This window comes from Ictidomys tridecemlineatus, chromosome 8 (genome assembly GCF_052094955.1).
Source record: "Ictidomys tridecemlineatus isolate mIctTri1 chromosome 8, mIctTri1.hap1, whole genome shotgun sequence".
Classification (NCBI taxonomy): Eukaryota; Metazoa; Chordata; class Mammalia; order Rodentia; family Sciuridae; genus Ictidomys; species Ictidomys tridecemlineatus.
The window spans coordinates 127,187,660-127,331,838 of record NC_135484.1 but is presented as its reverse complement, the minus strand read 5'-3'; the positions used below and the strand labels follow the sequence as shown (position 1 = coordinate 127,331,838).

At 34.1% G+C, this 144,179-nt stretch overlaps 3 protein-coding genes and 3 pseudogenes across 3 annotated transcripts; 2 read left to right on the top strand and 4 right to left on the bottom strand.

Annotated features, from left to right (window-relative positions):
* Window positions 1-3,976, bottom strand: part of LOC101957978 (olfactory receptor 2J3-like) — a 4,277-nt pseudogene extending 301 nt beyond the window's left edge.
* A 17,436-nt stretch (window positions 3,977-21,412) lies between these two features.
* On the bottom strand, window positions 21,413-22,356 carry LOC101958265 (olfactory receptor 2G3-like; annotated as a pseudogene).
* A 19,190-nt stretch (window positions 22,357-41,546) lies between these two features.
* On the bottom strand, window positions 41,547-42,476 carry LOC101954509 (olfactory receptor 2J3). The gene has a single exon (XM_005341215.2). It carries the CDS (start codon window positions 42,474-42,476, stop codon window positions 41,547-41,549), a length of 930 nt encoding a protein of 309 aa, XP_005341272.1.
* A 47,090-nt stretch (window positions 42,477-89,566) lies between these two features.
* LOC101958554 (olfactory receptor 2J3-like) lies at window positions 89,567-90,337 on the top strand. The gene has a single exon (XM_078018614.1). It carries the CDS (start codon window positions 89,567-89,569, stop codon window positions 90,335-90,337), a length of 771 nt encoding a protein of 256 aa, XP_077874740.1.
* Window positions 90,338-108,266: 17,929 nt separating this feature from the next.
* LOC101958839 (olfactory receptor 2J3) lies at window positions 108,267-109,196 on the top strand. Its single transcript, XM_005341221.1, has one exon. It carries the CDS (start codon window positions 108,267-108,269, stop codon window positions 109,194-109,196), a length of 930 nt encoding a protein of 309 aa, XP_005341278.1.
* A 24,294-nt stretch (window positions 109,197-133,490) lies between these two features.
* Window positions 133,491-134,431, bottom strand: LOC106145424 (olfactory receptor 2B11-like; annotated as a pseudogene).
* Window positions 134,432-144,179: the final 9,748 nt, after the last annotated feature.

Sequence of the window (144,179 nt, the reverse complement as noted above, 5' to 3'; positions counted from 1 at the left end):
ACAAAAATGGAGCTCATCACCACAAGAGTCAGCTCATTAGCATGGATATCAATGCAGGATAATTGGAGCAAAGCTGGAACTTCACAAAAGAAGTGATCCACCTGGTGATGTCCACACAGGGTACCCAGAATGTAAAGTAGGAATGAAGTGCTGAGGTAGTAAAGCCACTTACCCAACAATCTAAAGCCAACATGTGGCAGAATCGAGGGTGCATGATGACAGTGTAATGCAATGGTCTGCATACAGCTACATAACAATCATAGGACATCACCACCAAAAGCACACACTCTGTGGTTTCCAGAGCAAGGACAAAGTAGAGTTGAACCAAGCAACCAGCATAAGAAATGGTCTTCTCTGGGCCCCAGAGATTCACCAACAGCTGGGGGATGGAGCTTGTGGTATAGCAGAGATCCAGAAAGGAGAGGTTTGATAAGAATTAGTACATGGGAGTGTGGAGATGGGAGTCTAGGTGTGACAGGATGATGATGAACAAGTTGCCTATCAATGTTATCAAGTAGAATATCAAGATAAGCACAAAGAGAGTTGCTTCCAGGTGAGGCCACTTAGAAAACCCCAGTAAAATAAAATAGCCTTCAGAACTTGCATTTTTTCGCCATCATCATTCAATTTTTTTCCTATTTTTAGGAAAGAATCACTTAAACTTCAAAAGCTATATATACATTGTCAAATACTTGCAAAGAGATTAAAGAAAAATGTGTCACTTCCAATTGTAACACTATGTGCATTAATGGCAGTAATTTTTTTTCTCATTTTCACTGTATGTTTCATTCAGACATTTGTGCTATTGCAGAAATGATAAGTAACTTCTCAAGTGAGTGACTTCATACAATTCCTAAATTAGTTTTAGTTATAGAAAAAGGAATAACTTCAGTCTTAATGGTTTTCTATATAGATAAGTGTTTATCAGGTGAAGAAATACAATTTGGGAATGACATTAGAATATCAAAATATTAGCTTATAATTAACTTAATATGATTATAGAGATAATAAAATATTATTAATAAATTATTTATGCTAGCAGTTTATTTCTAGACTAAAAATAACATGAACACACGCACATGCATATACACCAATTCACAAGAATTCACAGTCTGAGTAAAGCTGAGTGGAGAAATCAGTGATGGAATGCTTTCAATCTGCAATGCAAAGAAAATCAACAAATATGATTTTTGAACACAAAAGATAAGTATATTAAAAATGTGGGAGCAAGAGAAATGGAGAGTTTGGGGATGCAGGAAAGAGGAGAAGAGCTCTAATTGTAGTACTTGGACTTTTAAGTGTGTATATCACATGGCTGTGAGGCCACTACAACAGGATTTAAAGAGAGTTCCTAAGAAGTTTCACATACTTCAGAACAATAATGAGGTGTTATGTAAGCCTGAGTCAAAATTTAGGTTTTCCCTTATTTGTAACAAGGTTTCTGACTAGACATTAACTAATAGTAAAATATAATTGAAGATATGTGAACACTGTATAAAAATCCAGTACCAAATTTATTAATATTTATTGCAGTTATTCCTTTATAAAAAATGATGCACTGATACTTCAATTTTTATTTGCTTATTTTCTCTGTGCACTATCAATCACTCATAAAAAAGATAAACACTATTTTATTATGTAGTATTTTCTACACAATACACTAACCCACCACTTAAATATTCCTGAATAGTTTTCTCATGCCACTTCTTCTGTTTCTTCCCATTTCTCAACCAGTTCTCCTTTTCATAATCTTAGAATATATTACAAAGACAAATTCAGCTAAATGGACTCAGCTTCAGTCTTTGGGAAACTCTTCATGCTTCATATTGTGCAATTTTGTGTCTTAAAAATGATGTAACGGTTCTCTAAGGTACAAGAGGTTTCTGCAAGGTCATTGAACTCAAAAACCATGGAAACTTTTTGTGATGCAGCATAATTTTCTTCCCTTATGCAGCTGCTTGGATTCGTACTACATTAATTTTAAAGTATCACCTGTGATATCACTTCATCTGTTGCATAACATATATTCCAGCATTCTTCCAGAAATTTAAAAAAAGGCATAAGATATGAAAGACTAAATATAAAATAGATGATTCATGTAGAGAAAATGTCAGAGCTTTAATTTTCTTCTTGCTGGAAGAAAGAGGAAAACAAAGATCCTATCAAACATAATTTTAATGATCTATGAATTAAGTTATCCTCTTTTCTTTTAAAGCAAATACTATCAGGCAAAAACATGGCTTAGAACTCAGTATTATAAACGAACATTTTTCTAATTCTGTCATATTCATTCCAACATGGTTTATTCTTTTAATTTTAATTTATTTAAAATACTTATTTTGAAGGGCATCTGGGTTGGTTCCACAGTCTAGCAATTGTGAATTGTGCCGCTATGAACATCGATGTAGCAGTGTCCCTGTAGCAAGCTCTTTTTAGGTCTTTAGGGAATAGACCGAGAAGGGCAATAGCTGGGTCAAATGGTGGTTCCATTCCCAGATTTCCCAGGAATCTCCATACTGCTTTCCAAATTGGCTGCACTAGTTTGCAGTCCCACCAGCAATGTACAAGAGTACCCTTTTCCCCACATCCTCGCCAGCACTTGTTGTTGTTTGACTTCATAATGGCTGCCAATTGTACTGGAGTGAGATGGTATCTTAGGGTGGTTTTGATTTGCATTTCTCTGACTGCTAGAAATGGTGAGCATTTTTTCATGTACTTGTTGATTGATTGTATGTCCTCCTCTGAGAAGTGTCTGTTCAAGTCTTTGGCCCATTTGTTGATTGGGTTATTTGTTTTCTTATTGTGATTTTGCAGAGAAATGGATGGCACTAGAGCAGATTATGCTTAGTGAAGCTAGCCAATCCCTAAAAAACAAATACCAAATGTCTTCTTTGATATAATGAGGAAGAAATGATCAACATTAAACAGATACACTAGGTGGGAGGGAAAGGGAGAGAAAAGGGAAATTGCATGGTAATGGAGGGAGATCCTCATTGTTATACAAAATCACACATAAGAGGTTGCGAGGGGAATGGGTAAATAAACAAGGAGAGAAATGAAATACAGTAGATGGGGTAGAGAGAGAAGATGGGAGGGGAGGGAAGGGAGGATAGTAGGGGATAGGAAAGGTAGCAGAATACAACTGTTACTAATAGGGCATTATGTAAAAATGTGGATGTGTAACCGATGTGATTCTGCAATCTGTATTTGGGGTAAAAATGGGAGTTCATAACCAACTTGAATCTAATGTATGAAACATGATATGTCAAGAGCTTTGTAATGTTTTGAACAACCAATAAAAAAGATAAATAAAAAATAAATAAATAAAATACTTATTTTGTTAGGCAGCTATTTGTAGCTGTGACCAAAACAACTTAAAGTAGAAAATGTTTATTTTGGGATCACAGTTTCAGAGTTTCAGTACAAGTTTTGCTGACTCCATTGCTCTGGGCTTGAACTGAGGCAGAACATCATGGCAGAAGGATGGTGAGGAAAGCTGTCAGCTCATGGCAGCTGGGAAGCAAAGAGAAAGAAAGTGGCCAGGGGTAGATAAACCCTTCCAGGGAATGTCCCCAGTGACCTCCTTTTTCCAACTATGGCCATCTTCCTGTAGTCCATTCAACTACTAATGGATTAATTATTTGATGAAGTCAAAGCACTAGTCATTGCCTAAAAGCTCCATTTCTGAAATTTTTCTTATGCAGGACCATGCTTCTAGGACATAACTTTTGGGGACATTGTAGTTTCAAACCATAGCACTTCTATACATTTATAGGACACAATGTAGTATCTTAAAATATGTAGACATTGTGAAATGATTACATCAAACTGGTTAACATATATATCACCTCACATATTTGTCACTTTTTGTAGTGAGAGCATTCTAAATCTACTATTTTGGCAATGCGAAAATGTAACAGCTACATCAACTTCTGTCAATACTGACCTTACCGTGTTTGTCCACCTTTCCTGTCATTCTCCTCTTGATCTATAACCTCACCATGTATAAACTGATGGAGGGGTTCTCTGCTTGTCATGCAATTGACAACATGAACCTAATTGTTTTCTTATGCCATTTTTGCTAAGGTGCTTCATTCTCTTCTATAGCAGAGTGTGAAAATGATGAAAATGATTGTGATCATCATTGCCACAGAAGAAAGAGCTTCAGTTTGTCCAAAAGATTTGCTTTAGAAGAATTTGGAAACACATTAGGGTATTGAAGGTATCAGAGGATAAACTCCCTATCCCAGACCAAATGGGACCTTTATGGAAATAAGATGAATAATGGGATTTTCTTTCTTTGACTGGGGCCTTTGGGAGGATAAATCCCAGAGTTACAATTAATGCCCTTCAAACAGCTGTCCTGGTTATAATTGTGTGATGTTTGCAGAATAAAACTCTTCACAGAAATACCTTCATTATATTGTTGTGGTCTTCCTGAGAGGACAGTAAATTTGTCATTAAGCAACATGGAAAAAGATGCTGTGAGTCATATCAACAATAAAGGAAACATGTTGTCCTGAATCATCTGACTTATTCCCTCAGTTGTCCATGAGTCAAATACTCAAATTGATAAGACAACCTGTTAGAAGTAGTGAAGGATTAGGTGCAATGAAACTGAAAAACTGTAAAATGCAAAGATTAAACTTCATATAGAAGTAGAAGCACATAGAGCTCTCCTACAATACGTGTACTTTCCTGATTTTCTTTGACATTGACTTCCAAACTGGCTTCAAATACAGCTCAGTAATAGAGTGCTTGCCTAGCATATGCAGGTCCCTGGATTCCATTCCCAGAACTGCAAGGAGAAAAAATTCAATTCCATGTTTATCTTTGCAGAGGTTTACTAAGAAATCCAAATATAATTTAAACCTTTTATATATTTTATTCTGTTTCAATTGATAAAAAGTGCTCATATATTTATAGGGTCAAATGTGATGCTGTGATGTATGTTATTATGGTTTAGATGTGGTATCCCCCAAAGGCTCATGTGTGAGACAATTATGCAGGTACAGGGCAGAAATGATTGGGTTATAAAAATCTTAACCCAATCAGTGAATTGATCCCCTGATAGGAATTAACTGAGTGGTAATTGAAGTGGCTAGAGGAATTGGGAACTGGGGCATAAATTTGGGGTATATATTTTGTATGTGGAAAGTGGTGACTCTGTCTCTGCTTCCTGATGATGTGAGCTACTTCCCTCTGCCATACTCTTCTGCCCTCATGTTCTGCCCCACCTCGAGCCCCAAGGAATGGAGCCAACCTTCTATGGACTAAGACCTCTGAAAGACTGAGCCCTCAAATAAATTCTTCCTCCTCTACAGTTGTGCTAGTCAGGTCATTTAGTCACAGCAGCAAAATGCTAACTAAAGTATATACATATGATGTGGAATGATTAAACCAAATTAATTAACATATTCATTTCCTCACATAATATTTCTGGTGGTGAAATTTTTTAAAAAAATCTCATTAGCAGGCTGGGGCTGTAGCTAAGTGGCACAGAGCTTGCTTAGCAAACGTGAGGCACTGGGTTGGATCCGTAACACCATATACAAATAAAATAAAGGCATTCTGTCCATCTACAACTACAAAAAAATTTTTAAAAATCATCTCATAAGCAATTTTTAAATATAAATATTCTGAAATGTAGTCACCATGCAATGCATTAGATCTCTTGAATTTATTCTCCATAACTTAACTTTGCTTCTTTTGGCAAAACATATTTATTTTTGATTACGCTTCCTCCAACCCCAGATTGTGTTAATAATCATTTCACTTTCAAATGCTATGAATCTGATTCTTTTAGATTTTACATATCATACAGAGATATCATACAGCATTTGTCTTTCTGTGTCTGGCTAATTTCCTTGAGCATAATGTCCTCCAGGTCCATTAATGTCATCAAAAATATAAGAATTTTCTTCTTTCCTTCAACCTGAGCAGTGCTTCATTGTATAAATACACCTTATCTTTTATCCATTCATATGTTAACAGATATTTGTGTTCCTTCCATACCTCCATTATTCTGAAATGATGTAATGAACATGAGAGTACATATATCTGCAGTGAATTCTTATATTTTGGTGTTACCTAGATATTCATTTTCAATATAAATTGGACTTTCTCATATTAGAAGTAGGACTGAGTCTCCTTTAAGAGTTTTTAGTTTCTGCCTTCTCCATGTTCCCTAAAGTAGTTGATGGAGATACCTGCCTATACAGCTGCCTCCTGAGAACAACTTTTTTTTTTTTATGGGAGAACTAGATACAATCTACTTGACTTACCCTACTGCTTGGCATGGACAGTATAGATATGTTGCAGAGAGCATCTCAAATCCACAGAATGGACCTCCTAGACTCATGCCAGCTTGCCCTAAACTCACCAAGTAAAATTCCCTGCTTGGGTAATGTCCTGAACTCCAATACTCTAAGACTTTAATCTTCAGTTATGTTGCATTCTCTACATTCTCTCTCTCCCTTTCTCTCAACCTTCCTTCTTCTTGTCACCCAACCCCAACCACTGGTTGAACATTCATGTACATGAGGGCTCTTTCACTTTATATTAGATCTGGCTGGGAGGTATGTCAGCCTCCTTTCTGTTGTATCTTTAAAACCTTTGTTAATCATGTTTTGTTTTGCTATCCTTGGTGTCTGTCTCACTTGACTAGCACACTGAAACCTAACCTCTTTTTTGGTCAACATTCCACAGAGACAAACTGGACACAGATTAGAGAAGAACTACAAGATGTTTGTAAGCATAAAAAAGGCTTCTAGTGAGTGGGAACACTTGACCAATCATAAGATAATTAGCCATCAGACTGATTCAAGGATAAAAAAATATCTTATGGAAGCCACATTATCAACATTCACAACCACATCAATTAGAGCCCATTAAGGGAGGGCTAGTGTATATAACCACTGTCTAGAGATTCATGAAGACTAGAAGAAAACCTGCCAGTATCTTTTTGACATACTCATTTTCATTTCTTTAGATAGAGAAGAGAAATTTCTGGATCACAACTGTAGAGGAGGGAGAGCTCATTTGAGGGTTCACTTTTTCAAAGGTCTCAATCCATAGACAAATGGCTCCATTCCTCAGGACTCCAGGTGAGACAGGAACAACATGGCATAAAAATGTGGTAAAGGGAAGTGGCTTATGTGGTGATTAGGACACACAGAAAGAGATCTCCACTTGCCAGATACAAATATATACCCCAAAGCCATGACCCAATTCCCTCCTCCAGCCACACCCTACCATTTCAGATACCACTCAGTTAATCCTTATCAAGGGATTAATTCACTGATTGAGTTAAGACTCTCAGAACCCAATCATTTCTGCTCTGTACCTTGTATTATTTCACACATGAGTATTGGGGGATATCTCACATCCAAACCATAACATATAGCAATTCTATTTTTAGTCTTGTGAGGAAATTTCATTATATTTTCAATAATACTTATATGTATTACACTCAGAGTAAGTGTATATAGGATTCCTTTCTCCACATTCTTTGTTTGTTTTGGTACCAGGAATTGAACCCAGGTGTGCTTAATCTCTCTCTCTCTCTAGAGAGAGAGAGAGAGAGAGAGAGAGAGAGAGAGAGAGAGAGAGAGGGTCTAGATTATATATATATATAATCTAGAGACAGGGTCTCACTAAGTGCTGAGGGCTTCTCTAAGTAGCAGAGGCTGGCTTTGTACTTCTGATCCTCCTGCCTCAGCCTTCAGAGCTGTTAGGATTACAGGCATGTGTCCCCATGCCCAGGCTTCCTTCACATTCTTAACAACACTTGTTGTCTATTGTTTTCTTTTGTTTGTGGTAATAGGCATTCTGAGATGTGAGGTGATATCTCCTTGTGTTTTTAATTTATAATTCCTGAAAGATTAGTGATGTTGAATATTTTATGATGTCCTCTTTTGAGAAATGTTTATTTAAGGAATTTATGTTTATTTAATATTAAATATTAATAAATGTTTAATTAAATCCTTTGCTTGATTTTAATCAGATTATTTTCTTGCTAATTGAATAATTGGTATTCCTCATATGTTTTGATTAACAGTATCAGATATTTTCAAATGTTTTCTGCTAATCCACTGGTAGTCTCTTCATTCTGTTGTATCTTTTGTCCCATTGAATCTCTTGAATTCAGTAGTCCTGATAGAATCCTTAGCATTCCTGACTGGAGTAGGTCTTTGATAAGTCAGCTCTTCAGAAAAAAAACTAATCAAGAGTTTTTTTTTTCTCCTGATCTTCCACTTTTGTAGTTAATTTTCTATATTACATGCATTTTTGTTTAAAAGGTCTTTTAATTTATGCACTAAACCCTGACTAAAACTTATATTTTTATTGGAAATGATTAAATGGAATATATTCCCAAGAATAGAAATCCAAGATGATTTATCTGCACCAACTGAGACTTGAGAATTACATTATTGTACAATATAGAAAACAAAATAAAAACTCTCATGAACCTCATTTTTCTCCTATTATTTTATTTTTGTTCCATTTATAGCAAAATTATTATTCTCTATTATTATTAGTTATCTCTATTTTTACAGTAATAATTCTCTTTATGAAAGTGTTCTCTATACCTGGTAAACTAATACCATTAATAATTTATCTCCACCATCCATTTAAACAACTCTTATCAAGTTCATTAATAATGTCCATGTTTGTAAATGCAGTGGACAATTTGCAATCCTTTGAATTGCTCCTTTTCCTTCTAACTGAATAGTTCCTCCTTCAGAAATGTCAGAGATTTTGTAACTGGATGTTGTTTTTTTTTTTTTTCACCTGGAATTGTCTTCCCCTGACATTTCCATGATACAAAAATAAGAGAGAGAGAGATTATATTTAAGTGTATACAATCTCCAACTTGTTAGAAAGTTTTGTGGATTTCTCCATAATGTTTTCAAACAACTTCTGGTAGTGTTAGTGCTAACTGTTTTTTATAGAATTTGTAAATGATATTTTTAAAATATTTTATAGGTGTTTGCTTATAGTGTAAAGAAATAAACTTGATTTTTATGTTATTGTTTTCACATCTAGTAAACTTTCCAAAAATCTCAATTCTATATAGAGTGTATATAAAAATCATTTGGAGATTTTTAAACATAGAAAATCATTGTATAAGAATAAAGTGTGTTGTGTGTTTTCAATCTTTATAGATTGTTATTCCTTAATTTACTATTTAAGTATCGAAGAATTTTAAGGTATTATTGAATAGAAGTATTAAAGGCAGGTATATTTGACCATTTTCTCATCTTTTAAATCATTGTTGTAAAGATTTCACCATGGGGCTGGGATTGTGGCTCAGTGGTAGAGTGCTTGCCTAGCATGGGAGGGACCCGGGTTTGATCCTCATCACCACATAAAAATAAAGGCATTGTGTTGTGTCCATCTACACTTAAAAAAATTTTTTTAAAAAGATTTCACCATTAAATATAATGTTCATCTTCACTCCTTCTACTCAGCATAAGGTCCAAAAAGTAAGAAGTAGGAGTATAGATACTGATAGGGTTTTTTTTGTTTGTTTGTTTGTTTGTTTGTTTTTGTGTGTGTGTATGTGTATGTAATGGTGGGGGGTATGGATGCCAAGTGCTACTGAAACTGCACTTTTAAGATGAAACTAAATTCCCACAGCTACTGGCAGGCAGCTGTTGACAGGGCAAGCAAGACAGAAGTTTATCCAATTCTGCTGAATGGTGTAGTCTGCATAAGGTGGTAGGCTTCTGCAGCCAAAAAGTGTTGTAGCTCTTAATGTCAAGCTATGCTCTCCAGGGTTGCAACAAACCCCAGCAACTCACTATCCATTTCTTCTTCTTTTCAGGTTATGGTCATGTGGACTCAAGGAATGAAATCCACAGACCAGGATATGTAACTATAACAGTAGGAGTTTTCTAAGAACAGGATCAAAACAGTTAGAGTGCAAGAAAGGACCTGAGAGCAGGTTTTCACTCTCCAAGTGTGCTAGTCCAGCGGTTTATTTAGCACTTGAGTCACTGATGTTGGACCAAACTTATATTAATTAGGGATTGAAAAAGTACCCATGTTATTGGTTCAAACATATGATAAATAGCGTTTTGAAAAGTACTAATGTTATTGGTCAATCTTGAGTCCCAACTTATGTTATTGACTTGTGTTGTTTAACTAATAATAAATTATTGGAATAAACTCAAAATTGTCATAATGTATTATAATTTTGTGTATTTAGCTAATGTTTTAGTTAGATTTTTTATTGCTATGCCCCAAATGCTTGACAAAAATAACAGTAAAGAATGAATAGTTTAGTCTGGCTCATGGTTTCAGAGGTTCAGTCTGTGGTAGGCCAACTCTAGTTGAAGGGAATGGAGAGAAAGACAGCTCAGAGCATGGCCACCAGGAAGTAGAGAGAGTTCTGCTTACCAGGGGCAAAATATAATCCTCAAAGTCTCACTCCCCTTGACCTGCATCCTCCAACCACACCCTACCTGCCTATAGTTAAAACCCAGTTAATCCATCAGAAGATTGATTCACTGATTAGGTGAATCAATCTCTTTAATCATTTCACTTCTAGAAATTCTTGAATTGTTTCATATATGAGCTTTGGGAGGACACCTCATATCTAAACCATAAAAGCTAGATTCAATAATTACTTCTTAATGATACAGTATTCTTCCTTCTATTATCATTAGATCCCTTTTTTATTTCTTATTTCTAACTTCTACATATGTGAGAAAATATTTGACACTTGATTTTCTTCATCACTACAGAAAAAAGATTGAGGGGACAAAATGTAGGGTGGGTAAAGGGATGGACAGTGAATTGAAATTGACCAAGTTATATGCATTTTTAAATATATTTTTATTAGTTGTTGATAGACCTTTATTTTATTTATTTATATGTGGTTCTGAGAATAGAACTCAGTGCCTCATAAATGCTAGGCATGTTGTGTACCTCTGAGCCACAACCCCAGCCCAGTTATGTGTATAATCCATCACAATTAATCCCACATTTATGTATGATTATAATGCGTAATAAAAAATAAATAAATAAAAGACCAGGAAAATAGAGGAAGAGGATCAAGGATGAAGAGAAAGAGAGAGAAAAGGAAAATATTGGAGAATAAAACGAAGCAAATTATGTTATATTCACTTCAGTGAATCCCACTGTTATGTACACTTATAATGCACCAATAAAATAATTTTTTAATAAACAATTTTAGGGAGTATAAGAGGAAAGGAAAGTGTTAGAATTATAAAAACTTAAATGTATAGTTTTATTTCATTGAAACAGAATATATATTTATAGTATAGGACATGATACTTAAGAATTTGTGTACATTATGGAATGCCTATGTCAAATGAATTAATATACACATTATCTTATCATTTTTTGAAAGTGTTTTGAGAACACAAAATCTCCTCTTTTATATAAGTTCAGGCAAAACCTTCCAGATTAGGACTTCTAAAACTCAGTATGCAATACCAAGAATTAATAAGTAAAATAACACCAAATTCAAAAGTTTCTGCACAGCAAAGGAAGAAATAGCATGAGAAGCAAGCCTATATACTGGGAGAAAATCTTTACCAGTTAATTTTCCAGGAGAGGATTAATATCCAGAATTATAAAAAAAAAATCTTAGACCAAGCAGTCATGGTGGTACATGCCTGCAACCCCAATAGCTCAGGAGGCTAAGGCAGGAGGATCACGAGTTCAAAAGTCAGCCTCAGCAATGATGAGATGCTAAGTATTTCAGTGAGACCCTGTCTCTAAATAAAATACAAAATAGGGCTGGGGATATTGCTTGTTAGAGTGTGTAAACAAGTCAAGATGGCACCTGGCATTTTGCCAGAGGGAGTGGTTTGGGAAGTAAGGACAGCAAGCTATTAAGTGTGGAGATTCCTTATTGGTTGACTGCTGTATCTAGTTTATGTTAATTAAGATAAGCTGTGTGGAATGTATACATACCCCTCCTGTCCTACAATAAACGCCTCCCACTCCTGCTGTATCGATGTACACAAGTTGCTCGTCACCCCCCCTCCCCCCAGTTATTTTGCTGCAGCCAGATTGTGGCAATTGCTCACTGTCTAAGTGACCCTGAGTTCAATCCCCATATCCCCTCACTCTGGGAAACAAACAAACAAACAAACAAACAACAACAAAAAAAAACCCCACCCCTTCACACCATAAAACAAATGACCAAATCAATAAATTGGTAAATGAACTTATTAAAAGAAGAAATAAAAATTGACAATAAATAAATAAAAAATTCTCAACATCTTTAGCTATCAGGGAAATGCAAATTAAAAATACATTGCAATTTCTTCCCACCTCAGTCAGAATGGCACTCATTAATAATACAAATAACAATAAATACTGTCAAGGATTCTGGGGAAAAGAAACATTTGTGCACTATTCATTGGAATGTGAGTTAGTTCAGTCACTATAAAAATCAGTATGAAAGTTTTTCCCAAAACTAAAAACATAATTTCCATACAACACAGCTATTAATGTCAGTACACTATAGAGATACCTGTATATTCACCTTTTCATAGCACAATTCATAATAGCCAAGTTTTGGGATAAGTTTATGTGTCTGCCAACAGATAAATGAAAAAAAGGGAAATGGAACATTGTTCAGTTATAAAAAAGAACATATTTATATCATTAAGAAAAAAAATGAATAAACCTGAAGATCATCATGTTAAGCAAAAATGTTTAATTCAGAAAGTCATGTATTTGTATATTTGCTCTTGTATGATGAATGCATTAAAAATGATAAATTTTGAGTAAGATGGGATAAAGGAGTTGTAAACAATCAAAATATGTTATATGCATGTATACATATGTCACAATGAATCCCACCATTCTGTATAATTGATATGTACTATTGTGGGGCAGGTCACTCATAAAACACACCAAGTCTCATTTTTGTCCAAATTGAAGAGTCTTTATTTAGCCAGCAGGCTGGTGACTGCTCCCCACAGGACCCATAACTGTCTCTTCAAGAAACAGCTCTCAGCCTGAGTATTTCAGAATATTTAATAGCAAAACCCACAAAAAAACACATCAGTATTGACACAGCTGCAAGCAAACAGGTATAGAATCTGAATTGGTCAGTTAGTGAGGAAATGCAATGGGTACATTGGTATTTTCCACAGGACTTACATAGCAGCAAGCAAGCAGAAAGAAAGTAGGCCCAAATGACCCTAGTTCAGTATAAGTTAGAGAATGGTTACTAACATCTAGACAATCAATCTTTGAAAAGGTACATTGCTCAAGAAAAATGGAAACCAAAGAGAACAATTTTATATTGTATAAGAATTGCTATTTTGTGTTGCCAAGTGTATTATGCTAGGTGACTATTAAGGGGGTACATAGATGGGGCTTTCCCATGGGAGAAGCATTTCTTAAAGGATATGGAGTCTCAGGGTAAAATGGAGTCTATTTTGTCATTGTTCATATAGCCTGGCCCATAACAGGTGGTATAACAGAGATCCAGAAGAGAGAGTTTTGAGAGGAAGAAGTACATGGGAGTGTGGAGGTGGGAGTGCAGGTATGACAAGATGATGATGAACAGGTTCCCTAGCAGTGTCATCAAGTAGAATATCATGATAGTCACAAAGAGAACTAGTTCCAGATGGGGCCACTTAGAAAAAACCCAGTAGAATGAAGTAGTCTTCAGAAGTAGCATTGATTTTTTCCATCATCATTGGTTTCTGTTACCTGAAGAGAGAAAAAAATCACATAATTTAAAAAAATTACAGAAATGCTCCAAAGACCTTAGAGAGGTTTGAAAAATTAACAAAAGCCAATTATAAGACTCTGACACTGTTAAATTCTAGGACAATTTAGAGTTTCTATTATAATTTATTTTAAAGATAGAGAATTTTTTAATATTTATTTTTTAGTTTTTGGTGGACACAGCATCTTTATTTTATTTTTATGTAGTGCTGAGGATCAAACCCAGTACCCCACACATGTCAGGTGAGCACCTTACCGCTTGTGCCACATCCCCAGCCCAAGAGTTTCTATTATAATTATAATAGGTAATTTAGAAAAGCTATTATAGCAAATAAACAGCACCAAATTCCTTGAACTAACTAACTGATATTAAACTCCAAGAAAAAATAAGCCGGTATTGAAAACAAAGCTATTTTATCTCCTAGAGAACAATCAATTGAATTAAAATCAATGGGAAAATATGTGATGATTAACAGTTATCACATAGTCTAAAATACCTCTTGCCTGTTACTTATCTTATATTTTATATTTATTTATTTATTTATTCATTCATTTATTTTGGTATTGGGGATCAATTACAGGGCCTCATACATGCTAGGTTATAGTTCTACCATTAAACTAGTCCTTGAGCAATTGAGGGGCAGGTAATGAAGAGAAATTTGGTAGTAAAACTTAGAAGTGAAAGTGTGGGCATCACAGGGCTGAGAAATCTGAACCATTAAGGAATATCACTACAACACTGATTTTTCTCTAGGAAAAATAACTGATATAATATTAAATTGTAAGCATAAGTTGTAATCACTACATGTTTTTATTTTTAATTCTCCCATTTAGAAAATAATTATGAATATTTAATAAAAGCTCAATTGGTAGAGTATAATGGAGGCTTAGTTAGAGTTGAGTTCCAGAAATTGGTATTATTTTGTAGCTTCTTGTGATTTCTTTTTCCCATTCCTTTCATTTTCATGAGTTGTCATGAAAACTAAGCATTCCAATGGTGAAAACACACATCAGTGGTGTGAAATACAATAATCACAGAGAGGTTGTGATATATGTAATATATATTACTAAGATGCTAGAATAACTTGTTAATTCTTATGAAGATTAGTGGTAGACATAATGCTAAAAAGAATTCAGGCAATTAGATGGACAAATCCAAAATAATCACATCTTTTGCTTAGGTATTTCATGGTCATTTATAAACTTATTGGTTAAACATATGAACTAGTTTAAGTAGGTCAATTTTAAGAAACATTTATTTATTGTTTAAACTTATCATCAAAGTGATCTTGGTTCTGTTTTCTAGATATGCTGAGAGCCACAGCCAAGTCTGTATGGCTCCTGGGCATTTTGCCAACAGTATTGATTGACAGGTGAGGCATTAATATCCGCCTCTGCCACTACTTTTGCATTCTTGCACTATTTTGGACTTCTTGCGCTATTTTGAGTTCTCATGGAGCGTGTGTGAGGTTTTTTCCTGCAGTTCAAAAATAAAGTTTGTTCCTGCTTCAGTGGCTCGTGATTTGTGCCCAGCCAGACTGCAGCATAGATATAAAATGAAGAATGACATTTGCTCATGGAGAGACATGATTGAGGTTATACGTGAAGAAAAATTAGAAAAATTTGAATTATTTCCAGTTACAAAAAATAATACAAAATATTAAACTTTATTCCCTTAGGAAATATTCAAATTTTGAAAACACAGTATTGCCCAATGAAATCAACAAAGGATCATTGGAGAAATTGTTGTTGTGTGAACTGATTAATGTAATCAATAAGTCATAGACATAGATTATAGATTATAGGAATAATCAAAGATAACACATATAAGCAACAGTAAGAAATAAGTTCATAGATAAGTTCATCAGGAGTAAGCCTAAGTAATAGTAATAAAATAATATAACTGTAAGACATAGGATTTAAGTCACGGGAAAAAGATATGGAACAGTGAAAGGTGATAAGTCAATAGCCAGTATGGTTGTAGAGAGATATAGGCTGGCAGATTAATATAGTTATAGACAAGATTACATCAATATAGTTGTAAACAATTGTATTAGCTTGATCATGTAGGTATAAGGCATATATATATATATCAGTAGTAAAATGATGAGTCAATGAGATAACTGCAAGCATCAAATAAGTTAATAGTACTGGGATAGCAGGAATGGAGTCACTGTGGTTATAAAAACAGAAAGTGTGGCCATAGGGACGCCATCTTAGCTGTTCTAGCTGTTCTAGCTCTTCTAGACTCCATCTTAGTTTTTCTGTGAAGAGGGAACTGCATGACCCATTTCTGAGAAACAGAAATGAAAGCTGTCTTTTTTTTAAAAAAAAAAAATATATTTTTCTGTACTTTGTACCCCACAGAATATACCCAACTCAGGATATGGTCACGATCATGGTGAGCTACATTCTAGGTTTGAGTACATTTATGGGTCTACATGACTTTCACATAGATTATCACCCCAGCTCAGCTGAAACTCAGGATATGACACTTGTTTTGACAGAGATGTGGTTAAGCTAACTGCTTTTGTTAGCTTTCTTAACTTGCTTGCTTGCTAATTGGAAAATTCCAGTCCTGTTTAGGTCTCACTAGTTACTGTTTTAACTTCTGTGATTGGCTTGTTTACATGATACTAAACAACCCACTGAGTTTTGGGTTTTGACCTTATATTCCCAAGACACAGGCCAAGAAGCTGCTGTTCTCCCATAGAGCATCAGTCTCTATGGATGGGTGACAGTGCCTGGCCAGGTAAATAAAGCTCTCTTTTGTTTGAATTCAGTGTTTTCTGAGGTGGCCCCACCTGACAAAACACATAATGCTATGTGTCCTAAGAAGGCAAATTTTGATGTATGCAGTTGAGGGGGAGAAATAAAGAATGTCATGCACTTCTGCTCTTTTCAATGCTTTATTCACTTAAAATACTCAATACAATTTTACTCTATAGGTTTTTGATCAAGAAAACAAACATCCTTAATGCTAGGCACTGCAAAAGACATAATCAATTAACAACAAATAATTCTAGATTAATTAATTCACAGCAAACAATTCTAGATTAATTTTAAGCACTAAGAACACAATCATGACAGGCTAATGACAGACACTCCCTCTGCATGCTGAATTCAAAAGTCTTAAGCCTTAGACTTTAGGTCCAGAAGACCAGGCCCTCCAGCTCAAGTCCATCCTTGTTTTGGCTGGCTAAATCCCTGTTTATTAGCTCTCTATTTATATTAAATTTGGGGGCTTTTGACTCCCCTTTCAATCCTTATCAGCTACCAGGGATTTCTCCATGACATCATTTACCCTGGGGTCAGAAACATCTGGTCTGGTGGTCTCTACCCTGACATTCTGGCCTTCCCTCTTATCAGGCCAGGACAGCTTGCCAGAGGCTTCACTCTGTTTATGAAGATGAGGGGAAAAGACTTGTCTGAGGCCCTACTGGAGGGATCTGTGGGTGTTCCTACTGAGACTGCAGGTTTCAAACTGGAGTTTTTAAAATAGAGTTGCTTAAGTTCAGGCCTAAGGCCATCGTCATACTATGTCTGGAGTAAACAATATACAAAAGAAGACTATTTTAGTTGTTAGGACAAAGGACAATCACATGATGAAGACAGGAGATGGGGAAGCAAAGCTCTGATCAGCAAGCTTTTCTTTATTCAGTATTTAGTGGTGGATTCAAATGGTAGAACCTGGTGTGGCTCATTTTACAGGCAGAATTGGCGGCAGGCTGAAACAAGTATCTGGGTTATGTAGGCTTCCTTTATGGTAGGACAAGAATGTGAATAGGGAATTCACTGGGGCTTATTTTATTGGGGTGAGGTGATCCATTAGGGCAGGCCAGTTAGGTAGAGTTCCTTTTGTGTTTCTCAGGTCTGGCTGAGGTCTGAGATTTTAAATGTCAAAAGCTTAGGGGGAAATGTCCTTGAACTTAATTTCCATATCCTTCAGTAGTTGTACCAGATATGCCAGAGAAACAAATGGATGAGGGCATGTCCAAGGGACAAAGCAGCTGGAACAATTTGGGCTTCAAATTAAATGGCATGCATTGAATTATAATGCATATTATAAAACAAATATTTCTGAATCCATATTCATATAAACAAATGATTAAGTCAATAAGCAAATGAAGGGAAAGAGAAATTTTCCTTGTAGATAAATAAAAACTCCCCTTCTGAGAGACAAAACTTAATCTCTATTCTTCTGCAGTGACTGTCTTTGAAGGAATTCAGTACTGAGACATAAAAATTGTAAATGTAAGTATATATACTGAGAACAGTACCTTCACCAAGTGATTAATTTTTGCACATCTATCAATGAAGCCATATAGGTACTGTGCACCCACTACAGTGAAGGGATGAGAAGTACACTTACCCTCTGCTTTCTTCTCCCCCACATCCTTATTCTCTACTCTCATTATTAGGAAGGGCACACAAATAACAACTAAGAACCATTCTACAAAATACCTGGCCAGTATTCTTCAAATACTCAAGGTGAAACTGATGAAAAATGGCAAATTAGAGGAAGGGGATGTTAGGTCAGCAGGCTTCCCTTCCCCCTCTTCTTTCATGGGGGCTGGCTGTAGGCGAGGGCTTTCCAAGTGGCTGAGGATACCCAAAATGGCCAATCAGAAGCTGATATGGCAACTGGACCCCAACCACCAGACTGCCATGGTTCCTGCTGGGGGAAGCAATTGCCCTGTCAATTCAATCAGCCTTGACCAACCCATGGTAGACATGATCTGCCTAAACTCAGCTGGGCCAACTTACCATCAGTAGCTGCAACTTAAATGGCCTTGGCTCTCCTACCTCCAGTTTCCCTTATTAGCATTATTCTTGCCTCCCTCACCCTTTCACGGACTGGTGAACCTCAACTGAGAGCACCTCCCCAATAAACCTTTTGATGCCTCTTTCTAGTTCCATGGCTCCTGATCTCACATGCCCCTTTCTGCTTTACAGGGTGCACTCTCTAATTGCTGCTCAGCTCAAGATTCAGCAGGAGTATTCCTTTTCAGCAAGGTGGGTACCTAGGGATTTCACTAAAATGCAATATTAGTAAAATAATCACAGAGATACAGAACTTCAAAACTTTAATCATAAGAAATAATACATTAGAGACACATCAGATTGATTGGTGTTATCACCCTCAGAATCATCAGCCCACAACAGAGGTTAGGGGTAGATAGAAAGAGATGAGTGAATAAAATGGCTTTGAATAACATGAGGAATAGAGTGGGAGGTTGATCATAACTGACACAGAGAAGGTGGGACAAGTTGATCATTAAAAATTCATTAGGCCTGGCATGGTGGGGCACACCTGTAATCCCAGTGGTGTGAGGGGTGAGGCAGGAGTATCATGAGTTCAAAGCCAGCCTCAGCAATGGTGAGGCACTAAGCAACTCAGTGAGATCCTGTCTCTAAATAAAATATGAAATAGGGCTGTGAATGTGCTTCATAAGTTGAATGTCCCTCAGATCAATCCCCAGAACTAATAATAATAATAATAATAATAATAATAATAATAATAATAATAATAATGTGGTCAGGTTGGTGGCAATGACTTAAGAACAAAGCACCAAGAAGCCTGAGTGCAGGAAAGAAACATCAGTCAGGCACCCATGGAAATGCCTGTCAATCAGCGGAATCTCCTGGCTACCGCCTGTCAATCAAAACAGGGTCTCCTGGCCAATCCTGGAGTTCAGCCAGCTTCCCGGACCAACTCCAGCAGGACAAGGGACTCTAAAAACACCTTTTCCTGTCCCAAGCCTTTCCTTTCCTGCTGTGAGCCCCATAAATCCAAGTAAGGTCAAGCCCTTCCTCCCCCCACTTCCCCCCTCCCCCCCCCTTTCTTCTCAGACTCTCTTCCTGTCCACTCTGTCAGTCTGATAGAGTTCCACCCAGGAGTAAGTCTCTTTCCAAGGTCCTTTTTAAATCTGCCTTTGGTCGCTGCCCACTGCCTGATCTCACAAATAATTGATCAGAATCTCTGGCTAATGAGTGGAGAGTTGCTGTGGCTATCATCTGCAAGTGGCCCCATAGCGGTTTGCAGAGGCAAGAGTTTTGGAACTCATAAAGGGCATTGCCAGCCTGACCCAGCACTTGTCTTATTTGGGGCCCAGTGTATGCCTGGACCAGTACAACTAAAACAGGTGCAGAGGATTGTGCCCAGGTGTAAGGATGGCCTTAGCCTAAGCAACTCCATTTTAAAATAAAACTGCAGTCCCCACCAGGCAAGCCTACAGAGCCCTTCAATATTGTTATCAGGCATATCCTGATAAATTAAGTCACCTTCCACAACCCTTATAAAACTTAGAGTAAAGTCACTGTCATTTGCCTTCACCCTGATAGGAGTCAAAGATGAGAGATCAGGGTGGAAACCACCAAACCATGTTTCTGTTGGGAGCTGCCACTTAGGAGCTGAGTACCCTTAGCCTTGAGCAATGTAATTGTGGATACTGGCTTCTACTGCACCTGTAAGCAGGTGGATCTCATCTCTGCTGAGCATAGGAATGAAGCTATGGGAGTGGGTGTCACCCAATGAGACTGGGATACACCCCCATAAAACCCAATCCCTTGGCTCTTTTGGGTTGAACTTTCTTGAATGTCTTTCTCCCCAATAAATAAAGAATTTTCAAGTGTCTCACTCTTTCTCCAATGGACCCTTAAGGTCAAGAGCCTTCCCTAATTTCTACAAGCAAAGGGTATTTCTGTGTGTTATATGCTTCTTTCGCCGTTTTCTTAAGTTATTGGTGTAGCCAGCTCTTGTGAACCCAGCTCAGGTTGCCAGCCTGGCAAGAGCATCTTTTTACTCTAAAGGTATTTTTGTGACAATCTTGTCCATTGTGTTGTGTTACCCTGATTTCTGCAATGTGACTGTCATTTGGTAGGCTCTGATCAACGTTTTCTTATCTTTTATTTGAAACTTCAAAATCTCTGAGTCTTTCAGAGTCACTGACTGTCCAGTATTAAATTACAATGAATTCCCTCAGTCATCCAATTTTTTGAGAAAGAGAATTTCCTCCCATTCAATTCAGATACATGGAGCACCTGGAATGTACTGTCTTCTGTGTTTCACCATCTTATCCCTTCCAGCAGTTATAAATTATTTAATTAATAATACAAAATCACTGAGTACATATTTGCTAAACAAAAAAATAGCAATGCTTTTTTTCAAGAAGTAAAATCATTCACATAATAGAAGTTGATGAAATTTTAAGATTCAACCATCTCTAACAGAATAGAGTTGATTATGTAAAATACATAGTTTAGCTGGGTTGTCCACATAGGGTTGGAACAACTCACAGAGTGATGAAATGTTTATCAAGTGACATTTCTGGAAAGTCTATGGATGAATGATCATCATTCCATTTTTATGAGGTCTAGATAGAGCTAATGCAATTATATTGAAATTTATAGTTTAGCTTTTTTCTTTTTGCTACTTTACAAAGTCACTATTTCAGTATGAACTAGCCAAATGGAATTATTTTAATGTATTTTCAAGAATGGTGTGACCATACTGGTGCATATTAGCCAAGTATCATTCTTGCCTAATGTGATAATAAATAACATAATGAATATGATAGATTTTGCAAAAGGAACCTATAACCTGAAATTTAGGATATGAATGAGATATAAGAGAAACCTTTATAATCCTCCCATTATTATAACTTCGTTTTATATCTAAATATGTTTATTTTGAACTGAAAATGCTCCTCACCAGGTTGTTTAATATTAATACGCTTTACTTCCTTATTCCTCAGGGTGTAGATGAATGGGTTGGCTGTAGGAGTCATCACTCCATAGAAGAGGGCCATGAACTTGGGCTGGTCCTTTGTAATGAATGGATGAGGAGGGCTGAAGGTACATGCTGATGGATGGACCATAAAATAAGAGAAACACAAGGAGATGAGAGGAACATGTCCTGATGGCCTTTTTCTTTCGTTCAGAAGATTTAATGTTAAGTACAGCATGTGCAATACTAGCATAGGAGGCAAGAATTAAGGACAGAGGAACAGCTAACATAAAAATGCACACCACATAGAGTGTGAATTCATTAACTTCTTTTTCACCACAGGCAGTCTTTAACAGAACTGGGATCTCACACACCAAGTGATCCAGTTTATTCATGCCGCACAGTGGCAACTGCAGTGTAGTTGTGACCTCTGATATAGCATAGGTGATTCCACCCAACCACACAATGGATGCTAATAGAAGGCAAACACGCTGGTTCATGATCAGAGTGTAGTGCAGAGGTCTGCAGATGGCCACATAGTGATGAAAAGACATGAGAGCCAAGAGAAGACATTCTGTACTCCCCATTATGCTGAAGAAATAGAGCTGAACTACACACCCCATATAGCTAATGGTCTTAGAGCTTCTCAGGTTTAACAGCATCTGAGGCACAATGCTTGTGGTTAAACATAAGTTTAAAAAGGAGAGGTTGGTGAGGAAGAAATACATGGGACTGTTGAGACTGGGATCTAACTTGGACACCAGAATGATGGAGATGTTTCCCATCAGGGCCATGGGATATGTTATCAGAAGAATAACAAATAGAGGAAGCTCTATCCAAGGACAGTCAGCAAAGCCTAGTAGAATGAACTCATCAGGATGGCTTTCATTAATTATCCCCATACTCTTCAACTTATTTCACCTATGGTAGAGATGTACCAAAGAATTTAGAATTATGGGAAGAGAAAAACCACAACGATCCATTTGTTTATACTCATAGATTATAGAACACAGTAATTTAGTTTTGAAATAACACAAATAATCCAGACCAGGTCATCTAATTTTCCTTCATTAATACAAAAAATTAAAAGTATTTGTCAACAAGTAACCCAAGCATTCTGAAACTAAATTTCCTCTCCTGTGTTACAAGGTTGATAATAGCTATCTTCTTTTTCTCTGGTGAGGTGTGCATGAAAAATAGAAGTTACTGTATTTTAGAAACTTCAAAGTAATGGTTTCAAATTTCACAGAATAAAAATCAATTGAGTAGTTTAATATAAAATTTGTTGTTTCCTATCTTTAGGTGTCTGACAAAAGCAGATAAGTTCAAGTTATTTTATGATTTCATGTTAAGGATCACTGTTGCAGAGCATTAGAAAAATAATAAGAATCACAAAATTATTCAGGTAGCCTGAGTAGAAGACTAAGGAAAAGGAAACCTGGAGATATGTGTATCATCAAGATAGATTAGTCCAGGGTTAGGAACATAGGTCTATATTTAGCACTTACCTACCTCATGCTAGACCTTGGAATAAACACCTGTCTCTCCCTAAATAAATCAATAGGGGAGAGAGAGAGAGAGAGAGAGAGAGAGAGAGAGAGAGAGAGAGAGAGAGAGAGAGAGAGAGAGATAGATAGATAAAGGGAGGGAGGGAGAAAAGAAGGAAAGAAAGAAGAAAGAAGAAAAAAGAAAGAGAGGGAGGAAGGATAGAAGGAAGGAGGAAGAAAAGGGGAAGGGAAGTTTTCCTAATTAGTTGAATAATTATGTCTTTTCTATGGGGAGTGAGAAAAGATTGGATTTAAACAAATGATTCTTAGATATTTGAAATTTAACAGGACATTTAAAAACATTTAACATCAATTTTCTCATATTTGAAAAGCTATCAATGACTGCTTCTATAAATTCAACAAGTTAAGCTAAAAAGACAGGTTTCTTCATACTTTGGGATTTGGTTTTGCACTTGCGTGTTTCTGTACAAAACTCATCCAAGTTCTGGGCATTTCATATATCATATTAAATTTTAGTTAATGTATCCATTTTAGTGGGGTTTCTTTATGAGTTGAAATTATTATCCTCTTTTAGGAAAAAAATTTTGATAGTTATCAGTGACCCTTTTACTATATATAAATATAGGTACATTTTTTAAGACCAGGTTACATCTGTAGGAGATATGCCAACTCAGGCCCAGAGACATTCAAATCCTGGAATCATTGTTTTTTCACTTTTAGGACATATTTCTTTGGTTTCCAGCTAAAGGATCATAGAAACAAAATTAATGCCCTAAGGAAAACATTATTTTGAGATATAAAAATTATTTTTTATATATTTGTTCTTTATTAGTGAAGTATATTTCATAGAAACCACATCTCATGTAACTTGAGGAACATTCAGATGTCAGCAACTTCACTAGATTTATGTGATTGGGGACTTTTTTCATATTAAGTGTATTTTTTTGATGACCTCAAAGCTCTTTGATTTTTGCATTTCCCTGGAGATCACTATGACTTAATCTTGCATTATATATAAACTTTATATATAATTATATTTCTCATGCTCACCATATTATTCTCATTACATTTTATTACTTTAAACTCTTAGATTTCATGATATTTGGATTCACCTATGTTCAGTGATTTTTTCATCCTTATTTTACTACATAGTAATATGTAGCCATGAATGTTTAAAGTCATGTTAAAAGTTGCCAGGCTGTATTCCTGATGAAGTCTTTGTATTTTCACTCATATGTTCTTTCTAGCCTATTGAATACATACTTTCTTTTCACACCATATGGTATTTTATTTATAATTTTATCAGGTACAGCTTTGTAGATAGTAAAATATCATTAGAAGAAATAGAAGCAATTTTATATAAGACTTGGCCTCTGGATGAAATAAACAGACAAGTCCATTCATAAAATTGTTACCATATATGTAAAAAAATTCACATTACTGCTAAGTCACTTAATACTTTCATCCAGGTATTTAATATTTGTGGAGTGTGTTTTTATTGTAATTTTAATGTCTCTAAGTATGATCCAAGTGAGAAATTAAAAAAGAGATTCCAGAGAGAAGAGTAATTGTTCCTAGAGCCAACAAACTAGGCATTTTTGAAATTTAGAAAACACTCCTTGAAATGAAATGGTCTCTGACTCTTGTATGTATATTTGGTGCTATCACCTATCTACTACTCATTCCAAACTTCCCTAAAATAAATGGCCTCTAAATACATGCATTTTTTACTTACCTTATTTTGTTAAATATTCTTCAATAAAAAGAAATTATTAAGGAATACACTTAAATTTTTCAAGCTTTCAGGAAAGAATTGAGAAATCATAGTATATTAATGAGTATTTAAATATTCTGTTCAGAAGTTAGTTTTTCAGACAATATGGGGTACCAAAGAGAAAAAAGGGTAGGTTAGGAAGGCAATAATAGAAAACATCAAGCATGCATTTTGGGAGTGCTATTTGTATGTTATTTCTGAGACCTCTTGGGCATTATTATCACATAGGCCATTCATTTACCTTTCTCCCAGGTGAGTTAATGAGAAAGTTCCTTGGAACAAAGTTCTCCATGAAAATGCTTCTGATGTACAATTAGTTACCTCCTGGCTAAGGCTGCTATGCAGCCAAACACCAGACCTTATTAATGTTGTCTAAATGCAACTCAATACTTGTTGAGCTCCAGTTCGCTTCATGCTGTTTCAATGACAAGATTTCATTTATTTCTTGTGCCTCAAAAATATTCTATTTTGTGTATGTATGACAATTCTTAATTGACTTATCAGTTGATGAACACCTAGATTATTGCTACTTCTAGGCTTTTATGAATGGAACTACATAAAATGTAAGAGTGCAGATATCTTTTACTCATACTGAATTCATTTCTTAAAGATATATATCTATGTCTATCACATTTTTAAACTGCTTTTCTCATGGGATGAACACAGATGGATTCAATACCTATTTATTATAAATAATGCTGCAATAAATATAAAATTTTAGGCATTTTTACCATATATTGTCCTAATTCCTATTGATACCAACCTGGAAATAGGGTTGCTAGATCATGTGGTATTTCTTATTATTTATTTTTTGAGGAAACTCCATAATGTTTTACATAACCACCATAGTAAGTTACATAGCCAACAGTAGTGCTAGAGATGTATTAGCAAGTTTTGCATTACTGTGACCAAAGTATTTCACAAGAACAATTTAGAAATGCACAAATTTATTTTGGACTCACTGTTTCAGATGTTCTGTCCATGCACTGTTTCCATTGCCCTAGGCCCTAGGTGAAGCAAAACATCAGGGCTAAAGGGCAGAGCAAAAAAAAAAAACCGAAAAGAAAAACAAAGAAAGAAAAGAAAAGAAAAATAAAGAAAGGCTATTTAGCTCTTAGAAGTCAGAAGTCAGGAAAAAAAGAGAGTGTGTGGGGAAAGAAAAAAAATTATTAGCCCTCAGGCACACCCTCAGTAACAAATTTCCTCCACTTAATCCTGACCTGCCTAAAAATACCACTCACTTATCCTTTTGAATTATTAATCCATCAAATGGATTAACTAACAGCTCAAGCTATGGCTTTAATAATCTAATCACTTCACTTCCTGCATTAACCAGGAGGTTTTAGAGAACCCCTTATATCCAAAACATAACACCTTTTATTCCTGTCCTTACAGACATTTGTCTTTTGTCTTATTCATTATGGAGATTCTAATGAGGCAAAGAGTGAGGAGTGAGATGACATCTACCAGGCTGGGCCTAGTCCCTGGTACACAGGAAACAGGGACCATGGGCACTGCCAAGCCTGGATGCTGGACCTGCTTGTGCTGGTCTGGAGTCTGGATCTTTATCAAGAAGCCTGAATATGGGGCCACAGAAGCTGCCTGGTGCTAGGTTTCACTGGAGAGAGGCCAGGCTTAGCAAGTCAAGTGCTGACTTTACTCTCCATGCCTTATGTCAGCGTATCTCTGTGATATGAGGCAGAGGTGTGGAGGGAAGGTGATACAGATGCTGGGAAATTGTCTTCTTACTCTCTTCTAATGTGCCTTTTCTTCTTCATGTGCTCCTCCAGGTACTGTGATCTTTCACAATGATTTTTTTTTAGCTCTTGTTCAAATTGGTTCATATCCCACCACCACCTTGGAGCTTGCCCGCTTCTCTGGAAAGTCTTTTCTGTCAAGTTGGTCACATCACTCCTCAGTACCTTTTTTGTTTTCAACTTTTTAACATCCTCTTCTCTTGTTTCCCTTTTTTTTTTTTGCTTGCAAAACATATAAATGTTATTTTGAATGTTTACACATATATCTTCTCTTGGGATCTTTAATCATAGCACATGTGATATTCAATCTTAGCCATATTTGCATAAGCTTTTTAATATGTAAACTAAAGTGAAGAACAGCTTCCAAAACTAGTTGTTAAACTTTTTTTTTTGCTTTCTCCAAATATTTTATTTTCGTTTTTTTAATTTGTTCTAATTAGTTATATATGACATGAGAATGCATTTCAATTCATTTTACACAAATGGAGCACAACTTTCATTTCTCTGGTTGTACACAATATAGAGTCCCTCCATATGTGCAGTCATACATGTACCTAGGGTAATGATGTTTATCTCATTCCACCAGCGGCACACCATCTTTCCTGCCTCCATACCTCAACCTCTTTCCTCCATCTCCTTTGCCCAATCAAAGTTTCTCCATTCTTCCCACGCTCCCTCCCCCCAACATGCATCAGCATCCAATTATCAGAGAGAACACTCGGCCTTTGGGTTTTTTGAGTTGGCTTGCTTTTCATAGCACGTTATTCTCCAATTCCGTCCATTTACCTACAAATGCCATCCATTTATTAAATATTAGCCTCAATATTTTTTTCTATTTTTTATAATTTCATACCGGTTACATGAAGATTTTGCAAATTTTATTACAGCTTAGATGTAAGTTTTCTCATATTCTAAATGAGAAAATTGCAAGTAATAGTATGTGGCTTTGCAAAATTTCAACAACTTGTCAATGACAAAATCAGGGTGTGATTATGGATATTTTGTTCTGGTGACCCATTCTTATAAACAACACCCAAAGCAAAACAAATGCTCTGAAATCCTACAAATGTCAACCTTAACCATGAATATAGATTTCCACCAGCAACTTTAATAAAGAACCAGTAATAAAATCAACATTTTCCAAGATATGAAGGGAACCATACTTTGTGGAAGTACAAGCTTCTCCAGCCTGTAAATTTCTCCTCTCATCCGGACAGATGATTCCCAATTTTTGTCTGCTTCATCTTTTTCTTAGAGCTGTGCAGTACATTTCTTATGTGCATGCTCAAATATCTTTACCTTTCATAACTCTGCAGGACAGAAATATTGACACAAATGTGCCATCCAGGAAATAACAGAAAACAGCTCTGGCTTCTAGCTCAGGTACACTCAGTTTTATTCCTCATGCAGCCATCTGTACATGTTTTCTAACTCTCTTTTACAAATGTGAATTTGGAAAGGAAACTAGCCATTATGTATTACAATATCAAGTGATTTCAAGAGTATTGAACTTTCAAATACAAATCATCATATACCAATTATAATTCAATAATCACTAACACTTTACAAATGAGTAGTGAAAATTGTATGGTCTTTCCAAAGACATCACCAGGTTGAGCAAATTAACATTTTAACATGAGTGTTTTACCATTCCCTTTGTACAGTTATGCAATATTAAATTCCATTTTTATAGTTATACAATATTAAAATTTTATAGTTATACAATATTAAAATGCATGTTTATTTTTCTAAAATGTATAATTCACTCCTAAAAAATTCTAAGACTTCTTTAATTTGTAACCTTCCTCAGTATGGCTCTGCTTTTAATGAACTTAATAAAATGGACAATTACAGGCCAGTTATTTTATATAATATGCTTCTCTTTAGATTTCTTTGGTCTTCATGTATGATAAGGTTGAAGTTACTAATTTTTGGTGGGAATACCTCTTAGGTGCTATTGTGTCCTCCTCTGCATTCCTTTATAGGTATATGGTATTCATTTATTCCACTGGTTATACTAACTCCAATTCTCTCATTAACATGGTGTCTGCTAGGCTTCTGTGCTATAAAGTTATCTTGTCTGCCTTGGTATCTCATGAGTATCATGAGGCAAAATACATTGAGTTGAGATGGAATTCTTTTTTGGACTAATTTCCAGCCACTAGTCTATTTTTCAGGAATCCTTTATAATCCTTCTCAGAGATAATTTTTACTGTGGTGTTTTCCAAATGGAAATGTATAGAATCTTATTATTCCTTCTACATATATTATTTGTTGTGGTAAGGTGAAAAATACCTTCTGATCTCTAGAACATTGATTACATGGTCAAAGGGTTTTACAAATGTGATTAAATTGAGGTACTTGGGATAAGAATACTACTCTGAATTTTCTGATTGAGGTATTATAATCAGTAGAATCGTTATGAGAGGAAGCTGGAGTATATTAAAGACATGAGATACTATGCTGGTGACTTTAAAAATAGAGGGAGAGGCTATAAGACAGCAGTGAGATATCTTCTCGAAACAGAAAAATGAAAAGACAGATTTTCTCCTGATAGTGGAAGAAGAAATGTAACATTGTAACCTAATTTAGGTTTCTGATCTCTATAAATATAAGACAAATTTTTATTGTTGCACACAGTGGCACTTCCTGCAATCCTAGCAAATTGGGAGGCTGAGGCAGGAGGATTGCAAGTTCAAGGCCAGCCTCAGCAACTTAGCAAGACCCTGTCTCAAAATAAAAAATAAAAAGGGATGTGGACATAGTTTCAACCTCTGGTTAAAAAAAAAAACCATTATATTTATATTTTAAGATTAAATTTTAGATAATTTGCTATAGAAAACATAGAAAGCTTATATCATTGGCATTCTATTCAAAGGAATAGTTTTCCTCTGTATGTTATTATTTTTAAGTTTGCATGTATGTATTTGTTGTGTACGTATGCATTTCTCTTTCTATACCTAACTTTGCACTTAACATCATGACCTTCACTCCCATTCATGTTATTACAAATGATGCAATTTCTTTTTCTCTTTTATGGCTGAATAGTATTCCATTTTGGTGTATATGTAGCCTTTTCTTTATCCAATCATCCATAGATGGACATTTAGGTTGAATCCATATTTTAACTATGATGAATAATGCTATAATGAATGTGGGAATGCATACAGAAATTCATTATGCTAATTTAATTTGCTTTGCACATATGTCCTTTGGTGTGATTGCTGAATCTTTTAGTAATTATATCTTTTTTTATGGTGCTGGGGATTGAACCCAGTGCCTTGTGCACGTGGGGCAAACACTCTACTAACTGAGCTATATCCCCAGTGCCTAGTTCCATCATTTTTGATAAGCAATTTATGTATTTATTTTTCCTTGCATGAAATTTCATTCCTTTTGTTATAAGGGCTTATCAATAAAAGCATTCATTGGATTGGACAAAAAAAATATGTTTGTGATACTGGTTTTCAGTATGCATTATTTTAAGCCTTGATTCAGTAAACTGTAAGAAAAGGATTTGTTGGGTAACAAGTGTTGGGAAATGTTCCTGTCCAGCCTTGGGGAAAGCATACTCTTTTCCCTTTCCAAAGAAATAATTTAGAACTCAGTGGGGGATATTGGACATTTTATTATTCAAGCACTTCTTAGAGGTAGAGGTTGAGATACATTGGAGGATATAATGTATTTTAGTCCAGTTCTATTTTATTCAAGTCCACTCCATCTCATTAGTGGGTCAGACTACCCAAAGAGTTCCCTGTGTTGCAATCACAGGGAGTTCTGAGCAAATACAACAGTCAGTCTGGTTGTCATAATATGTAACATCCATTTCCCAGTCCAGAGTTAGGATACTTATTGATAACCTATGGAGAGTATGACAAATGTTTAGTCAACACTAATAATGCCAAATCAACTCCATTAAGCATAGACTACTGAACGATCTGGTTTTAATAAAGTAGCCCAAACAGTAAGCTTAGATGGGCAAGTATACCATACCAATCTATCTCTTTGTATTTCAGAGCATAGAAAGAATAAGACACTTGTGGAATATATAAGTGCCACAAACTGATAAAATCTGTCTTCTGATGGTAGTCTGTCTCATTGCTGAAGAGGGACCTCAACTCATTTGACAGACCTTCAGGTTGCATCTGTTATTGATGAGTAGCAACATGGCTCTCAGCCACCAAGCTGTGCAGCCAGCCCACTGTTCCCTGTTAGAAGCAGCAGGGGAGCATTAGAGCCCCAGAGTGGTGGCCTGGGTAGGTTAAAGCACAGGCAACAGGCACAGGCTACTATGCAGAGCTTTCCATGGTGGCACACGCTGAGGTATGGTGGCACCAGCATAAAGCCAGGCTAAGCCTACTGCATGCATACAATCTAGTCCTCAGGTCCAGATGCCCTACAGACCATTCATAATTCAGTTACTTCAGTCTTTAGTTTCCTGACCTGCCGTAAGTAAATGGAAGTAAATCACTATACAAAACCTTAAACTATACTACAGAGCAATAGTAATAAGAAAAGCATGGTATTGGCACCAAAACAGACTGGTAGAACAATGGTACAGAATAGAGGACACAGAAACTAACCCACAGAATTATAATTATCTTATATCAGACAAACGTGCCAAAAACATGCACTAAAGAAACATAGCCACTTTAACAAATGGTGCTGGAAAAACTGGAAATCCATATGCAACAAAATGAAATTAAACCCATATCACTTACTATATACAAAATTTAACCCAAACTGAATCAAGGACCTATGAATTACACCAGAGATTCTGTGTCTAACAGAAGAAAAGGTAGGCCCTGATCGTCATCATGTGGGATTAGGCCCCAATTTCCTTAATAAGACTCCTATAGCACAAGACTTAAAACCAAGAATCAATAAATGGGATGGACTCAATCTAAAAATTTTCTTCTCAGCAAAAGAAATAATCTCTGAGGTGAATAGAGAGCCTACATCCTGGGAGCAAATTTTTACCCCCCTCACACATCAGATAAAGCACTAATCTCTAGAGTATATAAAGAACTCAAAAAGCTAAACACCAAAAAAAAAAAAAAAAAAACAATCAATAAATGGACCAAGGACCTGAACACACACTTCTCAGAAGGATATTCAATCAATCAACAAATATATGAAAAAAATGTTCATCATCGCTAGCAATTAGAGAAATGAAAATTAAAACTACTCTAAGATTTCATTTTACTCCAGTCAGAATGGAAGCTGTTATGAAAATAAACAATAATAAGTGTTGGTGAGGATGTGGGGGGAAAGGCACACTCATCCATTGCTGGTGGGACTGCAAATTGGTGCAGCCAATATGGAAAGCAGTATAAAGATTCCTTGGAAGTATGAAGATCCAGGTATCCCTCTCCTCGGTCCATACTCAAAGAACTTAAAATGAGTATAGTACAGGGACACAGCCACATCAATGTTTATAGCAGCACAATTCACAATATCTAAACTGTGGAACCAGCCTAGATGCCCTTCAGTAGATGAATGGATTAAAAACTATGGCATATATACACAATGGAATATTACTCAGCAATAAAAGAGACTAAAATCATAGCATTTGCAAGTAAATGGATGCAGTTGGAGAAGATAATGCTAAGTGAAGTTAGCCAATTCCCCAAAAATAAATGGTGAATGTTTTCTCTGATATAAGGTGACTGACTCATAGTGAGTTAGAGAGAGGGAACATGGGAGGAATAGACGAACTCTAAATAGGGAGGAGGGGTGGGAGGGAAAGGGAGAGGACAGGAGATTAACAATGATGATGGAATGTGATGGACATAATTATCCTAAATACATGTATGAAGACATGAATTGGTATAAACATACTTTATATACAAATAGAGATATGAAAAGTTGTGTTCTATATGTGTAAAAAGAATTGTGATGCATTCTGCTGTCATGTATTTTAAAAATAAAAGCAATTTAAAAAAAAAGAAAATGAAAGTAAGGCAGACCTGAATGAGACTGGAGCTAACCAATAGCTTTCCAAACCCTAATTAGCATAAATTTGGAAGAATAGCAGGGACTAAAGTGCTAAATAAACTTCTAGACTAGCAGACTCCACAGGAGATATGAGGTGTCCTCTTGCACTTCAGGAGTGCAGTTCCTATTTCTACTCTTCAATATATCTCACTCTTACACTCATTCATTCTGGTTTATGGATTTCATTATTCAAATTTATGAGACAAGAACTCTGAAAGAAGAACTTGACAGTGAGCTGCTGCCATCTGCTGCAACCTTCTCAGCTGAGAATGGGAATGTCCATTAAGAGATGCAACACCTCTCAGCTGATGAGGCCTGTAGCTTATACAGACCCCTACCTTCCTGCAGAAGCAGTGAGTCAGGTGCCATCTCAAAATTCCAGTTTCAGAAGTGCTGACAACAGGCAAAACAGTTCTGGAATGCATTTTATCAGGCATTTTTATGGGCAGTCCCATGTGTCACCCTGTCTACATAGTCTTTTACCTCCATGCTTTAATGTGTGATGTAGTCAAATGGCAATTTCCTCTGCTGAGAATTTTTTCAATCATCTTGTTTTCATTAGTTGTACAATCTTGAATGGTGCTTCTCTGGTGATGGGCTCCATAGAAAGTATAGCATAAGTGGTGCACGTACTTTATATGAGATATAACATTATTCTTCTCCATTCTATAACTGTGACAAATGTCCAATAGAATTCTTTTAATCTTCTGCCATAAGCCTCATCCCAGAATCTCTGGAATAACATGGATGGTAAGCTCAGTAGGTTTCAATGTGTCTAGTAATCCCAAAACTTGAGCCTGTTTTGCTGTCCATTTGGCCTGATCAAAACCCTCAGAGAAGATGTCAGAGCAGAACTAGGCAGTGACTCCTAACCCTTCCACACAATAGTAAAGAGGTGGTGAAGAAATAGCTAACCAGGGAAATGGGTGACAGAATCAATGCTCTAAGACCCAATACTTGACAGTTTGAGATTTGCAGAGACTTGAATTTTGGTTACTGGAGAAGAAAATAAAAATAAATTTTCTTAACCCCAAACATGGATGAGGGAGAAATGGGGAGGGACAACAAAAAGAAAAGTAGGGAGAAGAAAAGCACATACCCTTACTTCTTAACAAAAGCTGTAAATAAAAGCAGAACCACCCCCTACCACCACCACCACCTCCTCAGACAAGTAGAGATGTGGAGCTTACCCCAAAGATGATCACTCCTAGGAATTACAGGCCTAACCCACTGCTCTACAGTCAGAGATGGGGGCGATACCACAATTCACAGCATGGGAAGTAAGAGCCCAGCTATGGAAAGTCAGTGAAATAAATCTGACAGAGAGCTGTCTCTGTCCTGGCAGTAGAGGAACATATTACCCACAGCTGCAGCTAGTGGAATCTTGGACATAGGCAGAATGGCTGCCTCTGCCCTAGATAGTGGAAAAGAATGACACTCATGGTTCACAGCCTTGGACAATGGGAATTTGAAACCAGATGGACTATCTCTTTTCTAGTTTCAGGGATGGTGCCCTGCCAATCTATATCAGCTGGGCAAGGGGGTGGTGCTTTTGCACCACAGACCACCCACAGAAGACCCAAAACCATAGGTCCTGTGCTTAAAGAAAGTCACCAGGCTCTATGCCACTTTGAAGAGAGCCCTGTGGAGGGGAGTGTGTGCACAGTGACCCTATACATTTGGAGTCATGATCTTGAGCCTTGTATCCTGTGCTTCGGTGTGCAATTGAAACAACCAGCAGACATAGCATAGCACCCTTTCAGCATCCAATCTCTGACCCCTGGGCTGATAAATAGAATTGGCTGATGAGAAGTCCATAACAACAAACTTCTCTTCCTCGGTACCTCAGGAGTGGTCCAAAGTGGAACACTGGCAGAAAATTTCAAATGCTTCCAAATCCTGATGAAATTTGAACAAAGAAAACTCAATAAGAATATTCTTCATCTTGGTATGATTTGCACCAAATTGTTTAAAGTCAACTTTCATTATATATATATATACACACACACACACACACGTATATATGTGTGTATATATATATCTTCATTTTGATTTGATAGTTGTTACAGTATTATTTGACATTGTTCTCTCAACCCATTTTATTGAATTTCTTCTTCTTTTTTAAAATTTTATTGATTCTTTTCAGTTGTACATGACAGTAGAATCCATTTTGACAGAATTATAAAAGCATGGAATGTATTTTGTTCTAATTCAGGCCCAAATACCTCTCCTTCCACTTCCCTCCCCACAACCCCAGTTCCCTTCCATTTACTGATCTTTCCACTATTTAACCATAGTTATATTTTTTAAATTAATTTATTATAGAGGTACATGATGGGGAGATTTACTGTAGTATATTCATATGTATAATAGAAAAGTTATGTCAGATTCATTTCACTGACTTTCCTTTTCCAATCCCCCCTCCCTTTCTGTCATTTCCCTTTGTCTAGACCACTGAACTTTTCTATTCTCTCATTTATTTTTCCTCCTTTATTGTGAGTTAGCTTTCACATATCAGAGAAAACATCTCACATTTGTTTTTGAAGATTTTTTTGTGGAGTGGGGATTGGCTTATTTCACTTAGCATGATAGTGTCGAGATCCATACATTTACCAGAAAATGGCATTATTCTTTATGGCCATATATGTATTATGATACATATACTCCATTGTGTATATGTATCTCATTTTCTTTATTCATTCATCTTTTGAAGGGCACCTAGGTTGGCTCCAAAGCTTTGATATTGTGAATTGTGCTTCTATAAACATTAATATGGCTTTGTCACTGTAGTATGCTGATTTTAAGTCCTTTGGGCATAAACTGAAGAGTGATATAATTAAGTCAAATGATGGTTCCATTTTTGTTATTTTGAGTAATCTCCATACTGCTTTCTGGAATGGTTGCATTAATTTGCAATCCCACCAAGAATATATGAGTATACCTTTTCCCTCACATCCTCGCCAAAATTTATTGTTATTTTCTGATTAGAGTGAGGTGAAATCTAAGTGTATTTTTAATATCCATTTCTCTAATCACTAGAGATATTGAATATTTTTCATATATATGTTGACCATTTGTATTTCTTCATTAGAGAAGTGTCTGTTTAGTTCTTTTGTTCATTTATTGATTGGGTTATTTGTTTTTTGGTTGTTGAGTTTTTTGAGTGTTTTGTCTATTCCTGATATTAACACCCTCTCTGAGGTGCAGGTGGCAAAGATTTTCTCCCATTCTGAAGTCTCTGTCTTTATGTTCTTGATTGTTTCCTTTGCTGTGAAAAAGGTTTCTAATTTCATGCCTTTCTACTTATTAATTTTTTATTTTGCTTCTTGTGCTTTAGATGTCTTGCTAAGAAAGTTAGGCCCTGGGCCAATATGTTGGAGTGTTGGGCCTACATTTTTTTCTAGTAGGTTCGGGGTTTCTGGTCCAATTCCTAGGTCTTTGATCTATTTTGAGTTGAGTTTTGTGCAGGTTGAGAGATAGGGGTTAAATTTCACTTTGCTACATGTGGATTTCTAGTTTTCCAGCACCATTTGTTGAAGAGGGTGTCTTTTCTCCACTCTGTGTTTTTTGCATCATTGTCAAATATACAATAACTGTATATGTGTGTTTGTCTCTGTCTTCTAGTCTAGTATACCTTCTAATGTTTTGCAATATTAACAGGAATCATTTTATCTTTGTTTCTCTAGTTCAGATTTACAGTTCTTCTTTTATCCATTCCCCCCCTCTTACACGACCTACTATTGCTTCAAATGTTCCCCATACATCTTTTTACAATTTTTAAATTTCTTTGCTATTTTCCCCACCTTTTATTTTCTTTCTTTTTTTCCAAATTTTTCTTTTCACCTCTTTTTAATCACTATATAATATTATAGCAGTTTTATAATCTTTAATAACTAATTTTCACCCTATTTCAGAACATTACTACAAGTTCAAACGTGAATTAGCAGGACTATGAAGAACACTATGAACATGTTTGGAGTTTCCTAAGGTTGATTGTATGTGGCTTTGTTCTGAAGTGATTGTAGTAAATGAAGCTTTATATGTTCTCTCAAAGTGGTGGTGATATTGGGAATAGAAGAGGTACACATTGAGTGAAAGTATCAATACCTGAGTATTCTCCCAGCCTGGGGCCCTTAAAGAAGAGAAGCACATTAAATAGCTCACTAAATAGTCCTTATAAAATAAGAAAGGTCAAGTGATTTCTCTCATAAGCAGAAGCTAGGATAAGAGAAGGATAGGATAACACAAAGCACCAATCAAATTAATGGATGAGCAAAAGGAAGTCAAGGATAGTAGAGGAAGGAAAATGCATGAGGGAAGGGAAGACAAGAGGGAAAAGGGGAATGAGAAAGGGGAAATCATGAATTAAAATTGATTTTATGCATAGATATGAGTTTGTTGAGATGAACTCAACTAGTATGAATAAGTGTACATCTCTAAAAAAGAAAAGAAGAAGCATTATTAGTCCCATTATTTATTCATGCACTATAAAATAGCAAGGGAAAAATTTAACCTAAACAGTACATAACACTTCAACAATCAATCCCATTGACTCCATAAAAGAGAAAACATCAGGGCTGGGGATGTGGCTCAAGCGGTAGCGTGCTCACCTGGCCCAGGTTTGATCCTTAGCACCACATACAAACAAAGATGTTGCGTCCGCCAAAAACTGAAAAATAAATATTGAAATTCTCTCTCTCTCTCTCTCTCTCTCTCTCTCTCTCTCTCTCTCTCTCTCTCTCTCTTAAGAAAAGAAAATGCCTTAATTTAAAAAAAAAGGGAGAAAATATCAGAGAAAGAATTCAGAAATTTCATAGTTCAATGAGAAGAAATGAACTTAGAAAATATAGGAAACAAAATATAATTTAAATAAAGAGGTAAAGACTCTGAAAAAGAACCAAATAGAAATCCTGTGAATTAAATACTTGATAAATCAAAATAAAAATTCAATGGAAAGCATCACAATAGATTAGACCACTTTGAAGACAGATTCTCAGGCCTTAATGAAAAACTGTACAATCTTGAAAATAAACCAAAAAATAAAGAAAACATGTTGAGAAACCATGAGCAGAATGTTTTTAAAATCTGGGATAACATCATATACCAAATTTAAGAATCATTGGGGTAGAAGAAAAATATAAAATACAAACTAAAGAAATAACAATTTTTTAAATGAAATAATATCAGAAAGTTTTCCAGATCTTAGGAAAAAGACAGAAATCCCAATACAAGAGTTACTTAAAGCCTCAATAGGCAAGATCAAAAAATACCTTAGCCAAGTCACATTATAATGAAAATAATAAATATACAGAAAAATGATAGAATTTTATATGTCATAAGAGAAAAATGACAGGTGACATATACAGGTAAGCCAATTCAAATTTTGACTGGTTTCTCTACTCAGGCCTCAAAAACCAAGAGGGTTTGGAACAAGATATACCGAACCCTGAAACGATGTCGGAGAAACCAAGATACAGCAAAACTATCCTTCAGAATTGTCCAACATTTTACTTCCCATTATAAGTTCGTCTAAAGATTATTTTATATGACATAGAAAAGTATTATTTGTATATATTCTTTTTCAAGATAAATGAATTATTGGATTTTTTAAAATAGCCACCAAAACAAGAAATAAGAAATAATAATAAAGGTTCACATTTATCATTTAAAAGGTAAAACTCTCATTTTATTTTTATTTTATTTTTAAATTAAGCTTATTTTTAATTGTTACATAAAGTCCCAAATGGATAATATGTGAGGTTTTGACACATGTACCCATTGTGTAATGTTTAAATCAAGTTAAAAGAATGGGAGATGGAGAATGAGGTGAGCACTTGATTTTGCTGGGTATCACAGTACCCATCTGTCCTCAAGATAAACCCAGAATAAGGCCTGTCCTGGTGGTTCTAAGACTCAGCTGATTCTTCAAAGACCCTGCCTTCTAGTTCATCATACACAGACCCAGGCTCCAAGCTCCAAATGACTCCCTAAAGAATGAGATTCCAGCCCTGCTCCAACACAAGGCTGGGTTTAGGCCCCAGACTATTCATTGTATCCCCAGTTTCCAATGCATGCAGAGTCCAGGCTTATACCTATCAGTTATTACCTCATACCCAATATAGTATCTATTATGAAAAAAGACAAAAAGAAAGTTTTGGCATGGATGTGGAGAAAAGAGAACATTATACATTAGGGTAGGGAATACAATTATTAGAGCCAATATGGAAAACACCATGAAACTTCCTCAAAAATTTAAAAATAAATCTATCAAATTATTCTACTATCACATATGATTGCACACACACACACACACACACACACACACATTTTTTTAAAGAAGGAAATCCTTATACCTGCAACAACATGGGTGAACTGTAGAACACTACAGTTTCAGTAGTGAAATAGACTATGCAGACAATGACAATATTCTTTATTAATACATATATGAATCTAAATTATTTTAACTTACAAAAGTGCAGACAAGTAAAATACTGGTTGTCAAGAGGTCTGGAGGGTCAGAGGAAAACAGAGAAAGAGAAAATGGAACTTTTTTCAAAAGATACAAAGTTTCAGAGAGGAGACCTATTGAGATGTATTACATAATAAGATGTCTAGAATTAATGCTACTATATTCTTTTTTATTGATTTTGTAATCTAAAATAAAATAAATGACAGCAAAATGCATTACAATTCTTATTACACATATATACCCCAATTTTTCATATCTCTGTATATAAAGTATTTTGACACCCAATTTGTGTCTTCATACATGTACTTTGGATAATGATGTCTATCATATTCCACTGTCCTTGCTAATCCCCTGCCCCCTCCCTTTCCCTCCCACCGTCTTCCCTTTCTAGACTTCATCTATAATGCTAAGTGAAGTTAGCAAATCCCCCCCCCCCAAAAAAAAAAACAAATGCCAAATGTTTTATCTGATATAAGGAGGCTAACTCATAGAAGGGTAGGGAAGGGGAGCATAGGAGGAATAGATGAATGGTACTGTATTCTATACCTGAAAATTTCTAAGAGTGTAGATTTTCTTCTTTCATTTCTTTTTCCTTTCTTCTTCTTCTCCTCCTCCTCCTCCTCCTCCTCTCCTCCTTCTTTTTTTGTACAGGAATTAAAGCCAGGGGCACAGAGTCATATTCCTAGCCCTTTAATTTTTTTAATTTTATTTTGAGACAGGCTTGTTAAGTTGCTTCAGGCCACAGTAAATTGCTGAGGCTGGCTTTGAACTTGTGATTCTCCTACCTCAGTATCCAGAGCCACTTGGATTACAGGAATGTGCTACTGTGCCAGGCAGGAGAGTAGATCTTAAACATTTTCACCATACACAATAATATTAACCTACTTGGTGTGATATGTATGTTAATGGATATAAATATATAACTTAATAATATTTGAATACATCAAAACATCACATTGTAAAAATATACACAGCAAATTTTCTTAATTTATACCTTTAAAAAGCTGAAGGAGAAAATTTAGATTGTGGACGATGAGAATGCCACGTTATCCTGAACTATAAGATTTCCACAATGCAAGATTGTACAAATATTTCACATTTCATATATTTCCAAATAATCTGTATTCATATGCATTTTCAGTGTATGTAGACCTTATTATTACAAAAGTTTTTTTTATTTATACAATTTTTGCTTCCTTATTTCATAGGTGGTAGGTTTAAAGACAAAGGAACTTAACCTATACTATTATTCTTGTTAGGGTGATAAAAGCATCACAGACAGAACAAGGACAGAATGAACAGAGTCAATGTAATTGCAAGCCACACAGGAAATAGACTGAAAGTTTTGGGTGTAGTTTTATTTTACAATGTAAGATAAAGTTTCTGAAATACTTGCAGCAAAGTCTTTATAAAGCCTTCAAAGTTTGTATCTAACAATCAACATACAGACAAAATTCAAGCATTGCTAAGTGGTCACTTTAGATTATTTTATTTCAGTTAGCATTCCATTCTTATTGATGATTGACAGTTAAGTGGGCGATTATGTAGTTCACTTATTTCAGATAAAGCTGGTTGTTAATAGTACAAAAAATTATTCCATAAAAATCTATTTATTTGGAAAATAAATACATTGACCTTCCTAATGTACTTACTAACCACAAATGCTAACATTAAATCAAGATTAAAAACAAACAAAAAAACATTTTCCATTGAACAACCTTTATCAGAAATGGTTTTCCAATATATTTTAAAGTAATGATTTAAAAAACTCATTAGCTTCAAGCCATTTTTGTATCCTGTATTTCTAATTTCCTCGAATATTCTTTATATAGCTTTTTAGGCAACACAGGTGCTTCACCCATATACTTTATCAAATTATATTCAGCCATGATGGCTAGTATGGACAGGTCATTTAACAGAAAATCTATTATATCCACTTTCTATATGATATACTTCTAACTGCCATGCAAACAGTTATATAAGACGCTTACTTCTGCTACATAATTACACATGTGTTTGCTACAATTCATAAATTTATTTTCTTATGACATGGAAAGGCATATGAAAAAAATATTCAACAAATAATATAAGTTCAAGTATTTCACTTTGTCTGTAAAATAATGTGTGTGTGTGTGTGTGTGTGTGTGTGTGTGTGTGTGTGTGTGTGTGTTTACCCAAATATATATAGTTCTGCCTAGAGGAAAGAAATTTAAAAGACACATTATAGAAATTTTAAAATGTAATGTCATCTTTCCACAGGATTTAAAAACTACTATTTTATTAATCTTTATGACAAATCTCACACCTCATTCTCAGATAAGACTGGATTCATTAGAATTGTGATGCAGGAAATTATCATTGCATTGGTCTTAATTTACATGGCTGTGTTCTTTACAAGAGAATGATATTTAGGTAGGCTTAATTTTACTTATACCTGTTAGTAAGAATTCTGTGAACTTGTAAGATTATTTGGTCATTATTTCAGGTATAATGAGTAAAAAGGTAATGCATGGATGGATGGATGGACCTATGAACCACTGGTGAAAAGTTGTATGCACCATTACACTGTTAATGCTGCACACAAGTTTTATTCTCTCTCCATTAGTCTCCTAACTGCCCCTCTCACATCTTTGTTTCTGAGAGTGTAGATGAGAGGGTTGAGGCTAGGAGTGACAACAGTATAAAACAGGGCAATGAACTTCCCTTGCTCTTGAGAATTTTCTGTTGATGGTTGGAGATATATGAAAAGGGCTGGAATAAAAAACAGAGAAACTACCATAAGATGGGATCCACATGTACCAAAGACTTTCTGAAGCCTGGTAATTGACTGCATCTTCAGTACAGCCCGAGCAATCGCACAATAAGATGTTAGAATGAGGAAGAGAGGTATGAGAGCAAAAATAGAGCTTGTGAACATGAGAGTCAGCTCATTAAAATGAGTATCAACACAAGACAATTTCAGGAGTGCTGGAACTTCACAGAAAAAGTGATCAACTTGGTAATGTCCACACAGGGGCACCCATAAGATAAAGAGGGAATGGAGTGCTGAGTTGGTAAAACCACTTACCCAAGAAGCCAAAGCTAAGGATTGGCAGAGTCGAGGGTGCATGAGGACAGTGTAATGCAAGGGTTTACACACAGCTGCATAACGGTCATAGGACATCACCATCAATAGGACACACTCTGTAGTTCCCAGTGCAAGAACAAAGTAGAGTTGAACAATGCAACCAGCATAAGAAATGGTCTTCTTTGGGCCCCAGAGGTTTACCAGCAATTGGGGAATGGAGCTGGTGGTGTAGCAGAGATCCAGAAAAGAGAGGTTTGAGAGGAAGAAGTACATGGGAGTGTGGAGACAGGAATCCAGGTATGATAGCATGATGATGAACAAATTACCTATCAGTGTCATCAAGTAGAATATCAAGATAACCACAAAGAGAATAACTTCCAGCTGAGGCCATTTAGAAAACCCCAGTAGAATGAAGTAGCCTTCAGAACTAGCATTGAGTTTTTCCATCATTTTTGCTTTCTGTTACCTGAAAGGGGAAAAAAAATTACATAAGCTCAAAAAACAATATGGAAATGTGATAAATTTTTAAAAGCCCGCCACTGTGAGATTCTAGGACAATTAGAATATTGAGGGAATATTACAATTAACAACATAAAAATTCTCTAGTTCATACTGATATAAATATAGCAAAATACATCAATGATGTACACTGAGCTAGAATCTGAATTAATAAATACAAAAGTGTGATCCTTTTAGGAATACATAAGTGGATACAAAATTGGTAAATAATAATTTGATGAGAAGCATGTTATTTACATAACCTGAAACATCTCTCTACCAATTACTTGATAATTACAAAGTGAAAGACAATAAATTTTGCCATTGCAGAACATGGCGGACACCTCCATAACCATGTGATAAAAGTCAACATCAACAGTGTTGAGACAAATCAACATTATGTGGCTGCTGATGTGATACTCTCAAATGGACACAATATCACTTCAATCATGTTCCCAACAAGAATACATAGCCTAATATGAATAATGAAGGAACTTGGCACAACTCAAAGTGAAACAAAATAGCTTACTTGTAATACTCAAAATGTCAACATCAATTAAGGCAATGAAGATTGAGGGAGTGGACCATGATAAAGGAGACTGATGAATTAAAGTATCTAAATTTGTGATTCTGTACTTGAAAATAATTGCTATTAACAAAATTAGTGAAACAACTGAAGAAATCTAAATGCAAACTATAGATTTAACAATATCATCTCCCTTTTAAATTTGCTATTTTTTTTTGCTAAGTATAGAGATGTAAACTACTGTTCTTGTTCTTAGAATATAAATACCAAAAGAGATAGTGCTTATGAAAAATAGTATCACCAATTAAATCTCAAATTCTCCAAAGAAGAAATGGAGGATAGAAAGAGTATCAATTTATAGATAGATAGATGATAGACAGTAGGGGCATGTTAGTTCTTTGCACTACTTTTTGTAATTATTTTGTAAATTTGAAGTTTTACCATAATATAATTTGGGGTAAATTTTATTTACCAAAATAAATAATTTTATATTCCATGCATATATTTGCCTTCTTATATAAAAAAGTAACATCATAATTGTCATGTTCTTCTCACTCATCCTACAGGGGATGGTAATTTGTAAGTAAATGGTATTGAAGGAAATTTCTAATTTATCTAAGGAAGACAATTTCATAAAAACCAACAATCTTTGTTATCATATGAATTCAGTTTTCTTTTCAACATTTTTTGTTTACTTCCATTTATGTGATGATAGATACCATAATAAATGCAATTCCAATAATCATATATATGGGTGAGAAGAGAGAAAGAAAAATATCTACTTCTGTAGTGAGTTTGAATTGTTTATATTGGGTGAAGGATATTTAGACTAAATTAGATATTCTTTTAAAAAATTTTTTAGTTGTAGTTGGACAAAATACCTTTATTTTATTCATTTATTTTTATGTGTTGCTGAGGATTGAACCCAGTGCCTTGCGCGTGCTTGGCGAATGCCCTACCACTGAGACACAACCCCAGCCCCATCAATTAGATATTCTTATAGAAATAATTTTATTGTCTGATTTGGTTTATTGAACTCAAAGCTTGTTTTTAACTTGGAAAATAAAACATAAATAAATATACTAACAAAGACACATAGGCACATCCACATTAATTTAGGAGTACTAATAATGTAAAAAATGTGGAAATATCAAGAAAAGGATATTAAAGTTACCTTAAAGAATCAGTGAAGCTAAATTTGAAGGAGAACTTTTTAAGGAAAAGAAGATCAAAATTCAGTGGGCAGGGGAAGGACAGGTACTGGGGTCTGAATTAGAATAAGATATATTCCATGCTTGTATATCAAATTGGCTCTGCTGTCATGTATAACTAAAAGGAACAAATAAAATTAAATTTTAAAAATATTCAGTGACTCAGCACTGAAATATTAAATATCTGAGGGGCAGACAATGGAGAGGAACCTCACAATAACACCTAGAGTTGGAAGTGTGCATATCAGAGGGCTGAGAAATCTGAACCACAGGGCCTGAGGCAGGTTTCCATGTGTTGTCCTTTTCTCTAGGTTAATAACTGATAAAATATTTAAATTGTAACCATAAGTTCTAATTACTACATGTTTTTATTTTTAATTCTCTAGTCTACAGAATAATGAATTATTTTCAATTTATTATGCAATATAATGAAAACATTAAACCAATTTGGTCATTTAATATATTTCTGCTAGTGAGAAATTTTGTTAAGAAAAACTATAACTATATGATTCTTAGGCTATTCTTTTCCTTCTGCAGTATTTTGATCTTTCTTCAGAAACATTAACACTTCCATTTAACATATACTTACTGGGACAATGCACAATCGACCATTTAAATGTCCACTTTTCCTCTGAATTCTTGGTCTCCTCCAACTTTGCCAAATCCTTCTCCTCTTCCACTGCTTTCATGATCAACACATTCTTTCATATTTTCTAATAAGCTACAATAGGAAAAGAAAGAAGTCACAGTAGAGCACCTGTGCTCTCCTTCTTCGGAGTTCTCTTAGTGGCTCATGTTTTACAAATTCAAGTCTTGTAAAAGATTGGTTGGTTTTCATCAGGAAAATTAGTATCAGTTTGGTCCCAAGGCTTTATGATGGATTTGTAACTTTTTGGTATTGGTGAATTAGATAATTATTTATCAGCTGTTACACAATGCAGACTAGTTTCTACAACTCAGAAAGCCTGTGAGATAATCAGCCAGTATAATTTTTTTTTTTAATTTTCTTTAAAGCTATAGCTGAATCAAAAAATAGCAATAGTAAAATAGAAATTATGAATGTTTCTTTACAATATCACACTATTTGAGAGATGATGGAAATTTTCCAAGACATTGTTTTAAATTTCCTTAGAAGTGAAAATGATATATAGAAGAAGGACTCACATGTCGTAGTTATTTCCTCTCATAAAGATGTAATTTTCCTCTTTCTTATACAGTTACCTCCATGACTTAGTACATTAACTAAGTGACTGATATGCATTCTTGATTTATTCTACCATCAGTATTCTTACAAAGAAAGATTGGAAAGGGATTAGAGATGGTAAATATATGCATATGCCAGACACAAAAAAGTAAAGGTAGAATTTTATGGTTTAGTTTTTTTCTTATTGGAGGGGAAGAAAACAAAGTTCTTCTCCAAAGTTGCTTTTTAAGAGCTAAGGATAGATTTTCCACTCGAGGTTTGAAAGTCAGCACTGTACAAGGAAAAGTGGTCAGTTTTCCCCATCTGTTTATTATTGGCCAACATTTTTTTTATTCTAATCTTTTTCTTCTTTCATATTCTTACCTAGTGCTTACATTTTACTTGAATAATTCTTTTTACTTCTGTCCTTTCTGTGTCTGCCCATATTCCCTGTATATCATCTTCCCTATCTGCTTATATGTGGATGACCTCATCCCAGGTGTTGGTCTCCTTACAATCACCAGCATAAATTTATGCCTACATGTTAGGTTATATTCTACTAAATCAAGTCAGCAAATAAGTCTTAAAGTATCTCTGTTTTACCAATTAACTCTGCTTTGCTAAATCTGATTATCATTGATATAGAAAAGTAAATCCTGTTTCCTAAAAAATATTTTTAGTCTAAAGATAAATTCATTAGGGCAATCAGTGTGTCAGGGGATTGACCCTTATCTTAGACCCTATGGGTACAAACAAAGACTGTGACTTGGTTTCTTTGACTGGACCATTGGGATGGTAAATCCCAGTGTGTATATTAAAGGCTTTCAAGGACTTGTCCTGCTTAGAAACTAACAACAACAACAAAAAAGCCATGAACATGAGAGGATTAATATGATCATAATGAATCCATAGTTTGATCATCACTGAGGAAAAATGCATTGATCTGTGTTTTCCAGAAAAGGAACTGTTTGTCTTGAATTACTTAAAATTTTTCCGCAGATTTTCATCCTGCTTAAGACTAAAATTTGAGAAAAATAATTTGTCAAGTAATCTAATTGGGGGATTAAAGAAGGGATTAAATAGTCAAACAAACAATGTGTCTTTGCCTGAATAATTTGCTTCTTTTTACCTTTTGGAAAAAAATTGGTTCTTTTTAGTTATACATGACATAGAATCCATTTTGATATAAAAGCATTGAACATATCCTATTCTAATTCAGTTACCAGTACTTTCTCTTCCCTCTCCTTGCCCTACTTTCTGTTCCCTTCCTTCTACTCTATGGATCTTTCTACTATTTACTCATATTTATTTAATTTAATTAATTTCTTTTATTGTCCTACACAATGGTGAGATTAATATATACCCATAGAAATGTTACTTCATATTCATTCCACTGTTTTTTTTTATTCCTTCCCTCCTCCCTTCCTTTATCTACTTCACTGAACTTTTATTCTGCCCCCTTATTGTGGATTAGCTTCCACACATCAGAGAAACCATTTGACCTTTGGTCTTTGGGGAGTGGTTTATTTCACTTAGAATGATAGTCTCCAGATCCATTCATATACTGTCAAATGTCATAAAGTCATTTTTCTTTATGGCTAATACTCCATTGTGCATATATATCACATTTTCTTTATCCATTCATCTGTTCAAGGACACCAAGGTTGGCTCCACAGCTTAGCTATTATGAATTGTGCTTATATATACATTGTATCACTATAGTATGCTGATTTTAAAATCTTTGCAAATATACTAAGGAATAGAATTGCTAATTTGAGTTCTTTATTTGTTTCTACCTGGTATGCCTAAAATCCAAGCTCTCAGCCCTGCAAAAACATTGAAACTTGTCCTTGAACCAATTCACACTTTTTCAGAATGTTACTACCACATACAAACAAGTTTATAGAAAACTACAACACATTTTAAAATATATATATATTTTAAATATATATATATATTTTTCTGGATAACTTGTCATAATATATAAACAACTGAAAAAAAATCATTGATTGTTAATCCAATAATTCAATAATCCCTTTGGTTGACATAGAAAATAGGAATCCAGGAGCTTATAAATTTATTATCATTATTTTGTTGTAGTGCTGGCGATCAAGCATAGGTCTTCTTGCATGGTAGGCAAATGCTTTACTATAGAGCAAACTTACACCCCAGTTGATAAATTTATAAATTAGTAAAAGTTTTAATTGTTATAACACAATACAAAAGTTACATTTAAAAAATTTTTATTCTAAGAAAATGTTCTGGTATGCTATTTTTTGTTTAATAAAAGTAATAAAAATGGTCTTTAGTTTTAGTAGTTTGGATTTGGGTAATACCTCAATATGTCAATATTTTTTAGCTTTCAAATATGAAAAAGAATGTGTGTTGTTTCCCTGATTACCAGAGGTTGAGAAGAGTGGAAAGATAGGTGGGTAAAAGGAGAATATATTTGATCAGTGCATACTATACACAAATATGAATGTGTGAAAATATCACTTTGTACCCCATTAACATGTACAGTTAACACAGATCAATAAAAAAATTTTTTTAAAAATTAATATTTTTAAAAGCTAGGAAAATGTGAAAACTTTCTTCATAATAAATAAGACAAAATCATTTAATGCATATAAGCTGCTATTAGCATTATAATGAATTTTAATTATAACTGATATATTTAAAAGTTCTGCCTCATTTCTTTGATATTCTTTTAGACACTAAAATATTAAAAACAAACATCTTAGTTCCAATGATTCAAAATCTTCAACTGTAACTATTATCATGTTTTATCCAGCATTTTAGAACACAAAATGACACAAAGTCCTTCAAGTACCTCTCTTTGGTTAAATACATTATCCTGAGAGAATCACTCTCATGACCTTGATATGCATCATTTTTTGTTTATTTTAATATATATTTTTTAAATAAGAAAAGTTCAAATTAAATATTAATATGATTAAAGAGTTATCTATTTATATGCTTATATTTCTCCATTTTATTGGAAAGAAATTTAACCAGTTACACTAGAATCTGTGAAAACGAGTAGAATTCACTCGGTTATCAAAATCTGGAAGATGTCTGTCATTCTGGGTAATAGCACATAGTAGCAATATCCATTATCCTCCATGATATTCTTGCTAAACTTGTGTTATGCTCGAATTTGGGATCCTCAAAATAACACCAGCGACCAAGATCGATGTAAGCAGCAAAGAGGTGTTTATTTCGAGCTAGCTAAGTCTTCTTCCAGCACAGAGCAACTGGTGACGCAGAGAGGCCCTGAGCCCAGGGTTTGCAGTAGTTTTATACACTCTTTGGGGAAGGCAGGAACTTCACATACATCATATCATCTCTTAGCAAATCATCACACACCAAGGGAAAATTATAAAACAACTCTAAAACATGATTAGCACATTCACATGTGGGAACAAGTTGGGTAAGGGTGATTGGTTAGTACAAGAGGGGGATTCATTTGAACTGATTGGTTTAAGCCACAAGGGGAGTACATGCTGAACTGCATGGTTTCCCAACATATTATCAACCACCATAAACTACTGGGAGGGTCATCTGGCATCTCAGGTATTTTCCGTGTCTCATGCTAATTGGTGGTTGCTAGGGGGTTGCTATGGGTCCTCATCTAGCCTAACAGAGTCAGGGACACCTTGTAGATAAATAACTCAGCAGGGTGGGTATGTGCCTAGGAGTGCTCTGTGGGTCTTTCCAAGGAGAAGGGTTACACACCCTTCCTTGGACAGGCTTTGCTCTGAGGTAGAGGCTGGTTTCTCACTTGAAAACCAATTTTTAGCCATTGTCAAATCAAACATTTTAAAATATATGTGAACATATCAAATCAACTAGAATCCTATTATTTTGACATCTGGTTTTTATCACTATCTTGAGATAGTACCCATCATTCTCTCTTTAGTCTATGAGTAATTCACAAAGCAGATTTTAAAAAATTCAATATTAGAAGCATAAAGCTAATATGTAAATTGTCAAACTGTGTGAGATGCAGCTGAATTTGTGCCTGGTGAGAAGTTTATAGCTTTAAATATTTATGATCAAATGAAAAAATGTCAAATCCATTAGATTTAATTTTCTACCATAAAAACTAAATATGAAGATCAAGTTAAAGTCAAAATTAGGAGAAGAAAGAAAATAAAAATATAAGAGCAGAAAAATCTGAAACATAAAATGAAATAGCTTAAAAACATATATGAAAAAAAATCCTTGGTCCCTCAGAAAGATTGGAAAACTGACAAACCTCTACCTAGCTTGATTAATAAAAGTGAGATAAGTAATAAAATCAGGAATAAAAGAGGAATCAGTTTGCATACTACACATTTAAAAAAAATAAAAAGATTTCACAGATATCATGAATAATAAATTTAAAAACAGGAGTGTTCCATGAATTTTTTTGAAAGACATAAATAACTAAACTCAAAAAGAAATAGAAAATCCAAATGCATCTATAGCCAATGATAATAATTTTTTTATCATTTAAAATATGCTCACAAAGAGAATTACATGCCTCAAAGTATAAATTGGTGAATTATTTCACACATTTAAGAAAAAACTATCTGAAAATAGAAAAGGAGAAAGCTTGATGGAACAAGCATCAGTTTGGCGCATAAACTATCACAAGACATTAAGAGAAAAATACTTGTTACTAGCACCCATAATTATAGACTCAACCATTCTTAACACAATATCAACAAATCAAATCCAGTAAAACATTTTCAAAGGCTATATATAATGATCAAACTGAGTATTTCCCTTATGAGGCAGTGTTGTTTTAATGTAGGAAAAATCAGTCAGTGAAATTTATCATGTTAATAGAATAAAGGCCATAACATTCTCCCAAGAAAAGCATAAAAAGCTATGGACAAAATTTCATACCCTATTATTATTAATACTCTGCAAACCAAAAATAGTAAAACTGTTCCAAAACCCAGAGAAACTTGAGTTCTATAGAGGCCCTCAGATCTGACTAGCAAGCATATCAGCAAGCTTAGAAGTGCACGTTGCTCTAAGAGGAATGGTGAAAACAACTACATGTCAGGTTTCTAAATTAAAAATATCTTTATTATAGAGGTCTTTCACTTCTTTTGTTGGATTGATTCTGAAGTGTTTTTTTTTTTTTTTTTGAGGCTATTGTGAATAGGGTACTTTTTCTAATTTCTCTTTCAGTGGATTCATTGCTGAAGTGTAGGAATGTGTTTGATTTATGGGTGTTAATTTTACATCCTCTTACTTTGCTGAATTCATTTAGTTTTAAAAGTTTCCTGGTGGAACTTTTGGGATCTTCTGTATATAGAATCACGTTATCAGCAAATAGTGATACTTCTTTACCTATTTGTATCCCTTTATTTTTTTTTCTTCTATTTACTCTGGCTAGAGTTTCAAGGATGGTGTTGAATAGTAGTGATGAAATAGGATATCCTTGTTCCAGTTTTTAAAGGAATGCTTTCAATTTTTCTTTGTTTATAATTATGCTGGCCTTGAGTTTAGCATGTATAGGTTTTATGATGTTGAGTTATGTTTCTACTATCCCTAGTTTTTCTAGTTATACAGATTTGAACACTTTTACATTCACAATATACATCAATACAAAAATATTCATATTATTTGCTGATGTTATCAAACTGCATTACTGTTTAGAACACAAATTAGTATTTTTTCATACTGATTTTTTCACACATTTAAATGGAATTCCTTCCTGTTACCTGAGTTAGATAAAATTGCAGTGTAGTTTTGATTATCATTTTCCTGATTGCTAAAAGATGTTGAAATTTTTTTTCATATATTTCTTGGCTATTTGTATTTGTTTTGAAAAATGTCTGTTTAGTTCATTCGCCTATTTATTGATTGTTTTCTTGGTTTTTTGATGTCTTACAGTCTAGATAGTAATCCTTTGTTGGGAGAATCGCTAAAAGGTTTTCTTTCATTCAGTAGGTTTTCTTTTCAAATGCCAAATTGTTTCCTTTGCTGTGCAGAGGCATTTTAAGTTGATCCCATTCCATTTATAAATCCTCAAACTTATTTTCTGAGCTTTAAGGGTCCTATTGATAGGGAATAGACATGAGTGATTGGAATATGAGGTTAAAGAAATCATTCTATTAAATGGGCCCACTGTGCTACCCCTATGTGATTTTATTTTTAAAAAGGAATTTACCTGCAGTACTTTTTGGCTAATGTTCACAGAATATGTTATATTCCTCAGCAAACTACCTGTTATCTGCAGGAGAAATGGAAGCCCCAAAATTTTAATAAGAAAGTCACAGGTTACACTGAAGGGGGATGACTTTTGTGACCCTTCACAGACCAGATCCCAGAACTCTGGGAGATAAGCATAATTTCACCTAACAATAAAATCTGTAAAAATTGATTTAAATTAGAACTGATTAGCTTAGTCCAAAGTGACCTAGAGTTGTCATGACAGCAGAGACTTGAGAATCTGATGCCATCTGTTGTCAATCAAAAGTCAAGAGGCAGACCTGAGTATGACTTTTTAAAAACTTCCCTGAGACCCCCAATAAAACTGGTGAAAAATCATGCCATCCCTCTCCTCTCTGAAAGGATCCTCTTTTGAGGATGCCTTTGTTTCCACTTTTCCGTTTTTCTAAAAAGCTCATGTTGTTACTTTGAACAACATGGCTGAAATCTTTCTGACTTAACTGCAAGAAATGAAATGAAGGGGGATCTCTGTGTTGCTTCAGTTTCCCAGCAGACCACAGACATTGTAACACTATTGATGAAGTCATTGCCTGTCCCTATATTGTTACTGAGTACTCAAGTACTGCCAAAGAGGAAGAGGCTAGGCTTCAATGCTCACTGCTTTTGAAATACTCAGGTCAAATTAATAGTAAGATAGGCTTTATTCAAAGCTAGCTTTGAAAGTAAGATATAAGAAACTTAATTGCTTGAAAAATTCCATCTTCAAAATCTATGAAGATGCTGAGTGTGGTAGCACACAACTCTAATCCTAGTGACTCGGGAGGCTGAGGCAGGATCACAAGTTCAAAGCCAGCCTCAGCAACTTAGGCCCTAACCAACTTAGAGAGGCCCTGTCTCAAAATAAAATATAAAAAGAGTTGGGCTATGGATCAGTGATAAAGCAGCCATGGGTTCAATCTCCAGTATAATAAAAACATAACAAACAACAACAACAAAACAAACAAGCAAACAAAAAAAACTGAAGGTGAGCAAAAATTTTAAAGAAGAGACAATGACAAGGAAGTGAGACAAAAGGCAGTAAATGTAAATGTACATATATGCCAATTTAATTAGTTGGGCAGGCAGCAGTAGTCTCTGCTATCTGCCACTTTGGCACCTCTCAGGGTAAGGTGTTGCAGCTCTTCTGCTTTCACTCTCAGTAGGAGGAAGTTGTTTCCAATTTAGAGATGGTACCTCCAAATTTGATTTGTTTCAATTTGTTGGAATTCTCCCCACCCTTTTTTTTTTTTTTTGCTATCCATTTCAAAATTTCCCAGTTCTTTGATTCAGTGTTGACTTTTTGCAGGATGAGAGAAAATAATCTTTTTTTCATTCTTCTACATATGAATATCCAGTTTTCTCAGCCCCATTTATTTAGCAAGTTGTCTCTTTCCCAGTGTGTGTTTTCGGTGCCTTTGTCAAAGATGAAATGACTGGGGCTGGGGCTGTAAATAGGTGACAGAGTGATTGCCTAGCATGAGTGAGGCACTGGGTTCAATCCTCAGCACAACATAAAAATAAACAAATGAAAAAAAGGCATTCTGCCCATCTACAACTAAAACAAAATTTGCACACACACACAAAAGGATAAATTGACTGTATCTGTGTGTTTGTCTCTGTATCTTCTATTGTATTTCATTGGTCCCCATGTAAGTTTTTATGCAAGAGCCATGTACTGCAGCTTTGTAAATTACTTAAAATTCAGTATTAAAATGTTAATATAAATTATATGTAATTATATCAGTTCAGGCTGATCATCAGAAAAATAGCATGGTAACCACTTATCAATGGGCTTCCTATCTGTGTCACTTGAGAAACATTTCATCATTCTCTAGGAGTTGTCTCAAGTCTGTGTGGGCAGACTATCTACACTGCATTCTCAAGAAGCACCCTATGCTTTCAAACATCTCATCAACTTCAATTTATGTTTAATCTTTGTAATCCTTATCCTTTCATTTTTTATGTTTTTCCCTGTTAATCTCATTATATTTCATTACTTTTCCCTCTAGAACTGCTGGCTTTTAGATCCTCTCTTCCAGTAATTGTTCTATCCTAATTTCACAGTCTCATTGAAAAGTTGTCAGATTATAATCCTGTTTTTTTTTTTGTACATGCACTCACATTTTTTTCTTTCTAGTATATCTTATTCATATTTCATTTTCCTCACATGCAGCATTTTATGTATTTATTTATTTATTTTGGGAGGTACCAGGGATTGAACTCAGGGGTATTTGACCAATGAGTTGCATCCCTAGACCTATTTTGTATTTTTTTTCAGAGACAGGGTCTCACTGAGTTGCTTAGTACCTTGCTTTTGCTGAGGATGGCTTTGAACTTGCGATCCTCCTGCCTCAGAAGCCCCGCTCCAGCCACTGGGATTACAGGTGTGGGCCACTGTGTTTGGTGGTAGTATTTTATTTATAATCATAGAACTTACACCTTTACAAATAGTAAAAGTTCATGAGAAGAAATAAAAGTGATATTATCCAAAAATATAACATCAAAATGAAATAAACAAGTCAAACCATTAAATTGTGACCATATATGTAAATATTTTACTTGACTGATAGAAGTGTTCATACTTTATTCAAGTATTTAATATCTCTGAAGTATAGTGTTTATTGAAATTTAATTGCCTTTAGGTTTGATCTAAGTGAGAGACTAAGAAAGAGATTAATCACAGAGAGAATTCTAATTGTTCCTCTAGGCAGGCATTTCCAAATTTAGAAGTTTCTTTGAAGTGAAATGTACTCTTATTTATTTTAGACACTATATTCTATATACACACAATCCAATCTTCTCTAAAACTCATGGCCTTTAAGTACATAAAATATTTTACTAACCTTATTTTGATAACTATATATCAATAAAAGAAAGTATGAAGAAACACACTTGAATTTTTCAAGCTATCAGAGAAGGATGGAGAAACCATAATACACAGATAATTATTAATAATTAGATTCAGAAGTTAGTTTTTTTTAGATGATATGGACACCAGACAGAAAAAGCCTAGATTAGGAAAGCAATAATAGGAAATATCAAGCATGCATTGTAGGAGTGCTGTTTATATGCTATTCTTGAGGTCTCCTGGGCATTTTTACTATATAAGCCATTCATTTATCCTTCTGCCAAGTGAGTTAGCAGAGCAAGTTTCTCAGAACAGAGTTCTCTATGGAAATATTACTTGTGTACAGTTAGTTACCAATTAGTTGGGAGTCAATCTCTGTTGTTAGATTTATTTAATAAGAAGTCATTCCATTTCCCAACAATGAAAACTAATTTTAAATAGAATACAACTAACAATAATGTGATCATAAATAAATCTGATTATGGTAGAACTAGTTTGAATGAATGATTCTGAAGAATTTATATAAGAATACCTTGAATTCTCTGATTTCACTAATTATTAGTTAGAACTGTTTGTCTAGATCTAATAATCTCTAGTCATAACAATAAAGGGGCACAAATAAGTTTGAAAGAAAAAGAAAAAAAAATGACTTTTCCAAAAAGAAAACCTCAAGTGGTATTTTTAAAAGAAAACTTTTTTTAAAAAATGAGAGAGAAAATATTTCTAATATTTATTTTTTAGTTATCAGCGGATGCAACAACTTTGTTTTTATGTGGTGGTGAGGATCAAACCCGGGCCCCACGCATGCCAGACGAGCACGCTACCGCTTGAGCCACATCCCCAGCCCCAGAAAACTTTAATGTTTAATGCTTGTATAAGAAAAATATTAGATGATGATCTACCTCTCTGACTCTCCACTGTCTCTATTTTTGTCCACATAATATTAAAACACAGACAGTATTAAATTTTTTTCAAATTACATAGATTATCTTAAACTACATTATTTTGTAAACCAAAATCAAATACATTGAATAGGAGGTACACACAAAAAGGTTTCTCTTTGACAAGTCTTTCCCATGGCATGTACTTTCTGTTCTTTCACTAATGGTAACATCCAGCATTTATATAAGTATGTAGTTTTACACATTATGCATATGGTGGATGGCATTTGTTCTTCCCTTGGTTAACTCCACTCTTTATCTCAATGTATATATGTCACATCAGAAAAAAAAATGTTTACTTAAATATATAATTGACTTTTATTCATGATTCATGAACCTGGGCAGCTTTCATTCTCCAAAATGGAAAAGAGCTCCTCCTCCTGGAAAATAGAACAACAGAGAGCTTTGTAAGATGGGGACAAGAAAATAAGACTAGAAAAAAATGATTGGAAAGTGTACCATATACAACCAAAAGAACTGAACAATTTGCTAATCTGAAGAATATGCATGGAAATGGGCATGAGAATGCTGAACCAGGGAAGAAGGAATGTAATGTTGGGTGAATTGGTTTTCTCTCTGGCAAGTCAGAGATTTCTCAGGAAACTCAACTGATACTTAATATTTGCTTATTAAGTTGCCTGAACCTGGACTCAGTTGTGGCCTACACTAAGTGAATCAGAAATGTCAGCATATAATTGAGGATGGAGTTTAAAGACTTAGTGAGGTACTAATTCTAATTTTATTATATGTCACCTACTCACCCAATCTTTATATTCCTTAGGAGGGATCAGGTGACAGTCCTTTCAGTAAGTCTTGGAGAAATATATTGATGAGCATGAACATTCAAATGATCAAAAGCTCTATAGTAAATGTATTCTGTATGCTAGAATTGACAGAAAAATTTACATTGTAATGGGCTCCTTAAATTGAATGGGAATAATCTGATCTCAGAATGTTCATAGGCCAAATTATGTAATTTGATTTTGGTTTACAAAATAATGTAGTTTAAGATAATATATGTAATTTGAAAAAAAATTAATACTGTGTTTATAACTAATATTATGTGGACAAAGATAGACAGTAGAGAAACATAATTGCCAGAAAGAAAAAAAAAGCATGGGTGATTACTATTTTGGGTTGAAGGACAATAGTAATCAGTACACAGAAATCTTTGGTGATGATTACAAGATTTTTACATTTTTAGAATGAAAAAAATCTGCTCATAAGTAAATTTATATAAGAAAAGAATGTTTGATAAAGGCATCTAACCAAAATGTGTTATTTCCATTCTATTTTATAAGCTTTTGGTAATAATACTGTGGTATATTAAGCCTTCATATGTGGTAGGAAATTTTTACCTTATTTTTAAAAGATTATCCCATTTTGCAGAATGACCTTCCATGTTCATCTATGCTATTGAAAAAGGCAGAATTTTCTCTCTTTTATGAAGGCTACTAGTATCTCACTGTAATGTACATCCACATGTGCAATGTTTTTCTCCACATCATTGCCAGACACCTGGATTGTTATTATACTGCAATGAACTTGAGAGTGCAGATAACTTTTCAAGATTTTCAGTTTCACTCTCACAGCTTTATGTATCATCCTGTCAGAGGCTGCCTGCAGGGATTCTGATCCTGCCATACATTGCCTGTTTGTCTGGCTTCCCAGGCATTCTTTTCAAATTTCAGTTGAAGCCTCCGTGACCCCACAACTCTTATATTCTTTGTGTCTGCAAAACAAGCACCACATGGCCCTCTTCTCAAAACAAAAATTTTTAAATTTTTTACACCCTCAATCCTGAAATTGATAGGCTCTACAATTCTTGAAATGCCCTGAAGACATCTTTCCTATTTTTCCAGAGCAAAATATTTGGTGTCTTTTCAGGATCATCATTATCTTAAGCAACTATACCCTGCTTTGTCCCAATTGTAAAGTGGTTTCTTTTATGGCCAAACTGAGAGCTTTAAAAATATTTCTGCTCTCTTTCTGGCTTCAGTTTCTCACTCTAAATTTGGTTGAAGCCACCAAGAAATCCCCATGCCACTGCCTAAATGCTTGCAGCCTTGAAATTTCCTCTGCAAGACTAATTATTCCATCACTTTTAAACTCAACTCTGACACAAAATCTCAGGTGTAAACAAAATGTAGAGAAGTTCTTTGCCAGAATGTAATCCAAAAGTCCTCAATTTCAATTCCCAATAGAGTACTCATTACCATGTGAACATAATCATGAAATCCACAAATAGATTTTTATTTGCATCTCTATAGCCATTATGATTTTAAGTACTTTTTCTGCTTTATTGTACTGATGGGGATAACCAGGATAATTCTTAGTGGAAGAACTTGAAGTAGAAATCCTTGTCTTACTCTCCATTTTAGGAGAAAGTGTTCAGTCTTTTAATAATTAATATGAATTTGGCATTTTAAAAAGATATGTTCTTTTTCAGGTATTACAATATTGACTGTATTCTTGTTCTACTAGGAGTGTTTATCTTGAAAGGGAGTACAATTTTGTCCGATATTTTCATGCCTGTCATGAAAGCATCTTATGCCCCCCCTTTTAACATAGTAAATTTCAGTGACTCATTTCCACACATTAAAACATTATTTCATGGGGGGAGGGGAAACTTAATTCCACAATGATATAGTATTTTAAAAATTTTGTTGTATTTACTTGTTAACATTTTGTCAAGAATTTATGAATATGTATGAATAAGTATGTATGTACATACACATATATACATTATATTATATATGTATATGTGTATATATATATAATATATATATATATATATATATATATATATATATATATATATAAATTTTTTTCCCCCATAGTTTGGAATAGTTTCCACATACCAGAGCACACATTCCACATTTGACTTTCTAGGTATGGCTTATTTCACTTACATGATAGTGTTCAGTTGTATCCATTTACCACTAAATGCCATCATTTCATTCTTCTTTATAACTGTGTAAAGAAAAGAAAAGAAGAAAGAAAAGAAAAGAAAGGAAAAGAAGAAAAGAAATTAAAGGAATGGGGGATTCCAGAAAAATACAAAAAAGATCAGTGAAGTACAGGAAAAGAATTGAGGGGAGTGTAGGAGGAACAGAATAAGGAAAGAACAGCAAAGTGAATCTTACCTAATTTTCCTATGCTTATATACGAATTTACCACAGTGAATCTCACCAACATGTATAGCCACAAGGAACTGATAAAAAAAATAAAAACTATATATAAATAGCAGAAAGATCAGTAGAGTGGAGGTAAGGGAACATGGGAAGGTGGAATGTAGGGAAAAGGAAGTAATGGGAATTGAATTAGAGCAAATTATATTCCATGTTTCTACAATTATGTCAAAATGAATCCTAATGTTATGTATAACTAACAAGAACCAATACAAATAAAATAAAATTTAAAAAGAATTTGAGTGTAAAATTGTAGATGCTGCTATGCAGCATTTTTATTTTCTTGTGGTCCCTTTTAATAGTCTGTGTATCAATCTAATGCAAGTATCATTGCATGATTCAGGAAATGTTCTCTCTCGTCTATGTATAAATAATCACTATAGGATTGATATTATTTATTCTTAAGTGAGAAAAAAGTTAATAAGTGTAGGCAATTAGGAATATTTTAAATTAAATATTCCATTATTTTTTATTAGTGTGCAATTTTATATTTTTATTTCTTTTCATATCTACTTTGATTATTTATATCTTTCAAATAATTTGTTGTTTTCATCTAGGTTGTCAAATTTGGTTTGCATAAAATACTTTTATTATCTATTTAATAATTGTAGGAAATATAGCAATTATTTTTCTTATTTCTGGTTTGGTAATTTTCATTTCTTCCTGTTTTGAGCTAAATATTTTCAATTTTACTCATTTTTCCAAGGGAACAAATTTTGGGTTCATATATTGTTTTTAATTATTTTGTCCTGTGTTTCAAATTTTCTGCTTTTATATATATTCTTTATTTCTTCTCCTGAGGCTTTAATTTATTTTATTTATAGCCTCTTAGGGAACAAACTGAAATCATTTATATTAGATATTTCCAGGTTTTTCCAAATATTTAAACCCACAAATTTTCTTGTCAGCACTAATTTAGCTACACCTTACAGATTTGGATAATTGGCATTTTCATTTTAATTGGCTAGTATTTGAAAGTTTTCTAATTTCCTGTGCAATTTCCTCACTGATGAAAGAGAGCACAGTGTGTGCTACCATACATGAAAATATAATAAAAAAACAGAGGTGAAAGAATAAAGTTCCAACTGAGCTGATAACTTCACTAGATCTAGAAATAGTTGATTATTACAATCACATCACTACTATCTCCTTTGTAGTTTTCTATACAATTCACATAAATGTAAAAAACATGGCTTGAAGCAGAGCAGAAACAAAAATCTAGTATCCACAGGAAAAATTAGTCCTTCACAAGGGAGGTCATCCCAGTCAAACAAACTAGAATCTCCTTTTCATCCATGAGTGATGCAGAATTACTGGAGATAAGTATGAGTAACAATCAACTTAGGAATACTTCACTATCCTTTAATAGATAAACATCACATTACTCAACTCATTAAGCACTTCTTTCATCTGCAAGTCCTAAGAGCTTATATTTATAATGTCAAATCTAGCAGCATATATAGTGCATAGGCTAAAAGACGGCTAACAAAACAGACATTTACCACTTAATATTTGTCTTCATGGACACCTTTACATCCTTTTACATCCTTGATCTTCCATGTATTTATTCATGAGAATACTAACACAGAATACGAATTACATGGAAAAAAAGTAGTTATCCTAGTTTTGCCAATAAAGTTTTTTTTAAAGAGAGAGAGAGCTATAGTTATGGTTTACAGCTATGTCTATTTTTCTATCTGCTTATCATCTCTCTTGTGGTAGCATAGAAAAAACTCATGGAAGGGAAATACAAATATTGAAGTTTGTCTTTCCTCCAGACATGAAAGCATTGCCAAATATGTGGGCATGTGATGCCAGCCAAGGCAGGGTTTGCAGATTGCAGCACATTTGCCATGTATCTTGACAGCTAGGAGGATACATTTGACACTTCCTAGTGCCAAGGAAGTGTTGCTGGCAAATCTAGATAGAGATCAGTTATGGTCTTCTCTCCCGCAAGTAAGACAGTATAACATTGGAAGCACATATTTAGTAATGAAAACATGATGACAGCCTGAAAAGAAAAAAAAAAGCGGTATGAAAATCTGGAAATCTAAGCTGAAAGTAAAGAAAATGTTCATCTCTCTCTGGAGAGAGAGCAAATATAATGAAAGGGAAATCACAATGAGAATCAGATCTAGATAGGCACAGTCAGAGCAACCTGCCAGAATGCAACTTTGCAAAGATGTTACTGTTCTATTCTGTTTGCCATAGTTTTGTTTTATCTTTTGAGAAAATATACCTCTGTGAAAAGGACACAATTAATAACAACTCCAAATTGCAAAGACCATGGGAGAAAAGTTCATTTGATAAGAAGGCTGAACAAAGAGGACATTAAACAATTATGACATTGCAAATGAATAGCTTTTGGGGGATTGTTTTGGTTATTAATAATTACTAATATCTTATGTCTTTAAATGTCCTTCAAAATATGAATACCTGGGCCTGGGGCTGGGGCTCAGTGGTATAGCACTTGTCTCACATTTGTGAGGCCCTGGGTTCGATCCTCAGCACCACATAAATAAAATAAAAAGGTAGTGTGTCGACCAACAACTAAAAATATATTTTTTAAAAAAATATGAATACTTACCAGGGGAAAAAAATTAAAAATTCTCCATATTCACTTTTGTAATTAACATAATATAGAGACACCAGCATAACCATGTTTATTATAGCATAATTCTCAAAACCAAATTATGAAATCAGTCTAAGTGCCATTGACAGATAAATAGATAAAGAAAATATGACATAGAAGCATAGCATAGGAAGAACAGATTTAAATTTCTCATTTTTTCACTCAGATGTAACACAAATGTTGTCTCCCTACTGACCATTTTTAATCTGGCCAAGACAGAACTTTAATGTTAATGGTAAATTGAATATATAGTTATTGTAAACCTGACCTTATTGAATCTAGTCTGTTTGTGCACCCAATAAGGTTACTTCAGGCAATAACTTAGAAGGCAGAAGTGGGATTCATATATCCTTCTGATTTTCTCTTTTCTTTTTAGTAGTATGTCTAACATTTATCTTGAAAACATGAGAATGAACACTTTCTTCCAACATTTCAGTAATGCTCTCCCCTGACCTACCACAACCTCAGTCATAACCTTGTATTTTGTATCACTGGTGTGAGTTCTCACTCATGGAGTGTGCAGTTTTCTGAAAGCTAATGAAAAGGGAAGGAATGGGTAAAGGAAAACATATCAAGCAACAAATAAACACCAATATCTAGTATTTAACTCCAACTGAGTCTCCATCCATAAATAGCTTCTCATTTTCTCTAATTCATAGACAAAACACTCAATTTACCAGAAGCCTATATATGGGGAAGCTGCTAGCACCTCGCCTGGGGGTCCTTTATCCTGCCCAGGAGGGTATAAGCCACTGGAGAAAATAAGTCAGAAATAATTAGTGAAGAATAAAAGACAGAGTCAGAATTATAGTTTTGAAGCAGAGTGCCTAATAGGTCCAGCCCACACAGAAGCTGGGGCTGAACTAATCAGAAAAGAGCTCCTGTGGTTTATTTAAGAGGTACATCAAAGGCAGGGATAAGGTTTCAGTGATACAGTCTTATTCATGATGTCTTGCAGTCAGCATGTTAATTGGCATCTTGGCAGGTCACCCAATCTCCATTGCTGTGTTGGACCAGGCAGAGCTGAATAGGGCTCAAAATGTGTTTGGGCAGTCTTGGCCAGAGGAAATTTCCACTGGAGGTTCCCAGACACCAGATTCTCCTGTTAATGGCTGAGATGCTGGTGTAGTCCACACAAAGCCCACAGATGGCTCTCGACACCTACAGAGATCATTTTATGCCATTCATTCTTTATGTTTCTTTAAAAGTGATTTTCTACCTACTGTTTATTATCTTACACTTAAAATATATTGCACTGGTTTTATATCTTGAGACTGAATGTTGATTATGAAATTTACCAAAGTCAGAGTCCTTGAAAGTCACATACTTATAATGTATCATACTCCCCAAGTATGTTGGTGAAAAATAATGTATGTCTACTGCTTTAGAAATATCTTACTATAAGTAAATCATGTTATAAGCCCATGTTTTCCCAACAAGTTTATAATGTTGCACATAAAAACTTTAACATTATCTGACATCCAATAGAGTGGCAAAGAATAACAATTTCCAAGACTAGTGAGCACAACATAAAGAATGTTGGAGATGAGTACATTCTGCTATGGCCAAAGTGTTTTAGACTACTCTCAGACTTTAATAACTGAATGAGTTCTGCTAGTATTTGCAGGTTCTAGTATGTGGTTAAATTTAACCTAAATAAAATAGAGGGACTTAATGATATGAATACATAATTAGTTAATCATATTAATAATTACATTTTTGCATCTTTCAGTTATAACATATTGTTAAAGTGAACTGGAATGATGCATAGCAAGATCTTGGTAGTGGTCTCTCTGACTTAGGTATCAGGTTAGAAAGTGATGGCTAAAGATAACATGACATTTTTCTGTGACATTTTGTATGCAAAACATTGTGGAAAGAAATGTGACAAAAAAGTTAGGCTGATGTTTTGAATAGTGGGAACAATGGTGTTTATTTTTAATATTTCTTATTTAAATAAAGAAGAAATAATGTATCTGTTCCTATTAAATTTTTTATAATGACCAAGTAACATGTTTTGAATGATTATGCCTTAGGCACTTTGAACAGTGCTTACATATTTTTTTTATAATCAGTTTTAAAATACTCTATTTTAATTTTGTTCAACATGTATTCATTGTAAATATTAATGTGATTCATTGTGATGCTATAATACATGCATATAATTTGCACTAATTAAAAATGTAACCTCTCTTTATCCACTCACTCTCCTACCCTTCCCAACCACTACTCTGTATTTAGGGAAATATCACATGTACTTCTCATGTGTGCAAACTAAAAATCATTGACCTTAAGAGTTCACAAAAACCAAGAATTTTTAACCGAAAACCATTTTCCATTTCTTCCATTAAATATGAAGAAAAAATAACATATCACTTAAAATTAATTGTAAATGCAATCATATAATGTGATATGATTTTCATACCAATATTTTCTTTGGCAAAATTGGAGCTATTAATTGAAACAATGTAATAATTTTAAAATATTCATGCAATTATATACTCATGGCATCATTTTTTAAAAAAATTATGAGACAATTATTGATGTGGACTAATAAATACAACTAATAAATCTTTATATATTTTGACAAGATCAAGAAAAATTGTTTATATAAATGTTTTGGAAATATGAAATAATTTTATTCATTTTTTGAGTTTTGGCAGTGACACCCTGTTTAATGCTATAAATGACTTTTTAAAGATTTTTTTCAACACATTTGTAGTGCTGTACCTGGACTTGGATTTTAGACATATCAAGTAGACCCAAAGAACTCAAAATTAATCAGACAAAGATAAATCAGTTAGTTTTAATTACATTACTTCAGAAATTATAACACATTTTATTTCATAGAGGAAGAAGATTGGGTTAAAAAAAATGAGCTTACTCAACACAACACATTCTCTTTCTGGTGAGTGTACCTCAAAGGATTTTTCCCCCGTTATGGTCAGAGTATACATTTATTATCATCTTAGGACACAGTGTGGCATCATGCTAATGGATTTCCTGGGAAAGTTTTCTAACCAGGACAATTCCTGAAAGGGCCTTAATTGACACTTTAGAATTTATCATCCAATGGCTCATGGAAATCAAGTCACATTGTCTTTTATTTCTACAAAGACTCCATTTGCTCTTAGAATAAAGGTCCATCCTTATTCTAATGAGTTTCTCCTTTTGATAACATATACATATTTTATTATAACATATACATATTTTCTGTTCTGTAGCAATAATAATCACAGTTATTTTAGAACTCTGCCTTTCTAACTTGAAATACTAGGTGAAAATCTGTACAGGCACCCACTTATGCTGGTGACTTCAAGAAGACCAGCATCAGCAATCAGATCATCCACATGTGTTGAGGGATAGTAGGAAAGACAACATACAGGGAATATGGATAGACACAGGAAGGATGGAAGTGAAATAAATTGTTCAAGTACTCCTTAAGTACTAGGTGAAAGTATGAGAGAAATAAAATGATCAGGATGCACCAATATTGGTCAATAATAAAGGGATGAGAAAAATGACCAGGTTTACCTCTAAAATGCTGACTTCCAAACCTAGTGGATAATTTATACCCAGGCCATTAAAGTAAGTTTTGGTAAGTTCTTTATTTCTTCCCCTCCAACTAAAAGAAAATGAAACCGGACTCACTACCCTTTCTTCCTTGTATTTTTTTGTTCCTTGTTTCATATTTCTTTCTAAGCACTCTTTATAAGAATGCTAAAGAAAGACTATGCAATAATAGACAAAGATACCTGAAACTTTGTTTTAGTTAATTAACTAAGGCATGGAGGCAACTATATAAGAGGAAGAATATTACATCTTTATGAGGGGAATTAACTACAACATATGGGTCCACACTTTTCATGATATAGTGTTTCCTCTTTTGAGGAAATTAAAAAAAACTCTCTAGGAAAATTATTATATTACCTGAAATAACAATGACCTTTAAGTGGAGGACTATTCATGAAATGCTATTTGAATATTGCTATCTTTTGAATCAGCTATAGTATTTTCAAAGCCTTATTTTTAATATTCTAACTATTCTAGATATTTACTGAGTTATAGAAAGAATTAATGTAACAACTGGTTAGTGATTCATCTGTATGATCAACTCACTATGGATTATAAGGTCTGAATCAGTCTTAAAGCCTTGGGGTAAAGCTGAATAGTTCTCATTTTCCTGTTGGAATTGAACCACTTCTCTACTCCTGATGTCTTTTATCAGAGCTTCATTTATAAAAACATGAACTCTAGGAGAGGAAAACACAAGTGGCTTTACATGATTTCTTTTCCTTTTTAATATTTTTTATTAATTGTTGATAAAATTATTTATTTATTTATTTATTTGTATGTGATGCTGAGAAGCAAACCCAGTACCTCATACATGCTAGTCAAGTGCTTTACAACTAGCCACAGTCCCAGCCCCACTACTGTGATTTCTTTATTTGTGTATAGCTTATTAGACAACAGTGACCATGAAGGTGTAACAATGGACTTGGGAATGTTGAAGGAGACAAAGAATTCCAAGGAAAGGTAAATATTTACTAAGTATTGTAACAATAACTATGAAACAAAAGAGAGTATTGATCTTTCCAACAAATGATTAAAAACCTACAAAAGAAAAAAATCATCTAAGAGTTATAACTATTTATGAAAATAATTTTTTATTCAACAAAAGCATAATACTTCCAAGGTCCAATATTTTGAATGAAAAAATCCATTTAATATGTTTACAATTCTTATATTCACAATTATTCTTTAAACTGGAAAATTCAAACTAAAGTTTTAATTATTAAGTTTAATTGTGATTAGCAATTTGTTATTAATGCTGTTTTAATGAAAAAGTTTTCTCCTTAAGCTTGGTCTATTTTGAATATATGTAATTAATATTATAAAATCCCACTTCTATTTTTTACCAGTAATGAAATGTGTTTTATATAAGAAATATTTTTGTTTATATTATCATTCACCCCCATCTAAAATAACTGAAGTATGAATGTCAGCCTTTTAATTTTTAGTCATATAAATTGGAATGGACAATTGAGTAAAAAAGAATTAAAGATAAAGTAGCATCTTGACAATCCTTGAATTTTTTTTCTGTAAGTCAGTTATTAGCTATAATATTTAAGGCAATTAAAATTTAGCAATAATTAATTCAAATACTATTTCCTACATTATGCAATGAAACTACACTTGACAATTCCCCTCAGTTTCCTATGTGGCTTGTAATTACACTGATTCTGTTCAGTGGCTCTTTTATTGTTTATGTGACTCTACCTTTATTATCAGGTTGACATGAACAACAGCAGGAATGTATGTTCCTTTGTTCTTAAACTACTACCCATAAAATTAAGAAGCAGTAATTGTGTATTTAAAGGGATCCCCAGAAAATAATAAAGAGTATACACAGTGAAATAGCACATGAGTAAAATTTGCTTCAATGTACATATAGAGTATTCTTGTCTTTTTTTCTTTTATTAGTGCTTTATTATGTTATACATAACAGGTTCATTTTAGCAAAGTTATACATGCATGGAATTTAATTTAGTCCATTTCAGTTCCTGGTTATCCCCCTTTCCCTCTGCTTCTCCCTCCCCAAATTCCTCTTCATCTAGTCTGTTGGTCTATCTTCCACTTATCTATTTATTTATTTTTTAATTGATACTTTGTATATTCACATAAAGGCATAATTCACCGTGGTATATTAATACATGCACATACTGTAATTTTGTCAAATTCGTTCTACATTTTCTCTCCTTCTCTCTCACCTTCAATCTCCTTGTTCTAGTCGACTGATCTTCCCTATATCTTTATGATATCCAGTCCTCATGCTCCATCTCCAAGGACTTTGATTTAGCCTCCACATATAAAACACTTAACCTTTGATTTTTTTTTTTGAGTCTGGCTTATTTCACTTAGTATTATATTCTCCATTAACTGCTGACAAACACCATAATTTCATTCATCTTTATGGCTGAGTAGAACTCATATACATATATAAATACATATTGTTACATATATATCATATTGGTGTATAAATCACATTTTCTTAATCCATCCATTTACTGATGGACATCTCGTCTGATTCCATATCTCAGCTATTGTGAGTTGTGCCACTGGAAACATTGATGTAGCTGAATCTCTATAGTATGCTGATTTTAATTCTTTTGGATAAATACTGGAGTGGGGGTGGGATAATTGAGTCACCTTTGCCTTTGTTTCTAGTTTTATGAGAAATCTCTATTCTCTTTCCCAGTGTAGTTGCAATAATTTGTTCTTCCACCAACAATGTATGAGTGTACTTTCCCCCCATATCTTTCCCATACTTAATATATATATTTGTATTCTTGATAATTTCCATTACAACTGGAGTGAGATAAAATCTCAATGTAATTTTCATTTGTATTTCCCTGATTGTTACAGATGTTGAACATTTTTTTCATGTATTTGATGGTCATTTGAAATTTTTGTTTTGAGAAATGTCTCTTTAGATCTTTTGCCTATTTTTTCTTGATTAGATTCTTTATTTATTTCCTTCTTTCTTTATTTTGTTCTTTATATATTCTGGATAATAATCCCCTGTCAGAGGAGTAGCTGGCAAAAATTTTCTTCAATTCTTGGTTCTCTCTTCATGTTCTTCATTGTTTCCTTTGATGTGTAGTAGCTTTCTAATTTGATGAATCCCACCTAACAATTCTTGATTTTATTTCTTGTACTTTTGGGGGTCTTGTTCAGGAAGTCAGAGCCTGTGCCAATATGTTGAAGTGTTGGCCCTTATTTTCTTCTAGAAGTTGCAAGGTTTCTGTGTTTGACTCACTTTGATTTGACTTTTATGTAGGATTTTATGCATATCCAGTTTCCCCAATACCATTTGTGGAAAAGCCTATCTTTTCTCCAACACATAATTTGGGGACATTTTCAAGGCTCACATGACTGTAACTATATGCATTTGTTTCTGTCTTTTGTTCTATTCCATTGGTCTTCATGTCTGCTTTTATGACAATACCATACTGTTTTTGTTACTAGAGCTTTGTGTCCAGCTTCACTCTTCTTTCACAAAATGGCTTTGGTTATTTTAGTTTTGTGTTCTTCCAAATAAATTTTAGTACTTATTTTTCTAGTTCTGTGAAGAATATCACTGGGATTTTGAAGAGGATTACATGAAATCTGTATGATATTTTTGGTAATATGACCATTTTCATAATATTAATTCTGTGTACCCAAGAACATGGGAGGTCTTTCTATCTTCTAAGGTCCTTTTCAATTTCTGTCTTTGTTTTTTTGTAGTTTTCATTTTAGCAGTCTTTTATCTCCTTGGTAATATTATTTTACAAGTATTTTATTTTAGTTTAGCTATTGTGAATGGGATACTTTCCCTGATTTCTTTCTTAGCAGAATTACTATTGAAGTATATGAAAGAATTTGACTTATGAATGTTTATCTTGTGTCTGGCTAACTTGCTGAATTTATTTATCAACACTAAAATTTTTCTGGTGGAGTTTATTTTTGAGGTGGGAAGTCTACGTATAGGATCATGTCATCAGCAAACAAATAATTTGACTTATTTTTCTATTTGTATTCCTTTAATTTCTTTCTCTTGCCTGAGTACTCTAGATGGAGTTTCAAAGGTTATACTGATTAGGAGTGGTAAGAGTGGACTTCTTTGTCTTGTTCTTTAGAGGAAATCATTAAGAGTTTTTCTCTGTTCAGTAATGATAATGCCCTGGGTTTGTCACGTATAGCCTTTTACATGCTTAGGTAAATATATTTTCCCCTAGTTTATCCAGTGTTTTAAAAATGAATGGGCACTGGATTTTTTTTCAAAAGAATTTTCTGCATCTATTGAGATGAACATATGATTATTCTTTCATTCTACATATGTGCTGAATTATTTTTATTAATTTTTACATGTTGAACCAACCTTGCTCTCTGGAATGAAGCCCACATGATCATGGAGTACTATATTCCTGATGTAAGTTTGAATGTGGTTTGCTAGTATTTTATTAAAGATTTTTGTATCTATGTTCATCAGGGATATTGGTGGACAGTTTTATTTTCTCAGTGTATCTTTGGTTTTTGTGTTAGTGTCATACTGACTTCATATGTTCCCCTCCTTTCAATTTCATGGAATTATTTTTTAGAAAGACTAGTTTTAAATCTTCTTTAAAGGTTTGGTAGAACTCAGATAAGAATCTATGTGGTCCTGGACTTTTCTTTGTTGGGAGGTTTTAAATTGCTGTTTCAATTTCATTACTTGATATTGGTCTGTTTAGATTTTCTGTCTTTCTGGTTCAATCTGGGCAGGTCTCATGTGTCTAGAAATTTGTCAATGTCTTTTAGATTTCCCAGTTTATTGGAATATAAATTTTCAAAATAGTCTCTAATGATCCTCTGGATTTCAGGAGTGTCTTTAGTGATATATATTTTTTTCATCTTGAATTTTGTAATTTTGGTCTTTTCTCTCTTTCATTTGGTGAGTTTAGCTGTGGATTTATCAATCTTGTTTACCTTTCAAAGAACCAATTCTTTGTTGTGTTGATTCAGTGTAATGATTTTTTATTCTCAATTTCATTAATTTAGGCTTTTATTTAATAGTTTCCTGTATTCTACTGCTATTTGAATTGGTTTATTATTTCTTTTCTAATGCCTTGAGGGGTAGCATAAATGTATTTATTTGCTATCTGTATATTTTTTTCTTTTTTAATATAGGCACTCAGTGCTATAAACTTTCCTCTTGGAACTGCCTTTGTATTGTCCCAGAGACTTTGTAATGTTTTATCTCTGTTCTTTTTTGTTTCTTAAGAATTTCTTTTTTTAACTTCTCTAATTTCTTCTATGATCTATTCTTCATTTTTAAGAGGAATATGATTCAATTGCTATGTTTTATGTGGTTTTTATAATTTTCCTTATTCCAATTTCTGATTTTTTTTTCATTATTATCTGATAGGATGCATGGGATTATTTCAGTGTTTCAGTATTTGCTAAGATATTGTGGCCTGGAATATTGTGTGTTTTGGAAAACATTTCATAAACTGCTGAAAAGAAATTGAATTTGTGCCGGGGGGCGACAAATAACTCTTGTAGATTGATACAGCAGGAGTAGGAGCCATTTATTGTAGGACAACAGAGCTATTTATACATTTTGCACAGCTTATCTTAATTAGCATAAACTAGATACATCAGTCAACCAATAAGGAATCTCCACACTTAATGGCTCGCTTTTGTTATTTCTCAAACCACTCCCTCTGGCATTTTGCCAGGCACAATCCGACTTGTTTACAAACTCTAACATTTCTCTGGCAAAATACCAGGTGTTATTTTGACTTGTTTACAGACCTTAACATATCCCCCTTTTGTTTAATTTAAATAATGACCATAGTGGTTTTTACAGAAACACCATAAATAACTTGCTACAAACTGAAAGGGAGGATACAAAATGTCACAATACCAAGCCAATTGATGGCTCCACGCAAGAAGCCCTTGGAAAAATTATACCAGCAATGACACCCTTAGCAAAGATACTGAGTTACAATTTGTTGTAAATTATAGTTTGTTGTCTCAGTCCAGATAAAGCAGTGTCTCAAGAGATTAACTCACAGTCCAGGTCAATCACAGTCCAGGTAAGTTCTGCAGGCAGCTAGCTTAAATCACAGTCCAGGTAAGTTCTGCAGGCAGCTGGCTTCAATCACAGTCCAGGTAAGTTCTGCAGGCAGCTGGCTTAAATCACAGACCAGGTAAATTCTGCAGGCAGCTAGCTTAAGTTCACAGTCCAGGTAAATTCTGCAGGCAGCTAGCTTAAATCACAGGCAAGTTCTGCAGGCAGCTAGCTTGATCCGAAGTCTCGTTCGGCTCTCAGCCAAAGTCTCCTCGGGTTTTCAGGTTTTCAGCAACACTGGAAATTCTTCCACTTTCGTTTTCACCGGCACTGGAACAAAGACAGGAACTCTGGATGGCTAAAGAAAATCCTGTAGCATTCCACTAAGAAAACAACCTTCTGAACAATTTAGTACATTATCTCAAGGTTTTTTACATTTGAAATAAGCCTTAATAGTGCTCATTACTCATTAGCTTCCAGGTGTGGGAGAACCATTGTAGTTTAGTTAATGGCATTGAAAATGACCAAACATCAGGGACGCAGGTAGCATCTTCAGCCAGCTGTAGCATCCTGGGCAGTCCCAGATGGCCCGGGGAGAATCCAGGGAGTGTCCGGGACTCAAACTGCTACTGGGCACAGGGAGCAAGAGCCTGGGAGACAGTGCCTCCAAGTCAGGTCTAGATTTGGGCTCCCAGTAGTGGAAGAGCCGGCTGCTTCCGCTTGGAAAGTATTGCTGCACCATGTCCCGCTTGTGCACATGGCAGCTGCTGCACAGATTCATGCACCGTCCAGTAACAAAAAGTATTCAGTAATAGCCTTTTGCTGCAACTTTTTTCCTGATAATCCTTCTTCTTCTGAACTTTCTTTTTCTTTTTGACTAGAGTTCCTGGGCTCTTATCAACACATGCCCTAATTGCTCTTGGTTCCACTGGGGTGCCTTCTTCCCTTAGTAATTTACTTCTCACCCCTTCCATATTTTCATCACAAAGACAATACAACACACTGAGACAAAACAAGACACAAACATACTGTATCAATCTTCTCCATTTTCTTAAAATGGCCATTTTTCCTCTCGCCCTATCTGCCTAGGGATGAGCAGATTGCTCCTGTCCTATCTATGGACGGGCAGCTTTTTTTCGTCACTCCCGAGTGTCCCGGGGCTCCCGGTATGGGCTACCATCTGCCGGGGTGTGACGAATAACTTGTGTACGTTGATACAGTAGGAGTGGAAGTCATTTATTGTAGGACAACAGAGCTATTTATACATTTTGCACAGTTTATCTTAATTAGCATAAACTAGATACATTAGTCAACCAATAAGGAATCTCCTCACTTACTGGCTCGCTTTTGTTATTTCTCAAACCACTCCCTCTGGCATTTTGCCAGGCACCATCCAGACTTGTTTACGAACTCTAACATTTCTCTGGCAAAATACCAGGTGTTATTTTGACTTGTTTACAGACCTTAACAAATTTGGCTCTTTTGGATAAAATAGTCTGTAAAATATGCAGTAGGTCTATTTTATTTATAGTGTTATTTAAGTCAGAAATACCTTTTTTATTTTATGTTTGGTGACCTGTCTATTGATGATAGGGGTTTCTTGAAATCCCCCGGCATTATTGTATTGAGGTCTATCAGGATTAGTGTCACTAGTGGGATTTTTAAAATGTAATTAGGTGCACTGACATTTGGGGCATAAGTAATTATTATAGTTATATTTCTTGTTGTATTTTTTCCCTTTACAAGTATATAGTCATCTTCTTGAAATCAAAATTTCAGGTGAACAATGTAGTGGCATTAATTATAGTCACCATGTTGTAGACGTCAACTCAATATATTTCCTGTCAAACTGAAACTTTTCTCCTTTGATCAAGATTTGATTCTGCAATCTGTATATGGGGTATAAATGGGAGTTCATAACCCACTTGAATCAAAGTGTGAAATATGATATATCAAGAACTATGTAATGTTTTGAACAACCAACAATAAAAAAAAAGATTTTCTCATTTCTCATTTTCTTCTGAATCTCCAGACCAATCGATAGGTAGCATTCTACTTGTCAGTACTTTTATGAATTCAACATTTTAGATTCAAATATAAGTGAGAACTTGCAGTATATTTTATTGTGATTCATTAATCATTATGAAATCAGGATTTCTTTCTTTTTTAAGGTATTCTAATGTGTATGATTACACACACATCCATATATACATTAATTTATTCATTCATTTTTCAGTGGATGATAGGAGTTTTCCATATTTTGGCTTTTATGAATAATGCTATAATTGACATGGATATAGAGAAGACATCTCTTTGACATGGGGATTTCAGTTGTTTTAAAGACATACTCAAAAGTGACATTTTAAAATTCATATTGCAGATAAGACATTTTTGGAGGAATTTTCATAGTGTTTTCCATATGGAATGATTTATATTCCCTTCAATAGTGAGAAAATTTCCCTTTTCTTTACATCCTTGCCAACATTTGTTATTTTTGATCATTTTCATAATAGATACTCTATCAGGTGTGAAGCATGAGATAATAACAACCAGCAACAGTTGAAGTCATATGAATGAGCCTGAAGCCTGGACCTGATCTGGTGTTGGAGTCTGATTTGTACATATAGATCCATGGTTTCCAACCTACAGATTGGTCTGCAGGTGCTGGTCTATGACCAATGTTTTTTGAGGACTAGAGTGCATCCTAAAATCAAAGGATCTGCCCTGGTACTGGGTTTTTCTTGAGAAATGATGGGTTAAATATTAACTGCTCACTTCATTATTCATCCCCCATTTTGAGTGGTATTCTCTTTTTGATACTTTGCCTCTTAGGTCTTGGGAAATAAATGATGCTGATAATGTGATACTCTCCATCTTCTCAATGTCTTTTCTTATTTCTCTGGTACACTAGGTACTATAATTTCTTATTTCAACTACTTAACTGTTGTAAAAGCTCATTTTTGTAGGTGTGTATGAATATGCATTGTAAATAATGATTCTTGGTGGGGGAGAAGATGAATAAAAAGTCATATTTTGGCATCTGTCATTCATTTCTCTCTACTTGATTTTTTTCCAATTTTAAAATTTCCTGTCCTCTATTCTCCCTTTTTGGCTTATAAAACATTGAATTCTCTTTTATACATTTAAACATCTTTTCCATTAGAATGTTGTGATTATAACACATGTAGTATTAAATCCTAACCATATTTGCATAGTAGTCTGCTTAATTTATAGTCTAAACAGAAATCAGCTAACAAAACTTCCTCAAAAGATTTATACAGTTTTTTAAAATATTTTGCATATTTCAATTTATTTATATGTAATGTATGCAATTTTAATTTAAGCAAGATTATACAAATCTACTCATTTTTCAAAAGGGAAACTGATGGGAAGAGAAGCAGTAACCTAACCTTACACAACCATCTGACAAGATCAGAATATCACAATAGATATTTAGCTCTCCTGACCATTCTCATGGTCAACAACACACAAAATAAGCTAGAAGCTCTTAAATCCTCCATTGCCTACCCTAACCATTAAGTCATAGTTTGTGAAATGATATCTACATAGAACTCATGAATTTGTTATACAACTTCATGAAAAATCAAGAGTAAAGTCAATCTAGTCTTATATAGTAATGGAGCCCATGTGGAAATACCAGCTTCTTTAGCCTGTGAATTTCTCCTCTCTATACATACCGATGACTCCAAATTTTTGTCTACTTCTTCTTATACTTATTCTTGTGCAGTAAATTCCTAATGTAGATGCTCAGTTGTCTCTTCCTTTTGTAACTCTGAAGGAAATGATTATTAGCACAAATGTATCTTCCAGGAAGTCACAGAAGATAGCTCTGTGTTATTCTTCTGTGTGACCTCATTTTTATGTCAAGGTCATGAAAAAAGGAAACCAAGATTGAGAAGGCTGAAAAACATGACAACTAAAGGCAACACAGAATCCTGGATTAGGTCCTGGAAAAAATCCTGGCGGTTGGGGGATATGGGGGACTGAAAACAGACTTCAGTTAAGTCATGGGATCCAAAAGCATATTTGGGAAAATAATTTGTCCCAAATCATCAGCATGTTCTGTTTTCAGATCTTTTGATTGCTTATTACATGAATAACAATGAATAATTTAGTATAAACTTCATATTGAATGCACAGATATTTACATCTAATATGTTATAGGGAGTTTCTTAGATAATAAATGATATGTCATCTTTTTATTGCAGTTATTTTAAAAGAATGTATCTCATTGTTTTTATATAGTCATACAATTTTTAGTGGTTTGAAATGAGATATTTGTGAAAGTATTTTGTTTTCCCTCAGTTATTTGAAAATCAAGTGAATTTTTCTGATACTTCTCTCAAATCAAAAATACCTGGTCACACCACATCAATTACCAATTTGAAGACATAATCCTACATGCTTATCATATTACATTATGTTTATAACAAGAATCATGCTTACACAAGTGGAATATATTAATCAGAATATAGTTAACAAAATGAATGTATTCATTATCCTTTTAAAAGACATGCAAAAGTACATACTAACAGAGCTATTAATATGCATAGATAAGCAGTAACATATAATTATTAATCATTCCATTATGGTCACCCATCAGATATGTCCTTGTGCCTAAAAGTTACTTAGTAAATTCAGTTAGATTCAGTCATTAGTTCATACAGTCTTTGAGAATAGTTTGTATAGTCTAGGGAGAGATGCCTAAAGGATTTTTTGCATTTAAGAAGTTGCAATCTGAGAAAATCAGTCTCCTGAGAATAGAAGAATGGAAGGGTTCCATGATGTGATGACTCTATTGCTTGCACCATGGAAAGAATTTTGTTTATAGCAAGAAATAAATTTGATCATAATATTTTAAAACAGTTTTACTACTAAAATATTTAAATTTCCACCTATTCTCCATTTAACCCTTCATTGAGCTTCAGTGGTTCACATTATATAAATACAAAGATCCTGCAATCTTAAACTTAGTAGTGTATAAGTACTATATATTCACTGTCAAGAATTATTCTGAGGGCAACACATCACACTATTGTCTGCATAAATAGTTTACCAAATATATTTCATTCATGATAAAGATAGAATTTCTTTAATGTTTCCAAAAGGAGAAACAACAAATTTTTCATTATTCCTCAGTTATAAGTCAGATCCTCTTTAACAAAATCTGTTCTCCCTTTTTATAATTGAAGTACATTCCTTCTTACAGATAATTAATAGCATCTTCCTTGAAATTTGACATCAGTTTTTAAAGTCATTTTAAACTTCTGCTCCTAAAAATGCTTTCATGATATTAAAGTTCATAACAAAACTACCGCCATCTATTCAGTTCTCTAGGCTTTAAAACGTCACCATTACCATTGACTCATCTCATTCCCAAATAAAATTTTAATGAAATTTCTACATCAATATCCAATATTGATCTCTTGCACTTTTCCTATATTTTACATTTTTAGACATCTTATCCTAGTCAAGAACCCAATTATCAGGGCTAGGGCTGTGGTTCAGTGGCAGAGTACTTGTCCAGCTTGTGTGAGGCACTGGGTTTGATCCTTAGCACCACATAAAAATGAAACAACTACAATTCCATCTACAACTACAAAACTTTTTTTTTTAAAGAATTCAATTATATATTGCAAAGAAGGTTGCAGTAACATTGACATATTTGTTCCCAGTGTTCTCATACTCCAGAATACCTTTCACTATCCCTAAAGTAATCACAGGGATTACATTATTACTCTAATATTGCTCTTGTGTCTGCTCGTCAGTTCTAGTTCAATACATATCCCCCTTCTAATCTTACATATTGCTCCAAGTAACATATTGAATGATTCAACATTTAAATACATATTCTTACATTTTCATCCTCTTTGGAAATATCTTCTCTTAAGGCAGAAACTGTATGGATTTTTCATAACAGAAACACAGTCAAATTCCAGTCTGACATGTTGTATAACCTCAAGCATCAATAAAACACATGTCTTTTATCTATCAAATTTGGGTATTGAATATTTCTTGAAAGATTAAATAAGATTACAAATACAAGGTGTACTAAACATTCATTACTTCTGTCTTTAAATACTTGTGAGTTTTCCATTTATATATCTTCTTCATTGTGGTATTCCTGCATAAATATTTTACCAAATTGTTGTATTTACTTGATTGTGGTATTTCCAGTGTTGATTCATATGTATTTCTACTAAAGATTAAAATGTTTCCATATATTCCTAGAAATATCTTTTTATTGGTGCATATGAGTTGTACAGAATGGATGGTTTACTTGTGGCATAGTTGTGTGTACATAAAAATATTTCACCCCCAATTCAACACAAACTGCCCTCCTCCCTCCCTTGACTCACTTCCTCTAATCTCCTGGTATCCCTTCTGATTTCATGAAGTCTCTTTTTTCCTGTTTTCTTTATTCCTTTTTTTGGGGGGTTGGGGGTACCAGAGATTGAACTTGGGGACACTAGACCACTGTGCCACATCCCCATCCCTATTTTGTATTTCATTTAGAGACAGGGTCTCACTGAGTTGCTTAGCACCTCTCTTTTTGCTGAGGCTGGCTTTGAACTCATGGTCCTCTTGCCTCAGCCTCTCGAGCCCCTGGAATTATGGGTGTACACCACCATGGCCAGCTTCTTTTTTCTTTTAGCCTCCATATATGAGAAAAAAATGAAGCTTTGTCTATGAATCTCATTTATTTTACTCAAAATTATGGTCCAGAGTATCATCTGTTTTCCTGCAAAAGACATACTATCTTTATTATGATTGAATGAAACTTCTTTCTTTGTATATACCATATTTAGTATACCACATATTGCATAAAATATGCTACTTTTTTATTTTCAGTAAATATTAAGAAGTGGCATAGCTGGGTTTCACTGAAAATCTATTTTTTTTTAAACTCAATGCTCATATTCACTGTGATTATACTAGTTGCACTAATTTACATTCCCACCAAAAATGTATAAGAATTCTTTCCCTACATCCTCACCAGCTTCTGTTGTCATTGCATTCATTTAAAAAATCTTTTAATTTGTTCTTTTTAGATATACATGACAGTAGAGTGTATTTTGACATCTTATATATACATGGAGTATAACTTTATTAGAATCACATTCTTGTGATTGTACAAAATGTGGAGTTACACTGATTGTGTACTAATATATGAACATAGGAAAGTTATGCCCAACTTATTTTACTGTCTTTCTTATTCCAATTCCCTCTCCCTTCCCTTCATTTCCCTTTGTCTAATATGCTGAACTTCTATTCTCTCCCCTCCTCCCCCCAGTGGTGTCAGAAAGAAGACTGGAACTTTGTTTGTTTGTTTGTTTAATTTAAATTTTTTAATTTATTTTTTTAATTTAAATTTATTTTTTTTAAATTTCACTTAGCATGATAGTCTCTAGATCCATCCATTTATCAGCAAAAGTCATAAATCAGTAATATTCTTGATGCTTGCCATCTTAAATGGTATAAATTGAAATCTTAGTGTAGCTTTGATTTGCTTTTCCCTGATGTCCAAAACTGTGAAACATTTTTTTCATATAATGATTGACCATTTGTACTATTAGGCAATAGCTAGCAATGAGCAGTGAAATGCAGGCAAGGTCAGAAGTGTTCCTTAAGTTACTTTAGGGTCTGCTTTAAACTTCTTCTAGAGTAGACAAGAAAGCAAATGATGGTGGTTAATTTGTAGAAAATGAACAGAAGTAAGGGAACTAGTTGGAAATTACATCAAAAGGAAAGGATTAATGAGACTAATTCTTTTTTTTTTAAGAGAGAGAGAGAGAGAATTTTAATATTTATTTTTTTTAGTTTTCAGCAGACACAACATCTTTGTTTGTATGTGGTGCTGAGGATCGAACCTGGGCCACACACATGCCAGGCGAGCACGCTACTGCTTGAGCCACATCCCCAGCCCCAAGAGACTAATTCTTGACAGGGTACATTAATGTTGATGTAAAGCTAAGAATTATAGCTGTAAGTGTCTCCTATTGTCTGGAAATGAAGATTCCTTTAGTAGTTCAGGAGCACTAAGGTAATTTCTGACCAGCTATTGACCCCAGTGCCCACATTAACATGGGATTGACTTGTAAATGAATCCCCTTCCCCTGAAATCAAATGGCTACCATGACAGTTCCAGAGACAACAAACTAAAATCAAAATCTCCACTACCCGACATACAGGAGAAGTTAAAACAACTGATTGGCAAAAGGTACAGAAAGTGGTTCCCTGAACCTACATCATGGGAACAAATTTTTACTCCTCACACTTCAGATAGAGCCCTAATATCCAGAATATACAAAGAACTCAAAAAATTAAACAATAAGATAACAAATAACCCAATCAACAAATGGGCCAAGGACCTGAACAGACACTTCTCAGAGGAGGACATACAATCAATCAATAAGTACATGAAAAAATGCTCACCATCTCTAGCAGTCAGAGAAATGCAAATCAAAACCACCCTAAGATACCATCTCACTCCAGTAAGATTGGCAGCCATTATGAAGTCAAACAACAATAAGTGCTGGCAAGGATGTGGGGAAAAGGGTACACTTGCACATTGATGGTGGGACTGCAAATTGGTGCGGCCAATTTGGAAAGCAGTATGGAGATTCATGGGAAATCTGGGAATGGAACCACCATTTGACCCAGCTGTCACCCTTCTCGGACTATTCCCTGAGGACCTTAAAAGAGCATACTATAGGGATACTGCCACATCAATGATCATAGCAGCACAATTCACAATAGCTAGACTGTGGAATCAACCTAGATGCCCTTCAATAGATGAATGGATAAAAAAATGTGGCATTTATACACAATGGAGTATTACGCAGCACTAAAAAATGACAAAATCATGGAATTTGCAGGGAAATGGATGGCGTTAGAGCTGATTATGCTAAGTGAAGCTAGCCAATCCTTAAAAAACAAATGCCAAATGTCTTCTTTGATATAAGGAGAGCAACTAAGAACAGAGCAGGGAGGAAGAGCATGAGGAAAAGACTAACATTAAACAGAGACAAGTGGTGGGAGGGAAAGGGAGAGAGAAGGGAAACTGTATGGAAATGGAAGGAGACCCTCATTGTTACACAGAATTACATATAAGAGATGGTGAGGGGAAAGGGGGGAAAAAAACAAGGGAGAAAATTGAACAACAGCTGATGGGGTAGAGAGGGAAGATGGGAGGGAAGGGGAGGGGGGATAGTAGGGGATAGGAAAGGTAGCAGAATACAACAGTCACTAATATGGCATTATGTAAAAATGTGGATGTGTAACCGATGTGATTCTGCAACTTGTATTTGGGGTAAAAATGGGAGTTCATAACCCACTTGAATCAAATGTATGAAAGATGATATGTCATGAGTTATGTAATGTTTTGAACAACCAATAAAAATATTCTCACATTTAAAAGAAAAGAAAAAAATAAGAAAAAAAGAAATTTTGAATGGCTTTCAGAAGATACAATAAACAATAAATAAATCCGTAAAAAAAAAAATGGCTCCCGGTTCTCCTGGTAAACATCAAACAGCAATAAAATCTTGGGACACCATTGTCTGTACAGAGACAGCTCTCTCTCTCTCTTGAGAGTGCTTCTTAAGCCTCACTTTGTTTTTACTTTACTTTCACTTATAATAAAGTTCTTTTGCATGACTTTTGGTGTTTGACTTTAAATTTTCTTTTGATGGAACACAAGAACTGAAGTTTGAAGTTTTAGCTCCCTGCTTTCCTGTGACAGTACTTTTTTTTGAAATTTCTGTGTTTAATTCATTTGCCCAATGATTGCTTGGGTTACTTATTTATTTTTAATGTTGAGTTGTTAATTTTTGAATATTCTGAACATTAGTCCTGTGTTGGAGAAATAGTTGAAAAAATCTTTTCCAATTCTTCACACTGTTTCCTTTGCTATGCAGAAGTGTTTTAATATGATGCCACCCCATGAATTGATTTTTTTCTCTTACTTCTTGGGACATAGGGGTCTTATAGAGGGAACTCTTTGCCATTGCCTATAACCTGAAATGTTTCTCGTAAATATTATAGTTAGGTCTTTGATGCATTTTGAGTTTACTTTTATTAAGGTGAGAGAGGGGAATCTAGTCTAATTGATTTACACGTGGATATCCAATTTTCCCAGCACCATTTTTTAAATGTTTTCAAAGGAGAAATATTTATTTATGTTTCTCCAATATATATTTTGGTTTCTTTTTCAATAATCAGAAGAATGTATATGTTTCTATAATAATTTTGTCACTTGTGTCTCTTTCTCTGATTTTTTTGTAACCCAATCCCACCACCAAATCTGCTCTGGCATTAGCATTAGATATAAATTCAGTAACAAGATTTTGTGACTATGCAATATTGAACCTCAGTAATATCCTCAGTCACACACTTCACTGAGTAACTGTTTTCCAGTGCTTTGGATTTTGAATTGCAGAAGAGCTGGGACATGAAGACTGTTTTTTGACATTTTTCAAGATTCAAATATCTTTAATTCCTCTCCTTCTCCATCTTCATCTTCTCTTTTGTTTTTCTTTCTTTTTCTTTTTTTAAAATAGTATTTAGTTAGTTTTTCCTGTTTTATTGAAGAATCATAGTTTGGAATATTGTTTCATATTCTTTTTACGGCATTTGCTTTTCATGTTTCTATTCAGTGTCCTCTCTTTCAACACAGCTGAGCATAGGTCTTTTCACTCCCAAATATATAACTCTTGTCGACCCTAATTTGTGCCCCACTGACTTATAGTCCCCTACAAAGTATTGTTATTCTGAATTTTACATGGACTTATATTAGCAATAAAAATATTTGTTTGTTTTTTAACCTGAATTTGTTAAAGCTTTTAAATCTAACAATTGATTGTTCTAGGTAGGGTCTGGTTGAAACAATGTCATAAAAATGATTATGTAAGTTTTAAGTATACTTGAAATAATGAGGCCAGGCATAGTGGCACCCACCTGTAATCACAGTGGCTCCAGAGACTAAGGCAGGAGGATCAAGAGTTTAAAGCCAGCTTCAGCAATTTAGTGAGCCCCCAAGCAACTTAGCAAGACCCTGTCTCAAAATTTTTTAAAAAGAGTGGTGGGCTAGGGATGTGGAACAGTGTTTAAATGCCACTGAGTTAAATCCCTAGTACCCCCAAAAAAATGAAAGAAAAGAAATAATGATTAATTCTTCCAGTGATAGGTGGGAAATTTGTTTTCATAGCCAACCTGGGGATTAATTGAGAATGCCTCCCTACAAGGATGGTGAAATACATGTGAGAGGTTCACTTCCAAATTAAAATCCTTTCTTAACTTGCAAAGCTGGGTGACTTTGGCCACCACAGCTCTTTCTCAGGGACACAGTCTCTCTGTGGGTAAAGAAGTTTAGAGCAGCATCTCTCCCACCATGAACACCATATTTCCATGGATTTTTAAGACACTGGATACAGTTTTGTACACGTAGTTGAATGTAGTGGTGAGGAGCAGGGATTTAGTCTTCAGCCAGTTGGATGCCAATCCTCCAGCTCAGTCACTGCCATAGCTTCTCTCAACCCACTCACTCATGAAATAATGGTATTGCAATTATGAGACCTCTACAGCATCAGGGGTGTTGATATTTATTCCGTTAGTATACAAAATGCCCAGAAAATTGACTATGGCAAAATAAGCTTTTAAAAAAAAACTTATTAATTAATTTTTTGGTTGTTGATAGACCTTTATTTTATTTATTTACATGCAGTGCTGAGAATAAAACTCAGTGCTTCACACATGCCAGGCAAGTGTGCTACTGTTGAGCCATAGTCCCAACCCCACAAAATAAGCTTTTGATTTTGCATTATATATTTTAGTATTTAACCAAAAGTATTTATTGAATTAGAACCTGGACATTTATTTTAATCACCCCCTTAGAGAAGCATGCATTCTTTGTCTTGTTTATTGTGCTGTGCAGATCTGAGAACATCTCTGATGTGCAACAAATCATTACTAAAATATCTGGAATTGTCTCTTAAGAATTTCACCATATGCATCTTTGCTGTCTTTACAACCAGGTTTTAAATGCATGGCACTCCTCCATTTAGTCTTCAGGAAAGGATTTTTTTTTTTTTTTTTTGCGTGGTAAAATGAAAGTTTAGATCACTTTCTCTGAAAAGGTAATTTCAGGATTGCTCACAGTTTACATTTAAGATACAGCACAACTTTAACTTCAAATTTAATACATGCATTCCCTCAATGGAGATTTAAAACAAATTAACTAAACTAACCTTCCTGTGAGAATATACTGAACATACACACTTGGGAAATATCAAAAATTCTAGTACAAGTAAACATTGCTATGGATTTCAGAAAACTGGGCCCAGTTTCTATCATAGTGCTTTTGACACAAATATTGCTAGCTAGTTTTTTTTTTCCTCTTGAAATTAAAAAAAAATTCTACATTTCTTTACATGTGAGATAAGTTACACAATGAACAACTTAATAAAAGTTATCAAAACTATTACTTGATATCAGGATTTTTTTTGTATTTGTGTGCTTGATCACATATGGCATTCAATCAGAAATTTGAGAAATTTTAAAGTTTTTAATATTTTTACAAGTTAAATGTACAAAATATTTGTGATAGAATCAAGTGATGTTCTATTTTTCAGAATGAACTGGGTGGCAGTTGATTTTTAGGCATGGGGGGAACAAGATATTTTCCTGCAATTATTTGTTTAAGATCTTGACCATTCAATAAAATATCAGAAAAGACTAAATGACCACTTGTTTGTATTAGAAGTTTCTTTTTTTTAAGGGTTTGGCATCAGGATAATTCTTTTTTGTTCTCAAAATAGAAAAAAATTTTAATTGATTTTTAAAAAAATAAATTACAACGAAATGCATTACAATTCTTATTACACATATAGAGCACAATTTTTCATATCTGTGGTTGTATATATAGTATGTTCACACAAATTCATGTCTTCATACATGTACTTTGGATAATGATATCCATTACATTGTACCATCCATGCTAATCCTCTGCCCCCTTCCTTCTGCTACCACCCCTCTACCCTATCTATTCCTCCCATACTCCCCGTCCCTACCCCATTGTGAGTCAGTCACCTTTTATCAGAGAAAACATTTGGCATTTGTTTTTTGGGGAGGGGATTGGCTAAATTCACTTAGCATTATCTTCTCCAATGCCATCCCTTTACCTGCAAATTCCATGATTTTATTCTCTCTTATCATTGAGTAAAATTCCATGTGCATGCCATATTTTTTTATCCATTCATTCACTGAAGAAAATATTGCCTCTTCAACAAATGGTGCTGGAAAAACTTGAAATCCATCTGCAACAAAATGAAATTAAAACCTTATCTTTCACCATGCCCAAAACTCACCTCAAAGTGGATCAAGGACCTAGGAATTAAACCAGAGACTCAGTATCTAATAGAAAAAAAAAGTAGGCCCTAATCTTCAAGATGTGGGATTAAGCCCCAACTTCATTAATAAGACTTCTATAGTGCAAGAATTAAAACCAATAATCAATAAATGGGATGGACTCAAACTAAAAAGTTTTTTTCTCAGCAAAAGAAAAAATCTGTGAGGTGAATAGAAAGCCTACATCTTGGGAGCAAATTTTAACCCCTCACACATCAGCATAAATCTCTAGGGTATAAAAGAACTCAAAAAGCTAAGCACCAAAAAAAAAAAAATAACCCAATCAATAAATGGGCCAAGGACCTGAACAGACACTTCTCAGAAGAAGATATACAATTGATCAAAATATGTGTGTGTGTGTGTGTGTGTGTGTGTGTGTATATATTTATATATATATATATATATATATATATATAAATTCATCACCTCTAGCAATTATATAAATGCAAATCAAAACTACTCTAAGATATCATCTCACTCCAGTAAGAATGGCAGTTATTATGAAGACAAACAACAATAAGTGTTGGCGAGTATGTGGGGAAAAAGGTACACTCATATATTGCTGGTGGGACTACAAATTGGTGCAGCCAATATGGAAAGCAGTATGGAGATTCCTTGGAAAACTTGGAATGGAACCACCATTTGACCCAGCTATTCCTCTTCTCTGTCTATACCCAAAGGACTTAAAAACAGTATACATCAATGTTTATAGGAGCATAATTCATAATAGCTAAACTATGAAATCAACTTAGAAATTTATTTTTTCATGACTTATCACCTTGATCTCAAATATTTATTCAACAAGTAGCTATAAAATCTACAAATTTACTCTCATAAATTTTATAATAAAAGTTTTATGTTTTAGAATGTGTTTTTATACAACTAAGTTTTAGTACACTCATCTTTTAATGATACATAATTTGAATACCACTTGAATCTATCCACAAAAGAACTTATGTTACTATTCCTCAAATGTAGCCCTTAGCCTGATGAGGAAGTGAGAAAGAAATTTTAAGTGATTCAGGGCAATGCATTCACTTTCTGGAAAACAGATTAAATTACGGTTCTGACTAATGTTTGGACTGGTGATGATTATACCCTGGTGGACATAAAATTGCAATATTGCACTGAAAGCATTTCTGAGAAATGGGCCTAGCAAGTGTAATTCCTTGAAGGGCATTAATTGACACTTCGGGACTTACAATCCCAATGGCCCCAATTGAGGAGAACGACACAATCCGCATTTGTTCCTAAGGTCCCTCTTGCTCTAAGGTAAAGTTCCATCCCCTGATACGCTGATAGCTCTAATGAGTTTCTCCTTCTGGATACAAATCTGTTTAGTACACTTAAGTCTGTGTATTCTGTTGTAATGGTAATCACAATTTCTTTAATATTCAGTTTTACTAAGTTGGTATAGTGGATGAGAACTTAAGTTGTAGACAGACATGTAAGCTGGTGATTTCAAGGAGACCAACACCAGTGACCAGGTCATCCACACATGGTGAGGGATAAATAGAGAAGATGACTCACAGGGAATATGAACAGACGCAGGAAGGATGGAAATAAAAGGAATTGCTGAGGTATCACTTAAGCACTAGGTAAGAGTATAAAAGAATAATATGATCAGAATCAAGAAATTTTAGCCAGTGGCAAAAGGGATGGGGAAAAGCAACTACTTTTCCTTCTATAGTGCTTACACCCATACATTGAATATATCTTTCACAAAATTAATTTTGATAAGGTCTTTATTCCCCACTCTTTACTAAGAAGAAAAAGTAATAATGAAATCTGTGCCTTTTCACTACTTGAAGCTGTTATTTTTTTGTCCCTCCCTTCATACCCCTTTTTATCTGTCTTTATACGTGAACCATCTTTAACATGCTATAAAGTCATCTCAGAGCTCCCATTTAGTTCTGGTTAATCCATTAAGTCATGGGGACAACTACAGAAAACAGAAAATTACAGAGAAAGCATAACATTTGGGACCCTACTTCTCATTCTAAGGAAAAATAAAATTTTAAATCTCCTGAAAATTTTTATCATCTCTCAATTGACAGTGACCTCTAAGTGAAGGAATCTTCATGATTTACTATTGGAGCATTGTTGGTTTTGATTCAGTTATATATTTTTTAAAAGTTCTTTTAAAAATGTCATGACTGGTTATCCTGGATGGTTACTGATTTTTTTTAGTAAGAATTAGGATAACAAGTTCTTAGCTCTTTACATTAGAAATATTAAAAATTATTAGGGTCTTGTAGTTTGGGGAACAAACTAATTTTTCCACATTTTCTTGTTTCCAATCAATCCATTATCTCTTCTTGACTTCTTTTACAGGAGTTTCATTTACAAAAGAGACACTCCAAACAAAGAAATCACAAGTGGCTCTAACATGATTTTTTTCCCCTACCATAGTTAATTGGTAAGTATGAGAGAAAAAAAAATTGTCCATTGGAGGACAACTGAATGGTGTGGTAAGTTGGGAAAAGAGGAGGTTTTGGAGAGAAAAAGAGATATTTAATGCTGGGCTACTATGTATTATTACAACAACTATATAACAAAAACCACTTCTTATCATTCTGATAAAAAAATGAAGATTAGCAGATGAAAAAGATTCACCTAAGATTCATAACTATTTATGAAATATAGACTATTTTAAAAAGAGCATAAGATTCACTATATACAGTATATTAAATGAAAAAAAACATATTTATTAGTTTCATTAAATATTAATAATTCTTCTCTAAACTGAGGAATTAAAAGTATGTAGGAGATAAAGCTTATGTTGACAATTTCAATACTATGTAGATCATTATCCTAGAGAAAAAGGTCTCCAGATTCAGTGGTTCATACTTCTGAGCCTTGAGATTCACACACTCCCAACTCTGCTATCATTGAATTCCTCTCCATGGTCTTGTTCCTATCACCTTTTTTTTGTTTGGTTTCTCTCACTGAATTTTTGTCTCCCCAGAATTTCTCCTTTTAAATTTTATTAGAGTCACACATCCTTCAGGAATCATTCTAATACTCTTGGTTTCCAGGTTTCTAGCTTTTTCAAACCCTTAACACTCATAAGTTGATATGGCTATGACTGTGTGTCATATTGCTGCTATCTCAATTAAAAAATGTATTTTCTTTTTGTGCTTTTGCGTGCAAGTAAATGAATCAGAAGATAAAGTTCTTCTCTAAGCAAATCAGAAGGTACATTTCTTCTCTAAAAGTTCTATAAGAATATTTAGTTGATTCAATATATTTCCCCACCTGTAAACATACTTAAATCACCTTTAAAATTCATATCCTTAATCATGTGTTTTTATTCAATTGTAAGGTTGTTGGAATAGGAATTTGGTTGTATAATCAGATAAGAGGAAGTAAACTAAAAATGCTGACAACTGAAGTCACTTATTAATAAAGATGATTTGTTCTATGGAAATTATCTTCCCTAGCTAGGTTAGGCATTCCTTTAATTCTCATTTACTTATATATCTCCCTAGAATAAATAAGAAATCAGTAATCAGAAGTTATTTATTCTATAATAAAGCAAATATATAGATGACACATAAAATTTAAAAAATATATTATTTCTTTACATAACTATATGGTGTATTTCAAGCTGACATAAATGATAAAACTACCACTTTTCTGTTAACCAGACTACATATTTACATTAATATTTTGTAATTTTTTATTTAGCTTTTTATCTTATGTTCTATTATATATTCATCATCTCTTTATCCATTTATCTGCTTATCTATCTATGTTATATAATATCCCACAGGAGCACTTTGAAGAAAGTTGCAGATGTGGTATTATTTTATTGCTGAATATTTAAGTGTTTATTGTCTAAGAAAAAGGACATGCTTCTGTAGAGGTATCAAATTCAGTAAATTTAATTAGGGAACAATATTGTCTAATCAGTTATTGAATAATCAGATTTCTCAAAATGTCTCAATAATTTTGTTAATAGCCATTTTCCCAGTCCATGGCCATCTATTGAGATACACAGCTTTATTTGTCTCCTTTAATATGTTTAATGTTATTCCAGTTCCTATATCTTGTTGCCTTTATTGACATTGACAATTTAATAAAGTACAGACAAGACATTTTATTTCCATTTGAGTTTCAGTTGTGTATCTTCATTATTAGAATTAAGCTGTTTAGTTGTTTGTTTAATTATTTTGGTAGGAATATATTGGAAATGAGATTGTTTTCTGTTCAGAAAACAACATCAGCAGCCACACATTGTTATCTTGTCTTAACTGACGATGCTGACAGATGTCATGTGGTTATGGTGGTGTCCACCATGTTCTTAAACTGTAACATATATTGTTTTTGAGTTTCCTATGCCCCATCCCTTCCCTTCATTCTCCTTTGTCTAATCTACTGAATTTCTATTCTTCGCACCCCTCCTTATTGTGGTTGGCTTCCACTTATCAGTGAAAACATTCTACCTTTGGCTTTTGAGAACTGGCTTATTTCACTTGACATGATCCCCAGATGTACCCATTTACTAGAAAATGCCATAATTTAATTATTCTTATTGGTTAAATAATGCTCCATTGTGTATATATACAACATATTCTTTGTCCATTCATCTGTTGAATGGCACTTAGATGGGTTTCATAGCTTAGCTGTTGTGAATTGATCTGCTATAACCATTGATTTGGCTGCATAACTCTAGTATGGTTTTAAATATGTTGAATATAAACCAAGGAGTAGAATAGCTGGGTCAAATGGTGTTTCCATTCCTAGTTTTTTGAGAATCTCCATACTGTTTTCCAGCGTGGTTGCACCAAAGTGTAGTCCCACCAGCATTGTATGAGTGTCCTTTATCCCCAAATCCCCACCAACATTCATTGTTAATTATATTCTTGATAACTACCTTTCTGACTAGAATGAGATGAAATCTCAGTGTAGTTTTAATTTGCATTTATCTAATTGCTAGAGATATTAAACATATCTTCATATAATTATTTAACATTCACTTGTCCTTTGAAAAAGGATATGGGAAAATGATGCTTGTAGTAAACAGTGGTAGGACATTCAAAATACTTTTGTTACTTCTTCATGTATCCTTACAGTTTGTGAACCACTTTTATGATGTGTGTGTGTGTGTGTGTGTGTGTGTTTATGAAATTATTTTCCTAAGGTAACAAAAAACAAATGATGATGGAAAAATTCAATGGTACCTCTGAAGACTACTTCATTCTATTGGTATTTTCTAATTGGCCTCACCTGGAAGTAATTTAGTTTGTGGTGATCTTGATATTCTACCGGATGACACTGACAGGCAACATGTTCATTATCATCTTTTCTTACCTGGATTCTCATCTTCATACTCCTATGTATTTCTTTCTCTCAAATCTCTCTTTTCTGGATCTCTGCTATACTACCAGCTCTATCCCACAACTTCTGGTGAACCTCTGGGGCCCAGAGAAGACCATTTCTTATGCTGGTTGCATGGTTCAACTTTACTTCGTCCTTGCATTGGGAACAACAGAGTGTATCTTATTGGTGGTGATGTCCTGTGACCGTTATGTGGCTGTGTGTAAACCCTTGCATTACACTGTCCTCATGCACCCTCGACTCTGCAACTTGCTTGCTGTGGCTTCTTGGGTATGTGGTTTTATCAACTCAGCAGTTCATTCTCTCTTTATCCTCTGGGTACCTCTATGTGGACATCTACAAGTGGATCACTTCTTCTGTGGAGTACCAGCACTCCTGCAATTATCCTGTTTTGATACTCATGATAATGAGATGAACATTATGGTCACAACCTCTATTGTTGTTATCATACCTCTTGTCCTCATTCTGACATCCTATGGGGTCATTGCTCGGGCAGTACTGAGGATGCAGTCAGCTACTGGATTTCAGAAAGTCTTCAGGACATGTGGAGCCCATCTTATGGATGTTTCCCTCTTTTTCATTCCAGTCATGAGCATGTATCTCCAGCCACCAACAGAAAATTCTCAAAACCGAGGCAAGTTCATTGCTCTGTTTTATACTATTGTCACACCTAGCCTCAACCCACTCATCTATACCCTCTGAAACAAAGATGTAAGAGGGGCATCTTAAGTTAAGAGACTAATGGGGTGAGAATAACATGTATGACTCTGATATTCATAGTGTAATGGTGCATCTCTTCATCAATGGTTCATCCACCCATCCATTCATCCACCTTAGTCACTTAACACTTACTCTTAGCAGGCCACAGAGTTCTTCTAAACGTACATGAATAAAGCATAATCTACCTAAATAGCATTCAATTCTAGGGAACCTAGCCATGTAAAATCAAGATCAAATATAAACAGTGATTTTTTCCATATTGCAATCCAAATGAATTCAAAGCCTTTTTAAATTGAAAATGATTCAGAAATTTCTTGTAACTATTGGTATAATAGCAGTTTATAATTTTATTGCAAAGTCAATGTGCTCAATTGAAATCATCTTTACAATATATCTTCTTGCTTTTTAGGCAGAATGCTTTGTCTTTTGTATTTAGTTTAGGTATACACATAGCAAAATACCTTAACTATTTATCTCCATTACTGTTCTTTATTGCATATAGCTATGATTTGAATATGATTTCAGTGTGTTACTATAGGATCATGTGCTGGATATGCGGTTTTCTTAGCATAGTAGTGTGGACTGGTGATGGTACTTTTAAGGAGTGGCAACTACTGGAGGGTTATGAGATTATCATGGTTTCTGCCTTTGGAAGGGATTACCATACTTCTTACAGAACTCTGATTATCCACTCCCATGAAAATGGTTAGAAAAAAATGAAGCCTTCCCCCAAATTTCTATGCCTTTCTGTCTTATCATGTAATATTTCCCCATCTCATATGCTGGGCTATTGCAGAGCCCCTATCAATGAGGCCTCATATAAACTGATCTATGCATTGCCAGGTTTGTGAGCCTCCAAAACTTTAAAATAAGTTTCTTTTTGTTTATAAGTCACCAACCTCAGATATTTTGTTAGAGCAAAAAGACATCATAAAAATGTAACTATTATGAAGATATTTGGTCCAGATTCTTTCATATGTTTTATGAATAATAAGATAATAAGTTTCATGAGTTGTAACAATATGAATCTGAGGTAATATAGCCAAAGGAATTATCTATTATTCTTTTTTTTTTCTGCAAGAAGTTGGGCTTGAGTGATAGATGGATACAATTTAGGTACTCTGATATATAACTGGTCAAGTAATGGTCACTACAGACTAGGTTGAGTTAGGCAAAGGAATTTCTCGGAGCACCTGCCTGTCCTAAGGTTTTATAGAGAATATGTGGGACAGTTGGAGAACTGGACTCAGGGATTTACTTGAAGCCAATGGATATTTCAAAGAATTGCATGAAAATCTGAAGATAAAGCCATTGCATAGAAAGTTTATTTTTTTAAGCTTGATCTAATTTGAATATTTGTGTCTAAGAAGCACAGTATGAAAGTTACCTTTGTATTTTCCAAATAAAGAAATGTATTTTAATAACATAAATTATTTTTTTAAAGAGAGGGAGAGAGAGAATTCTTTTTTATGAGAGAGAGAGAGAGTTTTTTTAAGAGAGAGAGAGAGAGAGAGAGAGAGAGAGAGAGAATTTTAATATTTTATTTTTTTTTTAGTTCTCGGCGGACACAACATCTTTGTTGGTATGTGGTGCTGAGGATCGAACCCCGGCCGCACACATGCCAGGCAAGCATTCTACTGCTTGAGCCACATCCCCAGCCCTAACAGAAATTCTTGAAATATATATTATTATCAACCATATCTAACTTAAAATATGGTGTATCTAACTTAAAATAAATGTCACCTTTTCAGATGTCATATTAACTGGAGTGGAAAAATAAGTAAATGACTATTTGATATAAAGTAACATCTTGACAATGATTAGATTCTATCTGAAATCAATGTCAGCTTTAGTTTTAAGGGCTGTTAAGGTTTAATTGTTATTGATTTAGTGATTGTCTCCTAAATAACAAAATGAAAGCATATCTTAAACTGTCCCCTCAATTCCTGTGTGTGGCTGTATTACATTCTGCTTTGTCTTTTTCTAAATTGGTGACTCTTTAACCCCAGATATAAATGAATGGTATTATGGCCTCTGTGTTAAAACAGTTACCCAAGAAATACACAATAAATAATTGCATATATAAAGTACAAAATAATTTAATCAATAATTGAGAACCCATGGAGGGAAACACCATATAACAATAAACACTTAAAAATTTAAACACATCATTTCTTACCATTCTTCTCTGTTTAAATCTTATGGTTTGCAATATCTCATGTATCCTCCTGATTGCTCACCATCTTAATTCTCCCTTTTAATAAAAATTAAAGAACAATAGCCAAATATTGTTTTTATTTCTAGTGTAAAATGTGATGCTTTGATATATTCATATATAATAAAAATATGTGTTCAGGCCAATTAACATTTTATACTGAATTTAGAAAAAATTCTTAAGTATTCTTATTTCATATAAAAGTATGAAATAAAAAGAAGTGACAGGAATCCAAACAATTCAACATAGGAAACAATACAGGTGAAATATAAAACACATAAGAAAAAGGCTAAAAGTTCTTCATATTGAGGTCTTTAATATGTAGATAACCTTTTCAGGTACTTTTAGGCTTTTTCAGGCCTGGAGGTAGTGTACCAGTATTGTGTACTGCTTTGGGAGGAGGGATGTATGTATGTGTGTGTATACACACAAACATGTGTGTGTTATATTCTTTAAGGTTATGTGGAGCTCTATTATTGTAGTCTATACATCTAGTCTCCATACCATCCTCCTATTTATTTCAAGCACAAACCTGGACTGATTTGGGTAGTTGCCTGTTTGCCTTTAAGCCAGCAGGCCACCTGGATACTGTGAGCCATTCCCATCTTTGTAGCTTGATCCTTACCTGGCATCAGTCAGTTTTTTTTGTTTTCTTGGTTCATGGGGAGAAGCACCATGCTGCAGTCTGGCTGGGCACAAATCATAAGCCACTGAAGCAGGAACAAACTTTATTTCTGAACTCCACTAGCACACTCCAAACAGGGTCCCCGGGAATTCTCCCGAATGCCACCTGGCTCCTCCAGGAACCAACAATCAGAAATCCCTCCTCTGGCACTTCCCCAACCAATGCGAACTCTTCAGGAATCCCCGTGAGAGCTCAACCGGAACTTAATGGGAACTCCTCCAGAACTCAAAAGTAGCGCTGCTAAGGCGGACAGTAATGGCTCGCCTCTCAACCAATACTGTTGGCAAAATGCCAGGAGACATTCCGACTTGGCTGTGGCTGTCAGCAGCACCAGGGGTTGCCTTCCTCCTGTGCAGAACTAGGTGGCTCCAAAGATTCCACAACTCATCTGAAAACCTGTAGTTCTTGTCATATTGCAGAGGGTCTGGCACCTGTGTATCCCTGTCCAGCAAACTGAACCCTTCTCAGATATGAACAGGATACTTTGTGTAAATCTTGGAATCTTCAGTGTTGGGGGAGAAACACTGTGCATCTGAGCAGTGCAGGTAACCCTGTTCTTTTCCTTCTGTTAGACAGTGAGTTTCACTGGCTTTAGGAGCGTAACACTCTAACTGTATAAATCATTCAGTCAGCTTGCAACCAGGTCATTTCTCCATGATACTATTTATTGTCATATATAGGGGAGATTGAGATGTAGGGGATTATGTTTCCCTAAAATGCAGGCTTAGAGGCCGAGATAAGGGAGCCTCAACATGACTGTCTGCCATAGTTTCTGCTTATAAATTGAGAAATGCAGAAAACATCTAAATGTGGCTGCCCATTGTGCATGTCCCAATTCAGCTAACTTTAGATTGATTTTCCTCTCTGACACTGTTTATATTATAATTTTGTCAGGTATGTTTTTCTTTCTCCCACTTTGTGTAACTCCATCTCACTACCAATATGCACTGGTATTGGCATTAGATATAAATTCAGAATTGAGTAAATCCCTTCAATCATCCAAGTAACTAGAGTTTCTGACTATTCAGTATTGAACCTCAATAATACTCTCAGTCACCCACTTCACTAAGTAGGTGTTCTCTAATTCTTTTGATTCCGAACTGCAAAGGAGCTGGAACATGAAGCCTGATTCTCTGTTTACATTTTTCCAGGCCAAATATCTTTAATTCTTACCATTCTTTGTGTTCTGAATAAGTATTTAGGCAGTCCATTTCTTGTCCCAGAAGAATATTCTTGAATATTGGTTGGTATTCTTTTTACAGCATTGCTTTTTCATGTTTTTAACTAATGTCCTCTCTTCTAACACAGTCGTGCATAGGTATCCTCACTCCAAAATATATAACTCTTTTCCATCCTAACTTGTTTCCCACTGGCTTATGGTACTCTCCAAAGTATTGTAATTTTGAATTTCTCAGTTTGAAAAGACAATGGACTTATATTATTTACAAAAGTATTTGTTGAACTGGAAACCCTGACACATATTTATTTTAATCATCCTCCTAAGAGCATCATGCATTCCTTGCTTTATTTATTATGCTGTGCAGATCTGAGGATATCTTAAATGTGGAATAAAATCATTAGTAAATTATCTTGAATTGCTTCTTAAAGATTTCATCACAGACATCTTTATTATCTTTACAGCCAGCGTTAAAATATGTGGCTTTCCCCAGTTCTTCAGGAAAGAATTTCTTGCATGAGAAAAAAAAAGTTTAGATCACTCTCTTTAAAAGGGTAATTTCAGGATGCTCACTCTTTACATGTAAGGTAGAGCACATCTTCACTTTCAAATTTAATACATACATTCCCTTGAATGGAGGTTTTTTAAAAATTAACTAAACTAACCTCCCTATGAGAATATATTGAATATATACACTCAGGGAATATCAAGAATTATAGCAGAAATAAACATTGTTATGGCTTTTCTACTTCACTACTTTCAGCATTTTTTTTCCTGAGATTTTTTTATAAAAAATTAGTAAATCCCAATTTTTCACAGAATCTGGATATTACATACACTTCTGAAAATAACTAATCTTTCCAGGCCTAAAAATGGTATACTTGCATCTTGGTATCCACTAGGAATTGGTTCTAGGACCACCACAGATGTTACACTCCTGGGTGCTCATGTCCCCTATATGAAGTGGTATAATATTTGCAGAGAAACTATGTACATTCTCCTGGGTTTTTAAAACCATCTCTTTAATATCTAGTGCAACGTAAATACTTCTTAGACTGTATTGTATGGGAAAGATGACAAGAAGAAAATGTCTGTTCATGTTCAGTAGAGACACATTTTTCCCCAAATTTTGACCCTGGTTGGTTGAATCCATAGAAAAGAAAATTACAGCTACAGTGGGTAGACTGGACAATCATTACCAACCCAGAATAGAGGATAATTTCAGAAAGAACTTAGAAAACTGAAATCAATTTCTATCATAGTGCTTTTGACACAAATCTTTCTGAGTTTCTTCTCCCAAAAGTAAAAATTTCTACATTGCTCTGTATGTAAGACTAAGTTACATAATGAACTTAACTGATAAAATGATCAAAGATATTATTTAATATCAGGGAATGTATAGGTGTGTGTTTGTGCGTGTGTATGTGTGTGTGTGTGTGTGTCTGTGTGTGTGTGTTTATAGAAATATAAGATTATGTCTGGCGATCAGTCTAAAATTTGCCAATTCTTAAAGTTATTTATATTTTTACAAACCAAATGTGCAAAATATCCAGTGATTTTAAGAACCACAACAGATTCCAATGATATGTTGTTTTTTAGAATAAATATGGATTAATGTTTATTTACTTATCTATTTTTTGTAATAGATTGAAAATTTTCCTTTCAAATATTTTTTTAAGCTTTTGAGCATTCAATAAATTAAGCCAGAAAAGTCTCAAAGACCTTTCCTTTGTCTTCAAAGTTTATTTTTTTAGTATTTATCGTCTTGGATTCTCAAAATATTTATTCAACAAGTCCCATGAAGTCCACTAATTTATGTTCATAAATTGTAATTAATTTTATAATATGTTTTTAACTTTTTAGGTGTGATTACCACAAGTAAATTTTAAAAGATTCAATTTTTTCTTTAGCTATAAACCACACCATGATCCACCCAGATATATTCACAAAAGCATGAAACAAAACCCATTCCAATTTAGTCCCTGCCATTACCACCACACCACCCCACTAACCTCCCTGTTCATTCCATTGAGAATTTATTTATTTATTTAATGGATGGGGAAGTTCTGGAGTTTTAACCCAGAGGCTCTTTACCACTGAGCTACATCCTAAGCCCCTTTTATTTTATTTTATTTTGAGGAGGCTAGCAGTGCCTCACCAAAGTGTTCTTCTTCCTGCCCAGGAGGCTGGAAGCCTCCAGAGAAAATTAGTCAGAAATAATGAGTGAAGAACAAAAGACACAGTCAGAAAAATAGTTTTAAAAGTAGAGCATTTGATAGGTCCAGTTTATTTAAGGGAGTACATCAAAGGCAGAGATAAGGTTTCAAGGGTGGAGTCTTACTGCATGTTGTCTTGAAGTCAGTAGATTGACAGCATCTTGGCAGGTCACTTTGTCTCTGGGAGGCTGTGTAGCTACAGCAGATAACCCTATCTCCCATGCTATATGGAACAGGCAGAGCTGAGTAGGGCTCACAATGTGTTTGGATGGTCTTGGCCAGAAGAAATTACACAGGAAGTTCCCAGACTCCATATTCTCCTCTTCACTGGCTGCAATACCAGTGCAGTCCACAAATAGCCCACAATGCTTCTAGACATTTAATTTAATTCTATTTTTTCATTTTGAGACAGGTTCTCACTAAGTTGCTTAGGGCTTTGCTAAGTTGCTGATGTTGATTTGAACTTATCATTCTTCTGTCTTAACTTCCCCAGTGGCTATGATTACAGGTGTGTACCACCATGCCACACAGTTTCTTTTTAATTTGTATCCTATGGGTACACACAATGCCCTACCCACTGTGCTACATCCATGTATGCATATACAAAAGTTCAATCTCTGATTCATTCCACTGATTTTCCTATTCACATCTCTTTCCTCCTCCTTAACTTATACTTTACTCATCTTTCCTTTATTTTGATGAAATTCCCTTTTTTCATTCTTCTCTTTTTTTCTTCCTTTTTTTTAACCACTCCCGTTTCACTCCTTATTTTTTTATCTTCCACAAATAAAAAAGAACATTTAGCCTTTGACTTTGGGGTACTGGATTATTTAATTTAGCATGATAATGTCCACTTCCACCCATTTACTATCAAATACCATTATTTTATTCTTCTCTATAGCTGAATAATAGTTTATAGTGTATATGTACCACATTTTCTTTATCCACTCATCTGTGGACACACTTAGACTGGTTCCATAGATTGGCTGTTATGAATTGTACTGCTATACACATTGATGTGGTTGCATCCTGATGGTGCACTGATTTGGAGTCTTTGGATGTACTTAGTTTTTTTGAGGAATCTCCATACTGCTTTCCAGAGAAATTGTACTCATTTCCATTCTCCCCAACAAGGTATGAGTATATCTTTCCACATTCTTACCAAGATTTATTGTTACTTGTATTCCTGATAATTGCCAATCTGGCTGAAGTGAAATAAAATCTCAGAGTTGCTTTAATTGCATTTTTAAAATTCTTTGTATGTATTGAAAATTAATGCCCTCTCTGAGGTTCACATGGCAAAGATTTTCTCTGATTCTGTAGGCTCTCTTTTCATATTCTTGATTGCTTTCTTTGCTGTAAAGAAGCTTGTTAGTTTGATCCCATCCCATTTAATGATTTTTTTATATTACTTCTTGCATTTTAGGAGTCATTAGGGAAGTCAATTCCTGAATCAAAATATTTGTGTAGGGCCTACATTTTCTTCTAAGTAGGCTATTTGTTAAAAAGGGTCTTTACTCCAGTGTATGTTTTTGGCACCTTTGTGTATCATCAGAAAACTGAATGTATGTGGTTTTGTCTCTGTGTCTTTTTTTTTCTAATGCATTGATCTTCATGCCTATTTTGGTGCCAGTACTGTGCTGATTTTGTTACTCTACCTCTGTAGTATAATTTGAAGTCTGGTATTGTGATGTCTTCTGCTTTCCATTTATCACCAAGAATTACTTTGACTATCCAGGGTCTCTTACTTCTCCAAATAAATTTTATAACTGCTTTTCCTAATTCTGTGAATAATGTTATTGGAATTGGTGATTGTGTTGGATCTGCATTATGCTTTTAATACTATGGCCATTTTGACAATATTATTTCTGCCTATCTAAGAACATGGGGAGGTCCTTCCTTATTTTAAGTTCTTTCTAAATTTCTTTATTTAGTTTCCTATAGTTTTCATTGTAAAGGTCTCTTACCTCTTTTGTTCGGTTGGTTCCCATGTATTATTTTGAGGCTATTGTGAATGGCATACTTATCATAATTATTATTTTTTTTTGCCAGACTTGTTATTAGAGTTTAGGTAAGTGATTGATTTACTGCTTTTGATCTTGTATCATGCTACATTGCGGAATTAATTTATGAGCTCTAGAAGTCTTCTGGTGTAGTTTTTGGATCTTCCAATTATATGATCATGTCATCATCAGCAAACAGATAATTCACTCTCATTTCTATTTGTATCATTTTAATTTTCTTCTCTTGCCTGATTATTCTGGCTAGAGTTTGAAGAACTATGTTAAAAGGATTTGAAAATTGACATCCTTATCTTGTTCCTGTATTTAGAGGAAATGCTTTCAGTTTTTCTTCATTCAGTAAAAATATTGGCCTTGGGTTTGTCATATATAGCCTTCACAATGTTAAGTTCCTTCTACCTCTAGTTTTTCCAGTGTTTTAAACATGAATCTGTCCATATTTGTCAATTGCTTCTTCTGTATCTATTGAGATAATTATGTTATTGTTGACCTTGACTATATTTATGTGGTGAATTACATTTACTGATTTCTTTACCCACTTGATCATGGTGTACTGTCTTTTTAATGTGTTGTGTGCAGTGTGTCAATATTTTATTTAAAAAATTATGCAGGGCTTGGGTTGTAGCTCAGTGGTAGAGTGTTTTCCTAGCATGTTTGGGGCAATGGTTTGATTTTCACCACCACAAATAAATAAATAAAATAAAGGTCTATTGACTATATATATAATTTATGCACATGTTTATCAAGAATTTAGTCTGAAGTTTTCTTTGTTTATGAGTCTTTGTTTTCAGTATCAAGGTGTGAGCTTCAGGAGGTCCCTCCTTTTCTATTTCATGTAATAATTTGAAGAGTGTTGTTATTGTTTCTTCTTTTAAGGTCTGGTAGAATTCAACTGATAATCCATCCAGTTCTATGCTTTTCTTTGTTGGAAAGCTTTTGGTTACTGCTTCAATTTCATTACTTGATATTGATCTGTTTAAGTTTTCTATATTCTATGGTTCCATTTAAGTAAGGAATTTGTCAATATTTTCAAGCTTTTCTAGCTTATTGGAATATAAATTTTCAAAATAGTCTCTGTTAATCCACTGTATTTTAGTAGTGTCTGTGGTGATATTTCCTTTTTCAGTTTGAATTTTATTAATTTGGGTTTTTATCTTTATTTTGGTGAGTTTAGCCAACAGTTTAACAATTTTTCTTTCTCCTCTCAAAAAACCAACACTTCATTTTGTTTTTTACATCTCAATTTCATTGATTTTGTCTATGATTTATATTATTTTCTTTCTTCTACTGATTTTGGTGTGGTTTTTTTTTCAGCTTTTTCTAGAGCCTTTAGATGTAATGAGATTATTTGTTTGGTATCTTTCTATTCTTTTGGTATATAAATTCAATGCTATAAGCTTTCCTCTTAGAACTACATTCATATTGTCCCAAAGATTTTGATATTTTGTATCACTATTCCCATATACTTCTAAGATTATTTCTCCCCTTATTTCTTATACTATCCATTTGTTATGGTTTGCATGTGAAGTATCCTCTAAAAGCTCAGATGTGAGACAATGCAAGAAGGTGTAGTGGTGAAAGGATTGATAGAACCCTGAAAGCCTTGATCCAATCAGTAACTTTATTCTGCAATGGGATTAACTGGATGAGGCTGCAGGTGGGTAGGTGTGGCTGGAAGAGGTGAGTCACTGGGTGGCATAGCTTTGGGGTATATATTTTGTATCTAGTGAAGTCTCTGCTTACTGATCATCATGTGAGCTGCTTACCTCTGCTATGCTCTCTACTGCCGCAGTCTGGCTGCAGCAAAATAACAGGGGGTGACAAACAACTTGTGTACATTGATACAGCAGGAATAGGAGCCGTTTATTGTAGGACAACAGAGGTATTTATACATTTCACACAGCTTATCTTAATTAGCATAAACTAGATACATCAGTCAACCAATAAGGAATCTCCACACTTAATGGCTCGCTTTTGTTATTTCTCAAACCACTCCCTCTGGCATTTTGCCAGGCACCATCCAGACTTGTTTATGAACTCTAATATTCCCCTGGCAAAATGCCAGGTGTTATTTTGACTTGTTTACAGACTCTAACATTCTACTATGATGTTCTGCCTCCCTTTCAGCCCCAAGGAATGGAGCCACTATCTATGGATTGAGGCCTCTGAAACACTGAATAGCCAAATAAAATTTTCTTTCTTTAAAATTGTTCTTGTTGGGTCTTTAAGTCACAGCAGTGAAAGAGCTAACTAAAACTCCATTCATCATTCAAAAGGTTATTATTTAAGTTTCAGGTTTTAGAATGGACTCTGTTTTTTATCTTATTGTTGACTTCTAACTTTGTTCCCTTATCTGTTAGAATGCAATGTATTATCTCTATTGTTTTGCATTTGCTATAATTAATTTTGTGACATAAAATATGGTCTATCATAGAAAATGTTCTATATGCTGCTGAGCAAAACTAAATTTAGACATTGATGGATGAAATATTCTATAGATGTCTGTTAGGTGAATATTATTAATTGTATTTTTTTGTTTTGTGGAATCTTTAGTTAGTTTGTATCTCAGTGATCTATCCAGTGGTAAGAGAGATATGTTAAAGCCCCCCAGTATTATTTTTTGTGGTCTATTTGATTCTTAATTTTGAGAAGGATTTGATTGATATGCATAGTTAATCTTTTATTTGAGACATAAATATTTATGGTTATTATATCTTGTTGACTTATTATTTCCTTAAGTAGTATGAATTGACTATCTTTGTCTCTTCTGATTAATTTTGGCTCAAGGTCAAATTTATCTGAAATATGAATAGCTACCTCTGCTTGGTAATGAGTACCATTTGCATGATACGTCTTTTCCCATTTGTTCACCTTCAGTTTACCAATGAGGTAAGTTTCTTGCAGACAGCATATTGCTAGGTCTTGTTTTTTAATCCAATCTTCCAGCCTATGTCTTTTGATTGAAGAGTTTAGACCATTTATATTCAATGTTATTATTGAGAGATGATTTTTATTTCCTACCATTTTGATTTATTTGTAATGTTTAAATTAGACTTGATTCTACATTAATTATCTATTATATTAGTGTAATTCCTCTCTATTCTGGTTTTCATTTTTATTTCTTATTTTTTCTTCATAAAATATATTATTGGGTATGACTTGTAGTGCAGGTTTCTTGTTATGAATGTTTTTAACTTATGGTTATCATGAAAGAGTTAATATCATCTACAATTCTGCAGCTTAATGTTGCTGAATATAGTATTCTTTGCTGGCATCCATTTTCTTTCAAGCTTGGTATATATTATTCCAAGCCCTTTGGGCTTTTAGGGTCTTTGGAGAAATCAGTTGAGATCTGAAATGGTTTACCTCTAAATGTGACCAGCCATTTTTTTCCTTGCAGCTTTTAAAATTGTATCAAAACTATCCTTATTCTGTATGTTAAGCATTTTCATTATAATGTGTCCTAGAGTGAATCTATTATGATTAGTTGGAGGACCATATGCTTCTAGTATTTAGATTTTCATCTCATTCTTAAGGTTTGGTAACTTTGCTGATATTTCATTGAAAAAATTGTGCATCCCTTTAGCTTGTACTTCAGAGCCTTCACCTAGCTCAGTGATTTTTAAATTTGGCTTCTTGATGTAATCCCAGAATTCTTGAAGTTTCTTATAATGGTCTCTTAACATATTTTCTTTATGGTCAACTTTCTTTTCAGAATTATGTACTTTGTCTTCAAGGCCTTGAAAAATCTATGTTTAAAGTAGTCTAAAATATTGGAGATGATTTCCACAGGATTTTTTTTTTAGTAATTAGGCTTTGAACCCAGGGGTGCTTAACCACTGAGCAACATCCTCAGGCCTTTGTATCTTTTTATTTTAAGACAGGATCTTGTTAGTTACCTAGGGCTTCACTATGTTGTACAAGGTGTCTTTGAACTGCAAATTCTTCTGCCTCAGTCTTTCATGCCACTGGAATTAGAGGCATGTGTCACTGTGTCCAGCTGGATTTTTAGTTTGGTTTATTCAGTTTTTAATTTCCAGGATTTCTTTTTGGTTCTTTTACAGAATTTCTCTCCCTTTTTTGTGACTTTTGTATTTTTTTTTTTGTATTTTCTTTCTAATTTTACTCCTTGCATTTTTTTATTTAGCTCATGGTACATTTTAAATATGCACTTTATAAATTCTTTTTCCAATATTTCTTCCACTTTGGTGTTAATATAGTTGGCTGTAGAAGCATTACAGATTTGGGGGAAATTTTTTCCCCTTGTTTTTTCATATTGTTTATATGTCTACCAATATAATGGGATAATTATCACTTTTTATTTTAAGCAAAGTCTACTTTGTGAGCTTCTTTCTCTTAAGAGCTCTGGGTTGGGTGAATATCCAGATATCAATACTTTAAGTCAATATGTGACCTCTGCTGATTCCAATATCAGTATCTATTTAAGACATGTCACTGAACTCTATTTACTATAATCGTTTCAGAGCCAAGCCTCATACTATTCAATCATATGAGTATCAAAAATCTTGGTATTGTTCTCCACAGTTTCTCAAATCTAGGTTTAAGCTTGTAGTAAATGTCTGTAATATATCAAAAATTAATTTATTAAATTTAGTGAACCTGCTAGAACAAGGGATGACGGGGGAAGAAGAAGAATAGTGCAAAAAAGAGTGAGAAAGAGAGAGAGTAAAAAGAATAATTCACAATAAGATAGGATACATGGATGGTGGTTATTTGAGGCAATAGCAGATAGTGCTAGAGGATGAATAGTGGCAAGAGGAGTTAGTAAAAACTAGTTCTAGGAAAGTAAACATAGAAAGATTGATTCCAATTAATGTTATAAACTATTAGATTAAATACATGTACATTTGTTGAAAGTACAATGTTGACTACTGAGGTAAGAGCTATCGTTTATATTAAAAAAGCATTACTTTTAGAATCAAAGTTGACATTAGAGTTATTTATAGTAAACCATACCAATTTTTTTAAAAAATTCTTGTTGAATCTTGGTTTGTATTTCATTAGGTTCTGGACATTTAGCTGATGTCCATCATTCTTTGGCTGTTGCTCTCTCCAGAGTTTCTGGGACACATGAGCCAATTCTTTAGTTGTTATGAATCTCCCACCAACAGATTCAGATCAGATTCTTAAGCAGTCACAATGAAAGGGGCTTCTGTTACTGACACTGTTGTTCTTTCCACACTTTAAGTTTTTGTCTGCCTTTTCAAATGGTTTTAAATGGATGAACTGAGGAGATTTTCCCTGCTGCCCCTTCCTCCATCCCCCATGGTGTTTCAAATTTGGGGTAAGGAACCACTGTGCTTATTTTCTACTCTGATAATTAAACTTCAAGTCTCTCCAGGTCTCAGACTTTTCCATATCAAGACTTGGAGCATTTATTTTGTCACCTACTTCACAACTCTGTTTTTCCTTCACTGCCTCCTTTCTCTGTTCTGAGGAGTTTCTGGAATCACTGCCTAGCTCATTTCCTCCATCATCATTCCTCAGAACATTATTTTTTTTAATGATAAATAATTAGAATACCATTTAGATCTAGAGTTATATCAACAAAAGATATTTATATTGCTGTCCTTCAAATGTAGCCCTTAGCCTGATGAGGAAGTGGAAAAGAAATTTCTGGTGATTCAAGACAATGCATTTGCTTCCTGGTAAAAACAGATTAAATCATTGTTCTGAGTAATGTTTGGGTTACAGGTTCACAATTGGTGATCATAATTATACCCTGGTGGATAAAAGATTGCAGTAATCACACCAAAATCATTCCTGAGAAATGGGCCTAGCAAGTATAATCCCTTCAAGAGTATTAATTGACACTTTGGGACTTAAAATCCCAATGGCCCCAATGGAGGAAAACATGTCGCATTTCTCATTTGTTTGTAAGGCCCCTATTGCTCTAAGGTAAGTGTCCATCCCCTGATACACTGATGATTCTAATGAATTTCTCCTTATGGACACAAAAAAATATGTTTAGTAAAGTCAGGCCTCCCTTCTGTAGCAGTAATAATCACAATTGTTATAAGATTCTGCTTTATTAAATTGGTATATCAGATTAGAACTTAAGGTCTAGGTACCCATTTATGCTGCTGATTTCAAGAACAATCCTAGTACCCAGGTCCTTCACACTTGATGAGGGATAGATAGGGAAGACAACATCAGGGAATGTGGACAGACACAAGGAGGATGGAATTAAAAGGTGTTGCTCAGGTATCACTTAAGTACTAGGTAAGACTATGAAAGAATAATATGATCATGATTAAAATGTCAGCCAATGATAAAAGGGATTGGGAAAAGCAACTGCTTTCCCTTTGACAGTGCTGACTCCTGTACATAGACTTTATCCTCAGCTCACAAAACTAACTTTTGATAAGATCTTCATTTCATATTTTCTACAAAGGAGAAAATGAAATCGTGAAATTTGTGCCTTTTCACTACTTGCAGCTGTTTTACTTCATATCCCTTTCTTTAACATGCTATAAAGTTAACTCATAGCTCCCACTTAATTCTTGTTAATCCATTAGGTCATGGAAACAACTGCAGAAAAAACAGGAGAAAATTACAACTCCCTCACAGGAAGTATAAGGTTTGGGAAAATATCTCTTTTAAATATCTTCAAAAATTTTTATCATTCCTCAACTGGTAGTGACCTCCAAGTGAAGGAATCTTCACGTTTTACCCTTTGGTGTTGTTGTTTTTAATTAAGCTATAGGTTTTAAGAAAAGTTATTTTTAAAATGGCATGACTGGCTATCCTGATAGGGTGAAAGGTTTAGGATAACAACCTGTTAGTGATTCTTTACCTTAACAATATCATTAAGAACTATCAGGTCTAAATTGGTCTTGCAGTTTTGGTACCAAATAGTTCCTGATTTTCCTGTTTATATTCAATCCAGTAGGTGCTCCTGACATCTTTTATAAGAGTTGAATTTTAAAAATATGAGCATCTAAGAGAACCCCAAACCAGGAAATCAGGAGTGGCTCTACTGTGATTTCTTTCTTTTCCTATCATAGTTACTTGGGAAGTGTGAGAGGAAAAAAAATTGTCCATGTGAGGAGAACTGAAGAATATGGTAAAATTGGAGAAGGGGAAGAATTCAGGGAGCAAAAGGGATTTTTAAACCCTGGGTTAGTATGAATTGTCATAGTAACTATATAACAAAAAACTGTACTAATCTTTCTGATAAAAAATTAAAAACTTACAGATTAAAAAGATTCACTTAAGATTCATAACTTTGTGGGGCTGAAGTTGTGGCACAGTGGTAGAGCATATACCTGGCACGTGTGAGGTCCAGGGTTTGATCCTTAGCACCGCATATAAACAATAAATAAAGTAAAAGATGCATTTACAACAAAAAAATTTTAAAAAGAGTCATAACTTTGTGAAATATAGTTTATTTATTTATTTATTTATTTTTTAGAAAGAGAGATAATTTTTAATATTTTTTTTTAGTTTTCAGTGGACACAACATATTTATTTTATTTTTAATTTTTTTATGTGGTGTTGAGGGTCGAACCCAGTACTCTGTGCATGTCAGGCGAGTGCACTACAGCTTGAGCTACATCCTCAGCCCCTGTAGTTTATTTTTAACAAAAGCAAGATTCACTAGGTGCAGCATATTATGAAAAAAAAAACCTATTTACCAGTTTCATTAAATATAAACAATCTTCTTTAAATGAGAGATAAAAATATGTAAGAGTTAAAGCCTATGGTGAAGATTTAAATACTGTGTAAGTTTTTGTCCTAGAGAAAACAGTGATTCAGGTAGAAAACCTCCTGAAGCCCAGTGCTTTCATACTTCTCAGCTTTCGTATTCTCAACTCTGCTATCATCAGGTTCCTCTTCAGTGTTCTGCTCCTCACACCTTTATTTCATTCTAGATTTTTTCACTGAATTTTTATCTTTCTAAAATTTTCTCTTTTAAATTTTTTTTAGAATAACACATTCTTCAGGAATCAATCATTTTTTTTGGCATGAGGAGGTATTAGGGATTGAATCCAGTGCACTTAGCCACTGAGCTACATCCCCAGCCCACCCACCTCCCACCTCTTTTATATTTTATTTAAAGACAGGGTCTTGCTGAGTTGCTTAAGGCCTCACTAAGTTGCTGAAGCTGGCTTTGAACTTGTGATCCTCCTGCCTCAGCCTCCTGAATCACTGAGATTTAGAGGCCTGCTAATGTGCCTGCTTATTCTAATACTCTTGTCTCCAGATTTCTTGCTTTTGTAAATGCTTAACACTCATGAGTTGATGTGGATGTGACTATGTGCCATTTTGCTGCTATCTCAATTCAAAATGTATTTTCATTTAGTGCTTTGAGTGGAAGTAATTGAATCAGAAGTAAGGCTATCCTCGAAGTTCGATAAGCATATCTAATTGACTCTAAATATAATTTACTCTATGTAAGCATACTTAAATCACCATCAAATTTGATATTCTTCATCATGTATTTCATCCATATGTATGATTACCTGGATAGGAATTCAGTGATATAACCAGATAAGTGGCAGTAAACTAAAAATGCTGAAAACTAAAGTCACTTATTAATAAAGATGATTTGTTCCATGAAAATTGTCCTCCCTCAGTAGATCAGGTATTCTAATCTTCAATTACCATTACTCAGATATCTCTCTAAAATATATGAAAAGTCAATAATTTAAAAGTTATGACATATGAAATTTAAAAACTGAGTGTTATTTCCTTATATAACTCTTTATTCAGTAATATTTCAAGCTGACATAAATAGTACAAAGCACTACATTTTTCTTTTAACCAGACTACATTTTCATAAGAACATTTTGTTTTACCTCTAGCTTTCTATCTTATTTTCTATTATCTATTGATCATATGTCTATACATTTATCTGCCTATCAGTCTATGATATATAATATCCACTGGTGTACTTGGAAGATGTGGCATTTACTGCTAAATACTTCACTGTTTATTATCTTAGAAAAAGGGCAGTATTTTACATAATTTTTGTATGGATATCAAATTCAGTAAATTAATTAAGGGGATAATATTATCTAATTGCTAGTGCATATTCAGGTTTTCCCAGTTTTTTTAATAATGTTGTTAGTAGCTATTTTTTTCTAGTATATGGCCACCTATTGAGATATCCTGCCTTGTTTGTCTTTTTTTAATTTGGACAACTTCCTCATTCTCATTGCCATCATTGACCTTTACAATTTAAAGGTTACAGACTATATGCTTAATTTCAATTTGAGTTTGGGTTATGTGTCTTAATTATTAGAAATAAGCTCTATATTTTTGGTAGTAAGATCCTTGAAATTACACTGCATCATGTTCAGAGAATCACATCAGCAGCCACATATTGTTAACTTGTCTTAAAACTGGTGACGTTGACAAGTGTCATGTTATAAGGGTGTCCACCATGTCCTTCCACTTTTTACTTTGTAATTAGCAAGCTTTTTTTTTGTGTGTGTGTGTGAGTAAATAATTTAGACCTTCTAAATACCTTCTTCGTGTATCCTTCTGGTTCTTGAACCATGTCTTTATGATGTGTGTGTGTGTGTGTGTGTGTTTATGTAACTATTTCCTGCAGGTAACAGAAAACAAATGATGATGGAAAAATTCAATGGTACCTCTGAAGACTACTTAATTCTGTTGGGTTTTTCTAATTGGCCTCACCTGGAAGTAGTTCTTTTTGTGTTGATCTTGATATTCTACCTGATGACACTGATAGGCAACATGTTCATCATCGTCTTGTCTTACCTGGATTCCCATCTTCATACTCCCATGTACTTCTTCCTCTCAAATCTCTCTTTTCTGGATCTCTGCTACACTACAAGCTCTCTCCCACAACTGCTGGTGAACTTGTGGGGCCCAGAGAAGACCATTTCTTATACTGGTTGCATGGTTCAACTTTATTTTGTCCTTGCCTTAGGAGCCACAGAGTGTATCCTGTTGATGGTGATGTCCTATGACCGTTATGCAGCTGTGTGTAGACCCTTGCATTACACTGTCCTCATGAACCCTCGATTCTGCCACTTGCTTGCTGTGGCTTCTTGGGTATGTGGTTTTACCAACTCAGCAGTTCATTGTCTCTTTATCCTCTGGGTACCCCTCTGTGGAAATCGTCAAGTGGATCATTTCTTCTGTGAAGTACCAGCACTCCTGCAATTATCCTGTTTTGATACTCGTGCTAATGAGCTGACTCTTACGGTCACCAGCTCTATTTTTGTTCTTGTACCCCTTATCCTCATTTTTACCTCTTATGGTGCCATTGCTCAGGCAGTACTGAGGATGCAGTCAACTACTGGACTTCAGAAAGTCTTCAGGACATGTGGAGCCCATCTTATGGTGGTCTCCCTCTTTTTCATTCCAGTTATGTGCATATATCTTCAACCATCAACTGAAAATTCTCAAGACCAAGGCAAGTTCATTGCTCTGTTTTATACTGTTGTCACACCTAGCCTCAACCCACTCATCTATACCCTCCGAAACAAAGATGTAAGAGGGGCAGTTAAGAGATTAATGGGGCGAGAATAACCTGTATGACTCTAACATTCATAGTATAATGGTGTATCTCTTCACCAATGGTTCATCCATCTATCCATTCAGCCACTTTACTCACTCAACACTTATTGAACAACTACTCTTACCAGGCCACAGAGTTCTTCCTAACATACATTAATAAAACATAATCTACCTAAATAGCATTCAATTATGGAGAACACAGCCATGTAAATCAAGACCAAATATCAACAGTTGTTTTTCCATATTGCAATCCAAAAGAACTCAAAGTCTTTTTAAATTGAAAATGATTCAGAATTTTTTTGTAATTATTGATGTAATAGCAGTTCATAATTTCAATGCAAAGTCAATGTGCTCAGTTGAAATCATCTTTACAATAAGTCTTTTAATTTCTTGCTTTTTAGGCAGAATACTTTGTCTTGTGTATTTAGTTTAGGTATACACATAGCAAAATACCTTAACTATTTCTCTCCATTACTATCCTTTGTTGCATAGAGTTATGATTTGAATATGATTTCAGTATGTCACTACAAATTCATGTACTGGAATGCAGTTCTTAGCATGGCAGTGTGAAGTGGTGATGAAGAGTTGTCACCCACTGGAAGGTTATAAAATTATCATGGTTTCTGAAGTTGGAAGAGATTACTGTACTTCTTATGGGACTCTGATTGCCCATTCCTGTGAAAGTTGTCAGGCAAAAGGAAGCCTGCCCCCAAATTTCTATGCTTGTCATGTCACATTATCTTTCCCATTCTCATATAATGGACTATCACAATGGCACCTATTTTTAAGCCCTCACCAAAACTGATCTATGACATTTCCATGCTCTTGAGCCTTCAAAACTTAAAAATAAATAAACCTCTTTTTGTTTATAAGTCCCTAACTTCAGTAATATTGTTATAGAAACAGAACATGGACTAATACACATGGTAAATATAAGGAGGAAATCAGGTCCAAATTCTTTCATATCTTTTTATTAATAATAAGAAAATAAATATTACAAGTTATAACAAGATGAATCTGAAGTAATATAGCCAAATGGATCATCTAACATTCCTTTTTTTTCCTAGAAGTGAGACTTGATTTGGAGGTGAATACATTTAGAAACTGTGACATATAGCTGGTCAAGTAATATCATCACAGGCTAGGAAGAGTTAGGTAGAGGAAATTCTTGGAGCACCTGCATATCCTGTTATAGAGAATATGTGAGACAATTGAGAACAGAACTCTTATATTTACTTGACACCAATAGATATTTAAAATAATTGTTGGAAAACACTGGAATATTTTTAGGATTCAAAGCCATTGCATGGAAAGTTATTTTTTAAATCTTGGTCTAATTTGAGTATTAATGTCTAAGAAGAACATCATAAAAGTTATCTTTATATTTTCCAAATAAAGAAATGTATTTTAAAAACAGAAAATTTTGCAAACTTTATTATTATTAACAAAATCCATTTAAGATTATTTACTATACGTCACTCTTTCAGTTTAAGTTATATTAACTGGAGTATAATAATGAGTAAATGACAATTTGATATGCATAACAGCTTGGCAATGCTTGGATTTTATCTCAAAGTCAAATGCGAGCTGTAGTTTTGAGGGCTTTTAAAATTCATCTAATATTGATAAAGTTCTTCAAAATTATCATTCTAATTTACATTCCCAACAGCACTTACACTATTCCCATTTCTTCACATACTCACTGATACTTTCTTTTGTCTTTTTCATGATAAACATAATAACAGAGTGAATTGTGAGGTGTGAGGTGACACCTACCATGGTGGCCTGGTTCTTGGCCCACTGGAAATAGGGGCCACAGGCACAAGCCAGCTTGTTCTGGTCTGAACTATGGTGCCACAGAGGATGACTGGTGCAGGGTTTCACTGGGGAGGATGCTAGTGCTGAGGTCTGCAGCAAAGTCAGGTGCTGACTTTACTCTCTATTTTCTGTATCAGGGAATCTTTCTGTGATAAGAGGCAGAGGTATAGAGGAAAGGTGATGCAGATGCTGGGAAACTGCCCATCCTACTGTTTTCTAAAGTTCCTTTTTTCTTTATGTGCTTCTCCAGGCACTGTGATTCCTCACTGGTCTTCTTTAGCTATGTTCAAATTGTTCCACATTGCACTGGGGTTGGGGCAAGAACAGTTATGGAAAGACCTCTTTTCTCAAGTTTCATACATCATTCCATCTATATTTTCAACTTTTTAACATAATGTTCTTCTTTCTCACTTTTCTGCTTAAAAAATGCATTTTATTTTCATTAAATACACTTTTAAAAAAATTTTTGGATGCTTTAATTATAGCACATATGAAACTAAGTCCTGATCACTGACAATGTAGATCATATGCCAAAAATTTCCTTAAAGAATAACACCAATATTATTGTTTCTGTTGTTTTGTTTATTTCAAACTAGCTACAAGAGTCTTATGAAAACTTAACACAGGTGAGAGTAATAGCTATCTATTTCTTACTTAGAAAATGAGAAAATTCAAGGGAATAGGATAGTTGGCATGACTGAGTTTAAATCACTTTTCACTGATGCGATCAGGGTACGATAATGGATTTTTCGTTTTCTTGGTGATCCTTTCTTATGATCAATAACACCCCAAACAAACTAGAAGCTCTGAAACCCCCACCACCACCGCCACCCATTGCCAACACTAAATGTTAAGCCAGAGTTAATCAGTTGCCACTGGGACAGTACATGAGAATCTGTGCCATAAGGAACTTTAGTTAAGAAGCAAAATTGAAGTCATTGTTGTCCTAGATAAGAATGGAGTGTCACAGTGCACAATGCCTATACTCTACAAACTCCTTCTCCCATCTACACAGATTTCTTCAAATATTTTTCCACTTCACCTAATGCATAGTGCTCTGAAATATATTTCTTCTACTCAATTATTTCTTTTGTTGCTCTGCAGGACAGGATTATTGGCACAAATGTGTCACCACATAATTATAGATAATATCTGTTTTTTTTCTCTTACATGACCTTATATTCATGATTTCTAACTGTGTTTTATAACATGGAGCTGAAAAAGTAACTGGTCATTGTATCATTGTATCATCTAGAGCCCAATTGTGCCAGGGCAATGTGGTAGGTTGCAGGCAGGCCACAGCAAATGTCCAGAGACAGCTTGGGTGACATGATTGTTGGGGAAAGCTTGGAAGACATGAGTTAATGGTCCAGTCAATGGTTACATACTAACAGATAGCACCTCCATTCCCTATGATGCTTGCCAAGTAATGCCTCTTCTCCTTCACAGTATTTTGTTCCTTGATGGCCATATTCTTTTCACAGTACCTTCATTTCCAGGCCTGTTCCTGTTGAGAAAGGGTTTTTAATGTTAGGCCACAGAAGCAATGAACTCCTCAGCATTAGCTTGCTTGTATGATCATCATCCCAGGGAGAAAATGACCTGGGGTACCTGCAAGAAAGTAGCTTTTTACAGATAACACTAACTTGACCTAATTCTCCATATGCAAAAGAGAAACCCATTGTTCTTTAAGATAATATACATCTGAATTTTGTGGTCAAGCTTGCTCTTATTTTCCCCTTATCTTGGCTAAGTTTTGGAAAACTGAAAGTGAACATTCAGAGACATGAAATTTTACTGTCTCATTTTGCTTTATGGATGATACAGTCATCATGTATTATGACAACATCAAGTAATTTGAAAGATTATACACTGACAATTACAAATCACCAAGAACAAATTGTAATTCCATAACCACAAACAGCTTATATAAAAGTTGTGAAAATTGCACAAAATCTTACCATAGACTTTAACCAGATTTCATCAATGTAAATATTTTAGAGAGTATTTTTCCATGCTATCTGTATAATAATATAACATTAACATACACTTAAATTATTCTCTGTATATGACAATAAAATGTTAACATAAATTTGAGAATGTTTTCTATATTATAGCACATTTTCTTCAGATGATCACAAGAGTATTTTGCTACAGAAAATACCTGAGCCAGTATCAGAAATGAGAGATTTGTCTCAGTCTCTAATTTGGAACATTCTTCGCTATTTCTCTGTTTATTATGATCTTAAAGGTTTTGAAGATTACAGGCCAATTATTTCACATAATATCCTTCTACATAAATTTATTAGCTATTCATGCATGATAACATTGAAGTTACTCATTTTGGGTGGGAATACTACAGAGATGCTATTGTGTCTTCCTCTGCCTTCTGTTAGAGGTATATGGTATTCATTTATTCCACTAGTGATACTAACTCCAATTCTTTCTTTAAAACGTGTCTACATTTTTACTAAAAAGTTAACTTGTCTACCTTGGTATTTCGTGAGTATCATGTGGCAAAATATGTTGATATGAGGTGTAGTTTTTGTTTTTGGAGTAACCTCCAGCCACAAGTCTATTAACAAACATTCTTTATAATCCTTCCAGGGAACAATGATTTCTGTGGTGGTTGCCAGATGGAAATTTATAAAATTATATCCATATTTATTTCTTGATGTGGTCAGATGAATAATGTCTCCTGCTTTCTCAAAATATTCACATTCTGATCACTGAAACATTTAATTACATATAGACCCTCATTACAAAGGGGTTAAATAAAGGATCTTGAAATGTAAATACTGTCCTAGATTCTTATCAGGGGAAGATGGAGAATGTAGAAAGAACAGGAGATACTATGTTGCTGACAAATAGAGGCAGAGGCCAGGAGGTAGGAACAAAGTGTCTTCTAGAAGCAGAAAAGTGAAGAAATAGATTCTGTCTGAAGGTGGCAGAAAGAATTCAGTGCTGCAGTCTTAATTTAGTCTCTTCTAGAAATATAACATAATAAACTTTTATGTTTTAAATAATAAATTTTTGGCAATTTGGGAAAGCTGCAATAGAATACTAATATAGTTGGCATTATATTACTTTTTAAAAATTTTCCCCTTTTTCCTGTGTGTATATGTGTGTGTAGGTTTATTTGTGTTCGTGTGTGTATAGTTTATGTGTGTGTATATTGTATCATCTATTATCTAGCTATCTATGTTACATCATATTTTAATATAAACTTTAGATTTGCATTGTATCCTAAATTTGATGCTGGAATAGTCACTGATTAGTCAATGAGGAAATTTTCTAGCTGGCTCATATATATATATATATATAAATATATATATATATATATATATATATATTTATATTTAATATGTCCCTAGGTTTCTTATAACATTTCCATACCTTATGTTAAAGTCAAATGATCTTGACCAAGTTGACTATCCTTTATGAGAGAGAATTGCTTTCTGTCTTACGTCATGTGATCTTTCCTCTGAGCTGAGAAGTGGGGCTTCTTTAATGAACAATTCACCAGAAATATCTAGGTAGACAAAACCAAAAGATGGTAATATTGTTGATAAATATTTATTAGTTATAATATTACACTCCTTGTCTCTTCCAGGAAATATTTTTTTTTGTATTGTGCTTGAAAATGATACAGATTTGAAGAACAACTACTGGCTATTGGTTTGGGAGCTACCACTTGAGCCACATCCCCAGCCCAGAAAGTGTTGTTTTAATAGGAAAATTTAAGACTACAGAAAAAAAGTAATTGTGAATAAACACTGCACTCTAGCAAACTGCCTTTTCTTTTCTCATAATAAAATATGAGACATATGAAAACATATGAAATTGTTTCCCCCAAGTACTATAACCAAACAAAAAAAGCTGAGGATCATGGGTAGTAGGATATAGGTTTCTCACTGTTGATAAGAAAAAGTACAGATAAGCAAGAAAGGACAGCTGAAGTTATCTGGATTTACAGAGTTAGAGTCAGAGATAATAGTGTGACCTCAGGTTTACACACACACACACACACACACACACACACACACACAGAAATAGAAATAATCACTTACATATGTGTATACATGAGTTGGTGCATATAAATATATTATATAGCTCTGCCTGCTGAAATAGCAAGGAATCAATGTCACTCCATACAATATGCATATAAAAATTGACCATCAATTTCTTTATTTTTTATTTTTATTTGCCTGGCCACAGTTTTTATTGGTTCTTTTTAGTTGTAAATAACAATAGATTATAGTATTGGCATAATATAGGAACATGAAATAGGATTTATTCTAATTTTATATTTATTACAAATTTAAAGTGTGACATAACTAAACTGAAAGGAATGGAATATAAATAATACTGACCTAAAATAATTTTAAAAAGTGTTTTTTTGATCGGAAAATTTAAGACTACAGACAAAAGTAATTGTGTGCGTAGTATTTCTCCTTCCTGTCCCCACATTCTATCCCCTCTTACCTTCCCCTTATTCTATTAATCTTCTGCTATTTACTTACAATTCTTAAAAGTAATGTCTTGTGAATGCCCATGATGGTGAGACTCACTGTGGTATATTCATATATGTATATAGGAAAGATAGGTCAGATTCATTGCACTGATTTCCCTATCCCATTCCTTCTCCTTCCTTTCATTTCCCTTTGTTTAATCTTACATTCTTGCTTCTTTTCTTTTTAAAAAATCCTTTGCTGTTTATTTGGCATTGTTATGCATACTGAAGAAAATATTTAACCTTATATTTTTGGGGACTGGCTTATTCATTCAGCATTATTTACCAGCAAATACCACAAAGTCATAGTTATTTATAGCTTACTAAAACTCCATTGTGTATATATACCACATTTTCTATATCCATTCATCTATTGAGGGACACCTAGTTTATCTCCTTAGCTTATCCTTTGTGAATTGAGCTGCTATATATATTGATATGACTGTGTCAATGTAATATGCTCATTTTAGATCTTTTGGATGTATATCAAGGACTGGGCTGCTGGGTCAAATGGTGGTTCCATTTCTAGTTTTTTGAGGAATCTCCATACTTCTTTCCAGAGTGGTTGTACTAATTGCAGTCCTACCAGCAATGTATGAGTGTACACATTCCCCTACATTCTCACTAACATTTATTGTTATTTGTATTCTTTATAATTGCCATTCTAAATAGAGTGAGATGGAATCTCAATGTAGTTTTAATTTGCATTTCTTTAATGGCAAAGGTGTTGAACATTTTTCATATATTTGTTGACCATTTGTATTTCTTCTTCTGTGAATTGCCTGTTCAGTTCCTTTGTCCATTTATAGATTGCACTATTGGGTTTATTTATTTATTTATTTATTTATTTTAAATTTTACTTTTTACATGTTAAGAATCTTATTGAGGAAGGCAATTCCTGAGCTCATAGTTTTATATCATCCCATTCCTTTGTTCTTGATTTTTGCTTTTGTGCTTTAAGAGTCTTGTTGAGGAAGTTGGTTCCTAAGCTGACATGATGGAGAGTTAAGCTTACATTTTCTTGTACTAGGCACACATAGTTTTTGGTCCAATGCCTTGGTCTTTATCCACTTCTAGTGTGAGTTTTGTGCAGGGTGAGATAAGAAACCAATTTCATTCTCCTACATATGGACTTCCAGTTTTCCCAGAACCATTTGTTGAAGAGGCTCTTTTCTCCACTTTATGGTGACTTTAGTATGTGATACCTGTATTTATGTGGGTTTGTCTCTGTGTCTTTTATTCTTTTCAATTGATCTTCATATCTGTTTTGGGGCCAATACCATTCCATTTTCATGGATATCTAGATGATGATATTTTAATTCAACATGAGACCTCTGCTGATCCCAATATCAGCTCCACTTTAAGAGATACAACTGAGCCCTATTTACTATAATCACTTCTGTGCCAAGTCTCATGCTATTCAACCTTGTAAGGATAAAAATTCATTGCAATTATTTTTTGAAGTTCCTCAAATTCAGGTATAAACATAATAAAATTCTGAAATACTTCAAAAATTAGTGGTTAAATTTAGTAAACTTACTATAATCTTAAGGAGTGTTAAAAGAAGGGAGGTAGAACGTTTGTGCAAATTGGGGAGAGGAACAAGGGAAAGAAAGAAAGCTATAAACAGGTAAAGTACACCAAGGTGGAAAGGCAGAATAGATGAATTGGTGTTGTTTGAGATAGTAGCAGGCAGTGCAAAAGAATGAGTTGGGTTTAAGAGAAGCTGGCATAAACTAGAGCCAGTAAAATAAAGATAGGAAGATAGATTTCAATTAATACTATTATTGGATTAGCAATTATTAGTCAAGTCGAGAAGTTATTTATATTTTCAAAATTGACATCAGAGTTGTTTATAGTCTTGGAGGGTGCTGTGTTGTGAGTTGGCTGATTATAATGTGGCAGAAGTTCAGGATACAGGCTCTGATATGTCCCCGTGTTTGCTGTGGGTCACTGGTGTACCTGTTCCCCTGTGCTAAGATTCCTTTTGTGGTAGTGAAGTTTCTGGTAGCGGTCTGTGTGAGATAGCACACTGGTTGTGGGTTTTCTGAAGTTGTTCTGTGATGAAGTAGTTTTCCTATTGGTGTATGCACTCTCTGAGGTGCTATACTGAAGAATGTTTGGCTATTCACCTGGACTCTAGTTTCCACTGTTCCAGGTTATGAATAATGGGCATTGATTCTGCCTACTTAAAAAGTCTGGCACAAGGTTCTGCAAGTATGGAAACATTGCCCTCTCACTTATAGGTTGCTATTATAGTTCAGGCTGTGGAACACCTAGGCTGGTATCCAGCCCTTTTTGCTTCTTAGACTCTGGCAATTTCCTGCTAGGTCTATTTGTCATTGGATTCAGGCAGCTTCCCTCTCATGGTGCTGCCACCCTAGACTTCCCATAGTGGTAAATCAAATTTCCTTTGGAACTAAAGCTGTTTCATTGTAGCCTCTGTGTCAAGTAAGCCTGCACAGAGGTTTTCACCCTTGCCTGGGTTGTAGAGGCTGCACAGGGTTAGACCTATTCTTCCCTTGGCACAGGTCCCCTCCTGCCTGCTATGGTCTCCTTGTTAGCAGTGAGGGTGGAGGATTTCCAAGATGTGTGTTAGTAATGGTCCTTCTAGAATTTCTTCCTTGGCAGATTCTTAAGAGAGGCCATGGAAAGGAGGCTTAACTCTGGTTTAATTTGCAGCTGTCATGCATGGGAAGTCACTGTACTGATTTAGGAGGGTGACTGATGGGCTGCAGACTCCACAAGATGGCTGCATGGGCCTCCCTACTCAGCTTCCTTTTCATGATTTGGTTTTCAGCAATCTGTGCTATTGTAAGAAAAATTTTCTGTTTTATATTTTGTCTGTTTTTTAAAAATAATTTTCAAACAGTTTTTAATTTGGGGTGTTTAAAGAATGTCCACAACCACCCTCGCTTTCTTTCTCTGATGCCCCTTCCACCTCATTCACGGGTATTCCGTTAGGGTACTGAGTTTTGTTTTTTACTCTGGTTACCTATCTTCCAGTTTTTCTGGGTCTCAGACTATGTAATGTGAAGTCATAAAGCATATATTTTGTCACCCACTTCTCAATTCTGCTTTTGTTTGCCGCTTCCTTACTGTGGTTTAAGGAGATAGGGATCCCTTGCTTATTTAGCTTCTGCCATCTTCCCCTTCTGCCTCCACAGCTATCACTTCATAATATCATTCTACAGTTTAAACAACAAAGGATCCTTGGAGAAATGCCTGATGCTGAGCCTGGGAAAAGAATATATAAAATAAACCTAGAGAAGCAGTATCAGATGTACCAGATATTAAGGAGATGCCAAAAATTAACAAAGAATAATAACAACAACACAAAAATGAAGACATGTCCTAGGGAAACATAGCAGCCAACCCGAAATAGCTCCAGAGGACAAAGCTGGGACAACTGAGCAACAAAATCAGTAGCACACATTCAATCATAACTCAAATTATAACATAAATATCCCTGAGTTCATTCTTATATAAATAAATGATTGAATCAATAAATAAATGAAGTGAAGATCTTACTTACATTAAAGTCTCTCGTTCTGGGATTTAGAAGTTAATATCTCTTATTCTGCCTTAAGTGGAGCCCAGGGTAAAAAATCTTTGTTTTAAGTGAGATATATGTGAAAGTACAAAGGTATACACTACACAAAAATGTAGTGTCAGTTATTTAAAAATTTAATTATTCTTTTCTGATACTTCTATCAAATAAATATACTACCAAAATTACTGCAAATGATGAATTTTAAAATATAATCCTTTTAATAGTAAATGTGCATTTCAAAAATTATTCTTATGCAAATGTAATATATGATCCAGAAAATAAGTAACATCTTCCTATTTATTGATTTACAAACAAAATACACAAAAGGTACATACTAAGAAAAATAATTATATACAGACCCAAAGTCAAAATTATTTATTGGTACCTTATTAAAGTGATCTTTCAGATGTGCCTTTTTACCTAAGAATCATTTAGCATACCAAGATTCACTCATTAATTGGTACTGTCTCCTCCAAAACATGCATCTTCAGTGCAGTCCACTTACTTTTTGAGTTTATATGATTTTTGTCCCTACGATAACAGAAAACCAAAAATGGTGGAAAAATTCAATGGTACTTCACAAAACTAACTTCATTCTACTGGGGTTTTCTAAGTAGCCTTCTCACCTGGAAGCAGCTCTTTTTCATAGAAATATGAGAAAAATAAGCAGAAGTCAGTTATAAGGTCCTGACACATCTTAAGACAATTTGAGCTTATGTAAATCTATTGCAGTAAATGACTAAACAACAAAAAAAATATTGAACACACATGATGTTGCTTCAGTGATATCCATGCCCAAAAGGCTCATTAAAAAAAAAAAACATGACATGAAGTAAATTGATAAAAAAAAAGGTGCTTGTAATCTTTAATGATGTCAACAAGGTCTAGGGAACTGGTCGAGGTGGAAAGAGGTCAATGAGGCATGATATCCAAATGTGTGATACTGTGCTTGGAAAAAAAAATGTTATCAAAATTTAATTTCTCCAAGGCAATTAAAAATATGTATATACAATATCGATTAGACTATCATATTCCATCCTTACTGTGTTTGCTGATTGCTTTTTGTAATTGTATAGAGATTATACAAAATACTGTCATGTTTTTTTTTTCTTAGAAAATAAAGAGCCAGTGGGAAAGAAACACTGCATCTTCAACCTACTCTCAAATCCACCATAAAAGTGATGGATAACAGAAAGATATTGAGAGGGAGGGAGAAAGGAGGGAGGGAAAAAGAGAGGAAGAAAAAACAAGAAAGCATAAGAGGTAGATAGATAACCTTCAGAGCAAAGTTTTTCAGGGAAAAATATCTACTTATATTCAATCTGGATAAAGGGAAAAGGGTGGGTTTTGTTTTGTTTCATTTTTTTTTTTGACCAGGGATTGAACTCAGGGACACTAAACACTGAACCATATCCCCAGCCTTTTTTTGTATTATATTTAGAGACAGGGTTGCATTGATTTGCTTAGCACCTTACTAAATTGTTGAAGCTGGCTTTGAATTCATGATCCTCCTGTGTCAGCCTCCTGAGTAACTGGGATAATAGTGGGAATTACAGGTGTGCACCACTATGCCTGGCTAAATGTCAAATTTTTATTAATCCAAGGGTGAATAGAACTTGGTAAAGAAATGGTAATTGAAGAAATGCTTAATGTACCTAAGGTAGACAGTTTCCACAAAGATCCATCTTTGTTATCATATGAGTGACTTCAGATTTTTTTCCTAAACTTTTGGGTTATTTCCATTAATGTGATCATAGAAACCTTAATAATTGCAATCCCAATAATCATTCAGATAGATGAAAATCCAGGAGGAAGAATATAAAATTTACCAGTGATTTCAAATTGTTTATGCAGGGTGAAGGATATTTGTATTCAATTAGATGTGCTTATCAACTGATTTAGTTGAACTGAATGTTTTTTTCTACTGTAAAATAAAATAGTGACAATAGCAAAAAGATATACAAAAATATTCCCATGACTTTATGGATATTGATGATATAAAAAGCTACAAAATTCAAGAAAAGACTGCTACAATGATTCCTAAAGGATGTATAAATCTAAATTTGGAAATAAAGGGGACTGAGGGAAAGGGAGGAAGGATGAGATAAGGAAAGAATGATGAAATGAAAAGGGAAATTTTTAAAGCAAAAAAAAATCAAACTTTAGTGACTCTTCACAAAAAAAGGGAAGACTTTGAAGAGCAGGACAGTGGGGAGGAACATGTTGAGAGCAGTTAGAGCACTGCTAAATTCATAGTTCTTATCTAGACTAGAAACTTAGAAATAAAAATATGGAGTAATCAGTACTTATGCTTTTCTATATGTACAGTTAATATATGCCAATCAAAATGAAATAAAATAAAATGTCTTAAAACATGGTATGGAAATACATAAACATTCTTAGTAGTAACTAAGGTAAAAATCATTCAATGTATATATGTTGTTATTAGCATGATAGTGATATTAGAATCTGTCAGTGCTAGTAAAATTTACTCAGTTATAAAAACTAAATTAAGTATGACCACTTGGGCCATAGCAGATTGTACCAAGTTCTAAAATCCTTCATACTATGTTCACTAAACTTGGGAAACAATTTTTGAGCTTTGTAAATCTATTGGAGGACAGCAAAGTTAAAATTTTATGTGCAATATTGTGATTTAATGTTGATGAAACATCTTTATAAAACATGCTTTAGTTATTGCTAAAGTTTGCATTTTTTTCTTGAGAACATACTTGAGATATAAGATATAAAGAAAATATGTTCAACATATAGAAATCAATAAATATGATTCATCACATTAGTGGACTTAAAGACAAGAATTACATGATTGTCTTAATAGATGCAGAAAATGGATTTGAAAAAATTCAGCATACATTCATATACAAAACACTAGAAAAAGTAGAGATAGTAGAAATATACCTCAACGTTGTAAAACCCCAAGGCCAACAGCATCCTAAATGGGGAAAATTTGAAACATTCACCAATTTTATTCAACCTAATTCTTAAAACTATCCAGAGAAATTAGACAAAAGAAAGAAATTAAAAGAATATGATTAGGAAAAGAATGAACAGTGAAACTTTACATCATGTAAAACTACAACAATGGGATTCTAATTAGAATAAGTTATACTTTATGTACATGTAGTGTGTCAAAATACACTCTACTGTCAAGTACATCTAAAATGAACTGTGATAGGGGCTGGGGATGTGGCTCAGGCGGTAGCGCGCCCGTCTGGCATGCGTGCGGTCCAGGTTCCATCCTCAGCACCACATACCAACAAAGATGTTGTGTCCGCCGAGAACTAGAAAATAAATATTAAAAATTCTCTCTCTCTCTCTCTCTCTCTCTCTCTCTCTTCTCACTCTCTCTTAAAAAAAATGAACTGTGATAGTCAAGCCAAAGTGAGTTCATTTTATTTAATAACTCAACTTTGTAAAATAGCCATGCGAAATTGCAAGATCATGACTGGGGCAAGTTGTTTTTTTCCTTTTGCCATAGAAACCCTTAAGAACATGGAACTACCTAATGGGGCATTGTTTCTGCAACTCTGGTAATGGGGTTCTCTTTCTGTAATTGGAATGCCTGGACTAATTTTTAAACTTCTTGTCACCTGACTGCGCTCTCTAGCTTCTGTATGTTGGCTTGCTTGCATTGGCTAAATACCCAAAAGTCCCTTTTGTGGTTTCCAGGCTTAAAAGGGGAGCCCTTATAATTGTTCAGGGCTGATCAGGGGAAAAGCTTTATGTTCTGGTCAGTAGCCACCAGTGTGCTTCAATAAAGGCTTGATTAGATTATACATAAGTGGTCTGGAAGTTAATTTATGAAACCTCGGGATGTTGCTTTAACTATAATAGAACAAATAAAAAATGCAAAAACAAACAAACAAAAAAAAAGAAAGAAAGAAAGAAAGAAAGAAAGAAAGAAAGAAAGAAAGAAAGAAAGAAAGAAAGGAAAATATGTGTGTGGGAGACCAACCTGCATGTGGTGACTGAGTCACTCCCTGGCTGGGTGATTGAGGCATCTGGCAGCAGCCATGCCAGACTGCCCTGTCCTTCCTGGGTTCCAGGGATGGTGTCTTCATACATAGGGTATGTGCCTTCCTACAGCCCCATGGGTGGAGCTGTGCTCACCTGTTCCTTTGTGATATTACCCCTTGCCCTGTTTGGGATAGAATGTTCCATGGAAGCACTTTTTGTGTGTCTCCTCTCTTACTGTGCCCTTGGGTGTGGCCTACCTAGATGTCAGTCAACCTGCTGACAGCAGACATCATGAAGCTAGACTCAACCCCCTGAAACCTGACCCTTTGTCTTATTTGAATAGCTTCGCCTCAATAAAAGGGGTCAGCATTTGTGGGCGCTCTCTCTCTCTCTCTCTCTCTCTCTCTCTCTCTCTCTCTCTCTCTCTCTCTCTCTTTCTGAGGACCCCTTAAGGTCAGAGGAGCTGTCACAACACCCTCAAAGAAAAAGGGATTTCTGTCTCTTGTGTGTCTATTTCACGTGGCCCAGTCAGCCCAGGTCCCCTGGAGTGACCCCTGAGTGTTCCTGAGTGTTTTAGTCTCGAGCAAACCCTGGCAATTGGTGTCCTTGGGTTTGAAGAAAGGTCTAAGTGCTTAAGACCCTGGGACAAAAGCTTCATTTGTGACTTTGAACAAATCTGACTTTTGGCAATTCTTACAGTCCATAGCCTCAAAGATATGAAGCCAATACAAAGTATTTAAATTTAAGATCACAAAATGTAAGAAACTAGGCACATCTGACAAATACAATGAATAAATGACATCAATTGATTCCTTCAGAATTCTAGTAAAATGAGCGCTTGAGATGAATGTGAATTAGAGTAGAGCATGTACAAATACAAAGTATAATGGAAGGAGGCTCAATTGGTGTTCATCAGAGCAGTGATTTCAATTATGGTCCTTGAACTGTCTGTTGATAGAAGTGATACCTCTTCTGGGAACTCTTGGGGCAAAGGCACCAGTTGAGATTGACCAGTTGTTCTGGTGATGCCCTATTCAAAAGGAGGTTCCCTTCCAACCAGTTCTTGACCTGAAGTTCAGATGCCAGCTGCTCAGGGTTACAGAATTATGAGTGCAAGCTGTTAATTATAATTAGGCCATTAGTCTCCATCCTTGGTTATATGTGATTTGAAGAAATTTTCTCACACAAAATATGTTTGATGTTAAAACCTACATAATAAACATGCTGAGCTGACTCTTGGTCATTATATCTCTACGAGAGTGAAATGCCCACTAGGGCTGAGCTACCCACTGGGCATCAGTTACCCAGTTTTGTGAATCTGTTTGCCTTTTATAATCCCCCATCACCCCTTGTCCAGTTTCTGTATTAACCACTGTGAAGATCATGGCAGATGTTGACTTCTAGAAATTGGTGTACAGTTTTGCTTGATATGATTTCATTTCCCATTATTTTTATTCTCATAAGCTTTCAGAAAAATTTTACATTTCAAGGGTAAAAACACAACCTAATGATGCAAACTACAATGTTACCACTGAGGTATTGATGGGACAGAGTACATGATTAAAATGCTACAAGCTGTTCATTCTCATCTTGTAAATATAAATGTCAGATATAATGCTAAAAATAACAGAGAAAACTGACAGGATATATCAAAAATTTCCATCTTATGCCTAGGTATTGCCTATTGGTTCACATCTGGACTAGATCCAGTAGATCAGGATATCAAATTATTTATTTAAATTGATCATTAACATGAACTTGGTTCTTTTATCTACATATAAAATACAGAATGTTAATGACACATAAGGAGGCATCATTTGGGTTTCATACATATGAAAAAATAAAATTCCAATTTTCCAATTATAAAAAGAAAATATATAAAATATTGACTTTTATTTTCCTAGAAGGTATTCAGATATTGAAAGCTTATTTTATATAACTGACAAAAAGAAAGGAAGGCAAGTCTAATTTCTCATATGTCACAATCATTTAACATCATATGATGAAACTTCAAGTTGAAGTTTTACTATCCTCATGGTTATCACAGTTTGAAGTTTTTAATTTTGTTTTTTTCACAGACACACATCTTCTTTCCAAAAGTTAAAGAAAGACTACAGGTATGTAAAAGAACAGGAACATAGCTTTAAAAAACTTTATTTTGGCAATTTCTCTGAATATCCCCTGCTAGAAATGATTATTTTTGTGATTTTACTCACATTTTACTTGTTCACTCTCCTTGGAAACATGAATAACTTCTTGCTTTCAGCTTCAATTTCCAGTTTCTCTGCCAATGTTTCTTAGGGAGTGATTGATTTCATTATTGTATATATGATTCACCACAGGCTCTCTCTCTTCAGTATTGTAGGATTTTATCTGGTACCTAGCTATGTTTGCCATCAGCACTATCCTGGCATGGAAAATGATAATATGTATCCTCCTAGATGTCAAGATATATTGTGTGGGCTCTCTCTCCTCCAGTGAGGAGGTCCTCAGAACAGGGTAGAGAAGAGTGTGGCTGCAGAGTCGCAAATCAAAACCTCTGGAGACCAAGCAGCAAGCAGGTCTGATTTTATTGTGCAGTTACCATGTATAAATACTCAGACAGTAGCTAAGCAGATTACAAGCAGCCACCAAATACAATTTCTGGCCAACTGTTTTGCAGTGTCCATTCTAGGAGTGGGCCACAGGGCAAGTACAGGGACTGCAACATGTGGCCTCAAGCCCAGGGTTGTGCCTACAAGATAAGTGGTTTGCCACTAGATGCCTAGTATGAGGGAGTGGTTTGCCCTTAACATATGCCATGTATTTAGTATTCCATGCACTTGTCCCTCCAATATGTGGCAAATATGTTGTGTACTCTGTAAAGAGCTGCCCTGGCTGGCATCAGTTACCAGTTATGTTTATCAATGCTCCCATGTTGGTACTCTAGATATAAATGCTGCTGAACTATGTGGGTACTAAACCCATTAAGGCCTTTGTCTTCATCATCTTTATTATTCCTGTAACCTTTAGTCCCATGCTATCTCTTACACATTCATTGGAAGTAGTGACTTGATCTTCTTCTACACAATCACCTGCTGGAGGAAAAAAATGTTCAATATTTGTATGTTTCTGTCATGAGTTTCTACTATGCTATCACAAGATTGATGATGGATAGCTAATGGAGATAGATAGAAATAAAAATGGAACAGAAATAGAAAGTAAAAGAAATAAATGTAAATGTTTACAGATACAGATATCAATTACAGATACAATTAAGGATACATATCTCTATCCGAAAAACAAAACATTTTGCCCTAATTAAGGTAAGTTGCTTACTCTCTTCTATATAAGTTATCAGACCTAGCATGATAAAGACATGTTTAGGATGTGACAGATTAAAGATGCCCTTAATGGGACAGTTAATGAGGTGCTTTACCATTACAAGAAATTTTACTACATTGGTTTTCCCACATACCCATCTCAACTGATTCTACATCACTCATGGATCCAAGGGGACTCCAATTGAGGAGACTAGAATGACCTACATTTGTGAAGCACTTGCATTTATTGTAGATGCTAGATTTATGCATCAACTCTGGTCTAAATCCACATTTTTAAAACTTGTGTGAGTTATATAGAGGAGATAGAAGTGATATGATTATAACAAGCAAATATTTTTAGATCTACATGATAATATCAGCTCCACTGGAACCCTATACTTTCCACCCCCCCTCCTTTTTTTTGCCACTCTGATGCCTACTGTACTCTTTCATCAATGGGAAAATCACAGAGCAAATTGTAAAACATTGATTATTAGAAAGACAAAATGAAAATTTAAAAAGTCAAAATGTGTGAGATGAAGCTGAATTAGTACTTAGTGAGAAATGTATACATTTGTAATGTATACATTTTAAATATTTGTGGTAAAATGAAGAAATGATTTAAGTATTCACCATATAAGTCTAAAAGTAAAGATCAAATTGAACTCAAAGTTAGGAGAAAAAATAGACAAAAAATACAAGAACAAAAATCTGCGAAACACAAAACAAAATAATTAAAAACAATATATGAAAAAATAACTTCATTCCTTGGAAATATCTTAAAATTGAAAAACATCTCTTTGGTTTGATAAATAAAGTAGAGATAAATACAAACTAAAGTAGGGGTCAGTTTGTATCATAGCAGTGTTCTAAATGCTAAAAGTATATTATGGATGTTATGAACAAATTGGAAAACAAGGGAGATTGATGAGTTCCTTGGAAGATATCAATACCTAACATAGACTTTAAAAGAAATGGAAAATCCAAATCCCTCTATGCCAATGAAAATAATTAAACATTTATTTTAAAATTTCTCATAAAGAGAATTACATATCCATATGTCAATGTTGGTAAATTATTTTTAACATTTAATAAGAAATGGTACCACACCTAAACAGACTATCTGAAATAGGGTAGGGGAACACTTTCTAAATCATTTAGTGAAACTATCATCATATAGGCACATAAAGTATTTGGAGACATCACAAGAAAGACAAATACTTCTTACAAACACCCATAATTTGAGACTCAATCATTCTTAATAAAACATTAACAGATCACATTGAGCAACAAAAGGTTCTGAAACAAGATCAAGTTGCGTACTTTTCTATATGAAGAAGTACAGTTTAATGTCTAAAAATCAGTCATTGCAACTCATTATGTTAACAGAATAAAGGAAGAAAGTCATAAGATACTCCCAAGAGAGGCATTAAAAGCTTTGGACAAAATTGCAAAACATTTTTTATTATTAACACACAGCAAACCAAGAACAGAAAGGATCTTTCAAAACCAGGAGAAGCTGCAGTGCTATAGACATCCTCAGATCTGCATAGCATAATACCAGCAAGCAAGAAATGAACAGTACTCTAATAGGGGTGGTGGAAACAAATACATGTCTGCCTGCCTCTCTCTCATTCTCTCTCTCTCTCTCTCTCTCTCTCTCTCTCTCTCTCTCTCTCTCTCTCTCCCCTGCCTTATTTTGGATTAGCTTCTGCATATCAGAGAAAACATTAGAACTTTGCATCTGAGTCTAGCTTATTTCACTTAGCATGATAGCTTCCAGTACCATATATTTACCAGTAAATGCCATCTTCATTATTCTTTATTATTGAGTAATATTCCATATGTGTGTGTGTGTGTGTGTGTGTGTGTGTGTGTGTGGAGAGAGAGAGAGAGAGAGAGAGAGAGAGAGAGAGAGAGAGAGAGAGAGAGAAACATTTTCTTTATCCATTCCTCTGTTGAAAGGTACTTAAGTTGGTTCCATAGTTTGGCTATTGACTATTGCCAATTATGCTTCTGTAAATATTGATGTGGTTGTACTCCTATAGAATGTTGAGTTTAGATCTTTTAAATATATGCCAGAGTGGAACATGTGTTGTTTCCATCCCTAGTTCTTAGCAGAGTCTCTATACTATTTTCTAGAACAGTTCCATGAATTTGCAGTCCCACCAACAATGCATGAGTGTATCTTTTCCTCCACATCCTTGCCAATATTTACTATTTATATTCCTGATAGTTGCCATTTCTACTGGAGTGAGATGAAATCTCAATGTAGTTTTGATTTGCATTTCCCTGATTGCTAGAGATGTTGAACATTTTTCTATATATTTGTGGCCATTTGTATTTCTTCTTTTGAGAAGTGTCTATTTAGTTCTTTTGCCCATTTATTAATTGGGTTACTTGTGTCATTTTAGTGTCAATTTTTTAAGTTCTTTATACATTTGGAATATTAATACCCTGAATCTCACCATCATGTATATTCACAAGACACTAAAACAAACAAACAACAAACAAACAAAAAACCCACTTCTAAGTATATAGAGTAAAGGGAAGGGAATAGTGTAGTAAGAAGGAGGAACAGAGTGAAAGGGAAGTACTGGGGATTGAATTAGAGCAAATTATATTCCGTGTTTTAATAATTATTTTAGAATAAGTTCTAATTCTATGCAGAACTAAAATGAACCAATTCAAAATTTTAAAATATAAGAGGCAATTATAAATAAAATGTACATTTCATTTGGTGATGAGAACTTATAGGATTTTAATTTCTGCAATTAGTGAAACCTTTAATTTATGATTATATTTGGAATAATAAAAAGTAGTTTAGTTTATGAAAACACTGGAAATTAAATGAAGCCCTTGCCTAAGATAAAAGTGCTAAAAATTTAAAAGATAAAAGAAGTATGAGAGACTCATCAGGAGGTCAGAGAAATTTTATTGAACTTGGTCCTCTGTGAATGAGATGAGTCAAAGACAATGATGGTGTCTTAAGTAAAGAGAAATGAAGAAAAGATAGGACTTTTGTTAGGGAGTTTGTTATGATGAGAAGCAGTTTTGGAAGAAGAAGTTGAAAAAGATTCTAATATGAATAGGAGGTCTTATTTTAGGTATTATTTTCAATATATTTCTTTTTACTCCTAGAAATACCCTTCTTTGATTAACAAATAACATGGTCATGTGCCTTAAAAGATCCAAGGCACATGAAGTATTTATGGAAAAGAAGAATTTTATTCAAAGCCTGTGGCAATCTCTAATGGCAGAATCACAGCTCATACTGACAACCATTCACTACTTAAAAGGCACTTCTTAGATTGTTATTGGCCAGTAGTCAGACTGGAAGGTTGACCATGGGCCATTAAGTAAAAATTTGAGTTACCTACAGTGAAATGAGTTATCAGTTCCACCAAAACCAGAAAGCTGGGCATGTAACACAACATTCTATTATTAAATATAAATGTCATACCTAAGACCAGGCCTGAACAGGAAATGAGAAACCATGTAAAATATTGGGGTATGATGTTTCAACCAATTATTAGACACAGTAAATCAATGTACCATGAATACATGCTCCTATGGTATCTACTTTTAAGATTAATCACCTCTCACTAAAGTCACACATAGAGCACATGGAGAGTTCTCCATGAAAAATTAACACAAGAGGAAAAAGTTCAAATTTTGATTAAGTTAATTCTGCTCAGAAGTGGACATTTACTGAATCTGTGGTTTGATTTTGCCATCATTTTTAAAAATTTTATGAAATATTTGATTGCCGCAGTCTGGCTGGGCACAATTCACGAGCCACTTGTCAAGCAGAAATGAACTTTATTTTTAGAACACACACGCTGCACCACAGGAGCTCTTCAGGAATTCCCTCAGAGCCCAACTGCCACCACCGGCTTCGGGCCAGCCTCTCAGCACCCCACTCCTCCGCTCTTGAGGCCAATTGGCTGGGTTGCATGGGTGGAGCCAAAAGAGTCCCCCAATGAGCAGCTCTGTGGTCTGAAAGGGCTGGGAAACAGCGCAATAAGCATTACCACAGAGGAGCCAATCAGCTGGCAGCTGGAAGTTTGCTGGGGCCGCTGTGAGCCAATCAGTTGGAAGTTTGCTGGGGCCCCATCGGCTGTGGCTCTCAACATCTAATATTACATTTATTATTAATTAATAATATTAATAATGTTAATTATTAATATGAATTAATTATTAATATATTAACTAATATAAAATCCACTAACAGCTTAGTAAATAAAGTGAACTATTACCATGCAACAAAGCTCGTATTTACTTCTTCCCAATAACATTCCCTTTTCACCAAGGTAATCATTATAATTAATTTTATTTTCTCCTTAATATCTTTACATTGTATTTATTACTAATATATATCTACATAACATAAAATTACAGTTTGAAGGTATTTAAACTTGAAGCAAATGGCATTTTATGTATTCTTCTGCAGCTTGTCTTTTCAAATCCCCTGTAAAGCAGAATGATTATACATAAAGATCACTGTGTTTATTAATAATTTCTGGAATATATGAAGACAAAATGTCTCTTTTAAGTCCCATATCTTATAGAACCTCTTACAAAATCCTTCTGTTTATCATTCTGAATGGGTTAAATGATAATACTGGTGCTACTGGAATGATTTGAGGATTGGAGGTAATAACAACATTGGGGTGCTGGCCCAATGCTGCATTATAAGTGTTATCCACAAGGAAAGAGTTCACGGAGTAAGATATCTGCTCACTTTAGCCTTTGACAATAAATAGTTACTAGTTATTTTTTTTTCTCTTCACAAGGAGATAAACTAGAGATTAATTCACTCTGTGAATTAAGAGGAAACATCAGGCATTTTTAAATAGCTGTAATTAAATATCCCCAGCAGAGAAGGATGCATTTTTTGCCTTGCTGGTGTTATGCTATGCAGACATGAGGAACCCTGTAGTGTGAAGCCAACCACCTTGAATTCTCCCATAAAGATTTTCAAAAATGAATCTTAGTGTATTTACAACAAAAGTTAAAATGTTTGGCTGTTTTCCATTTGTTCTGTAGGAAATTCTTGCTTGAGAAAATGAGAAAAATTTTAGATCATCTTTATTAAGAAGACAATATCAGGATTGAACATGCTCTATGTAGAGGCTAGGGCACATTTTCAGCTTCAAATATAGCATGTGCCTTTCCTTCAACCGATTTCTCAAAAGTTAGCTACCATGATTTTTATGCTAGAATATGCTGAACATGTGAACCTTAGAAATGTGAAACAGTTTAATACAAATAAAACATGTCTGCATGCTTTCCCATCACTTTCTCATTATCTTTTATCCTGAGATTTTGTATACAGTTTTTAGTAGTCTTCATTTATCACAGAGTCTGGATGCCACTCAAGCTTCTAAAATGAGTAGTCTCTATAGGCCTAAAAGTTCATATACACATTAACTATCCCAGGAAGGAAGACAATTGAAGAAATCACTCAGAAAAACTGTAACTAGTCTCTGTGGCTGTGTTCAAGGCACAGATATTACAGGGTTTTGCTCCAGACCCAAAATTCACTGAATTTCTCAATACATAATAAGTTAGACAAAGAATACTTTACCCAATAAATGTTGTTAAAGCTATCATCTAACTTTGTTAAATTGTGTGTGTGTATGTGTGTGTGTGTGTGTATGTGTGTATGTAAAATAATATTTTATGGCAATTAGTCAGAAACCTGTGAGTTTTAAAGTTCCTTAGAAGTTTAAAAAAATATGTCAAAGTTAATTAGTTTTAAGAACTGCATAAACACTACATGCTGTTATTTTTCAGAGTGTATTTGGGATGCAATCTATTCCTGTATGGAATAATATGAGATTTCTTTTCCAATTTTTTTTACCATGATCTTACTCATATCAAAACACATGGAAGAAAGTCCCAAATAAATCTCTTAATTATCTCATGAGGGTTTAGTTCTTCACTACAGATCTTGTTTAATTCTTAATATTTGAATTCAATACCACATAATTGTACAAATCATTGATTATTCTCATAATTTGTTATTGGTTTTATGATAAAATTTTAAATTTCTGGTGTGAGCCCTACTGTTTTAGTATTTTCAACTTTTAGTTACATAGGCTTTGAGCATCCTTAAGCCCCAAAATATACATTGATAAGAAAGACACTCATATTGTTTTTTGAAGTAACAAATTTGATTTCCAATGCAGAATTCAGTTTACTGTTTTCTCATACTGACTATTTCACACCATTAGAAGACAGTTCTTGCTCGTCCAATTTATGCACAGACATATTTCCAGGTTATACTTTATTACTTATATCAATTCATTTGTTCTTTTCCTGATTCAAAAGACTCTAACTTATGATATTTCTGAAGAATGGTGAGAGATTTATCCACATTTTTTCTTTCTTTATTTTACTCATTTCACTATTTAATGATAAATTATTTAGCCATATAAAATCATGCAAAAATACTTCCTATACAAAAATAACAATGCATTCTTTTTTTTAAGAGAGAGTGAGAGAGAGAGAGAGAGAGAGAAATTTTAATATTTATTTTTTAGTTCTCAGCGGACACAACATCTTTGTTGGTATGTGGTGCTGGGGATCGAACCCGGGCCGCACGCATGCCAGACGAGCGCGCTACCACCTGAGCCACATCCCCAGCCCCAATGCATTCTTTAAGACACAAAAGCATCTACATGAATGGAAGTTGACATATTTTTTTAAATCATGAATATTTGACAGTATAGAGTGCTTTACACCAAATGCAGTGCAGCCAAGCTGTAGACACCAACCTGGGGCAACTTGTAGAGATGACATAATATTTCTCAAGTGACGCTGATAGGAAGCCCACTGATGAATGATTGCCAAGCTTTTCATGGTAATTTGCTTGAACTAATGTAATTATAATTTCTATTATCAATATTTTTACTATTTAAGAAAGTTACTAACTCGGTATATACTGACCCAAACAGAATTCTTTTCAGAAAGAGTTTCCATAATGATCAACCAAGCATAATCTTGTCTACTTGATTACATGGAACATAAGAAATAAAAGGGTTGTAAGAATAAGTATCATGAGATTTCATGACTTTAATGAGTAATAAGAGAAAATTTTATAATCCTAATTCTAATTGCTAAATAAATTCAAATTTTTATTTGGAACTCAAAATGCTCCTCACCAAGTTGCCTAATGCCCCCTTTACATCCTTATTCCTCAGGGTGTAGATGAAGGGGTTGGCTGTAGGTGTCACTACTCTATAGAAGAGGGCCATGAACTTGGGCTGGTCCCTTGTGATAGAAGAGGGGGGGCTGAAGGTACATACTAATGTCTGGGCCATAAAATAAGAAAACTACAATGAGATGAGAAGAACATGTCCCAAAGGCCTTTTTCCTTCCTTCAGAAGATTTCATCTTAAGTACAGCATGTCCAATACTAGCATATGCGGCAAGAATTAGACACAGAGGAACAGCTAATAAAAAAATACATACTACAGAAAGTATGAGCTCATTAACTTCCTTTTCACCACAAGCAGTCTTTATCAGAACTGGAATCTCACATATCAAGTGATCCAGTTTATTGACACCACACAGTGGCAATTGTAGTGTTACAGTGACCTCTGAGACAGCATAAGTGATTCCACCCAGCCATACAATGGACACTAACAAAATACAGATGCACTGATTCATGATAAGTGTGTAGTGCACAGGTCTGCAGATGGCCACCTAGCGGTTAAAGGACATGATAGCTAAGAGAAGACATTCTGTGCCCCCTATTATGTGGAAGAAATAGAGCTGAACTGCACACCCCATATAGCTGATGGTCTTTTTTAGAGCTTCCCAGGTTAAACAGCATCTGAGGCTCAATGCTTGTGGTGTAACACATGTCCAAAAAGGAGAGATTGGTGAGGAAAGAATACATGGGACTGTGGAGACAGGGGTCTAACTTGGACACCATAATGATGGCAATGTTTCTCATCATGGCCATGGGGTATGTTATCAGAAGAACATTGAATATAGGAAGCTCTAGCCAAGGACGGTCAGCAAAGCCTAGTAGAATGAACTCTTCAGGGTGGCTTTGATTAATTAGTGCCATTCTCTTCAGTATGTTTCACCTAGAGTGGGGAAGGTGCCAAGGAAGTTAGCATGATGAGGAATGACCAGACATGATGATCAATTGGTTGTGTACTCATAAAAGACAGAATGCAGTAACTTAAAATAAAGAACTTGACCCCAGGTTATCTAATTTCCATTTATGACACCAAAATTATTTGCAGTTATTGTTGAACAATTTCTTCTCCTGTATAATAAAACTGACAATAGTTATCTCATTGTTTTCTGGTGAGCAACTGTATTTTGGAAACTCGGAAATAATGTTTTTCAAACTTATATTGCCTTAAAAATCAGCTAAATAGATTCTTAATGAGAAGTTCATTGCTTCCTATCTTTAGATGTTTGACAAAGTAAATGATGCTGGGGCTGAGGTTGTGGCTCAGTGGTAGGGTGCTTGCCTAGCATGTGAGAGGTGCAGGGTTCAATTCTCAGCACCACATATAAAGAAAGAAAGATTGATCAACAAGTAAAAATATATATATATATATATATAATTTTTGTAATTATATATATATATATATAATTTTTTTTGTAATATAATGCAAATGATGCTTGATACTAAGTGATTGGACTGTTAATCTTAAGGATCACTGCTGCAAGGTATTACAGAAGTGAAAATAATCATAAGTATTCAGTAGCAATAGTAGAAAAATGAGGAAGAGAATCCTTGAGGTACAAGTATCATCAAGATACAATAGTACAACAAGGCATGGTGGCATGCTCCTATAATCCCAGCAGCTCAGATACTGAGGCAGGAGGATTGCAAGTTCAAAGCCAGCCTCAGCAAAAGCAAAGACACTATCTCTAAATAAAATACAAATTAGGGCTGGGGATGTGAGTCAGTGGTTGAGTGGCCCTAAGTTCAATCCCTGGTACTTCCCTCTTACCCATCCTCCCCCCAAAAATTGATACCTTAGTCCAGGGCTAGGGATGTAGCTCAGTGGTAGAGTATTTGACTAGTATGTGCTTGGCCCTTGGTATGATCCACAGCAACAAGAATAAAAGTATGGTCTTACCCCAGTTCCATCTAGTTAGTTGATTAATCATGTCTTCTCTGTGAGTTGTGTGAGGACTTTGGATTTAAACAAATCTATCTTAGATATTTGAAATTGAGGCAAAACTATAAACACTTTTAACATCAATGTTCTCTTTTTAGTATAGTTAACAGTGATCCACTTACTTTATAAATTTGAAAAGCTAAACTATGATGACAAAGGTTTATTTACGCTTTGGAATTTGTTTTCATATTTATGTGTTGTTTTTCTTTTTTGCATAACTATTTAGTTCAGGTTTTAGCCATTTAATCTTTCATGCTGAATTTTACTTAATTTATGTTTTGTAGGAAGTTTTCTTTATCAAGTAAGCCTGTTTTCCTTTTTTAACATAAGAATTTGAACAGTATTCAGTGACCCATTTGCCATATATAACTATATTTTACAAATACAAACACAGTTTTAAACTCTGGGTAAATTCTGACAGGAGATTTTTCAACTTAGGCCAAGAAACATTAAAATTTTAAGGAAGTATTTCATTATTTTTCAGCTAAAAGGCACATTGAAAGAACAAAATCTGTAACTTGAATGAAATACTATTTTGAGAAAGAAATATTAATCATTTTTTTAGTGATGAAGGATTTATATTTATGAAAACTATAATATTTTGAAGGATAAGGAATATCCAGATGTGAGATTAAGATAGCATCCCATTGACAAACTTCTGAGTTACTATTCTAGCCAATTAATAGTTTCATGGTACCTAATTATATTCTTAGAATTATAGTTTTCACATTTTCCATTTCATTGAATTTCAAGGCCACTGTAAGGGTGCCTCACAAAGTCATTCAAAGCTAAGATATTTACATTGCTCTTTGACTATATGTGATCTATATGTATGTAATAACAATAATAATTTTAAATGTTATGTAATAATTAAAATTTCAACAAATTTTTAATGAGCCCTGTGTGGAAAACAGACCAATAAGCCTTTTCCATGCATTAAATCCTTTAATAACTCCCCAAACACTATTGACCTAGGGCATTTTATATCCATATTCTGTGATATTGTTAATTTTTTATTTTCATAGTCTACTTATAACTAGAGATAATCTAAAGATCAAAAAGTTATCAATGTCTAAATGAGGTAGTAAAATATTGGACCAAAATTCCAAAGAAAGCATCGTTACTAAGGATGTCATCTGAATGAGTGACCCCATGCATGTTTTGACCTGGAATTTATTCAAGATGTAAATGAGCACAGCAAATTTAGGACCATATCTTGCTGTAAATTCTTTTTCACGGGAAATTCTGTGTGGTAGGTGATATATAAAGTAAAAGCATGGTATTAATTGATTTGATTGCAAAATAAATATTCTAAAAATTCTACTCTACCCACAATGAATAATTTCACAAGATGCCTACTACCTACTTATTTAAAATTATTATATTCACATTTCATAATTTTTTTCAAAAGAGTAATTTTAGATTTGATCCTCTGTGACTTATTTCACAATTAATTTTATCAAATTCTAATAATAATATTTACTCTAGTATATTTTTGGCAACTTTGTTAAGTTTGTAGTATAAAATATTTTTTCCATATTATTCATTTTATTAAGTGTGATTTTCTTTGTAAGCAGTGATTACCCAAGAGCCCTTTTATTTCTCTGGGCATTTCCCTAGAGATCATTGTGATTGACTCTTACAGTATATTGAAGCTTTATAATTCTATGTGTACATTTCTCTTGTTTTTCATGTTATTCTCATGATATTTCATTACTTTTAACTATTAGATGTCTTGACTCTTGGATCTTCTACTTCCAGCGATTTTTCTATCCTTATTTCACTAACCAGGTTTCTGTATCTCCATGAATGTTTAAAATCACTTTAATAATTTTTTTTTTGCCAGGCTGTGTTTATGTCTTTGTATCTCTGCTCACATTTTTATTCTAGCATATCTTTTTTTTCTATTTTTTATTAATTTTCTAACATATCTTATCCACATTTCATCTTCATCTAACACACAGCATTGTATTTGTAATTATAATACTTTTAGCTCTATAGATAGTAAAAGATTAATTAAAAATTAATTATGAAAATTAAAAATTAAACCATAATATCTGAGACCAGGGCATTTGGATGATATGTACAGGCAGTCCATTAAATTCTGACCATATATGTAGAAATTTCACACAACTGATTAAAGACTTTATAGTTCATTCATTTAATATCTGTTTATTGAGGTTTAAATGCCTTTAAATTTGATCTAAGAGAGAGACTAAGGCAGAGATTATTTACAAAGAAAATTTTAATTGTTCCTAGAGCCACTGAAGTAGGTATTTCCAAACTTTAAAAAGGCTCTCTGAAATATAATTTACTTTGCCTCTCATGTGTATACTAGGCAGTATGGCCTACCTACACACAGTCCAAACATCCCTAAAATGCATGGCCTTTAAAAAACAAGTATCTTTTTACTCACCTTATTTTGATAATTATCCTTCCTAAAAAAAAAAAGAATCTTCAAGGAGTGCACTTGAATGTTTTTCAAGCTTTTAGGAAAAGATAGAGAAACTGTAGTACACAGATATATGACAATTAGGTTCAGAACATATATTTTCACCTAAGCTACTGTATCAAAGAGAAAATAACCTAGGTAAAGAATACATCTGTAGAAAATAATAAATAATCAACCATGCATTGTGGGAGGGTATTTATATGCTATTCCTGGGCCCTCCTGGGCATTGTTAGCCACAGGCTAGCCATGTATCCTCTTCTCAGGTGAGTTAGGGGAGAAAGTTCCTTGGGACAGTACTCCTTATAGAAATGCTTCTCATGAACAATTAATTTCCTATTGAACTAAGTTTGGTAGCAACTTTCTTCTCTTGCTAGATATTTTGAAATAAACTAATTCAGTTTTCAACATACACCAGTTTAAGATAGTATACAATTGGAAATGAGCTTGTTTAAATTAATAATCCTGAGTGATTTAAATTATAATTTCTTGAATATGTGACTAAGAATATATCATAAGATTCAATTATTTAGTCATAAGAATGAAGGAACATAAAAATAAGTTGAATAGAGAAGAAATAAAATATATTTTTCTTTAAAAAGGAATAGAGTAATAATAAAATAATTCTATATATTTAATATTTTATAAGAAAAATGAAATTATATTCACTCTCTACACATACCCATGCTCACATATGCACATACACACTACATAATATTAGATATGTAGATAATAAGATTTTAAATACCATACTTTATCTCAAATACAATATTCCCAAACTAAATAAATTCAAATACATTGAATAAAAATTATGAATGAAAAGGTTTCCAATTTGACAAGTTATTCCAATGATCTATAATCTTTCTCTTTTCTCTAAAGATAACTAGTATCATGAATAGGTACCTTTCCTCATTATACAGGCACATAATTGTAAGTCTACTCCCCTTCTCTGCCCCAGATCCCTATCCCACAATATATATTTCTACTATGTGCTGTGCTTCTAGAAGCTGAATAAATAGAAATCCTCTTCTGGGTTCTGGTTCATGTAGTTGATGAGAATAGTCAACTGAGGATTGCACTGACAGCACAGCTCATTTGGTACATGTTCCCCCAAGTTAGAACACATGTGGCTGCTGGTGATGCTCACAACTCTAGGAGGTGACCATCATGTACATAAAAAGATTCTTTCTATTTGGTCTCCTATACAACTCCCCTTTGCTATTTCATTCCTTGGGTTGGTAATATGATTTTCAGTATTGCTAACTTCAGGTGGTCCACATAGCATATCTCAGAGAAATCCCTTGTTGGCATTTTTAAATCCTTTGCTAAATTTCGCTCTGTGTCAAAAATGAAGTGTGCCATATATTTTTCACTACAAACATTGCCAACATAACTCTCCATTACAAACAGACCAAAGTCATTTCCCATTTCAAGACTTTGGAATTAGCTCTCTGCTCCCTAAAATGCTCTTCTGATTTTATCATAGCTGGTTCCTGGTTGCCTTTCAGGTTTGAGCTTAATTGTCATCTGAGACGGTTATATAGAAATATACACTATCCAGTTTCTCATCCCATTTTCAACAAAAAAAAAATATATATATTTTTTGTCTATTGATTTTGCTTTCCTACACTTCTGCTCTAAAATCCAAAGTTCATGAGTATTAACTTTAAAAAAATGGAACCATCTTGAATATATTATTATAATTCCATTTACACACATTTTTCATTTCAGAGAAATGTACATCAATAAGGGAAGTTTATTTGTTTTAAATACTTCTTTATCTAATCTACTTTTGCTGATTTTTTATTAATTTTTGTTTGTTCTTTTTCGGTTTTCATTTTCCTCAATTTCTTTGCTTATTCTCTGTGAGTTCTTTTGAGTCATTTGTTACTTAGAAATATCTTTTTTAATTTTCATGTACATAAAGTATTTCATATTTCATAATGTTTCTGTTATTGATTTATAATTACATCACATCATGAATAAAGGACATACTTTTATAAATCAAATCACTTTAAATTTATTATGACTTGTTTTTGTGACCTTTGTAGGGTCTATCTTGTAGAATGTTTCATGTGCCTGAAAAGTATGTTCATTATGCTCTTGTTCGGTAGAATGTTGCATAGTTGTCTGTTAGATCTGTTTTGTTTATAATGCTGTTCATATTTTTTTAATTTCCTTGCTGATGCTCTAATTGTTCTGTCTATTGTTGAAAGTGGGTTATTAAAATCAAACCATTAGTATTGAATTACCTATGATATGATCGGTTCTCTTATTTTTTGTTTCATTTGGGGGAACCATTTCTAAGTTCACACATATTTATAGTTGTCATGTTTTCTAGATGGATTGATCAAATTTATCCTTATAAGTTCTTTCTTTGTTTATAGTAACAGTTATTATCTTTTTTTCTAATATTATCTGATATCAACATATTTATTAGCACTCTCATTCGGTTGGAGTTTGAGTGGATTAATTATTTTTAATTTTTTATTCTTTCAACCAGAAAGAAGGTTTTAAAAATGTTTTGTTAGTGTATTATAGTTATACATAAGAGTGGGTTTCATTTTCTCACAATGATAATGCATAGAATATAATTTGCTCCATTTCTACATAGCACATCCTCTTTTCACTCCCCCTGTTCTCCTTCCTCTGTTCTACTGGTCTTCCTTCTATTCATATGTATTTTTTAATTGTTGCTTTATAGATATACAAACTGGTATGATTCACTGTGGTACACTCACATAGTACATAGAATAATTTTGTCAATTTCATTGTACTAGTTCTCCTTTTTCCTTTCCTTTCTCCCTCCTCCTCAATCCTCTTCCTCTCTTTCATTGATCTCCCATCAATTTTCCACTCCCTCCTCTCCTATTTTCCATTATTTTGCTCTAGCTTCCATGATTTTTAGTCTAAATTATCTTTTATAAACAGTGTATGGGTAAATTTTTATACTGTCTATAATTTACTTCCATTTAAAATTAATAGGCTACTTCTTAGAAGTTATAGTTTTCAAAAATTTGAGTGGTAAATATAAAGAGCTCCCATAGGCCCCTCTTTTCCTGTACATAGTTTCTCTCATTATTAATAGCTTGCATTAATGTGATACACTTGTTAAAACTGATGAACCAATAGTAATATATTATTAACTAAAGTTCATAATTAACATTAGAGTTCACTCTTTGTACGTTCTATGACTTTTAACAAATGTATAATAACTTATGTACTCTATTGCAATATCACATCAGTATTTTCACTATCCTAAAAGTTCCCTGTAATCCACTTAATTACCCCTTGCACTGCTTTGAGCTCAGAGCATCCACTGATTTTACATCATCTCCATTGTTGTGCCCTTTTCAGACTATCAAATAGTTAAAATCCTGTATAATATAGACTTTTCAGATTGGTGTCTTTCACTTGCTTATATACACTTAAGGTTCTTCATGTCTTCTTCTTAGCTTATTCCTATAACTGAATAACCACAGTTTGTTTGTTCATTCATTTATTGAAAAATATTTTCTTTTGCATTTATAGTCACTATAAACATTAGTGTGAAGGTTTTTGTGTGAACATAAGTTTTACAGTAGTTTGGTTCCATACCAAAAGCATGCTTTCTGTATTGTGTGGAGGATTTGTATAGTTTTTGGAAGAATCTGTGAAATTGACTTCCATTGTGGCTAACAATCTTGCATCCCCACAAGCAATGAATGAGAGTTCCTGTTGCTAAACATACTTGCCAACATGTTGTTAGTATTTTCAGGTGCTTGATAATGCCTCATACCAGCTTACTTTTTTTTTAATTCTATTTTTCTTTGTATTACTCAGACAACATAATCTCAATTGACATATCGTTAAGTTTGTTGATCCTTTCTTCTGCTTATTCAAATATGATCTTGAAGTCAGTGATCTGTGGATTTTTATTTTTAACAAAGTTTCTTAACTTTATAATTTGTATTTGGTTCATTTGTTTAAATAATTTATATGTCTTTATTTATATTACCTGTTTGGTGAAACATAGTTATCATTCCTTCTTTCAGTTCTTTGGACATGATTTCCTTTAAATCTTATTAGACTCATATTTTAAAAGTATCCAGTTAGCATTTATCTGTAATTTCACTTTTGATTTCCTCCTATGGATTGCTTTATTCCACTTCTCTATAGGCCTGATACTTTCTTGTTTCTTTATTTGTATCTTAATTATATTTTGAAAACTAGACACTTAAAATTTTACTGGAGCTGGGCATGATGATGTGCATTTGTAATGCAAGCTACTCAGGAAACTGAAGCAGGAAAATCACTTGGTCCCAGGAGTTCAAAGACAGCTAGGGCAACACAGTAATAAAATGAATAAAAAAGGAAAAAGAAAGAATATATGTATACTCCCCACACATACATACAGCAACTATAAAAACAGAAAAATAGAAATCAGCCTCATCACAGCTTGATATTATTGCTTATTATTGTAGTCATTGCTTGTTTGTTGTAATAACTTCTCTGAACTAACTCTATAGTCTGTATATTTTGTGGAGTATACACAGTGAAGTCTGTATTCAGATGACTTGGTAATCAGCTAAAATTTAAACTCTTTTCCTTCAATGTGTGGGACTAAAAAAATTCTCAGTTTTTGTCAAAGGGCATTTGTGCACTTGGTAAAAGATTTCAACACTTAGGCAATTTACATCTCTGCCTTAGCCTCCATTTGATTCTTATATGAATATTTGAGATCAGCCCAAGTTGAAAGTTGAAACACACAGGTGTTTCCTGAGCATGATCAGAGTCCTGGACCTACACACAGCCCTGTGCATGTATGCAATCTTCTCAATTCCCAGCATATAGCTAATATTTCAAAGTCCTTATGGATATCTCATTCATTAGATATTATAAAACTCTTTAATTTATGATTTGCCTTGTGATCCACTGCCTTAGAAGTGAGGTTAAAGCAGTCAATTTCAATGATTTTTCAAGAAATATTTCTAGGGAAATTTTTTTCTGTATTTTTCAGGCTTCTGTGTAAGGTTCAAGTGCAGACAGCACTAAAAATGGAATTTTCCAAAGAACCCCCTGTCAGATAAAAATAATGGCAAAAGTTTGTAATTGTATAAATATATATATTCATATTAATAAAGTTCTATAAAATGTTTTATCTCTCTTAATTCTCTTTTTTTGGTATTGAGGAAGATTTAATTTTTTTGGACAGTTATATTCATATCACTTCCTTTTTATAGGCAATATTAGTTTTCTAGAATGAGCACTATTGAAGTTAATTAATAATCAATTTTTTCCTCAACTTTGCCCATTTCAAAATAGAAATTTATTTTTTATAGATCTATTTATTGTTATTCTCTTCCAGAGAAAATTTACCTTTGCTTTTGGCAGAAAATTAGAGTAGAAAGACTACTTTAATTCTGATAGAGATGGATGGAGTTATCTCGTATTTCTGGTAGGAGTGTAAAATAATACAACTACACTAGAACACTATTTCATGGTTCCTTTATTAATGAATTTTAGTTGTAGATGGGCAAAATACCTTTATTTTATTTACTTATGTGGTGCTGAGGCTCAAATCCAGTGCCTCATACTTACAAGGCAAGTGCTCTGCCACTGAGCCACAATCCCAGCCCTGTTTCATGGTTTCTTAAAGAGTTTCACTTACTCTCACCTTATGCCCCATTCATTCTGCTCTTAAATATCTTCTCAAGGAAATAAAAACATTTGCTGAAGTGAGGACTTGTACCTGAATATATTAACAACTTCATTCAAAATAATGAATAACCTGAAACACTAAAATAACTGTCAACAGATGTAATGCATAAACTATAGTGCTCAACAGAACAATATTATCCATGCAGTAGAATTTTACTAGTAATGGAAACAAGTAAAGTACTTGATATTAAACCATTCTGGATAAGTCTCAAAATTATGTTCACTGAAAAATGCCAGACTTGAAATAATACACATTGCATGGATTTATCTACAGAAAAATTCAAGAAAATAAAAATTAATCTATAAAAACTTAAAGTAGATTAGCATTTGACTGACTCCCCAGTAAAGAGACAAAAAGAGTTTTGGAGAAATTTATTGAAATTTTCTCTTTGGGGATATTGGTTGCATGGGTATATGTAACTGGAAAACACTGAGTCATGAGTTATTTAAGTTATTTAAACACTGAGTTATTTAAGTTATGTTTTATTCTCCGCACATTATACCTCACTGAAGCTGATAGGGTT

Excerpts from the sequence above, each read along its gene's own strand:
- LOC101954509 (XM_005341215.2), bottom strand. The coding sequence starts at position 42,476 with ATGATGGAAAAACTCAATGCTAGTTCTGAAGGCTACTTCATTCTACTG.
- LOC101958839 (XM_005341221.1), top strand. The coding sequence starts at position 108,267 with ATGATGGAAAAATTCAATGGTACCTCTGAAGACTACTTAATTCTGTTG.
- LOC101958554 (XM_078018614.1), top strand. The coding sequence starts at position 89,567 with ATGACACTGACAGGCAACATGTTCATTATCATCTTTTCTTACCTGGAT.